The sequence below is a fragment of the Manis pentadactyla genome, chromosome 16, assembly GCF_030020395.1.
Source record: "Manis pentadactyla isolate mManPen7 chromosome 16, mManPen7.hap1, whole genome shotgun sequence".
NCBI lineage: Eukaryota > Metazoa > Chordata > Mammalia > Pholidota > Manidae > Manis > Manis pentadactyla.
The window spans coordinates 70,633,041-70,754,936 of NC_080034.1; the positions used below are offsets into that span (position 1 = coordinate 70,633,041).

General features: G+C 37.6%; 1 protein-coding gene across 1 annotated transcript; it reads right to left on the reverse strand.

The window, feature by feature from the left end:
* Positions 1-15,549: 15,549 nt before the first annotated feature.
* Positions 15,550-121,691, reverse strand: LOC130681271 (bromodomain adjacent to zinc finger domain protein 2B-like). Its single transcript, XM_057493908.1, has 22 exons — positions 121,606-121,691; positions 105,376-105,511; positions 104,848-104,969; positions 88,805-89,015; positions 84,077-84,169; positions 83,901-83,962; positions 53,704-53,766; positions 52,012-52,077; positions 48,155-48,295; positions 45,639-45,893; positions 44,480-44,694; positions 43,536-43,610; positions 42,521-42,734; positions 35,614-35,758; positions 30,977-31,561; positions 30,645-30,800; positions 30,099-30,259; positions 25,540-25,850; positions 25,017-25,152; positions 16,941-17,077; positions 16,523-16,666; positions 15,550-16,252 (listed from the first exon to the last, which is right to left on the reverse strand). The coding sequence occupies exons 3-22, from the start codon at positions 104,902-104,904 to the stop codon at positions 16,126-16,128; spliced, it is 3,354 nt and encodes a 1,117-aa protein (XP_057349891.1). The 5' UTR covers positions 104,905-104,969; positions 105,376-105,511; positions 121,606-121,691; the 3' UTR covers positions 15,550-16,125.
* Between the last annotated feature and the right edge of the window lie 205 nt (positions 121,692-121,896).

The window sequence follows — 121,896 nt, forward strand, 5'->3', positions numbered from 1 at the left end:
CAACTAATGAAACTAGGAAAAGAACAACAAATGAGGTCCTTAGTCAGTAGAAGGAGGGACATAATAAAGATTAGAGCAGAAATAAATAAAATTGAGAAGAATAAAACAATAGAAAGAATCAATGAAAGCAAGAGCTGGTTCTTTGGGAAAATAAACAAAATAGATAAATCCCTTGCCAGACTTATCAAGAGAAAAAGAGTCTACACACAGAAAATAAGAAATGAGAAAGGAAAAATCACTATGGAAACCATAGAAATACAAAGAATTATTAGAGAATACTATGAAAAATTATATGCTAACAAACTGGATAACCTAGAAGAAATGGACAACTTTCTAGAAAAATATTACCTTCCAAGGCTGACCAAAGAAGAAACAGAAAATCTGAACAGACAAATTACCAGCAACGAAATTGAACTGGTAAACAAAAACCTACCTAAGAACAAGCCTCCTGGACCAGATGGCTTCACCGCTGAATTTTATCAACTGTTTAGTGAAGACCTGACACCCATTCTCCTTAACGTTTTCCAAAACATAGAAGAGAAGGGGATACTTCTAAACTCATTCTATGAGGCTAGCATCACTCTAATACCAAAACCAGGCAAAGACACCACAAAAAAAGAAAATCACAGACCAATATCCCTGATGAACATAGATGCAAAAACACTCAACAAAATACTAGCAAACCAAATTCAAAAATACATCAAAAAGAATCATCCATCATAATCAAGTAGGATTTATTCCAGGGATGCAAGGGTGCCACAACATTCGAAAATCAATCAACATCATCCACCACCACAACAAAAAGTAGGACAAAAAACCACATGATCATCCCCATAGATGCTGAAAAAACATTCGACAAAATTCAAAATCCATACATGATAAAAACTCAACACAATGTGTATAGAGGGCAAGTACGTCAACATAATAAAGGACATATATGACAAACCCACAGCCAACATTATGCTTAACAGTGAGAAGCTGAAAGCTTTTCCTTTAAGATCAGGAACAAGACAAGGATGCCCACTCTCCCCACTTCTATTCAACATAGTTCTGGAGGTCCTAGCCACGGCAATCAGACAATACAAAGAACTAAAAGGCATCCAGATTGGCAACGAAGAAGTTAAACTGTCCCTGTTTGCAGATGACATCATAGTGTACATAAAAAACCCTAAAGAATCCACTCCAAAACTACTAGATCTAATATCTGAATTAAGCAAAGTTGCAGGATACAAAATTAATACACAGAAATCTGTGGCATTCCTATACACTAACAACGAACTACCAGAAAGAGAAATCAGGAAAACAATTTCATTCACAATTGCATCAAAAAGAATAAAATACCTAGGAATAAACCTAACCAAGGAAGTGAAAGACCTATACTCTGAAAACTACAAGACACTCATTAGAGAAATTAAAGAAGATACCAATAAATGGAAACACATCCCGTGCTCACGGATAGGAAGAATTAATATTGTCAAAGTGGCCATCCTGCCTAAAGCAATCTATACATTCAATGCAATTCCTATCAAAATACCCATAGCCTTCTTCAACAAACTAGAGAAAATCATGCTAAAATTCATATGGGACCATAAAAGACCTCAAATAGCCAAAGGAATTCTGAGAAGGAAGAATATAGCAGGGGGAATTACGCTCCCCTAATTCAAGCTCTACTACAAAGCCACTGTAATCAAGACAATTTGGTACTGACACAAGAACAGACCCATACAACAATGGAACAGGCTAGACAGCCCTGATATTAACCCAACCATATATGGTCAATTAATATACAAAAAAGGAGCCATGGTCATACAATGGGGAAATGACAGCCTCTTCAACAGCTGGTGTTGGCAAAACTGGACAGCTACATGCAAGAGAGTGAAACTGGATTATTGTTTAACCCCATACACAAAAGTAAACTCAAAATGGATTAAAGACTTGAATATAAGTCATGACAGGATAAAACTTTTAGAAGAAAACATAGGCAAACATCTCCTGAATAGAAGCATGAGCAGCTTCTTCCTGAACACATCTCCTCGAGAAAGGGAAAGAAGAGCAAAAATGAACTCAAGGGACTACATCAAACTAAAAAGTTTTGTACGGTAAAGGACATCATCAGCCAATCAAAAAGGCATCCTACACTATGGGAGAATATGTTTATAAATGACATTTCTGACAAGGGATTAACATCCAAAATATGAAAAGAACTCACACACCTCAACACCAAAGCAAAGAACCCGATTATCAAATGGGCAGAGGATATGAAGAGATAGTTCTCCAAAGAAGAAATTCACATGGCCCACAGGCACATGAGAAGATGCTCCATGTGGCTAATCATCAGGGAAATGCAAATTAAAACCAAAATGAGATATCACCTCACACCAGTAAGGATGGCCAGCATCGAAAAGAATAAGAACAAATGGTGGCAAGAATGCGGAGAAAGGGACCCTCCTACACTGCTGGTGGGAATGTAAGCTAGTTCAACCATTGTGGAAAGCAATACGGAGGTTCCTCAAAAACTAAAAGTAGAAATACCATTTGACCTTGGAATCCCACTCCTTGGAATATACCCAAATACAACTTCTCACATTAAAAAAGACATACACACCCCTATGTTTATCGTAGCCCTTTTTACAATAGGCAAGCTATGGAAGCAACCTAAGTGTCCATCTGTAGATGAATGGATGAAGAAGATGTGGTACTTATACACAGTGGAGTACTATTCAGCCATAAGAAAGGAACAAATCCTACCATTTACAACAACGTGAATGGAGCTGGAGGACATTATGCTCAGTGAAATAAGCCAGGCGGAAAAAGACAAATGCCAAATGATTTCCCTCATTTGTGAAGTATAACAATGAAGCAAGACTGAAGGAACAAAATGGCAGCAGACTTATAGACGCCAAGAATGAACTAGTGGTTACCAAAGGGGAGGGGTGTGGGAGGGTGGGTGGGGAGGGAGGGAGAAGGGGACTCAGGGGTATTATGTTTAGTACACATGGTGTGGGGGATGACGGGGAGAACAGTGTAGCACAGAGAAGGCACATAATGGATCTGTGGCAACTTGCTGCACTGATGGACAGTGACTGCACAGGGGTATGGGTGGGTACTTGATAATATGGGTGAATGTAGTAACCACATTGCTTTTCCATGTGAAACCTTCATAAGAGTGTATATCAATCATACCTCAATAAAATTTTTTTTAAATAAAGGGAAAGTACTGTAAAAAAAAGACTAAAATGAGATGGCAAGATAGGTCTTAACTTGAGTAGTCACAATAATTTTAAACAGGGTACATTGTAATATAATGTAAATTATAAATGTAAATGTAAACATGGAATAGAGCAGATGCTGAATGTTAAGTATATGAAAATATTTGAGTACTTAAATACATTTTTGAAACTGCACAGAAAACAGTTATATATAGATACAGGTAAGCGTTAAATCTTCAATATAGGAACATTCACAAAACTCTTGAAATGATGTATTTGCAGAGAGGAGGAACTGGGACCGATGATGGTAATAACTAAAAGATATTATCAATCTGAGATTTATTTCTTAAATAATAATAAATTATACTTGAAACAAACATGACTGAATGTGAACAGTTGCTAATTGTGAATGGTGTTGAGTATGGGCATTTGTCAAATTAACCCTTCGCTTTTCTGTTTTCTTTCTAGTTCTCCAAAATATTATTTTATGAAACTAGGGAAAGAAAGATCAGAGGAAAGGGCAAGCAAGTGGCTGACTACCACAGCTGACTTGGTTTTGACAGCCAAGAAGAAGTCGCATCCCCCCATGGGAGGCCGAAGGGAGAGAGACAGACAGCCGCGTGGGAAGTATCGAGCGCTGGCGGGCATGACGGGCGTGGACACAGCAGCTCGGGGAGGCTGCGGATGTACGCATGCATCAGAGGCCACTCCCCAGTGTCCTACAGTGGGAATCCTCACTTACCACCCCGAACAAAAATATATTCCCAACTTCTCAAAAGAAAGTCAATATTCAAAACTTTGCCTCTAGACTTTATAAGTAGAAATCAATCTTAACTAAAGAACAAGGAAACCTTTCCTATAATAGCTTCTTATTGACTCTTTTCATTTCATGTCCTGGTGGTGCAATTCCTTGCTGACTTTTCTCTGGCTCTTGGTGGTTTACTTGCTACTTGTCAAAAGCAGTGGGCCCTTTGCTGCTTGCAGAAAGAGAACTAAACTGGAGCTTGAGCACCGAGCTGTAGTCTGGGAGCTGAAACATTGATTGACATCTTTTTTAGCAGAAGGTCAGCAGTGCCTACTCCATTCCTTAAGTGCTAAGAATTGCTATTCAATTTACTTTTTCTTCTCCATCTTAGAATTGATCACAGAGTATAACATATTTGACATTACTGTAAGAGTTTACACACGGGCTCGTAGATCAGAAGGTAGAATTTATCCTGTGCACAGTTCTGTAGATTTTCTTTTGTTGACTTTTAATGAGTTGAAGAAAGTACCTAAATGATAAAAAGTTGAACAAAAATCACTGGGCAAAATATGGTTCCGCATTGGAAGGGGAACCATCCCTCCATACTTCTGGGTCAGAAAACTTAGAAAACCATATTAAAAATGTTTATTATACTAAGAATACAATTTAGCAAGCTGAGTGACAAAATTTATTGAATAGTGTTCTAATGCTCAGGGTTTGTACACCTTCTATCAGCAGCATAATCCAATGCCCAGTGCAATGTCTGCCACAAAGGTAGCTAATAACTATATTTTAATAAATAAACAAGTGAATGAATGAATGAATGAATATAAGATAAAAGGAAAAAGGAAAAAAGATAACTGACCCACACAGCAATGGTGATGGCTGTATCTGCCCTCAATAGCTATCATCACTTTCAAGAATAGGTCTGCACCAGGGAAATAATCAAGAACTGCCGAGCTGTTCTAAGGTCAGTAGAAACAACAACAACAAAAAATAAAATAACTCTTTAGTTTTTACACTGAAATATTGATCTAGTAAAACACCATTCTTAGAAGTTCAGTCTTAGGTGATCCGTGTCTCCCCAAAACAGATATGCTGAAGTCCTAACCCTTAGGAGCTCAGAATGTAACCCTATATGAAAGTAGGATCACGTTAAAACTGCTTACAGAATTAGTCAAGTTAAAATGAGGTCTTTTGGTGGGCCCTAGTCCAAAATGGCTGGTGTTCTTACAAAAAGGGGTAATTTAGAAACAAACTTAGAAATGAACAGAAGGTAGAATTTATCTGGGCAAAAATGGATTCAAATTAGGCAGCACAAACTAGAAGTGGCTGGGAGCCCTCCACTAAAAGGAACTGTTGGAAAGACTTTTATAGAGGAGGCAGAAAGAAATCAAGGGAATGCTTTGGTTATAACTGAAGTGGTTGTGTTATTTGGGAAAGCCCACTTGGATGTTTGTGATTGCTTAGCCTTAGAATTTCATTTCATAACCTTGAAGAGTGGGTTTGCGTTGCTTACATGAGCTACTAATACGTTAAAGCCACTTCGTCTAAAGATCTTCTTGTTTAGTTAATTTAACAAGGGTTTCCCATCCACGTTTCTCAGTAGAGATTAGGAAAAGTTGTTTTGCAACCATCATTTATCAAACATGTATTATATATGATTATGAAACGGTTTAATGTCTAAATATGTGAAGCTCCTTTTTAAAATTATGGAACGTGTCAAGTCCTGGGATGTTTTCATTCTGAGAACGTACAGGAATTTTGGAATGTTATTTATTTCATCCAACAAAAACCAAGGTATTCTAGTGAATGCTAGGATATAGTGATGAATAAAAACAGACCTGATACACAGCCAGCCTCTGAAGTTTATAGTCATGTAGATATTTCAAAGCAAAACTTTAATAAATGTTCTCAAAATAGGTACACAGGAATAAATAACAGGAAGTTGTGACCCAAATACAGATCTCAGGGAACTGTTTTTCTGAAGTATGACTGATCTGAGGACTGAGAGTAGAAGCTCACTTCACTGAAGAGGAGAAATGTTTTGCAGGTAGAAGACGCAATACAGGGAGTCCCAGCAGAGAGTGTGAGGGGCAGAGGGGCAGAGGGGCGGAGAGGAGCCTGCGGCAAGCTCGGACGGAGGAGGAGAGCAGCTGGCTCAGGCGGCAGCTTCAGGCCTATGCCAACAACTTCAGGTGTTGTCTTCAGAGTATCTGTAAATCATTAAACAGTTTTATACAGAGGGGGTTAATGCTATCAGATGTGATTTTGAAAAAATCGCTCTGCCGTTTAACTGCCTCCTGGGGCTTTTTGTTGGCCTGGGTGTGCACCAGCCCCTCCTCAGCTGCTCCATTAAAGGAAGTAGTTGATGTGCAACAAACGAGCCCAGTGAGCACTGGGCGGCGGCAGGAGGCTGTAGCGGAGGAAGGCGAACTGCTTTTCATTGCCCAGAACTTGTGTTATTTCTTTCTAATGAACACAAACGGCCTTTTGAGTCTTTTTAAGGATACCATTATACTCATTTTTGAGGCTTTCCTGCTTGCTCTATTAGCTGCTTCCTTAAGTGTTAGCTCTTTTTATTACATTTCTTTCTTCTTTCATGGTGTGTTTCCTCAAATATGTAGTGACTTTCTGTTTTGTCTCTCTGTGCTTTTGAGGATCTTTGTTTATGGATACAAGCTTGCAGATGAGGACTATGGGGGAGACGGTGATAATACTACAATAGTATTAGAAAAGCTATTTTGGTAGTTTACAGGTAAGTTCATTAGCTTTGGGGGAACTTCGCTGTCTCTTGATGCCCAGAACCGACAGTGTTTGCTTTCTCCTTACAGCAAAGGTCACTGCTGTCTGTTGCTCAGTCCAAGCAGAAACTGGTCCATCTGCTCCAAGCATCCTTGCTCCTGAATCACCTGATTGTCCCCGGGGCCTCTCCTGGTAACTTTATTCCTCCAGGACGTGCCCTACACTTTTATAGAAGTTCTCTCTTGCCCCTGTTTTGGAGAAGGTTCCCTCTAGACTTGTTTCTCTATAAATGTGACCCTGTCTGTTTTCCCTCTTTCAAGAATTTCTCAGTTTTAGCTTACTGATCATGGCACTCTTTCTCATTTTCCACTGCATTAATAGGTTATCCAAGTATACTTTTTTAAAGACTTTCCAAGAAATTTTGATTGATAGAGGAGGTAGAAATCATAATAAACATAATTTAAGTTCTCCTTGATGCTGTAGAAAAAAGAAATTAGAGTGTGGATCCTTAGGATTGCCATTAGAAAGATCAATGATAGAGAGTGGTATGCTCTGCAGGAAATCAGGTGACTCCAACAAGAAAATGTTCTGCTGAAAATAACAAGTTCTGTGGAACTATACTGCTGAGACAGGGATGGTGGGTGTAGTCAGAGTAGGGTGAGGTCCTCTGGGAAAAGCAGGGCAGAAAATTTACAGTCAGAGCAATGTAACAATGGGCAAAGAAGTCCCCATTGAAACTCTGTTAAGCGTTATGCAGGGAGGTCAAGGTCACACTAATTCTCGAGCGAAAGATACCTAAGAATACAGACATCTTCAGTGAGATGAGTTAAAGGTCAAAAGGCCAGGAGCAACTTGGCCTGGAGTGTCTGAGTGTTCATAACCCATGACTCCGCTGTCAGCCCTGACAATCAGACTATGACCGAGCCCACCTTGAGGACAGGGCAGGTGATGCAAGTCCACACGCCTAAGTTTTTATCATGTTCTCAAAAAATCCTCAACGGCCTATAAAACCCCCTAGATAATGCACCACTACGGGCTCTCTTATCCCCTCCTGGTGTGAGCTAGGAGCTCTATTCTCTCTTTATTTCTATATAAAAGCCTGTACTTTGCTCTCCTACCTTGAGTGTTTGTGAAGCTCATTCTTCGGCTTCAGGAACAAGAACCCCGGCATCACTGGCATTCCTTTATAATCAAGGTTTCTTTATAACACTTGACTTTTCTTTTCATCTCTAGGCTTGTCATGGTTTATTTAGTGTCTGACTGGAGTTCTAGTAGCAGTGGACATTCCATTTCCTGCAGCTATGACATTAATAAATAAAGCAGTGTTAGAACGCCACAAATGAGTTTTTAAAATCCTCCTGTGCCCATTATTACCTCAGAGTTAAAGTCCCTTCTTTTAAAATTAGACTATGGTTGATATACAATATTATATTGGTTTCAAATGTATAATGTTAGGCTGGAGGAAGGAAAAACAAGGACATGCAAACAGAACAGAGAGATGCCATAGGGGGAGAACAGACCAGACCCCAAGGTCCATGCCTTACATGGAAAGGGGACAGCTCTCCCTGAATTCCATCCTTCTGATGGGCCAACTAAGATGCGGACGTCAGCCCCCTCCCTCTTGGAAGGAAAAAAAGTTTCTAGTCTATTATGTCACCTTTAGCCAATCATACCTCTCCACGCCCCCTAGGATAGCTTGCCCACTCCTCCCCCTCCTAACCCCTTACAAGCCCCCACCTCCCTGACCAGGTGTGACTTCCCCGGCCTGTCATACCCAGACCGCGGAACATCACCCAGGAGTTGCACTCAAGTAAACTACCTTGCCCTTTGTTACCGCTCTTCACCAGTTTATTACAGCTAAAATTTAACTTACACTTTTAGCACATGCAGAATATTTTAGGAGTGGAGTGATCCAGTTTCGGAAACTTACTTTCAAATGCTTTGTAAGAGAAAGAGAGAGAGGGTGTGCAAATATGGCAAAATGTGAACAACTGATCAGTCCAGGATGAAGGGTAAATGAGGTGTTCCTTTTTTCTGTAGGTTTGAATTTTTTTTTAATTGGGAAAAACACTTAGGAATAAATGCAACAAAAATACAGTGCCTATATGAACAAATGTATAAAATAATATTTAAGGACATAAAATGCCATTTGAATATCTGAAAAAAGTTGTGAATCATTATAGAAATTAACAGATGTGGAATACTTTTTATCTGCTGTTTGTATTTTAAAAACACCCCCATTTTTACATATTTGGAAGGATGTTAATTTAAATTGTAAAAAGAAAATACAGGAGATTCATTCATTCATTCCTTTATTTTACATTTGCAAACTCATGATACTGGGCCCCAGCACAGAGTCCCATGCCCACTGGCACCCACTCCTCACTCCCTGAAGGTACTGGGCTGGATAGCAGAGAAGTGGGAGGTGGCAGGGGCATCAGAAGCGAATAACCCATGGTTAACACCCAAAATATATAAAGAACTTACACGCCTCAACACCCGCAAAGCAAATAACCTGATTAACAAATGGGAAGAGGATATGAAGAGACAGTTCTCCAAGGAAGAAATTCAGATGGTCAACAGGCACATGAAAAGATGCTCCATGTTGCTAATCATCAGGGAAAGGCAAATTAAAACCACAATGAGATATCACCTCACACCAGTAAGGATCATCACCATCCAAAACACAAATAACAACAAATGCTGGTGAGGCTGTGGAGAAAGGGGAACCCTCCCACACTGCTGGTGGCAATGTAAACTAGTTCAGCCATTGAGGAAAGCAATATGGAGGTTCCTCAAAAAACTAGAAATAGAAATACCATTTGACCTCGGAATCCCACTCCTTGGAGTTTACACAAAGAATACAACTTCTCAGATTCAAAAAGATATATGCACCCCAATGTTTACTGCAGCACTTTTTACAATAGCCAAGATATGGAAGCAACTTAAGTGTCCATCAGTAGATGAATGGATAAAGAAGAGGTGGCATGTATACTCAATGGAATATTATTCAGCCATAAGAAGAAAACAGGACTGTAATTCTCCCTAAATCCAATTTCGGTGGTCCCAGTGACAACAGGTATGTAGGGGTGGGGAGAAACAAGAAGGACTCTTAAGTCACCAGCATCCAGAAGTAAGGCCAAGGTCCCTTGTTGGTGCCATGCAGCCTTGGGCTGGTGCATTCTGACCCTTGCAAGTGGATGCAGTTTTAGACATCCTCTCTCCCGCCCTCCAGCAAGGCCTTTTGTCCATTCAGTGAAGCAAACCCTGTTACTTTCCAAGCACCTGCTTTTTAAAAATGGCTCTTTAAAAAAAAACAAAAACATTACGAAGGTATGATTGATACACAAAAAGCTGTACATATTTCATGTGTACAGCCTGATGAGTTGTAAATCTACATCCATGACCATCACCATAGTCTATGCCATAATGTAGCCATCACTCCAAGTTTCCTCTCCACTCTCCTTTTTATTACCGCTGTGAGGAAATGTTACCTGATATTTAGCTGAATAACCAAAAACTGTCTAATGTAATGTTCACATCCAAATAAACTTCTATGTCATTAAGTGGATTAAGAAAATTACAAGCATCAGATATCTTGAACTTAGCCTTGAAAGTTAAGATGAGACTTGATGTCAATAGCAGGGGCCTCTGAGGAAGCTATTGCTTTTGAGACTGTTAAGTACTTAATAACCATTAGCCTTCACTTAGAAAGACAAGAGAGATTTAGCAAACACGTACATACCCTGGTACTAAGTATTTTAAATTGAATCTATACTTATTTTGTATGTTTTCATTTTTTAAAATGTGTTTATAAGTCTGTTTGGTTAGGACAAAAATTTCTAGGTAATATTGAAAGGTTTCGGTTTTCTTATTGTGTCCACCTCAAGACATGGAGGTTTATCATTGGAAATGGTATTTGTTAGATTGCTTGTGGTAGAAAATTATGATGTTCAGGTCAAGCTGTAATCTGTTTGCCACAGAGGTTTGGTCTAATTCCCTAATCATGTAATGACTTGCCTGCTGATTCTCACCTTGCTGATCTCTAATGTGTTAGCTTAAATACCAAAAGACTATATTGACCATTTGTAAGTCTGGGCAATGGAAATCCCCGGGCAAAATACGCCTAAAAACCAAAATCAGTTAAATGGAGAAATAAAGTTTAAAACCCGTTTATTGCTCACAAACTGCAGTCCCTGGCCGTCTCTCTTCTCTGCTCAAGCAGCCACAACACCCCCCTTCCCTCTCACCTCTCAGGTACAGATAAGCCCTCTGTTGCCCAGGTAATCACCCATTGATATGGAGATGACTTCTCCACCCCAGGAAAGATGCAAATGCACTAAAGCCATACTTCTTTCCACCTCAGACCCCTATTGATATGCAGATATACTAAAGCCAGGCGAGATATTCTGGAAATGTTACAGCCTCAACACCCAAAGAGCAAATAACCCGATTAAAAAGTGGGCCGAGGATATGAAGAGACAATTCTCCAAAGAAGAAATTCAGATGGCCAACAGGCACATGGAAAGATGCTCCACATCACTAATCATCAGGAGCATGCAAATCCAAACCACAATGAGATACCACCTGACCCTCGTACACTGTGGGTGGGAATGTAAGTTGGTGCAGCCACTAAGGAAAACATTATGGAAGTCCCTCAAAAACTTAAAAAAAGAAAATCCAAAATACCAATTCAAAGAGATATGCACCCCCATGTTCACTGCAGCGTTATTTACAATAGCCAAGATATGGAAGCCACCTAATTATCCAGCAGTAGATAATTGGACAAAGAAGATAAATTTACACAAAGGAGGATTACTAACCAATAGAAATGAATGGAACCTTGCCATGGGTGGACCTGAAGGGTAATATGGTAAGTGAAATAAATCAGACACAAATACCATATTTCACTTGTATGTGGAAACTAAAAAAACAATACAAACGTAAAACAAAACAGACTCATAGATAAGGAACAAACTGTTGGTTACCAGTGCAGGGAGCAGTGGGTAGTGGGTGAAACAGGTGTCAGGGATTAAGAGGTAACTTCCAGTCACAAAATATACATGTCATGAGGTTGTAAGGTTCAGCAGAGGGAATATACTAATATTCTAATAATTGTATGGTGACAGACGGTAACTAGACATTTGGAGGTCACTTTGCAATATATAAAAACATTGAAACATTATGATATACACCCTAAACTATGGGCACACCTTGTTTTATTGCACTTTGCAGATACTGTGGTTTTCACACATGGACATTTTGGGGCAATCCTGAGTTGAGCAAGTCTATTGGCATTTTTCCAGCAGCATTTGCTCACTTCACGTTTGTGTCACATTTTGGTAATTCTCATCGTATTTCACTTTTAAATTATTATTGTATTTGTTATGGTGACCTGGGATCACAAGTGACTGAAAGGTCAGATGATGGCTAGCATTTTTTAGCAACAATGTATTTTTAAGTTATGTACACAGGCTTTTAGACATAATGCTATTGCACACTTAAGAGACTATAGTGTGAAGGTAACTTTTATATGCACTGGGAAACCAAAAAATCCATTTCACTTTCTTGCTTGAGATGCTTTATTGTGGTGTGGAACTGAACCGGCATTGTCTCTGAGATATGCGTGTCATTGGATACTGCATGCCAATTATACTGAAAAACAGAAAATAAACCTTACGAGGAGCTTTTCTGGGTTGTGTGGCTTAGGATCTCTCAGCAAGTTGCAGTCCAGATGTTGTCTTGGGCTCCAGTTATCTGAACGAACGCTTGTCTTGGGCTGAAGGATCCACTTCTAAAATGCCACAGTCACATGGCTTCCAAGTTGGTGCAGTTCTTCGTTCTCCGTAGTTGGTTTCACTGAGAGCCAAGTGATCCAAGAGAACAAGGAAGAGGCAACAGCATATTTTATAACCTAGTCTGGGAATTTACCTGCCATCACTCTGCCATATTATGCCGGTCATCCTGGCTAACCGTGATACAGTGTGGAAAAGGATTACACCAGGGCATGAATACCAGAAGGTGAGAATCATTTGGGACCATTTTGATAACTGGCTTCTACCCATGAGTCCACATATGACATGTATGAGAAGTCATTGCAGTGACAAGGAGCTGCAGAAAACTTAAGTTTGCATTCCTAGAGAAATCTGGATGTTACATGTGATATATCCCTGTGATGGAGTACCTTGCAGCATCAAAGTCATTAACTAGATTTATATATTTTATTCAACTTGAAATAAAAACAGAACGAGGTTTATAGTATAATGCAACTGATAAGTCTAAAAACATTGCATGTACATATATCCTTCACACTATTTTTTTTTAATTTTAAGGTTATTGATATACTCATAAAGGTTTCAAATGAAAACAATGTGGTTACTACATTCACTCATATCAAGTCCCTACCCATACCCCAATGCAGTCACTGTCCATTAGGGTAGTAAGATGCCACAGATTCACTATATGCCTTCTGTGCTACACTATTTTCCCCGTGACACCCCACACCATGTGTACTAAACATAATACCGCCTTGATCCCCCTTCTCTCTCTCTCCCCACCACCCCACCCCCACCCGTTCCCCCTCTGGTAACCACTAGTTCCTTCTTGGAGTCTGCTGGTCTTTTGTTCCTTCAGTTTTGCTTCATTGTTATACTCCACAAATGAGGGAAATCATTTGGCAATGACATGACTTTTTTTTTTTTTTGAGAGGGCATCTCTCATTTATTGATCAAATGGTTATTAACAACAAAATTCTGTATAGGGGACTCAATGCACAATCATTGATTAACCCAAAGCCTAATTCTCAAAAGTCTCCAATCTTCTGAAGCATAACGAACAAGTTCTTACATGGTGAACAAGTTCTTACATAGTGAATAAGTTCTTACATGGTGAACAGTGTGCAAGGGCAGTCATATCACACAAACTTTCAGTTTTGATCACGCATCATGAACTATAAACAATCAAGTCAGATATGATTATTCGTTTGATTTTTATGCTTCATTGATATGTGAATCCCACATTTGTCCCTTCTTGTTCTTTTTTTAATAAAATGCTGAAGTGGTAGATAGATGCAAGATAAAGGTGGAAAACACAGTTTAGTGCTGTAAGAGGGCAAATGTAGATGATCAGGTCTGTGCCTATAGACTAAGTATTAATCCAAGCTAGACAAGGGCAACAAAACATCCATGGATGCAGATTACTCTCAAAACGGGGCGTGAGGTTCCAAGCCTCACCTCTGTTGATCCCCAATTTCTCACCTGATGGCCCCCCTGCGACTGTGCCTGTCTTAGGTTCTTCCTCCCTTGAGGATTCTTACCCGTCTCTGGCTAACCAGTCATCTTCCGGGGCCATACAGGGAAATGTAAAGTTGGTAAGTGAGAGAGAAGCAATATTCCTTGAAAAGGTTAGCTTTTTAGTTCTTTACAGATTTATGCCCTGTGACTTCTATGCCCAGTATTTCACAGTACATATTTTTAAAGATACATGTTGCTAAGCAAATATATAAAAGGTTGACTGGGAAGTCATTAAAGTTATCTATATATGGGGGAAGGAAATTGAAGGGCTCAAGGAAATTAGGGGAATTACCTCAATTTTATATAGTTGAAGTTTAAAAAAAATGTCTTTTTTTAAGACAGATGCACCCCTATGTTTATCGCAGCACTATTTACAACAGCCAAGAATTGGAAGCAACCTAAATGTCCATCAGAAGATGAATGGATAAAGATGATGTGGTACATATACACAACGGAATATTATTCAGCCATATGAATAAAACAAATCCTACCATTTGCAGTAACATGGATGGAGCTAGAGGGTATTATGCTTAGAGAAATAAGCCAGGCAGAGGAAGACAAGAACCAAACGATTTCACTCATATGTGGAGTATAAGAACAAAGAAAAACTGAAGGAACAAAACAGCAATAGAATCACAAAACCCACGAACAGACTAACAGAAACCAAAGGGAAAGGGACTGGGGAGGATGGGTGGTGAAACAGAAAGGGGGCCTTACAATAAGCATGTGCAGTGGGGGGGGGGCTAGGGGAGGGCTGTACAACAGAGAAGACAAGTAGTGATTTTACAGCATCTTACTATGCTGATGGACAGTGACTGTGAAGGGGTGTGTGGGGGAGACTTGGCGAAGGGGGGAGCCTAGTGAACATAATGTTCTTCATGTAACTGTAGATTAGTGATACCAAAAAAAAAAGTCTTTTTTTAAAGGTAGAGTTATAAAATAGCCCAAGGAAGCCTAAGAGATCTTATTGAAGTGAAATTCCTAGTAGATAAGGCTCTACTAGTTTCCCTGTGTTGTATGACAGTCATATTTCTCTGGAAGGAAAATTTTGATTCTCTTAAAATACCTCCCTTAACTTCCAGTTGAAATTGAATTATTTTAACAACACAAACTTCTTTCATTTCTTAAATGGAAATACTTAAGATAAAAATAACGTTGAAAGAAGCCCACAAAGAAAACTTACAATAAGGAGTAAATGATTGATATCAGATTTCCTTGTTGAGGATGTGTTTAATGAGAGGCTAAATGAATAGGATTTTAAATATTTTGAAAAGGTATTGGGGGTGGAAGAAATGGAAAAAAGGAGAACAGAGGGGGTGCATAAGGTACCAAAGGCAGATTAGATACCCTCATTTTAAAATTAGTGCTTTTAACAAATTTCATTTTGAGGTTGAAACAAGGAAAAGAGATCACTGTGCATTTATGACAACTTAATTCTTCTGAGTTCAAGATATCCCCATACCCACACATAACTTTCACTTGATTTGCACTATGGTTAACAACTAAATAAATATTACTTTATTCTCTACATATTATTTCCAATGGATGATATCCTGGGTTTAACAGTAGGGCACTCATTGGTCATCATTCATTGATTACCACTTGAATGGCAATCGAAATACAAACTTGCGGGTAGGCCCGGGATCTATAATCTACAGAGCAACCAGGACTGAAATGATGACGGTTACGGCGAAGGCCTCGTGCATCCGAATGAAAGTATGCTGTGGATACCTGTAGTTGGGTGGCAGCACAGGCTTAGGAGGACTTTGGTTATTTGAGGAGAACCGTGCCAGGGGCTTGAGGATACACTCACCCTAGGGCACCTCGAGTGCAAGTCAGTCACAGAACAAATGATACCCACACGTACAGTGACAATTAGTACTGGACCAACTGCCATTTTCATACCATGCCCACTACTTCCTGCCCAGCTGCTCCTGCTGAGTATGTACCACCAGTGATGAAAACACCAGCCCAAAGTAGCCAATATGCACACCACGCTTTCCTTTTTTCAGGGATATTGTATTTGTTTAAAAGAAAATGATCATTCTTGAAAGACTGCTCTGTGTGTGTGTTTAACCACTTTATTTCTTGTTGATGAGACCCCCAGATACCAGACATGTTATTATAAAGCTGCTTACGCACTTTTAATAAAAACGTGTCTTCCATCCCTGAGGCGGAAACGCAGACGACTCCGTGTGCTGCACTCCGGCAGTTCTACAAAAGGCCGTGCATCTTCATGACTGTCCATTTCAGTAAGGGTACTAGAGAAAGTAAAGTTTGAAATCACTATCCATGCTTTAGTTATCTACCTTTAGGAAAAGTTGAGCTTTCATTCTCTTCCAAGTAAAGACAATGCAAATTAATTCATAAAAACACATGGAAGAATACACTTATAGTACAGAGTGGACATTACATAGGAAAATTCCTATTTACACAAACGGTCATAAAGTCACTTTTAGTATGGTGGAAGGTTTCTAAACAAATACAATGGGATGTTATGAATATATAGGACAGGGGAACAAAAATTATACCTGGAAAGAGTCAGGTCAGAGTGGTCTTGCTTCCTTTTCTTTACAGAATGAAAGCTTTCCTGGTTTGGTAAGTTAGTGAAGGTGTTTTCTTCTATTTTTCTTTTTTTCATGTCTTTATTGAGACGAGTTTGCATTTTAGTAAGGCTTGTACGAGAGAAAATAATGTTTGAAATCAATATCCATGCTTTAGAGTTATCTACCTTTAGTAAAAGTTTAGCTTTCATTCTCTTTCAAAGACAATACAAATTAATTCATAAAAAAAGATGAAAGGATACGTTTACTTATAGTACAGAGTTTACATTACATAGGAAAGTTCCTATTTACACAGTCAAAAAGTCACCTTTAATATGGTGGACGGTCTTTAAACAAATACAGTGGGGTGTTATGAACATATAGGACAGGGGAACAGAAAGAATACCTGCCAAGAGTCGGGTCAGAGTTGTCCTGTTTCAGTTTCTTTCCACGAGTACAGCGTTCTTGTTTTACTCCAGTACCGCAGGTGTTTTCCTCTATTTTCCTTTTTCTGTTTTTGCGGCCCCTTTTCAGTGAACTTGCCTTTAATTAAAAAAATAATATATGAGGTATAAGAAAATAACTTTCTATAGCCCTTCTATTATTTTAAATTATGAAAATCTGACAGAATAAACAAAAAGAATACTCTTTCTCACCCAAAAAGTTGATAGTTTTATTATTTTCAAGAGATCTATGAATTTGATCTCCGATAATACTAGGCTAAAATCTAATGATGCATGAAAACACTAAAGAATTCTTAAAACTCGAAGATGTTGATCTCACGGCACCATGTTTGGTGCTACAGAACTTAGCAGTTTTCCTTTAGACTTTGAACGAATCAAAGATACTATTCTTTTGAATGAACTGAATGTCACTAATGGAAGGAATATAAAGACTATCCTTTAGAGCACAATATAATTAAGAACAAAGGTGAATATACATAGAAATATAGAGAATACTAATAAGAAAGTTGAGGAGGTTATTAAAAAGGTACCCGAAACATGAAATAAGGCTCATGAAGTGTCAAATAGGAAAAAAAGTCTTTTATAAGCGGTCATATCTTCCGGAAACTGTTATTTTTCTCAGAAAAGCATTTGATGTTAAGAAGAGAGTTCCAGAAACTTGTGGTTCCCAGGTGTGAACAAAGCAGTGTTATTAAAGATGAGGAGAAAATTTTAAAAAAAAGATGTTTTTGGGGAAAACAATAAAGAAATAGCATAAAATAGATCATATTTGGAATTTAAGTGTATGAATGCCAGCTATGCTCTGTCAGTAATTAGCTATGGAACTTTGTAAAAAAATATCTGTGAGGCTCTGTTTGCTTATCTGTAGAAGAAGATAAGTCACTCAGTTGGTAAGGTCATTCTAGCTCTGAAAGTATATGGAAAAAAACAAACGAATCCCAATGTGGCCCTTATGCAGTCTAACAATTTGTAGGCAGCACATCGATGTAACAATGAGTACCCAGCCTCCTCCCAACATCCCCCAATTTAGAAATTGGGAAATAAGCATCTATTTTGAGAATTAAAGTTACAATGAATATAATAGATCAAAGAAGAGAAATATGCAAGGTCACTGGTAATATATGGTTTGTGTTTTGATTCTCTACAACAGCATTTATCCTCTTCTAGAAAATTATTTACTCCTTACTCAGACTGTTAAGAAATCTTGAAATAAAAATCTTAGAATGTGGAGTTAGATATTCAGTCTAGCCCTAATTAAATGTTGCCTATATTCTTGAACTGAACTTGGCGGAAAACATTACTTTAGAGTATTTCGTAACAATTTCCTTGAGGATTTCATGATTCTCTTAGCAACATTTTTTAAAAACTGCTTTTAAGCAATTACAATTATTTGGTACTCTATTGGGATGTTAAATGCATAATTAAGGAGTTATTTTAATGGATTAAAATAAGGCAAACTATAAATCTAACACCTTTCCCATATCATATCAAAGAATCACTACCTCTTGCACTGATGGAAATAATTAAAATGTTTTACTAAGTCTCTTCTCCATTTAGTTTATTAATCTTTACTCAATAAAATCCGATTGAGTTTTCATATTATACTGAGCTTTTAGAACCCCCAAATCATAAAAAAAAGAGAAGAGAATGCTGAATATATAATGAGGAAAATGTCCATTTAATTAAGATTAAGTAAGACTGAATAGTTGTCTTACATAAAAAGAACATTTCATGAACAATGGGCTAACGCTTCTAGTTCCTATTTGAACTAAGATGTTACTTGAGATCATTTTCTAACAATACTCACAGTAAGAAAATGTGAAATTTAAACCACAGAATCCAAAGACTTTTGTTACAAAATGGTAATAAAGTCTCTTTTTGTTTCTTTAATTATTGATACTTGTCAGACTACTTCATTAGATTGTGCACATACACTTTTAAAAACAAGCTTTTATTCAGTTACCTGATTACTTTATTAGACAGAGATATTTCCCTTGCACCCTTTTTACCTTGTTAGAATGCACATAGGACCTTCAGTATGTCTTGAGCAGGACCTATCAGATTGTACATACCATCGCATATTTGTTTTTGTACATTTATGTATCAGAAGTTGTAAAGCGGTGGCTCACAGACCGTAAACAGCCCACAGCATGTGTTGTTACTATGTTTGGCTCATAATGCTTGTAAAAGTTCTGAATTTGTTGCCAACATTCAACATTTGTGAGGACATGCATAAAGATCCATAATCTTGAAATATTGGCAGATCCTAGAACACTGGACCTACATGTCTACATGACAACAATTGGCAGGAGTTGAGTGATGACTGACACTTAAATGGGGGCATGACTTCCCTGTCTGCCATAGTCTCAACTCTTCTGTGTTATTTGTGTGGCTTTCATAGGCACTGGACTTTGAAACTTCTTGTGTGTGTGTGTCTCTGTGAGTGTGTATAAATACGTATACATACACACATAAGGCTTTTTGATTCTATGTATATATCTTGGCATTAATATGCACATACACACAGGATAAAAATACTTAATCACAATAATGTGTATAGAAATAGCCATTGGAGTACAAGGTATACAGCATAAAAATTTGTAAATAACCATGAATTAACTAGGAAGATATTTCTAAAATTTAACTTTAAAAATCCTTATAAATCAAAATAGAATGTTTATTTTTCATTGCTACAAGAAATATAACATCTAATTCACTACATTTAAAAAACTAAGAAGAGGGAAGAGGCTCAGAAAGCTGTATTTACATAGAAGGGCTGGAATGAGGTTATAGATCTTTACATCTCCTGGTCTATACCCTGAATGAGAGATAGCCAGAATATTATTTAACCAAATTTATCGGAACAGAAATCTCCTATAGCCTACCAGATGATACCCCAGGACTTAAAACCCTAATTTGTTAGTAATTCATAAAGTATTAGAGAAACTTTCTATAGCTTCACTGTGACTAAACTAAAAGATAATTCATGTACAACCAATAAAGGTTATTATTAAACTATAGTTGACTATAGATGACAAAGATGATCACGTAATAAGAAAGCAACTTAGTAAATATGATGCCACGTGAGACCCTCTGCTATTCTGTAAAACAGTCTAAAATACCATACACATTAATATAAATGTGTCACAGAACTTTAAATTCATAAAAATATTTACACTCGTGAACTTATTTGATCTTTACAAACCCCGCCAGGCAGATGCTATCCCACTTTACAGATGATAACCCTGAAGCTAAGAAAGCACTCCAATGCTTATCGATCAAGAAGGTAAGAAAACCAGCACAGGAAACTGAAAAGGAGCAAAGGCAGAAAGAAAACCAAGTATGGTACTAGAAGCCAAGTGAACACAGGGTTGCAAGGAGGGTGTGCTCTGGAACTGATGGGTGGGTCAGGTGAGGCCTAAGCACTGATCCCCAGACTGACGAATGGCCACGATAGGAGCACTTTCAGAGAAGCTGTGAAGGTGAGAATCTGACTAGAAAGAGTCCCAGAGCGACTTGGAGAAGAGAAGTCCGAGAGAATCAGAACAAAGCTGTCCAACAGGAGTTATTCTGTAAAGGAAAGGAGAGAAATGCGGGAAGTGGATGCAGGAGAAGTGAAGCTAAGGAGAAGAACCCAGGGGAGGACGAGATGCTGATGCAGGTGAAGAGAACAAGGGGGCGGGATCTGAGGCACAACACGGGAACTGGCTTAGGGAGGGGCACTGAGCATGGCACCGAGAGAGGGGTTTTTGTATGAACGCAGTCTGATAATAAGCATATACATTTTAAGTCTCTTGCCAGTCACATTTAAATTAGAAGTGTGAAGGCTCATACCTATTGGTTAAAGCAATATGATAATATAGCAAAAAATGAGTTGGCCGAGTTATAAAGTAAGGAGTAAGAGGTGTAAGGGGCAGCATGAACTGAGGGCCAGACTCTTTACTAGATGTCCCCTCCGTCAGGCACTCTTCTCCCTGTTTACTCGCCTGACCTCATCACTACTGGCAACTAACTACCTTTCCATAAACTCAGTCCCAAACACCCACCTGCCCATTGCCTCTTTTCCTTTCCAGACCATTCCCTTTAGCACTTGAAACTACTGTGCTAAGGGAAGGCAGATACAAAAGGCAAACTATTTTATGATTCCGTTTATATATAATGACCAGCAGAGGGAAATCCGTGGAGCTAGAAGGTAGAGTAGTGGTTGCCAAAGGCTGAGGGAGAAGGGGAGAGTGACAACTAATGGGTACAAGGAAACTTTTTTACGGTCATGAAAATGTTCTGGAGTTAAATAGTGGTGATCATATATAACTGAATATATTAAAAACCACTGAATTGCACACCTAAAAAGTGAATTTTATGTGAATTCTATCTCAAAAAAATCCTCACAAAACTCTGTAACTCTATTTTGATCTGGCCATTAAAAGGTTCAGTTTCCGATCCCTCTTATGTGTGACAAGGGCCGTCATATGTACTGCCATAGACCTAAGATTACAGCTATACCACATGGATACTGCCAGTGTCCTGTATATCTGTATATCCTGGTATAGCTGTAATCTCAGGTCTATGGCAGTACGTATGACAGCCCTTGTCACAGCCATCACAAAGGAGGAGCAGTTCTTCATTATCGCCCTTTCAACAGACCTGGCAGTACTATAAAACATGAAAAATCATTTAAAATCAATACTATTATGAAGAACAGTTATTGGGATATTAAACACACCACAATTCCTAATTCATATTAGTAATCAACATTCTGCTTGCTAACAAATATACAGTAGCCATACACATCTATGTAGCTCTCGTTACACAGATAGGGACCACATGACGGGGTGAGCAGTTTAGTTGGGGTAAGTGCACATTTCAGGTACACTGCAAAGAACAAAGCTAGAGGCTGAATGCCTGTACACACTTTCAAAGCATGTACACATTAACATAGGAAATAATTAACATGACATTAGAGCCCATAAAGCAATGAATGGCTTTAAATACAGGGTATGTAATTTTTTAATACATTTCATTTTTTCCTTATCTTAGCATCCTCATGATCTCCTGAGAAAGAAATGAGTTAGAGTAATTTTCAAGATCAAAATTAGGAAACTTGTATTAGTATCAGAACTATGTGTAATAAAAGGATATTCCTATATTTTGACTAAAATTGTCCACCCATTTGTGATTGATTAAAAAATCAAACATGTCCAACCCAGGAAACTTGGGAAAATCAACCCAAATCAAACAGATGACACAAATGCAGAAAATGGACCCTACAAAATGATTTCTAAGGGAAAAAAACTTATATAAAAATTAAACCAAATAATTTAAGAAGTCATAGATTTTCCAGAAATAAAAATAAATTTTCTCTCTTGACAAATTTCTAATACCATTAAGAACTTTAAAATCTGTAAAGGCAATGCTTTTTCCCATGCATACATATCCTGTATAACAAGTTTCACAAAGGGAAAGGAGGGAAGTTGGACAGTCAAAACTTTCAAGATGCCTTTAAAAAAATGGTAAATACTAACATTATATATTTTGACACTTCGTTTATACTCCGTCACAGTAGAGAATATCCTGCAACCAGTATTTTCAAATAATGAAAAGACTTAAACTATAAGTTATTTATACGAATTGAAAGTTACGTGTTCATAGATTCTTATAAGCAAAATAGCTTAACTATTCAAACTTAACTTCAATACACTAAGTCTTAATCCACAAAGTCTAAATAGTCTTATATAACACAGTATGTACACTAATGATAGCTTAAGAATCTTACCAAAATGGCAAATAGAAAACTATTCAATTTAGTAAATACCTACCAACTATATGAGATACATGTGTCATACTAAAATTGGCATGTGTACTAAGAGCAAAAGCTGCAGTTTAATGTTCCAACAGTTTTACTTTATGACACTTCCTAATACCATACCACTAAATATGGTATTATTTCTCCAAAACTGAGTTACATCATTACACGTTCTATTGTAAAAATACTCACTGCAAAACATTTGGAAGGTTATATTTCAACCCCTCTAACAACAAATTTAATTCATGAATATTGTTTATTGTTTTCTAAATATACTAAAAATACCATGAAGTCTGTTTTACTTCGCACATTTTTCATTTAAAAATAAAATTATTTTCTGACACTTATTAGGAAAGGGTGACAGATAGCAAGCTCATATCACTTTTGAAAAATCACAGTAAAGAGCTCACAATATGTTAGAGCACATGTATTAATATTGGTTTTAATTCCTTTGCTGGTACAGTAAAAAATAGTAGACGTTGCCTACTGTTTAATATGAGCAACAATATGAAGAACACCCTGGACAGAAAATTATCTAGAGGCAAATTATGCCAGCTCCTTCCTGGTAAGGCTGGTGTCTGGCAAATGGGTACTTCTAAAGGCATTGAGCACTTAAACATTCTGCTAGGACTTACGAGGATTATTACGGGCACTGTTACATCTAACTAAAGGTTACAATGCACTCATTCATCCTGACCATGAAACTCTGCCTTCTTTTTAAGGTAGTTTCACAGCAAATACTGTATTATTGAACATTAAAAAGAGAATTATGAGAGATGGTGTTAATGAGAAATGCGTATTAATAATCTGGAAAAGGTTATGAATTTCCAAAAACAGAAAAAATTCTGTAAATTGTAGGAAGAAAGTCTACTACAAATAGGCAGCTTTTGGTACCAGTTTTGTTTTTTGTGTAAAGGTTATAACAAAACTGACCACATTGTGATGATTCTCTTGGTGGATGAGTAAAACAACCATTTAAATTTAATTGTGTTGTAGGAATTCAATATTTTTGGATCATTATAGCCTAGACTCCACCAAACACATTTGTCTAAAGTGACTTTAAAACTGATTTTAATAGTTTTTACAAGAAAAAATTTTACCTGGTAAAAAATGCTACCAGATAAACTGGACACTGTCTTAAAACTCATGGTGAATTCTAGTCTACATGGGGAAAGACCAAAATTTGAGGACATTGTGAAAACTGCAGATTCACTATTCTGTGGACATTTTAGGAAGAACTGAAAAAATACAGAAGAAACCGAATTTATTTCTATAGAATGAATAAGGCCTTCCGTAATATAAGCACAGAGATGAGAATGAAGGAAAGAGTGCTAAATTATTTAAGGCTCACTTCTTTTCTTTGGGGAATGACTATTGTTGAGTAATCTTACTTCCAGTCATTCATGCAGACAAATGTCAAATGTTTGAATGTTAAAGCTAATCTATAATTTAAAAGCAAATGGTAAAGCAATTCACAAAAGTCTACGAATAATAAATATTTCTCTATGTGATAAGAGACAAAAGGGACACAGACATGATTTAACACATATATTTGGTGTCTGGTACAAAACAGGGGTCACTACATGACAGTGACTAACTGGGCTCAAACACAGAAGATGAAAAAAATTTTTGAATTATTAGAGAAAAGACTTAGAAGATCTACTTTTCATGTGAACTGCATCTGATGTCAAATACATGATATTGGTTAAAGTAAGAGCTCTCTGCTTATTTTGTTTATTATCTAAGAATTTCTTAGCATTAAAAAAATTAAAATTGATAAAAACATAAGGAACATTTTAGGGATGCAATGAATGTATACTACAGGTAATGCTAGCAACTGCCATGTTTACAGAAGCAAAAGAATATTTGGATTAACAACTTCAGAATATTTACATTAAAAACTATTATGATTAGATTAACAACATAATTAACTATTATGCTGACTGAACACAGAAGACAACTTCAGTAAATTATAAACAATATCTAAAGGAGGGAGAATCGCGATTAAAGATAAACACATTTGATAGAGAACTTCAAAAAGCTCACAACAAGGAGGAAAGTATCAAACCGTACAGCATTTAGGAACTAAGAAAACTCAGGTACAGCATACATTATTCTGACAGTAAGAAATGTAGAATTAAGAAAAATCTGGAGGTTGGGAAAAAAACAGGCCAGTGTAAATTAGTTGTAGTATTTCTTAAATAAAAACACTTACAGCTTTCACAATGGATTTTTCCCATGCTATGGATTTCTGTAACTGCTGAATGCACAGAGCCACCTGGGCAGCACTGCGAGCTTCTGATAATGCCCATCGCCACACCCTGAGACCGGGAACAATATCCTCTTCAATTCTGCATTGAAATACAGAAAAATTAAGTAGGTCATGTCCACACTTACGGTTACCGAATCTGAAACAATCATCACACTGAAAGCCAAGTGATGATGAAACATGTAACAGCCGATAAGTATAAGGTTTAAGCAACTAAATTTGATGTAGTGCACAGACTGTGGCTACGTGCCTCAAAGCTTAGTCACAATCAGGTAAATGTAAGATCACTTCGCAGGATTATCAACACACGTAACAAAAGAAAAAACAGTTTTTACAAAGCACCATGCAAATAGCATGATCCATGTGGATCACAGACATACAAGAAGATACATAGATAACAGGCAATAGAAAATAGGCTCCAATTAGCAAAGAAGCACAATAATTTTTCAAGTTAATTTCAATAACCTACCCGTCATCATCACCACTAGTGGATGGTGCAGGAGCAGGGCCAGTAACTGTGCCCACATTATCCAGTTTGATCTGAATGGTGGTACTTAAGGGGCTCTTCAGATACCTCCTTTCAATGTTTCGCTCCAACTCAGACAGCCTGCTTACAGCTATATCTAGGGGGTTGTCGCTCTTCCGCTCTAGTGCATGCGCACTGCTTTCTTCTTCGTCAGTAAATTCTCCATCGTGCACCTTGCACAAGTTAGAAAATGACTTATGTTCAAAATAGACCAAGTCCTCCCTTTCTGATGCCGGTTCTGGACACATCCAACCCTATATATCAAGAGAGTAATGTTAGCATGGTTTCCTCTTAAAATGCCTGACGGGTGAGTTACCTTTACTTAAAATACAGCAGCCGACGCCAACAGAGCTCAAGGATCATTACTACAAGTTTTTACCTTGTGTTTCCTAATGCTAGGTAAAAATAAGGAAGAAAATTATTAGAAAGTTGTAAGAGAAGTTTGAAGAAGAAAATTTAACAACTTTTGGTGTTATGAGAGGTAGAGTGGAGATCAGCCAAGTATTCCGAGGGACTTCACACCAACTGCTGGTTCTCTCACGGGCCCACTTTAAATGGGAATCTCTCGACAGCAGGGACTTTGTGCCTCCTGTTCATTTTCATTCCTTCCGCCACTCCTCCTGCGCAGGCCCTTGCACTGCCCATCCTGGCCTCAGGAGCTCTGCAGAAGCTGCTACATTTGCCCGCAGAGCTTTTCCCCTCTCCTCTGCCCCTAGTTACTGACTCCACTCATCCTGTGGCCCTCACGTGAGAATTTATTTCTTCAGGGAACCCTTCCCTGACCGCTTTTAGGAGGGAAGCCTCCCTCTTACAGACTCTCACAGAACCATGTGATATTCCATACCTGTGGCAGTCACAATCTGATACTGCTGTGATTATTTAATTAATATCTTTCTACTTCTAAATTCCCTGAGGGCACGGACCATGTCTACTTTTACTCATTTCATCTCCAGCAGTGGGAAGGCAAATATTAGACACTCAAAATATACGTTGATTGAATAAATGAATGTCTTATAATTCAGCTTGCTTACAATGATCCTTTAGCTCAAAACCCTTCAGAGTTCCTAATGTTCAGTAAAGTCCAGTTTTACCATGACATTCAAGTACCTCAATCTCCCTCTTTCGCTCATCTTCCCATTCAGGCATCCTACACTGCAATCAAATTCCATGACTTGCCACACACCCCAAACATGTCCTGAGCTTCCTGATCCTGGTGCTCTGCCCAGTTATTAACTCTTCCTAGTAGCACTCCTTGTTCTCTGTCAAAAGCTTCTCCATCTTCTCAAGTTCCATCTGGACTTCTACAGGCAATCTTCCTTGATCTTTCCCCTATGTTCACCACAATCAGTGTATTCCTGTCCTAAATTCATGAATCACTTTCTACATCTTCACAATCCGTTACTAGATTCTGCAGGGCTGTATACACGTATTGTTGCCCTATTGTACGGAATGCTTTCTGAGGGCAGAAACCACATTTTATTCAATTTTGTGGTGTCCACTCTGATGTACAATAGGTACTTTGTAAAAGCATATTAAGTAAAAAGTAGAATGAACATGATCCTTTTTATTAAATCTCTTTAGAGAGAATTATTTTTCTTATATATCAGAATTCTTCCTCTTTACCTCAAGAGAATATTCATTATTAGAAAGTATGGATGAATTTATAAAAGGTACATACAAAACATTACTGCATCATATATGCCATAACAAATGAACCTCAGTCCCGTATTTTGAAAGGGATCTGAAATTGCTAAATCAAGGGAATCCTATAAATGTAACACATCTTGACTTTTGCAAGCAAAAGACAAGAAAATGAGGACTGGATTAGATTTTGAGAAGGTGGATGGTTGAAAATTGTCTGCAAAGCCCTGTGACAGACACAGCTTGCCACCTCAGAAAAGGTCCTCACTGCCACTGTCAAAGGGCTCTCTCTTATTTGGCTTGTCATGTTAATATACTTGTGAACAGCTCGGTTCAACTATTAAATATGCAGGTGACTTAAACTAGGAAGGAAGTTTAATATTCTGTATGACAGGACTGTGATAAAAATAGTTTCATATGCTGAAAAATATACCCAAATGAAATTAATAAAAATAGAGCAATGATAAATGTAAATTTCAGCTTTGAAGTTTAAGCAACCAATCAAAGAAATATTGGATGTGATACAACACACTTAAAAGCACAATGAAAGATGCAGAAGGATTTTTTTCTAATAATGCATACTCAGTTTAGCAACGGTATGGTTTGGATGTTAAAAAGCTAGTCCAAATTGGCATGAAGAGAAGTATAGTGCCAGTTTAAAGGAAGTAAAAGTCCCATGAACACATTAGGCATCTCTGTGTATAGTGAGTGGTACATTTTAAGAATATAGACACTGCCGTTTAATCAGAAGAGAATCGTGCGCCTGGAAACCATTTCACTGGACCGATGGCTGAAGGAATTAATCAGCTTATAAAAGAGAAAACTGAAAGAGAGACACAGGAACTGTGTTTACAGGAGCTAGTGGACTAATTCGGCTTTCTACAGAATCAGGACTAGATTCTTGCAGATTTTCCTACAATATAAAACAGAATTTCCGTATTATCAGCAATATTGAAAATAGAAATGAATGCATCTAAGTAGTACCACGGCCACCTGCTTAATGTGTCTTCACAATGGCTAGTTCCCAGGGCTGACCACATAAATATTTTGTTTTCAGGAAAAAAAATCATTAAATCTTTTATAGATGGTAAAATGTTTTGTGATTATTTCCATCACTTGTTGTTTAAGATTCCTCAAGACTAATATAATTACCATTCATTTCTTTAAAAAGTCCATAATAACCCCATAATACTGTATTAATAGGATGTTAGAGCATCTCACTTAAAAAACCAATTTCATTTATCTTAGCTGGTGAGAACATGGGCAAGAACATCTAAGCAGTCGGTAATGTGATAAGGTCAATAAACCAAGATCTCAGTATGTCGCCAGGAAAACGTTAGGCCCACGCTCTGACTTTACATACAATTTCAAAATGCTGATGATATGCTTTCCCAACCAACGGGCATCTAGAACCGGTGAATTAAAACCAGAGGGGGATGGTCATGGGAGGAAAACAGGGAGAGTAGAACCAACCAAACTCAAACCAGCAAGTAGTAACAACCAACCATGAGAGATGACGAAGACAGACTATGGAAAGCAGATGTAGTCGTTTAAAAGGTAAAGCACACTAGGGCCTTTTAAATTACTGTAGGGGCAAAACCTCTTCACAGTCCCTGAGGGAATCATTACCCAATAATTGGTCTTCATACTGATGATCCGGTGTCACCAAGAGAATTTAAATCAAACTCACTATTCTCAATTTAAAAAGGCAGGGGAACGGTAACCTAAGCGATCCAACACACATGTTAAAAAATGATGGCACTAAATAGAATAATTTTCATTTCTCCAGAAAATTAACTTGTGTAGAAGAAAGAGTTCATTTGTTGAAGATGCCAGATAAGTGAGGCATTTTTATATTGTATTATAGTACCAGGAGGAGGATACATATAGTTGGCTAGCACAATTTCAGTAAATGATAAATTTTTGTTTCCCTAAGTGGGTAACTATGTCTGTGGTGAAAAAAGGGACATTTTTTTGTTAGCTCTGGAAAAATGACATTTTTTGAGATGAGATCCTCCAAAGTTTCTGCATGCCAGTAGTAAAGTAATTAATGCAGCTAATTTGTAATCATTGGTAGGACAGTATCATGGCGTAACTCTCACATTCTGAGAGAAATATGAAATATTCAATCAAATTACACAGAAACGACATTTTCTAAGCCTTTTCAAGTGTCTCTCTCATGCTTATTCATCATCCATCCATTTATTCTCAGAGACATCACATTATCAATTGAGAAGAGACATTTATATTCTTTTTAAAACCAAAAATTTTTGCACAAAGGTGAAGCTTTTCTTTTGTTGTCCTTTCAGTTTCAATCATGGCTGTGACATGGTAATGCCCAGTCAACAAATAATTAAAACGTTACATATATACATAGGATGTGAGTATGTGTACCACAACATAATGTTTTTAAATTAGCAATTTTAAATCATATAGAGTGAAAGTTCAACATATAACATGGCTATATAATGTGGCTTGCATACAAGACAATTACCAGGCACATATGAAACATTGCAGAAATAGTTTGCCATTACATTTATCGTGGCTGAAACTATGAAATCCTGCTTGTGGTGAAGAACTGCAGACCAGAAATGGTATTTTTCATGCCACTGAGGAGGTGGGCAGGATTTCGTAAGAAGAACTCGGGAGGACAGAGCTGGTTTGATCCCACATTTAGCCACTTACTATATTATGACCACTGACAGGTTACTTACTCTGAGCCTTGTTCCTTACCTGTAAGATGGGGGAAATTAATCAAAGTGAGAACATTTAGCACAGTAACTGGCATGTATCAGGCATACAATAAATGTCAGTTACCTTCCATTATTCTAAAAACAGATTTTATTCCAAGTCAATTTTACCTTTACTTGCAAACTTGCTGATGCGACTCTCCTTTCCAGATCTTCTACCTGTTGAAGAATCCTCAAATCCACTTCCATTGCTTGTTCTTCTACTGACCAGTTCTCCACAATATCTCGAGTTACCGGGTTTTCTTCATTTTCATTTAATTCAATAATGGTAACTATATTTGAAAGGAAATTTATTTTAAAATCCACTTTATCTCTCAATGATTTCTTCCAGAATGTGAATGAAATTCCAGGGGTACCACGTACAAGTACATTTAACACACACAAATTCACTTGTGAATAAGCAAGGCAGCTGACTCTTGCAAAAGGAGCAGTAAGTACTCTTCTTTAGAAACAGAACAGTATGTCTGCAGGTTGTAACAAACTATCAAAAGTAGTACCAATTTAAGAAAATGTAAGTTGTTTTTGGGCAAGATAGGAAAGAAAAAGCCTATTAGTAATAAATTAAGATTAACACATACTAAAATATGCTTTAAGATGAAAGAATTAATTCTCATAACTAAGCAAGAGAGCAGAAATAAATCTCTTTTAGGTGCCCACCATCCTTATTCTCGATGCAGGCTTGAGTGATGTAATCCAGGTGTTTCTGAATTTGTTTTTGTAATGCCTTTTCTCTTATGCCTCTGGGATGTAGCACTTTGAGCAAAGCTTTTAAATCCTCTGGGTCAGTAATGCTCCACCAGCCAAACTGCATTTCTAAGCCAAGATAAACATGTAGGGCATTTACAGATATTCAGAATATGAATTAATGGCATGCTACAAATGAAAAAATTTATAACTATATAAAAGCATCAAAGATTCAGCTATAATATAGAGATCTGTAACAATACAATACAGTAAGCGGCTACAGCAAACCCTCTCAAGGTACCCACCTTCTGGAATAGGCTTTGGACTAGGATAATCTACTGGTTTGGCTACTTCAAGAGCTGCAGGTGACTTAGAGGGCGGCTGGGCCCGAGGAGTTGGTGAAGAAGCAGCTGGCGCATCGGCTTGGGTAAGGGAAGCGTCCTCCCAAGGTGTTCTTGGCAGTAACAACTGGTCCCTGGGGGGAGGACTGTAGACCTTGCCTGCACCACCTGAACCGGTACTGACCAGATTCGAGTCTGTCCCTTCCACGCTGTTCTGTGTCACCGTTGGCTGCATGCTGCCCGGTGAGTGTCTCCCACGGTTCTGGTGAGGCAGTGCGCACCCATCTGCACCGCTCTTTGGTTTGGGGGTCGTTACATCTGACTCAGGAGGCACCTTAGCTACTTCTAAAAGCTTGCTTAGTTTGGAAAAAGAGCCAGGATTCTGAAGAATTAGATTTGTGTTATCTTTTTCGTTAGGATCTTCCTTTTGCTCACAATGATCCGGATTTGAACAATTTAAAGTGTCGTCAGAAGTATCAAATATTTCTTTGGTCTGGATGCTTTCTGCTTTTTTTCGTTTTTTTCTTTCTTTTGCAATTTCTTTCAGCCCTACAAAATCCAAAAGCATTACGAAGATCAGTTCCTCTAGATCAAACCATACTATATTTACTGCTATTTATCAAATCATATGCATAAATACTTTAACAAATTTCTCTAGCTTACTTAATACTCTTCATTTTTTTCTTTTATACACTAGCTTGTTACGCTCACTGGAAAAAATTTTGTAATTTTGTAACTAACCACAAAAAATTACAATAATAAAAAATATTAAAAGCCATAATATACAAATTACTGCTAACATTTTTGTATTAATTTTTCCAGGAATTCTCTATGCACACATGAAATCCTATTTTACAGATTTCCAACCTGTACGTTTTACTGAATAATACTCTTTAATTATTCTGATGTGTCAATAAATATATACCTACGCCTTAAATTGTAATTACTATATTCAGTGGAATATATCATAAAAAATCAACCTTCTATTGATAGTTATTAATAGGGTCCGATTATTCATTAGTAGAAACAATGCTAGAAATGATGAATGATCTTAGATCTGTGTTTGGATTTTTTTTCTCCTGATTTACTTCCTTAGGATACATTTCCAGAAAAAAACTGAGTCCTAAGATATTACTTTTCAGAGTTTTTGAAACATATTGTCAAATTGCCCTCCAGAAAGTCTAGATCAATATACAATCATACTTACACGAGGGCATCTGTTTGCCTACACCCTCAATGAAACTGAAGACTATCAATAACTTTTGTCTTTGGAAATATCCGGGAGGTGAGAATCTAAACTCTATTTTTTTCTGATCATTAATAAGACTGGATATTTTTCTGTAGGATAATAGGTATTTCTCCTTAGTGAACTTCTTGTCCATATTTTTTACCAGTGTTTTAATAATAATTGATAAGAAGTGTTAGAAAAATATAAACCTACTTTATTTAATTTGAAAAACGATGTATATTCACAGTAAAATATTCAGTAATAAGAGGCTAATGTAACCCTTTCCTGCCCTACTCCCTCACTTCCTATTTCTAATCTTCAGATGTAACTGCTTAATCAATCGTGTCCATACATCCTTTGGGAAATCTTACATGCATGCATATGACTATTAGTTTGTGCTGTTACATAAATGGGATGCTACTGTTTTCTGCAACATTTTTATTTGGATAAAATTCAAATGCCTAAGCAAGGCCTCCAACACTGTATGATCTGGTTCCTGAAAACCACTCTTGTCCTTGCTAACCTTGCTCACCTTTCTCCCTTTTTTCAGCTTCTCAAACATGGTAAGTTATGTCCTTTCTTGGGGCCTTTGCACTGGGTGTTCCTCTGCCTGAAATCCTGTTTTGTTGACTGGCTCCTTACCCTTCAATGTTTCAGATTAAGTATCACCTATTCACAAAGGTTTTCCCTGACTACTCTATTTCAAGTAGGGTCCCCATCTTATTATTCACCTTAGAATATCATCATCCTATATGCTTCTTTGGCAGAATTTACCATTATACACATTAACCTGCTAATTTTAAAATATTTCATTCCATACCCCACCCCACACACTACAATTTAACTCAACAAACGTTACTTAAAGGCAGAGCAATGTTTATATTGCTTTAACAGGATCCCAGCTACCTAACATGGTGGCTGCTATGAAACTGGGGCTCAATAAATACTTTTTGGATGATGAAATAAAAGGATGACTTTACTATTTTCACTATATACCTTAGATTGCTTTCCATGATGATACATAGAACTGTATCACATTTTCCTTCAATCAGCTGCATAATATTCTTATATGGATTATCATAATTTATTTCATATGTCCAAAGCTCGCAAATTTCCTTAATTTTGTACAAGTTACTAGCTAGCAAGGAAGTACTAATATTTGTGCTTGATTTATTCTGAGAACTATTATCTCAAAAATCACTTTCATATATCCAAAAACAAACAGATCAACTAACCACACTAGGTCTGAGACTAGTAGGGGATTTCAGAGGTGATACATTTTAATAGCCTATTCATGGGGTCGTTAACTTTAATATCCAAATTCTTACTTATAGACAGTTAAACCTTTCATTAAAATGTAAAAATTATTTTTAAAATCTTGGAAGTTTATAAGGATGTTAAGTACACAGAGATTTTTTAGATAGTTTTTCTTTCACCAATTTCACACAATCCCCTGTTCTTTCCAGCCCTTACTATGCTTCAACAGACACTTAGATTGGTCCCCTATCTTGGCTATTGCAAATAGTGCTGCAATGAACACGGGGATGCAGATACTGATTTGAGTTTCCATTTTCATTTGTTTGGATAAGTACCCACAAGTGAAAGTGCTGGGTCATATGCTAGTTCTAACTTTTCTGAGGAACCTCTATACTGTTTCCAATAGTGGCCGCAACAATTTACATTCCCTGCAACAGTACCCAAGAGCTCCCTTCTCTCCACATCCTCACCAACACTTATTTCTTGTCTTTTTGATAAGAACCACTCTAACAGGATGAGGCGATATCTAATGTAGTTTGCATTTCCCTGACAGTTAATGATGTCGAGCCTCTTTTCAGGTACTTGTGGCCATCTGTGTGTCTTCTTTGGGAAAATGTCCACTGAGATCTTTAGATTGTTTATTTTGCTATTGAGTCATATTTGCTTTTGAGTTCTTTATATACTTTGGATAACAGGCCTTTATCAGATATAAGATTTGCATATATTTTTTCCCATTTAGTAGATTGCCTTTTCATTCTGTTCATGTTTTCTGTTGCTGTTCAGGGGCTTATTAGTATGACAGTCCCACTTACTTATTGACTTATTAGTTACTTAGTTTATGTTTTCCATGCTTTAAAATATTTTTATGTTTAAATATTTTAAGCAATCAGTTAAAAAAAGAACTCACTACACTCTCCTGTTTAACTAACATTCTGACCCATTCATATCAATCTTTAAAAATAAACACAACTGAAGCCTCTAAGTGCCCTCCCTGATTCTATCTCTATCAGCAACTTTTACCCTGGGAAGGCAGACCATGACTTTCACGCATCATTCCAATATACGATTTTATACCCATTCTTCATATTCTTTGACTCACAAGAAATAAATGACTGTGCAGAAGAGTAACTCTGCTTGTTATAGGCCAACAATATTTACATGCCAGCCACTATTCTAAACCATTTTCAATTATTATTAACCGTCCTTTGTGCCCCAAGGGTACTTACATTGTTATATAGTACCTGTTCTAGACACCTATGTGATTAATCAGTCCCTTCTTTACATTGGACTGTTAAACATCTACATGGATGGCATGGACTAATGTTTTGTTTATCTTTGAACATCCAGTGCCCAGAAATGCCCGACACATACTGCGTATTCAAAAAAAACGAGCTGAAAGAAGTTTTCGCCTCCCTACACCACCCTCGGGCAATGGCTACATGTAAGCACTGACTTGACGCTGTGGCCCCATCAGAATCTAAGCATTTGAAAATGCCCAGACATAGTATTCTGAAACATTCAATTCAAGACAGTTTACCGGGCCTATAAATGCACTGTGTACTGCGCTAGTTAATTTAACAGAAACGGAGCCAGAAAAGCAGAGTCTAAAGGTAGAATATGAAGGATGTGTGATAATACTTAAGAAAGTAAGAAGTTTAATGGAGAAGAAGGTAATCACAAATTTCAAACACATACAAGACTTCAAGATGAATGAGTCTTATGCTAAGGGTCTTAGATTTAAGCAGTTTACCTCCAGGGCTACCGTCAGGATGGATGGTTGCTGCAAAGGTTAAAGAGTAAAGCACATGTTGGAAAATTTGACAGTGCGAAGGAAGAGAAACGGAGCAGCAGCTACACAGTACAATACAGGTAAAGATCTGTGTCCACTAAATGGGTGGATGTCAGAAAGTGCAGAAGAAGAAAAATCATGGACTGGAAAGGAATATTTATCAGTGAAAGGGGCATTATGAGTTCAAAAGAAATGAAAAACAAGGTTTTACAATGTTTATCCACAATGCACATTTGATTCTGGAAGCACACAATATATCGAAGGAGTAACAGGGTTTTAAAACGTATGGTTTGTTATATTACTTTGTAACAGATTAATGGCTCCTACCTGCAGCGCTCTCCATGCCTTCTACAAAAATCCCCCCACACTGGGGAAAAATCCAATACCGACGTCTGTAACGATCCTGGCCAAACATCACTGAACGTAAAGAGTGAGACGCATCGAAGAGCTCCCTTCTGTACTGACTCTGTTGCTGTTAAAAAATGATGCATACAATTATGCTATGGGTGTTAAGTGCTTTCAAAATTGATATTTAAGTGACTTTATACTTATCATGGCTTTAGAGCAGCTAGATTTCACTATTGAAGAAAGGCAGCAAAAGAACTGATATCACACGTCTGACTTCAGTTCCAGTAACAGTTGTAAAGACAGAAATTACTTTGAGGGTAATTAGAATATTTTTGTTGCCAAGGATTAAAAAACGTTTTGTTTTATTAGATATCTTATCGTAAAGCATGTCTTATATTTGGTAATAAACAATGTGATCAAGTGTTTCACTGAGCCAAAGACAATTGGCTCAATTCTAATGATTACAGTGTGTAACAAATAATACTCACATATACCTGTATTTGCCTATTTTTATACTCATGCTGCAGACCTTAGGCAGCATATGACTAAATTTTGGAATAACTGTGTGATGAATCTAATGACATAAAATGCAGATATCTCATAATACTAATCCTGAAATACTTCACTAATGCTACTGAAATTCAGTTTTACATGAGAAGTACATACATATACAGTCTATAGATCCAGTGCAAATAAAACCCACAAGTACACTAATGTAAAATAAAACACAGGACAGGTGAGAAATTGGGGATCAACAGAGGTGAGGCTTAGAACCTCACCCCCCCTGTTCTGAGAGAAATCTTCTGCATACGTGGATGTTTTATTGCCCTCGTCTACCTTGGATTAACACATAGTCTACAGGCACACACCTGATCATCCACATTTGCTCTCTTACAACACTAAACTATGTTTTCTACCTTTATCTTGTATCTACCTACCACTTCAGCATTTTATTAAAAATAATAATAATAAAGAGAGAAATGTGGTATCCACATATAAATCAAGTATAAAAATCAAATGAGTATTCCTATTTGAACTGACTGTTCATAGTTCATAATGCATGAGCAAAACTGAAGGTTTCTGTGATGGCTGCCCTTGTACTGTTCACCATGTAAGAACTTAATTCACAATGTAAGAATTTGTTCTCCATGTAAGAACTTGTTTGTTATGCCTCAGAAGATTGGAGACTGACGAAAATTAGGCTTGGAGTGGATTAATGATTGTGCATTGAGCATTGACTCCCCTATACAGAATTTTATTGTTGTTAACAACCATTTGATCAATAAATATGAGAGATGCCCTCACAAAAAAAAAAAAAAAAAGTACACACTTCCAATGGTAAAATAAGAAGTAACCGGGATATAATGAATATAGTCAAGATATTGTAACAGCTTGGTATGGTGATAGCTGGTACCTAGAATTGTCATGTATATAAATGTGGAATCACTATGTTGTACACCTGAAACTAATGTAATGTAATACTGTGTGTCAACTACCCTTCAATAAAAAATAATTATCTAGAAAAAAAAAAATAAATAAATAAATAAAATAAATAAAACACAGGATGCTGAAACTATTAACATGAAATCTGACTGAATTTTAAAAGTTATGAATTCCAAGAAATAAAACCATGCATTTATTGATATTTTGTATTTAAATAAAGAGCTAAAGAATATAGCTCTTGATTAAGTTAGTACCATGTCTTAAGAGGGAGGACTTTAACATTGGCAAGAAACTTTTACGGTTTAATTGTGAGAATGTTTCTGGAGCTCTCCATTTTAATTACTTACAAGAAGCTTGCTTTTATTTAGCAGTCACAAAAAAGGAATCCCATACAAGGTGGATTTTTAAAACACTGCAAAAATGATGTAAGCTATAATCTGAAAACTGCTTACTTTACTCAGCTTTTCAATCTGTCTTTCTAGCTCTTCAACACTTGCTGCTTGGTCACCTTCATCCTATACATGACAAAATACAGTATCATTTAAAGTTTTAAGATTTATTCAATCAATCTGTGGGTATTTAATGAAGGCCTCCTTTATGCAAAGCACTAGGATAGGCCCTATGGGAATGAGTAAGCCTCAGCTCTTGGTTCTTTGTAAACTAATAATCTGGTAGGGAGACACATGCACATCACACTATGGAAATAAAAACCACTACACAGAGGAAGCCATAGGGACCCCAAAAGAGGTAGAGATTTAAGAGTCATGGAGTTCAGGAGAGGGTGAGATTACTTTTAGTGGGAATCTTTACCGAGAGAGGCTACATGGAAGAAGTTGTGTCTTAATTAGCTACCGAAGAATGGTTCGGATTCGATCAATCAGAGAAAGCGCAGGGCATTCCAGAAAGAGTCTGATGTATCTTGACATGAAAGGTACACGAAGAGGTAAGACAGGAGATGAGGCAAGGATGAGTTCAGGGTTAAACGATCTAGAGCTATAAATGCTTGACCATGGTCAATAACGTGATCCTTTGAGGGAGGTTAAACGTGAGAACTACGCTTACAAAGATAATACGGCAATAGTCCTAAGATGGCCTGGAGCAGGGAAAGGATGAACATTGTCAAATCTGGTTAGTATTCCACTGCAGTGACTCAAGAGGGACGGAGAATGTGGGACTTACATAGGTAAAAGAAACAGAAACGGAGAAAAGCAAATGGACGTAAGAGAGTATTACCTAATTAGAAATGTTAAGTCATGGCCACTCATGGGTATGAGGCAGAGAGGGGTGAGGGAGACAAAGGAAGTAGTAAATTATGGTAAGAGTTTAAATCTGGGAGACTGCAAAACTACTGGTACCATTCATTTGGTACCAGTGACTCACTGGAGTCATTTTTAGGGCAAAGAAGGTAAGTTATATTTTGAACACATTGAGCTTTTATAAGAAAAATAATCCCTACGATATATAATACTAATTTCGTAAGTGGTACTTTACTGGTGATTACATGAAATTTTTCATTCTAGAAAATGAATATAGGAAAACAACCACCAAATTATATGTTTTAGAGGGAAAGCATAAAGTAAAAGGCACATGTCTTTTCTTTGTATCGTAGCCACGCTACTTCCTATGGGCAAACTACTTAACTCTTCTAAGACTATTTCCTTACCTGTAGATTGATAACAACATTTCCTGTAACATGGGGGCATCTGTGAGGGCCGAGGAGAACAGATCTGAAAGTAACCAGCAAACTTCCAGGCACACAGTGTGCAAACTGGTTACTTTCCCTCTTTCTGAAAATTGTATCTAGAAAATGCAGGTACCTCTTAGGTTTAAAAAAGTAAAATTTGTTTCCGGTGCTCATTTTCTAGAAGCATTTTTAAAAAGCCACACTGCCACCAACCACTCATGAGCAGGTATTTCTGGATGAGTAGTTATCTCCCCAACAAAAGGAAATGGAAAGAAGCTTTAGTATAAGCTATCGTTTATCTACTTCTCATCCAGTTTAGGGGAGCAAGTTACAGAGGCATTTAGGCATACTGTTTGTGCTAACAGTAACACAATTTCTACTTCAGGAAAGAAGTCTTAAAAGAGAACAGGCCCAATGACCCTCAAATAGATAATTACATAATTACATGTCTGTATGGTTCTAAAGTGATCTTTTGACTCGCAGGGCAAATGTTTGATAATATGCTTACACAAAAATACAATTCAAGCAACAGTAATAAAAAATACTTGCAAAAGACATCAAAGTAACTATGTATCAGTCAAATAAACTTAGTGCTGTTTCTAAGACTCTCCCTAAGATGAAAAGGAAGTAAAGTGTCTACTAAGGTTTGTTTAAAGCAAAGGAGTTTTGACTAATAGTCCTTATAATTTTAAGAGATGTGTAGAACTTAAAAGGTCAGAGAGAAAGGCAAGGAGACTAAGCACAAAGAACTCATCTCTGCCGTGGTTCTCCATGATTTCCCAACCAAAAGAGAGGCCACTGTATGTCCCTATGTGTCAAAGTTCGATCATCCACATAACCTGTTACCAGGCCAACTTGTGAAGTTAGAGCTCACGTAGGTTTCAACACAATTCTAAGGTTTAGGTATACAGACTCCATGTGCTGAAGGAATGAGGAGTGTGGAGAAGAGGGAATCATCTTTGAGACAAAGGGGGATGGACTTAGTCAAGGGCAGGACCTTCTAACAGAGAGCGATCACACGGGTCTCAACGGAAAGGCTCCCTGAAATGCATCTTCTAGGGAGTTTTAATTCCTGGCACTCTCCCCAAACTTTAATCAAGAATCTAAACCTACTTTTTGAGGAATAATGTATCTATCCTATCATTGGGCTCATTAAATAGTTAAATTTTTTAAGGCAATTGATAAGTGGCTACCAGTTCTTCATCATAACAGATAACTCTAAAATCACTTAAAAGAAATGTTATTTTGACTTGTTAGGTCCTAAAATTATTATCTTAAAAAGTTTTTAAACTGTTTTCTCACATTAACAACATATACATTTGCCAGGATTTTACTCAATGAAACCCTATAATCTAACTATAATTCAATTAAAAAGTCACTTTAAATGATATATGTGGTTAAGAGACATTAATGATATTTAAATAAGTAGTAACAAATTTTAGTAGAGTTTATCTACCTTGCCCCATTGATTATTTTCTTTATATCTTCAACCCCCTCTCTTACTGACTCCCTTCAACCCGAAATCATATTTAGCCTTTCACATCTGAGTAACCCTTGGTTGTCTGTCCCCTTTAGGAACCACCTTTTCCTCTGAGGCACAATGCTTACAGAAGTCATCTCACCTCCTCACCTTCTACGGTGCTCGATCCTTCGCCACCCGGCTCCTGCTCTGACCCGACTAACGACTGTGCTGCCACTGGTCCCCAGTGACCTCTGCCTTGCCCGATCCCACAGACACTTTCGATCCTCATCACACTAGACTCCTGCTACGTTAACATTGTTTATCACTCCCTCCTTTGAAATGTTCAGTTTTCTTGATTTTTGCTACTACTACATGGGTAGAAAAGAGCTGACATTGCAGGTCTGACTGCTCTATTTGAAAGGCCCGCGTACAAGGCTGGTCCCTGGCTGGTGTCTGGGAACTTGGATTTCACAGGGTTTCCTCCCACGCTGATAGACTGGCTCACTGGAACCCAACTGGGCTAACAATGGGCTGTATACTGAACACCTGTCTTTCTCCTGGGAGTTTTATACTTGTCATAACTCATTCCTAGGAGACTTAAGCCCATCCTGTGTGACTCCACTGGGAAAAGACTCTTAACAGTGTGGGTCTGGTTTCCTCTGGGCTGTGGCTCACACGCCTTTTCTCTCTGATTCTGATGTGTGTCTTCCTAGTGAGTCACTGACTCTGGTGATGGCCTCAGAGATCCTTGAACCATTACAGACACCTCCTACCTCTACGACTGCTCCTTCTTCAACAAGAAGCCCTACGGGATCTTCTGAAATATTGACATCCCCTGGGGTTCCAACTTCAGTCTACTGCTCTGTTCCCTAAACCAAACCCCCTGTACAGAAATCACCCACCTCATGATTTTAAACTACTGTCTGTGTGAATAACTTCCAGATCTATATGTTCATGACTGAACTCATCTTTAGGCTTCAGATTCTTATATCCAACTTACTGCAGAACTGCTGCAAAGGCACCTCAACCGTAACATGTCCAAAATGAACCCACCATCGTTTCTTGTCTTCCACTATCTGATCTGCACTCCCCTCCTCCTCTATCATCTATTTATTCTGTTCCTCCTGATTTCTCTAACTCAGTTAATGGCAAGAATACCACGCAGCCTCCCAAACCAGATGGTCGGGCATCAATCCTACCCTTCCATCAACCTACCAGTTCAAATACTACTCATTCTTCTCCCTAAGTATTTACTGAAATCGTTTCCTCCTTCTTCCCAACTACCATCGGGCTCGTTTGGGACCCTACAACTCATTAAACTCTTGCAACATCTCCTGACCGACCTTCCCACCTCTGATCTTGCCCTACCCCAAATCTACTTCTATTTTCCATGGAGCTGCCATAGGGAGCCACTAAAAAAAGCAAGTGTGACTCTGTCATTCTGTCACTTACAAAGAGGAAGCAATGGCTTCCTCCTACCAAAAAAGTGTAAATCCTAGTTCACAGTTGTTGCTAGGAGGCTCTCTAATAACAATGAAGCACTTGTCAGTCACTTAAGGCGCATCGTGGTTTCAGATTCCTACGTCCGTTTATGCTGTGCTTTTTGCCCGAGCACTTCTCTACGGGTTCTTCCCCAGGTTAACATTCAGCCCACCTTTTAGCCTCAGCCAGTGGGCCAAGAAAGCCTTCGTTGAGGACCTATTCCTCATAAAGGTTCAATGCCCTTCCTTTCCGCCTGCCTAGCACAGAGTAGATACCACCGGCAAAGCAGTTAACATGTAGTACATTACATTTTCTTACGGCAAATCTTCCTCAATGAGACTGCAAGTTGAGAAAGGACTTTCGGTACCTTACTCATCTTGGATCAAAAGTGCCCAGAGCGAGGCACATAATAAACTGATGATGCTTGAGAAATACATCAGTTTCACTAAATGTGACAATACTTTCAAGGCATGAAGTATTGTACACATATAAGCTAGGATTTTACCAGAATGAAAGAGGATAACTGAAATTAAGAATCTACATGGTTCTTTGAAGAACTCTCAATATGTTCTATAAAAAGAAAAACTTGCCTTTGTTTATTCAGTGTAAGCCCATCCCATGTGTGGGCAATTATTAAACCATCACAAAAAACTTTACGAGGTGATTGTTATAAATATTCAGTTTTCAGATGAAGAAACTGAGGCAAGTAAGTGTCAAAATGGAATTCAAACCCAAATCCACCTGACCCCCAAATTCTGTTTTCAGTATGTTATGTTATCTTTGTCAAGTAATAAAATCTACCTAAACTTGATTACCTCATCTTCACAGACATCAGTTTTCTTTCCTTTTCTGTCTTCCTTGTCTTCCTCCTCCTCCTCCTCCTCGTTGCCATCAGCGTCACTGTCGCCGCCCTTCCTTCTTCGCTTGTATCCTGCTGTGGGGGTGGCCGACGCGTGCTGCTCTTCTCCAAGATCGATGCCACCTGAAGTGTCTCTCTTGCCTGCTTTCTTAGCATAAATGATTCGGAGCCTTTAAAATGTAACAAAATTAGGATGTACAAGAAAACCTTCTCTTCATACTTTCTAGAGAAAATAACGTGAGTTTTAAGCAAAAATGCCTTACGGTGAGTATTAAGTCAATGGCAATAAAATTAGAATTAAAGAAATTTAAGAAATATGTTTCCAGAAATTACAGAATATATTGACTTTTAAGAATTATTCTGGATCTCTCTGGAATTAGAATATATTTTAAAAATAAAACTTAGCTGAAAAAATTAACTCTAGCAATGACCAATGATAATTCCTGATCCCATGCTTTCAGACTGAAAAAATTTCTGTTCAAATTATACAAAGAAATCTCCTCTTACATAGAAATTGAGTAATTTCAGCATTATATTTCCTGGCGGGAAACTAATTAAGCTTTAATTCTGAATACATTTGGACATTTTAGACTCTATGAAAGCAAACTTTAATTAGAAAGCAATTTTTAAAAGTGGCAGTTCTAAACAGATTCTACTTATGACAAAACTAACTTGATAGCCAACAACAATCTTAGAAAACGTGATTGCTTGACTTCTTTGGAAGCAAAAATGTAAACTGACTTTTTTCTAAGTCTGAAGCATAAGATGTTCAATGACTCTAATTACAACTTTTGTCCATTGCAGACTCTCATCCTAGGTTTTATTAATTTCTTAATTCATCTTAATTAAGCTTTACCTTTTTTTATTTCTTACACATAATAAACTTTAAATTCTGTGTTTGGAATTTATGTTTTACTGGGGAATTTGTACAATGGGAAACAGTATACTAACTTTAATAAAACAGGACTTACTTGCGGAGTTTACCTTCTACCATCCATTTATCTCTCCTCAAGTTTGACATATAATCAGTGTTCTTGTCAATTTCACTGTCAATGCAAAAGTTTATTAGAAGACAGAAATTAATCCATTATGCAATATGTTAACATGGTGAGTAAACTGTTGCCATTTCTTGCTAACTAAAAGTGATGTCAATGAGTAGCGAAAACAAGTGAAAAATTATATCAATACAGTATCACAGCTAAGAGATATACAGAAGACTTAGTATGTCCACCAATGGTAGAAATGCATGGCTCTGAAATATACAGATTGATCCTTTTCCTAGAAAGGAAAAGAAGTAAAAGTAACGATAATTAAAATATGTAAAATAATGAATAGAAAGAACAAGATGAATATGGATATGTTCACCAAAACTTGAAATACTAGAGTGCAAAATCTACTTTGACTCTTAAATGTAAGCTTTTAAAAAGTACAATACATCAATAAACTAATATTAAATTGTTATTAGCACATAATAAAATAAAAAGCTGGATAATTCTATTAATGGCTATGAAGGAAAATCACGTAGTTATTTATCACTGAAAGATGTCAAAGAAAGAAAAAATTCCGGATTCTTGCAAAGGTGCTACCTTCTGGTGCCATGGTAAGAAAAAACTATTTTTATGTTTCCTTATATGAATAATTAACAGAATTATTAAGTAAACAAAATGGTAGCAAAGAACATGCAGTAAGATCCAAATTTTCTTTTCAACAGACTGCAGTAAATACATTAAAATAGTAGTAGTAGTAGTAGTCATCTCTGAATGGTGAGGTTAAGTGTAATTTTGTTTTCTTTGTGCTACTCTGTAAACTTTGGATTTTGCATGGGTAATTTGTGTTACTTTGTCATATAAATTATTTCGATTAGACAAATTGAGAACAGGAAGGAAGCGCCAGAGAAGTCTAGGCACGGGCTCACCTCACCACCCTCCTGCTGCACGCCAGCTCACTGATCAGGAAGGCCAGCGCCGAGGCTTTCTGGGCCGGAGTGTGGGCCTGAAAAGCCTTGGTCCTCAGGCTTTCGGTGAGCTCAGTCTGTCCACAACGGGCCTCCATAAAGATCTGCAAGATCTCGGAAACATTGTCTCGATTCATACCAACATTCAGCAAATGTTCTCCAAGAGCTGTTTCGGCCTATAAAAGTTTGGCATTTTTGTCAGTATTGATCCTAACCGTACAGAACATAAAAACAATTAAGATTTTTAAATGTTTTTATTATATTATCTATGTATTACTGAAAAGGGCTTAATTCACACTTGAAATGAAGTAAAGATAAAAATAGACAACAGATGATAGACAGGTATTTGAGTACTTGCGTCTTTCTATTCCTTCTTTAGACCCTTGGTTAACAGGCAGGAAGGAGAGTATGTGAACTCATGAGTAGATATCATACCTTCTTTGACTATAGAAACTATCTCAAGCTTTCTAAGGCTTTATCTAGGCGTTCTATCAGTACTGGTTGCGGGAGGCCCAGGGGCACTACTGTTGTGTTTTCCAGCTCTAGAGTGTCATGGACTTTATTGTCTGGTATCCTAAATAGGAAAATGGAAGAACAAGCAACTGGTGCACCTGGAAACTTCTCTCTCCATCATATTATCTACAGCAAAGCTGACTGAAATGTGTATCTTAGCTGGAATTATGATCCATTTGAATTTCTAGAGTATCCACTGAGAGGTACAGAGTCTTAACATGCTGATCTTAGAGGTGCTGCCATTCGCCTCAATTGTTCACAGTGATTGAGAGCACACAGCATAATTTCAGAAGGCATACATAAATTTTAATTCTTTATGATTTATAAATTCTCTTTTGCTGAATATCACTTTCCTTAAGTCACTTGGTTTTGGCCAAAAGCTGGAGAAAAATAAGAGTAATCTGGGAATATCTACATTCTGTAGGCTTTATGAACCAGGTTTTCCTAGATGTGGACCATTTGCAACTCAAAGCAAATCTACACTTAACTTTGTGAGATGCGGAAAAAACTAGATCAGTGTATACACTCTTCTGCTAATATGCTAAAGCCAGTTATCAGTGCACTGAGGGTACAAATTAAAATCATTTTTTGTATTTTGTTTTTTTACCTTGTATCCTGTAATTAGACCTGGATCACACACAGCAGCTGACAGGAGCCTCACAAGCAGGTCTTGTACCTCAGCCATGCTGTCCCCTAGATTCAGCAATCCCTCTTGAAGAATACTCAGGTCTGGAACATCAGTATTCCCATTAAAGCCTAAAGCTTTACCGAAGACTCGTAAGAACTGCACCACAATGAGACAGTTTGAAAATGTACTTCCAGAGAGGACAAGTCCTGGAATACGAGGCAACTCTGGCAAAGGCTGAAAAATAAAATAAAATAAAAAACTAATTAACTAAAACGGCTATGACTTCAGATTTTCTGAAATAGAACAAGTTGCCGTCTTTCTTCGCTCTTGAATTCTGCCAGTGGTTTTCCGTCTAGACTGTGGATTCCCTGAGGGCATTTCTGCAACCCCATAGTACTAAGCACGGGATTTTGAAACCAAGCAACCATCAATAAGTTTTAGTGGAACTCAATACGAACTCAGAATTCTGAAAAAAGAACACAAATTTTAATTAACATATTGATAGAACATGGGTTCCATAACTGGAGCAACAGAAGAAATAAGCATTTCAAAAGTACTTGGCCATGGACATACTAAGTAGGGCACGTGTACTAATTTCTTCTAATGATGGAGACTGATTAATAATTCATGCTTGTTTGGTTGCTCAGAAACTACCGTGTATCTATGGGCCGATGGGAGAATGGTACCATCTTTGGCTAATTAATGCAGATAAACTATTTGGTCCACATGACCAGAACCCATGATCCTATCAAGAACCCAGTTACACTGCAACTAACAGTCTCTAGGCTTGTAGCAAAACACTAATATTGAATTTCAATACTCCCATTAGAAAGCAGCTTCTTTTGCTACTTCTCAAATGTGCTCACATAGTAACATTTTAATGACAAAACTGTAGTACCAGTTGTCATGAATATTTAAGAAGTAAATAAGGCAATAAGGCCATGAATGAGACTTAATAATAGTATTTCAAATTTTGATTAGAAAAAAAAGAACTTTTACATATTTCTATTTCACTGGTCTTTGTTAAACAATGTTCCTCCACCCTGCACTTACTGAAACAACTAACCAAGGACCTTCTCTAGTGATACTGTGTGGAAACAGAACTGCGGATAATATCTGATAGCACACAAACCTTACAGGTTCCATTTGAAAACCATCTAAGTCTGAATCTTTTTTCTTGAACCATATCATACACATACCATGTGATTTAAAAAATTTATATAACAAAGCTATCAAAAGGCTTAAAATGGACTTCTATATTTGATTTACTGCATGTGGATTTAAACAGAAATAACAAATTCAAGAAAATAGAGATCTTTTAGGATTTTTCAAAAATTGCTCACTGTGAGCCTACTAAATGTGTCAACTAACCTATGTACCCTCTCTGGACATAGGAAAATTTAAACATGCAGTTTTACTAAAACTAGTGTTTATACTTTTATTTGTAGTTAAAAGCATTTGTGCTAAGTAAGAATATTATTATAACTAAATCCCCACTAGGATATTTTTGCTTTAAGTGCTTTAGAAAAAGCTGAAAAGAGACAATCACTCTTTGTATTATCAGATGAACATGGCATATAATATAGATCCTATTGACTAATTATACTATTATTGACAGTATTACAGAAATATGTATTATTGACAATTTTCTACAAATACCATCTTAACTATAGCCAAACATAATTGATTTCTTCTGATAAGTATATAAATTATGCCAGTTAACATGATTATCACGCTCTTTCCAAATTTCTACTTTTACGTATTTTAGCAACATCTGTGAAAACAACAGGAGAGAAAACACATGAGGTCCTCTCACTGGACACATTTCTTGGCTTTCAAGGTGATAAACAGTATGGACCCTGGAGTTTAACAAATTGGAGTTTGGATCCAAGGTGCCACTTATGAGTTGTGTCATCTTGGGCAAGTTCCTTCACCTCTTTGTGTCAAAGTTTCTCACTTGTAAATGGGCATAAATACCTCTTCAACAGGATTGTGGTGAGGGTTAAATGGGAGAATTCATACGTAAAAAACACTTAGCACAGTGCCTGGAAAGTAGTCAACATACTCAATGAAGTTAGCTAACAAGTCTAAAGCACTGAAGGAGGTTACAGATTATAAATCCTGATTTATTTAAATATCTAAGGGGGTTTGAGGAGAAGGCAGATCTTTCTGTATCTAAACATATAGGAAGGACCAAATGAAACAGAAATCTTATCTACTTTTATCATTCCCCCTTGTACATTTGTACAGTGTTTTTATTTCAATGAAAAAGATTGGCAGCACTCCACCACTTATATATTTAGAACTTCCATTTCCAGCGCAGGAGGTCAATAGACTTATTGGTGGCCATCAGGAGAAGCACACTGACCTAGACTTGGAAATCCACTGCTCAGCTGAAAGTGAAAGCCTTCGTACTGGCAGCTCGGGCAGACGAATGAGGTGAGAACACAGGAAAAATTAAACTTATTAAGGAAATGGTTTACATGATAACTTACCTTTTGGTCTGCTAAGCACATGTCTTCATTAGGCTTCTTTAGTTCTTTTGCAATTTCTAATTCTAATCTTCGTTGCTCTAGTTTAAGCTCTTTCTTTAATCGTTTCTCATCACGTTTTTCTTGCTTCGACCGTTCTTTTTCCTTAAAAAGAAAACCATGCCCACATAGTCTCTTTAACCATTATTATGTTTGAAAAGCCATTAGTTAAAATTTAAAAAGTGATCTGTGTTATGTCCATGAACAGAACTGTCCAAGCAGGTTTAAGCGACGGACTTAGGACTGCATAGAAATAACTTATTTTGCTTTTCAGTATTGTCACTCTTTGATTTTCAAAATAATCTTATGACTGTATATATTTTTGTGCAGTTGATCCTTAATCAGCACAGGCTTGAACTGCATGGGTCCACTTATATGCAGGTTTAAAAAAAATACACACACTGGTAACTTTTTTGAGATCTGCAACAATTTGAAAAAACATTTTCTTTTCTCTAGCTTTATTGTGAGAATACAGCGTACAATACATACAACATAAAAAATATGGTTGATGATCTGCTTATGTTATCAGTAAGGCTTCCCAGTCAATGGTAGGCTATTATAAGTAGTTAAGTTTCTGGGGAGTCAGGTGTTATAGGCAGAGTTGTTTCCTTAATGTCACATTGTTCCAAGGCCAGCTGTGTGTTCTGTGTGTGTGTGCATGTGTATTCTTGGGCATCATTTTTAACTAGTGATATGCAGTACTTTTTCCAATTAAAAAACCATACCTATAATATGGAACAGAAGGTAAGAGTGTGGTCAATTTTTAGGATAAAACGGAGATTTCCAAGAAATCTTTGAAAATAGTAGGATCTTTAAAACTTGGTGACAGGCATCCATTTTTGTTTACTAATAAAGATACTTCAAGGGAAACATGGCGTCTCTAAATTCAGTGAATTTAGTGAACTTATCCACTATTTTAATTTATTAGTCAAATTAGTCACTAATTTATTTACTGAATTTTAATGAACTGTATAGGACTAATGCAAATCCTGTGGTTCTCGTGTAAGATGACTCAAAGAACCAGTTTCAAATGGCATATATAGACAGTCACAACCTAGGCCCCCACAAGGTCAGTCTCACGTCTTACTCTCGGTGCATTCGCCAGGCCCTAGTGACACTGACACAGCTGGGTTGGGAAAAGTCTGCGTGACAGTTTGAGGCACTGCTTGGATGATGATGTGATGATGCTGCTGAAGATGGAGGAGGAGGAGGAGAAAGAGGAGAAGCAGCAACAAAGCTAAGACAGGTGTACATACAAGGTTAAAACTGACTCCCTCTGCCCCTTGTCTTCCTCACCCCAAGGGCCCTAACTCAGTCATCAGGCTGTACCTTAGTGTATGTCATCCCCGCCCTGCTTAGAATTCACAGCTCCTCCTCCTCAACACATATGCCTTTTTTTTTTTTTTTACTCTTCCCACAACTACTTCAGGCACTGTAATATTTCTTTTTTGGCTCCCACATAACATAGCATTTATTGAACTCTGGGACAATTATCTGTTTAATGTCTCTCACGTTACTGTGAACTTAGAGTGGTCAGAAGAACTAATTTATTCACCCATTTCTTAATGCACCTTTTCAATTCTCAGCTGTACAATTTGCCAGGCACAGTTTTGAGGGATTTTTATCCTTTTCCCTGACTCTCATGTCTGTATCATTTCAACATTCCTCACCAACTGATCTAAATATTGTTTTTATTTCTGACTATAGTAATTATCATCTGACTCTAACGGACATATTTGGTGTGCTTTAGCATATAAAACTTATTTAAGCATGAATTAATGATTAATTCTACAAATGCCACAAAAATAAAGATACGTTAACATCTGTACTAGTAGTCATTGAAAATATTCAATAGCCAGTCTTTTTCTCTACTTTTTACATTTTATATCGTGGACAAACATAATTGATGTTTTCAATTTTCATCTATACACAAACCTTGTATCCAAAAGCAGAGATAAACACCTTTGTTAATAATACTCAAGTTATATTTAGGAATTTTTAAGTATCTGAAATCACAGTCATGAAACCAAATTTTAACCCCTCAAAAGACCCTCAAACAACATCCCGGTAATTAATGGTAACTCTTTTTATTATTGGTAAATAACTGATAACGTTAGGCTTTTGTTTCTATAGGCTTCACTTTTTAATATTGAAACAAAGAGAAAGTTATAATCCAAGGACATAATCAGATTTCAGATGCCATTTGAAACTTATAAACAACACAAAGTAGCTTTAGGGAGATCATTCTGATCGAGAGAAACACCACACAGTACAAAGCATTATCCAACAGTTTGCACTTCTGAGTTGGGGGTCTGCTACTTAAAGAGCTAAAGACATCACAAAAAACCCATATATAAAGAAACAAATATAAACATACAATAAAAGCACACATTATATACATTTATCTGTGCTAAACATTATTTCATATAGTCATTTTGAGTTTTTATTTTTAATATAATTGATACTGGTATACCATCGCAGCGTTTACTTAAAAAAAAAATAACATGCTGAATCAAAATGGATCAAAGACCTGAATGTAAGTCATAAAACCAAAAACCTCTTGGATAAAAACATCGGGAAAACTCTTTTGGACATAAACATGAGCGAATTCCTAGTATCTCTCAGGGCAAGGGAAACAAAAGCAAAAATGAACAAGTGGGACTATATCAAGCTGGAAAGCATATGTACAGCAAAGGACACCTTCGTTAGAAAAAGAGGAACCCTGCAGTATGGAATATATGCATGAATGACAGATCTGATAAAGGGTTGACATCCAACATATATAAAGAGCTCGTGCACCTCAACAAACAAAAAGCGAATAATCCTATTTAAAAATGTGCAAAGGAGCTGAACAGACAGTTCTCCAAAGAAATTCAGATGGCCAACAGACACATGAAAAGATGCTGCACATCGCTAGTCATCAGAGAAATGCAAACTAAAACCACAATGAGATATCACCTCACACCAGTAAGGATCGCCACCATCCAAAAGACAAACAACAAGAAATGTTGGCGAGGTTGTGGAGAAAGAGGAACCCTCCTACATTGCTAGGGGGAATGTAAATTAGTTCAACCATTGTGGAAAGCAGTATGGAGGTTTCTCAGAAAGCTCAAAATAGACATAACATTTGAACCAGGAATTCCACTTCTGGGAATTTACCCTAAGAATGCAGCAGCCCAGTTTGAAAAAGACAGATGCACCTCTATGTTTATCGCAGCACCATTTACAATAGCCGAGAAATGGAAGCAACCTAAGTGTCCATCAGTAGATGAATGGATAAAGAAGAGGTGGTACATACACACAGTGGAGTATTATTCAGCCATAAGAACAAAATTAATCCTATCATTTGCAAGAACATGGATGGATCTAGAGGGTACTATGCTCAGTGAAATAAGCCAGGCAGAAAAAGACAAGTCCCAAATGATTTCACTCGTATGTGGAGTATAAGAACAAAGAAAAACTGAGGGAACAAAACAGCAGCACAACCACAGAACCCATGAATGGACTCACAGCTACCAAAGGGAAAGGAACTGGGGAGGATGGGTGGGAAGGGAGGGATGAGGGCAGGCAAACAGAAAGGGGGCCTTACGTTTACCATGTATAATGTGCGGTGGGGGCATGGGGAGGGCTGTGCTACGCAGAGAAGACACGTAGTGATTCTACAACATCTTACTACGCTGATGACACTGACTGTAATAGGGTTTGTGGGGGGAACTTGGTGAAGGGGGGAGCCTAGTAAACAAAGTTCTTCATGTCATAGTGGATTAAGGATAACAAAATAAATTAAAAAACTAAAAACTCTGACTGTCCTCTACATTTACCTGTTTTCGTTTCTCAGCCTCCAATAATTTGGCTTTTGCAGCTTCTTCCTTCTTTATCCTCTTAGCCTGTGCATATAAAATAGGTCGCAAAGTCATGCAACAGCACCACCACAACCTGAATATGACCTTAGACTTGGAAACGGAGCTCCATGCCTCGCAAGGTTCAAACAGTATGTAACGTGTATGTAGACAATTACAGATTTCCCCTCAGTTTGTTACGTTTAACATACTGATTTCATTTGTAACGTATAGATTACAATTAAGATATACAAAAAAATTCTTAAATTCGTAAGAGAATGTCAGGTTTTTTTCTTCAAACTCTGTAAAAAGTCTGAAATAATTTGAGTGTTACTTTACCTTAAAACTTAATCACAGAAAAAAATGATGTTATGGCATTTTTTGCTTTTTCTGATTTTTGAAAGTAAATCATGATCACTGTAGAAACTTTACAAAAACGGGATCGATTTTAACAATAAAGGTTAAAGGACAAATAAGTAGCATTTAAAAATGCCCGTGTCTACTTTACTTGAAGTTTCGTTTGTAATACTTAAAATTTGAGATAAATCCATTACTTAAATAACATTAACTCTATTTAACGTACGGTGGTTAAATTCAAGGTTTTTTCCCGAATATAATAGAAACATAACCTTTAATGAAGCACATTATGAATATCAAGCTCATGCTATCAAATTTGAGCTTTATAATCTTACTCATTATCTAGTAGCTTCATAATTATCTAGTAGTAATTGCCAATGTACTTTAATATTTTCAATTTGGAGGGTTTTAAAATTAATTTGAAATGGGTAAGGGAATATGTGTACATGGTTTTAGAAGGAAAAAACCTGCAACTGTGAAAACCTCAGCTAACCGTATTGCTCAGGGAATAAGCCAATTTTTATGGCAACAGTTTCCTGAACAGCTAAGGGTTTGGATTATAATAATTTTCAACATTAAAAAGCTCGTTTTGGACAAAAGTACTTTGGATAATTTTGAGACATATACACGTACAGCTCAGATAGACACAGTACACTTAACATAATTTGGCTTTTTCTTGAAGACTTGAGCAGTTATTCTTGACATCAGTTACTATACACAGTTTGATAACAGAAATGCCTTTGGGCCATTGAGGTGTTGAAAATTGCTTCCTTTTTAACTACCAGATTACAGACTGTTGCTAGGCTTTGGAGTTTCTGTTTATCCTATTTTCCCTTGCTGTCTTGCAGCTATTCCTTTTGCTGTTGCCAGCATGTCCTTGAGCCCTATTCTGTCAGCCCAGTTCTGTCCGAACTCAGAAAACAAAGCTGGTTAAACTGTTTCCACATTGAACACTCCTACTTTTGTCATGTTTCATTTCTAAATGAAAAGCAGGTATGACTATAAGACTTAATGACGTTGTGAAAAGTAAAGAACATGAATTTTAGCGTATGATCTTTATGACTATATTGGCCATTGAGAGGTTTCCCCTTTCTTTTTTTTCCTTTACTTATTTCCTGGATTTTTACTATTAGGATTAGATAAACTTGCTAAGTAAGGTTCAGAGAGGTCCTTATTCTATACATTATGTTTACAGATAATTTGTGATGGACATGTTAATTTGTATGAGTGAGAGAACAGACTGATAAAATTTTCATTTTTCAGACTTTAAAATACATGACTATATTACTTTAATCATATCAAATTTAAGAATTCTACCTCCAGAATTTGCTGGGCTCGAAGACCTTTTTCCATTCTCATTTGTTGTATTCTCTTAATTCTTTCCTGTAGGAAAAATTATGACAATTTTAGATAATAAGCTAAATATCTAGGAGGAAGGTATTTAAGTGGAATCAAATAATTAAAGATATAAGTACAGATTTACCAAATTTTACCCATGCTGGATATAAATTTTAATTATTTACTTTAACATTATATATATGCCACCTGTCTTAAATTGGAATGACTTTATAAAATGTCTCAAAACAATTTTAAAATACAAATGCTAAATAAGTATATAAAAACAACATAAACCAAGCTGGTTAAACTCAAGTCTTTATAAATATTTGCAAGTACAAGTAATACTCATTTGGAAATAAATATTGGACAGACAAGTAGGATAAAACAGTCTATCAGGAAATCAGGACCCCTAAGGCTGGTCCTGAGTTACTGTCACTCATTGCATGAACTTGGACAAATAGAACTACTCTTGCATAAAATAGGGGAGGCACTTGCTCTTTTTCTCACTGTCACAATTATATTTAAGAAGTTTTAAAAAGTGCACAGTACATCACGATTGTACGAAGTATTAACAATTGCCATAACGTGATAAATTACATTACTTTCAATAACTACAGTAAGCCAAATACAGAAATAATTTGTAGTAACTTATAAGTGGTGCTCAAATTATCTAAATGTAATGTACTAGTTATTGTTTGAATTCAGCAATCTAAATTTTGTTAACCTTACATTCTCATTTTAAAAAATCACTCCATATGTTATAAGCACATCGTTAACAATTTCACATACATAAATCCCTTTGAAAGTCCTAAATTGGCACTGATGAGGATACAGTTTTAAAAAAATACACCTAAATTGCCCTACTTGTAAATTGCAGCTGTCCTAGGATTTTCAGAGCCAACACATTCTATACTACCAAATATTACCATACCCACCCCTACTTCCAGATGCTAGTTGTACCTTTTGAAGCAATACTTTAATACATTTTTATTTCGTTTTTTGCATTGATGTTATTGATTTCCTGCAGGGATCCACTGTAGGATAATGAGATTTCTGGAATTTCTGCTGTGATTTTAGAAGACTGATCACTTTCTATGACTTTGCTCATTGTGAACCTAGGTTTTGATTATAGCTCACAAAAATAAAAATACAAGTGTATATTTTCTTTTATTTCCAAGTTGTAGAGAACACTGCATTTGATCCGCATTTGAAATATTTATTTAGATTAGAACTTGAGACCAAAGTGTTCTCTGAATTTAATCTTTAATCATGTCTACAAAAGCCATTCATTAATCTCTTAAGCACAGAAATAGGTATAGAACCTTGGGCTTAACTCACCCAGTGTAGAGCTGTTGTTTTAGTCTGAGTGATTTATACGGATGTACATATATATACTTGGTAGTGCTTTCATTAGCAATAGCAGAGATAAACATTATTTATAAATCAGTGCAGGGGAAGGAGCCAAGATGGCGGCGTGAATAGAGCGGTGGAAATCTCCTCAAAAAACCCTATATATTTTTGAAAATACAACAAATACAACTATCCCTAAAAGTGAGACCAGAAGATACAGGACAACAGCCAGGCAACATCCACACCTGTGAGAACACAGTGCCTCCGAAGGGGGTAAGATACAAGCCGCAGCTCGGCAGGACACGAGCGTCTCTTACCCCAGCTCCTAGCGGGAGGAGAGGAGTCACAGCAGGGAGGGAGAGGGAGCCCAGGACTGCTAAATTCCCAGCCCCAGCCATAAGCACTAGGAGAGCAGACACACAGCGAGTGGCGAGCTGGATGCTAGAGAAACGGGACAGTAAAACCTGCGAGCTGCCCCCACAGCCGGAGCCCCAGGGACAAAGAAAAGCGAGTGCTTTTTGAAAGTCTTAAAGGGACAGGAGCCTCAAACTGTAGGAAACACCCCGGTGTAATCAGCCCAGTTACTGGGAATACCGGGTAACTCGGGGCGCCCCGAACCCCTGGGTGGCAGTGCTACTCGGAGGCCCCTCACGGTGACAAACAGCGTCCCTCCAATTTCAACTCTGACGTGGCTCCGCCATAGCAGAACAGTAGTCTGAGGCCGGCCTCTCCCATGGAAGCAGGGCAGAGATTCCTCCACAACCTCCGGGCAAGAATAAGAAACCCAGTATGCGTGCAGCTGCCCAGCACAAGCCGCTAGGGGTCGCCGTTCTCCCAGGAGAGGAAGGCCACAAACCAGCAAGAAGGGACGACCTCCCAGCGACATACACACCAGCTCCCCAGAACTACCTCTATCGCCATGAAAAGACAGAAGAATTTGATGCAGACCAGACTAATGCAGACATCCTCCCCTGAGAAGGAACCTCGGGAGATAGACGTAACCAATCTCCCTGAAAAATAATTCAAAATAAAGGTCATAACCATGCTTATGGATCTTCAGAGAAATATGCAAGAGCTAAGGTATGAAGTCCAGAGGGAGATTACAGAAATAAAACAATCTCTGGAAGGACTTAAGAGCAGACTGGATGAGGTGCAAGAAGCCTTTAATGGAATAGAAATCAGAGAACAGGAACGCAGAGAAGTTGATGCAGAGAGAGATAAAAGGATGTCCAGGAATGAAAGAATATCAAGAGAACTGCGTGGCCAAACCAAACGGAACAGTCTTCGCATTATAGGGGTACCAGAAGAAGAAGAGAGAGAAAAAGGGATAGAAAGTGTCCTTGAAGAAATAATTGCTGAAACCTTCCCAGAAATGGGGGAGGAAATAGTTCCTCAGACCACAGAGCACACAGAACTCCAAAGAGGACAGCACCAAGACACATAATAATTAAAATGGCAAAGATCAAGGATGAGGATAGAGTTTTAAAGGCTGCTAGAGAGAGGAAAAAGGCCACCTATGAGGAAAAACCCATCAGGCTATCATCAGACTTCTGAGCAGAAACTTTACAGGCCAGAAGAGAATGGCATGATATATTTAATGCAATGAAACAGAAGGGCCTTCAACCAGGAATACTATATCCAGCACGTTTATCATTTAATATGAAGGAGGGAGTAAACAATTCCCAGACAAGCAGAAGATGAGGGAATTTAACTCCCACAAACCACCTTTACAGGGAATTGTAGACGGACAGCTCTAGATGGCAGCACTACCAAGGCTAAACAGATGTCACTGGAGAAAATAAAATCACAGCAAAGAAAGCAGACAGACCAAATTCTAACTAAAGGCAAAAAATAGAATCAACTACACACAAAGGCAGTTAAAGGAAACACAAAAGAGCAGAGAATAAAACACCCAATTTATAAAGAATGGAGGAGGGAGAATAAGAAAGGAGAGAAATAAAGAATCACCAGACAGTGTCTACAATTGCTCAATAAGCAAGTCAAGTTAGGCAGTAAGATACTAAAGAACCTAACCTTGAACCTTTGGTAACCACAAATCTAAAGCCTGCAATGCCAATAACTACGTATCCTTCAATAATCACCGTAAATGTAAATAAACTGAATGCACCAATCAAAAGATGCAGAATAATACAATGGATAAAAAAGCAAGACCCATCTATTGGCTGCTTAAAAGAGACCCACTTCAAACCCAAAGACATGCAGTGACAAAAAGTCAAGGGATGGAAAATGATATTCCATGCAAACAAAAGGGAGACAAAAGCCGGTGTGGCAGTACTAGTAGCAGACAAAATAGACTTAAAAACAAAGAAAGTCACAAGAGATAAAGAAGGGCATTACATAATGATAAAGGGGTCAGTGCAACAAGAGGATATAACCATTATAAATATATATGCACCCAACACAGCACACCAGCATATGTGAAACAAATACCAACAAAACTAAAAGGAGGAAATAGAATGCAATGCTTTCATTTTGGGAGATGTCAACACACCATTCACTTCAAAGGACAGATCCACTAGACAGAAAATAAGGAAGGACACAGAGGCAATGAAGAACACACTAGAACAGACGGAACTAATAGACATCTATAGAACTCTACATACAAGAGCAACAGGATACACATTCTTCTCAAGTGCTCGTGGAACATTCTCCAGAATAGACCAAATACTAGGCCACAAGAAGAGCCTCAGTAAATTCCAAAAGATTGAAATTCTACCAACCAACTTTTCAGACCACAAAGGAATAAAATTAGAACTAAATTGTACAAAGAAAGCAAAAAGGCCCACAAACACATGGAGGCTTAACAACATGCTCCTAAATAATCAATAGATCAACGACCATATTAATATAGAGATCAAGCAATATATGGAAACAAATGACAACAACAGCACAAAGCTCCAACTTCTGAGGGACGCAGCAAAAGCAGTCCTAAGAGAAAAGCACATAGCAATCCAGGCATATGTAAAGAAGGAAGAACAATCCCAAATGAATAGTCTAATGTCACAATTATCGAAATTGGAAAAAGAACAAATGAGGCCTAAAGTCAGCTGGAGGAACATAATAAAGATCAATGAACAAATAAATAAAATTGAGAAGAATAAAATAGAAAAAAAAAATCAATGAAACCAAGAGCTGGTTCTTTGAAAAAATAAACAAACTAGATAAGGCTCTAGCAAGACTTATTAAGAGAAAAACAGAATCAACACACATCAACAGAATCAGAAATGAGAAAGAAAAACTCACGACAGACCCCACAGAAATACAAAGAATTATTAGAGAACACTATGAAAACCTATATGATAACAAGCTGGAAAACCTAGAAGAAATGGACAACTTCTTAGAAAAATACAACCGTCCAAGACTGACCAAGGAAGAAACACAAAATCTAAACAAACCAATTACCAGCAAAGAAATTGAAGTGGTAATCAACTACCCAGGAACAAAACCCCAGGGAGAGATGGATTTTCCTCAGAATTTTATCACACATACAGAGAAGACATAATACCCATTCTCCTTAAAGTTTTCCAAAAAATAGAAGAGGAGAGAATACTCCCAAACTCATTCTATGAAGCCAACATCACCCTAATACCAAAACCAGGCAAAGACCCCACCAAAAAAGAAAATTACAGACCAGTATCCCTGATGAACATAGATACAAAAATACTCAAAAACATATTAGCAAACCAAATTTAAAAATACATCAAAAGGATCAAACACCATGACCAAGTGGGACTCATCCCAGGGATGCAAGGATGGTACAACATTCGAAAATCCACCAACATCATCCAACACATAAACAAGAAGGACAAAAACCACATGACCATTTCCATAGATCCTGAGAAAGCATTGGACAAAACTCAACATCCATTCATGATAAAAACTCTCAGTAAAATCGGTATACAGGGCAAGTACTTCAACATAATGGCCATATATGATAAGACCACAGCCAACATCATACTGAATAGCAAGAAGCTGAAAGCTTTTCCTCTGAGACCATGAACAAAACAGGGATGCCCAACCTCCCCACTGTTATTCAACATAATACTGGAGGTCCTAGGCACGGGAGTTAGAGAAAACAAAGAAATACAAGAAATTCAAACTGGTAAAGAAGAGGTTAATCTGTCACTATATGCAGATGACATGATATTGTACATAAAAAACCATAAAGACTCCACTCAAAAACTACTAGAACAGATATCGGAATACAGCAAACTTGCAGGATACAAAATTAACACACAGAAATCTGTGGCTTTCCTATACACTAACAATGAACTAATAGAGAAATCAGGAAAACAATTCCATTCACAACTGTATCAAAAAGAATAAAATACCTAGGAATAAACCGAACCAAGGAAGTGAAAGTCCTATACCCTGAAAACTATAAGACTCTCTTAAGAGAAATTAAAGAGGACACTAGCAAATGGAAACTCATCCCATGCTCCTGGCTAGGAAGAATTAATATCGCCAAAATGGCCATCATGTCCACACCAATAAGCAGACTTGTTGCAAACCCTATCAAATTACCAACAACATTCTTCAATGAACTGCAACGAATAGTTCAAACCTTCATATGGGAACACCAAAGACCCAAAATAGCCAAGGCAATCCTGAGAAGGAAGTATAAAGTGGGGGGGATCTCACTCCCCAACTTCAAGCTCTACTACAAAGCCACAATATTCAAAAATTGGAAAACAATATGTAAGAGAAAGAAACCGTATTATTGTCGACCACCATACAAAAAAGTAAACTCAGAATGGATCACAGATCTGAATGTAAGTCATGAAACCATAAAACTCGTAAAAGAAAACATAGGCAAAACTTTCTTGTACATGAACACGAGCAACTTCTTCATGAACGTATTTACCCGGGTAAGGGAAACAAAAGCAAAAATGAACAAGTGGGACTATATCAAGCTGAAAAGCATATGTACAGCAAAGGACACCTTCATTAGAACAAAAAGGTAAACTGCAGTATGGGAGAATATATTCATAAATGACATATCTGATAAAGGGTGGACATCCAAAATATATAAAGAGCCCATGCACCTAAGGAAACAAAAAGCAAATAATCCAATTAAAAAATGACCAGAGGAGCTGAACAGACAGTTCTCCAAAGAAGAAATTCAGATGGCCAACAGGCACGTGAAAAGATGCTCCACATCGCTAGTCATCAGAGAAATGCAAATTAAAACCACAATGAGTTATCACCTCACAACAGTAAGGATCGACACCATCCAAAACACAAAGAACAACAAATGTTGGTGAGGTTGTGAAGGAAGGGGAACCCTCCTACACTGCTGGTGGGAATGTAAATTAGTTCAACCATTCTAGAAAGCAGTATGGAGGTTCCACAGAAAGCTCAAAATACAAATACCATTTGACCCAGGAATCCCACTTCTCGGAATTTACCCTATGAATACAGCAGCCCTGTTTGAAAAAGACAGATGCACCCCTATGTTTATCGCAGCACTATTTACAATAGCCAAGAAATGGAAGCAACCTAAGTGTCATCAGTAGATGAATGGGTAAAGAAGAGGTGGAACATATGCACAGTGAAATATTATTCACCCAAAAGAAGAAAACAAATCCTTCCATTTGCAACAACATGGATGGAGCAAGAGGATATTATGCTCAGTGAAATAAGCGAGGCGGAGAAAGACAAGTCCCAAATGACTTCACCCATATGTGGAGTATAAGAACAAAGAAAAACTGAGGGAACAAAACAGCAGCACAATCACAGAACCCAAGAATGGACTCACAGTTACCAAAGGGAAAGGGACTGGGGAGGATGGGTGGGAAGGGAGGGATGAGGGCAGGGTAAAATTAAAGGGGGCATTACGATTAGCATGTATAAGGTGGTGTGGGGGCCCGGGGAGGGCTGTGCAATGCACGGAAGACAAGTAGTGATTCTACAACTTCTTACTATACTGATGGACAGTGACTATAATAGGGTTTGTGGGGGGACTAGGTGAAGCGGGGAGCCTAGTAAACATAATGCTATTCATGTCATTGTGGATTAAGGATAACAAAATTCATTTAAAATAAATAAATAATACTTAATCAATAAATTTCAAAAACTAAATAAATTTGAAAAACTAAAAACTCTGACTGTCCTCTACATTTACCTGTTTTCGTTTCTCAGCCTCCAAAAATTTGGCTTTTGCAGCTTCTTCCTTCTTTATCCTCTTAGCCTGTGCATATAAAATAGGTCTCAAAGTCATGCAACAGCACCACCACAACCTGAATATGACCTTACACTTGAAAATGGGGCTCCATGCCTCGCAAGGTTCAAAACAGTATGTAACATGTATGTAGACAATTACAGATTTCCCTTCAGTTTGTTACGTTTAACATACTAATTTCATTTCTAATGTATAGATTACACTTAAAATATACAAAAAAATTCTTAAATCGTAACAGTATGCCAGGCTTTCTTCTTCAAACTCTGTAAAAATTCTGAAATAATTTGAGTATTTTACCTTAAAACTTAATCACAGAAAAGTGATGTTATGTCATTTGTTGCTTGTTCTCTGATTTTTTAAAGTACGACATCATCAGTGTAGAAAGTTTAGAAAAACAGAATAGATTTTAACAATAAAGGTTAAAGGACAAATAAGTAACATTTTAAAATGCACGTGTCTACTTTATTTGAAGTTTCTTTTGTAATACTTAAATTTGAGATAAATCCATTACTTAAATAACTTAAATGAAACATTAAACCCGATTTAACCTACTGTGGTTAAATTCAAGGTTTTTTTTTCCTAATATAATGGAAACATAACTTTAATGAAGGACATTGTGAATATCAAGCTCATGCTATCAAATTTGAGCTTTATAATCTTCAAGTCATTAACTAGTAGCTTCATAATTATCTAGTAGTAATTGCCAAAGTACTTTAATATTTTCAATTTGGAGTGTTTTAAAATTCATTTGAAATGGGTAAGGGAATATGTGTACATGTTTCTGCAAGGAAAAAACCTGTAACTGTGAAAACCTCAGCTAACCGCCTTGCTCAGGGAATAAGCCAATTTTTATGGCAACAGTTTCCTGAACAGCTAAGGGTTTGGGTTATAATAATTTTCAACATTAAAAAGCTTATTTTGGACAAAAGTACTTTGAATAATTTTGAGACATATACATGTACAGCTTAGACACAGTACACTTAACATAATTTGACTTTTTCTTGAGGACTTGGGCAGTTATTCTTGGCATAAGTTACTCTACTACACAGTTTGAGAACAGAAATGCCTTTTGGCCATAAAGGTGTTGAAAATTGCTTCCTTTTTAACTACAAGATTACAGACTGTTGCTAGGGTTTGGAGTTTCTGTTTATCCTATTTTCCCTTGCTGTCTTAGCTATTCCTTTTGCTGTTGCCAGCATGTCCTTGAGCCTTATTCTGTCAGCCAAGTTCTGTCCGAACTCAGAAAACAAAGATGGTTAAACTGTTGGCACATTGAACACTCCTACTTTTGTCATGTTTCATTTCTAAATGAAAACCAGGTATCTAAATATAAGACTTAATGAAGTTTTGAAAAGTAAAGAGCATGAGTTTTAGCATATGATCATTATGACTATATTGGCTATTGAGAGGTTTCCCCTTTTTTTTTTCTTATTTCGTGGATTTTCACTATTAGGATTAGATAAACTTGCTAAGTAAGGTTCAGAGAGGTCCTTATTCGAAGCAATATGTATACAGATAATTTGTGATGGACATGTTAATTTGTATGAGTGAGAGAAGAGAAAAGACTAATAAAATTTTCATTTTTCAGACTTTAAATTACATGGCTATATTACTTTAAACATATCAAATTTAAGAATTCTACCTCTAGAATTTGCTGGGCTCGAAGTTCTTTTTCCATTCTGATTCGTTGTATTCTCTTAATTCTTTCCTATAGGAAAAATTATGACAATTTTAGATAATTAACTATCTAGGTGGAAGGTATTTAAGTGGAATCAAATAATGAAAGATGTAAGTACAGATTTACCAAAGGTTGCCCATGCTCGATATAAATTTTAATTATTTACTTTAACATTATATACATGCCACCTGTCTTAAATTGCTATGACTTTATAAAATGTCTCAAAACAATTTTAAAATACAAATGCTAAATAAGTATATAGAAACAACATAAACCAAGCTAGTTAAACTCAAGTCTTTATAAATATTTGCAAGTACAAGTAATACTCATTCGGAAATAAACATTGGACAGACAAGTAGGATAAAACAGTCTATCAGGAAATCAGGACACCTAAGGATAGTCCTGAGTTACTGTCACTCATTGCATGAACTTGAACAAATAGAACTACTCTTGCATAAAATAGGGGAGGCACTTGCTCTTTTTCTCACTGTCACAATTATATTTAAAAAGTTTTAAAAAGTGCACAGTACATCACGATTGTGTGAAGTATTAACAATTGCCGTAACATGATAAATGACATTTCTTTCAATAAATGCAGCAGGCCAAATACAGAAATAATTTGTAATAAATTATAAGTGGTGCTCAAATTCTCTAAATGTCATGTACTAGCTATTGTTTGAATTCAGCAATCTAAATTTTGATAATGTGACATTTTCATTTTAAAAAACCATTCCATATGCTATAAGCACATCGTTAACAATTTTAAATTCATATATCCCTTTTAAAGTCCCAAATTGGCACTGATGAGGATACTTTTAAAAGAATACACCTAAATACCCATACTTGCAAATTGCAGCTTTCCTAGGACTTTCAGAGTAAACACATTTTATACTACCGTTTATTACAATACTAACCCCTATTTCCAATGCTAGTTGTACCTTTTGAAGCTATACTTTAATACATTTTTATTTCTTTTTTTCAATTGATGTGATTGATCCCCTGCAGGATAATGAGATTTCTGGAATTTCTGTTGTGATTTTAGAAGACTGATCACATTGTATGGTTTTGCTGATTGTGATCCTAGGTTTTGAATATTATAGCTTGACAAAAATAAACATACAAGTGTATCTTTTGTTTTATTTACAAGTGTTAGAGAAGGTTGAACTGGATACACATTTGAAATATTTATTTAGATTAGAACTTCAGACCTAAGTATACTCTGAATTTAATCTTTAATCAAGAAAAGGCATTCATTATTCTCTTAAGCACAGAAATAGGTATAGAATCTTGGCCTTTACTCACCCAGTGTAGAGCTTCCTATTAGTCTGAGTGATTTATATGGATATACGAATATATACTTGGTAGTGCTTTCATTAGCAATAGCAGAGATAAGCATTATTTATAAATCATTACAGTGAAAGGAGCCAAGATGGCGGTGTGAGTAGAGCGGGGAAACCTCCTCCAAAAACCACGTATATTTTCAAAAATACAACAAATACGACTATCCCTAAAAGAGAGACCAGAAGATACAAGACAACAACCATGCTACATCCACAACTGCGAGAACCCAGCACCTCCGTAGGGGGAAAGATGGAAGCCACAGGCTGGCGGAATACGAGTGCCCCACACTTCAACTCCAGGCAGGAGGAAAGGAGTCAGAGCGGGGAGGGAGAGGGAGCCCAGGACTGCTAAATACCCAGCCCCAGACATCCGCACCAGGAGCACAGACACACAGCGTGTGGTGAGCTGGATACTAGAGAAACGGGAAAGTAAAACCTGAGAGCTGTCCCCACAGCCAGAGCCCCTGGGACAAAGTAAAGTGAGTGCTTTTTGAAAGTGTTCAAGGGACAGTAGCCTCACAGGTGGACGGAACCGCCCCGGCGCAATCAGCCCAGTAACTGGGAATTCTGGGGAACTCTGGGCGCTCCAACCCCCTGGGTGGTAGCGCTACTCGGAGGCCCCTCACGGTGACAAGTAGCCTCTTTCCCATTTCCCCTCTGACGTGGCTCCGCCATAGCAGAACAGTAGCCTGAGGCCGGCCACTCCCACGGCAGCAGAGCAGAGCTTCCTCCACAACCGCCGGGCAAGAATAAGAAATCCTGTCTGCGCACAGCTGCCCAGCACAAGCCGCTAGGGGTCGCCGTTTACCCAGGAGAGGAAGGCCACAAACCAGCAAGAAGGGACCTTCACCCAGCCGACATACACGCCAGCTCCCCACAACTATTTCCATCGACATGAAAAGACAGAAGAATTTGATACAGACCGGACTAACCCAGACATCCATCCCTGAGAAGGAACCTGGGGAGATAGACCTAACCACTCTACCTGAAAAATAATTCAAAATAAAGGTCATAACAATGCTGACGGATCTTCGGAGAAATATACAAGTGCTAAGGCATGAAGTCTGGAGGGAGATTACAGAAATAAAACAATCTCTGGAAGGACTTACGAGCAGACTGGATGAGGTGCAAGAGGCCTTTGATGGAATAGAAATCAGAGAACAGGAACGGAGAGAAGCTGACGCAGAGAGAGATAAAAGGATGTCCAAGAATGAAAGAACATTAAGAGAACTGTGTGGCGTGGCCAAACAAACGGAACAATCTTCAGGTTATAGGGGTACCAGAAGAGGAAGAGAGAGAAAAAGGGACAGAAAGTGTCCTACAAGAAACAATTGCTGAAAACTTCTCCAAAATGGGGGAGGAAATAGTTGCTCAGACAACGGAAGCACACAGAATTCCAAAGAGGACAACACCAAGACACATAATAATTAAAATGGCAAACATCAATGACTAGGAAGAGTCTTAAAGAGAGCTAGAGAGAGGGAAAAGGTCACCTACAAAGGAAAACCCATCAGGATATCATCAGACTTCTCAGCAGAAACCTTACAGGCCAGAACAGAATGGCATGATATATTTAATGCAACCAAACAGAAGGGCCTTGTACCAACAATACTCTATCCAGAACGATTATTATTTAAATATGAAGGAGGGAGTAAACAATTCCCAGACAAGCAAAAGTTGAGGGAATTTACCTCCCAGAAACCACTTTTACAGGGTAATGTACAGGGGCAGCTCTAGATAGGAGCATTCCTAAGGCTAAACAGATGTCACCAGAGCAAATAAAATCACAGCAGAGAAAGCAGACGAACCAAATACTAACTAAAGGCAAAAGATAATATAAACTACACACAAAAGCAGTTAAAGGAAACACAAAAGAGCACAGAATAAAACACGCAAAATATAAAGAATGGAGGAGCAGGAATAAGAAAGGAGAGAAATAAAGAATTACCACACAGTGTCTGTAACTGCTCAATAAGCAAGTGAAGTTAGGCAGTAAGATACTAAAGAAGCGAACCTTGAACCTTTGGTAACTACAAATCTAAAGCCTACAATGGCAATAAGTACATATCTTTCAATAATCACCGTAAATGTAAATAAACTGAATGCAACAATCAAAAGACACAGAGTAATACAATGGATAAAAAAGCAAGACCCATCTATTTGCTGCTTACAAGAGACCCACCTCAAACCGAAACACATACAGAGACTAAAAGTCAAGGGATGGAAAATGATATTCCACGCAAACAACAGGGAGATAAAAGCAGGAGTTGCAGTACTACAAGCAGACAAAATAGACTTAAAAATAAAGAAAGTCACAATAGATAAAGAAGAGCATTACGTAATGATAAAGTGGTCACTGCAACAAGAGGATATAACCATTAAAAATATTTATGCACCCAACACAGGAGCACCACCATATGTGAAACAAATACCAACAGAACTAAAAGGAGCATATAGAATGCAAAGCATTCCTTTTGGGAGACTTAAATACACCACACACTCCAAAGGATAGATCTCCCAGACAGAAAATAACTAAGCATACAGAGGCGCTGAACAACAAACTAGAACAGATGGACCAAATAGACATCTATAGAACTCTATATCCAAAAGCAACACGATACACATTCTTCTCAAGTGCACATGGAACATTCTCCAGAATAGACCAAATACTAGGCCACAAGAAGAGCCTCAGTAAATTCAAAAAAATTGAAATTCTACCAACCAACTTTTCAGACCACAAAGGAATAAAACTAGAACTAAATTGTACAAAGAAAGCAAAAAAGGCCCACAAACACATGGAGGCTTAGCAACGTGCTCCTAAATAATCAATGGATCAACAACCAGATTAAAATATAGATGAAGGAATATATGGAAACAAATGACAATAACACAATGCCCCAAGATCTGTGGGATGCAGCAAAAGCAGTCTTAAGAGAAAGTATATAGCAATCCACCATATTTAAAGAAGGAAGAAAAATCCCAAATGAACAGTCAAATGTCACAATTATCGAAATTGGAAAAAGAAGAACGAATGAGGCCTAAAGTCAGCAGAAGGAGGGACATAATAAAGATCAACGAAGAAATAAATAAAATTCAGAACAATATATAGAAAAAAAAAATCAATGAAACCAAGAGATGGTTCTTTCAGAAAATAAACAAAATAGACAAGCCTCCAGCCAGACTTATCAAGAGAAAAAGAGAATCAACACACACCAACAGAATCAGAAACGAGAAAGGAAAAATCACGATGAACCCCATAGAAATACAAAGAATTGTTAGAGGATACTATGAAAACCTGTATGCTAATAAGCTGGAAATCCTAGAAGAAATGGACTTCTTAGAAAAATACAACCTTCCAAGACTGACCAAGGAAGAAACACAAAATCTAAACAAACCAATTAAAAGCAAAGAAATTGAAGCGGTAATCAAAAACCTTCCCAGGAACAAAACCCCGGGCCAGATGGATTTACTTCAGAATTTCATCAGACATACAGAGAAGAAATAATACCCATTCTCCTTAAAGTTTTCCAAAAAATAGAAGAGGAGGCAATACTCCCAAACTCATTCTATGAAGCCAACATCACCCTAATATCAAAACCAGGCAAAGACCCCACCAAGAAAGAATATTACAGACAAATATCTCTGATGAACGTAGATGCAAAAATACTCAACAAAATACTACCAAACCAAATTCAAAAATACATCAAAAAGATCATACACCATGACCAAGTGGGATTCATCCCAGAGATGCAAGGATGGTACAACATTCGAAAACCAACCAACATCATCCACCACATACATAAAAAGGACCAACACCACATGACCATCTCCATAGATTCTGAAAAAGCATTCGACAAAATTCAACATTCATTCATGACAAGAAGTCTCAACAAAATGGGTATGGAGGGCAAATACCTCAACATAATAAAGGCAATATATGATAAGCCCACAGCCAACATCATACATAATAGTGAGAAGCTGAAAGCTTTTCCTCTGAGAGCGGGAATAAGACAGGGATCCCCATTCTCCCCACTGTTATTCAACATAATACTGGAGGTCCTAGGCACGGGAATTAGACAAAACAAAGAAATACAAGGAACCGAAACTGGTAAAGAAGAGGTTAAACTGTCACTATTGGCAGATGACATGATACTGTACAAAAAAAACTCTAATATGCCCACACCAATATGCAGGTTTGATGCAATCACTACCAAATTACCAACAACATTATTCAACGAACTGGAACAAATAGTTCAAAAATTCATATGGAAACACCAAAGACCCCGAATAGCCAAAGCAATCCTGAGAAGGTAGAATAAAGTGGGGGGGGGATCTCACTACCCAACTTCAAGCTCTACTACAAAGCCACAGTATTCAAAAACTGGACAACTACATGTAAGGGAATGAAACCAGATTATTGTCTAACCCCATAAACAAAAGAAATCTCAGAATGGATCAAAGATCTGATTGTAAGTCATGAAACCATAAAACTCTTTAAAGAAAACATGGGCAAAACTTTCTTGGACATAAACATGAGCAACTTCTTCATGCACGTATCTCCCTGGGCAAGGGAAACAAAGGCAAAAATGAACAAGTGGGACTATATCAAGCTGAAAAGCCTCTGTACATCAAAGGACGCCATCATTAGAACAGAAAGATACCCTGCAGTATGGGAGAATATATTAATAAATGACAGATCCGATAAAGGGTTGACATCCAAAATATATAAAGAGCTCACGCACCTCAACAAATAAAAAGTGAATTATCCAATTAAAAAATTAGTAGAGGAGCTGAACAGGCAGTTCTCCAAAGAAGAAATTCAGATGGCCAACAGACACATGAAAAGATGCTCCACATCGCTTGTAATCAGAGAAATGCAAATTAAAAGCACGAGATATCACCTCACCCAGTACGATCGACACCATCCAAAAGACAAACAACAAATGTTAGCGAGGTTGTAGTGAGAGGGGAAGCCTCCTACACTGCTGGTGGGAATGTAAATTAGTTCAACCATTGTGGAATGTAGAATGGATGTTCTTCATAAAGTTCAAAATAGACAAACCATTCGACCCAGGAATTCCACTTCTAGGAATTTACCCTAAGAATGCAGCAGCCCAGTTTGAAAAAGACACATCCACCACTATGTTCATCACAGCACTATTTACAATAGCCAAGAAATGAAAGCAACCTAAGTGTCCATCAGTAGATGAATGGATAAAGAAGAGGTGGTACATATACACAGTGGAGTATTCTTCAGCCATAAGAACAAAACAAATCCTACCATTTGCAACAATATGGATGGATCTAGAGGGTATTATGCTCAGTGAAATAAGCCAGGCGGAGAAAGACAAGTAACAAATGACTTCACTCATATGTGGAGTATAAGAACAAAGAAAAACTGAAGGAACAAAACAGCAGCACAATCACAGAACCCAAGAATGGACTCACAGTTACCAAAGGGAAAGTAACTGGGAAGGATGGATGAAAAGGGAGGGATAAGGGCAGGGGAAAAATAAAGAGGGCCTTACGATTAGCATGTATAATGTGGCGTGGGGGCCCAGGGAGGGCTGTGCAGTGCAGGGAAGACAAGTGGTGATTCTACAACATCTTACTATGCTGATAGACAGTGACTGGAAAGGGTTTTGTGGGGGGTACTTGGTGAAGGAGGGAGCCTAGTAAACATAGTGTTCTTCATGTCATTGTGGATTAAGGATAACAAAATAAATAGAAAAAAGTAAGAACTATGACTGTCCTCAACATTTACCTGTTTTCGTTTCTCAGCCTCCAAAAATTTGGCTTTTGCAGCTTCTTCCTTCTTTATCCTCTTAGCCTGTGCATATAAAATAGGTCTCAAAGTCATGCAACAGCACCACCACAAACTGAATATAATCCTAGACCTGAAAATGGGGCTCCATGCCTCGCAAGGTACAAAACAGTATGTAACATGTATGTAGACAATTACAGATTTCCCCTCAGTTTGTTACGTTTAACGTACTAATTTCACTTCTAAGGTATAGATTACACTTAAGATATACAAAAAAATTCTTAAATCGTAACAGTATGTCAGGCTTTCTTCTTCAAACTCTGTAAAAATTCTGAAATAATTTGAGTGTTATTTTACCTTAAAACTTAATCACAGAAAAGTGATGTTAGGTCATTTGTTGTTTGTTCTCTGATTTTTTAAAGTAAAACATGATCAGTGTAGGAAGTTTAGAAAAACGGGATAGATTTTAACAATAAAGGTTAAAGGACAAATAAGTAACATTTTAAAATGCACGTGTCTACTTTATTTGAAGTTTCTTTTGTAATACTTAAAATTTAGATAAATCCATTACTTAAATAACTTAAATGAAAAATTAAACCCGATTTAACCTACTGTGGTTAAATTCAAGGTTTTTTTCCCTAATATAAAAGAAACATAACCTTTCATGAAGCACATCCTGAATATCAAGCTCATGCTATCAAATTTGAGCTTTATAATCTTCAAGTCATTAACTAGTAGCTTCATAATTATCTACTAGTAATTGCCAATGTAACTTTAATATTTTCAATTTGGAGGGTTTTAAAATTAATTTGAAATGGGTAAGGGAATATGTGTATATGTTTTTAGAAGGAAAAGATCTGTAACTGTGAAAACCTCAGCTAACCGCCTTGCTCAGGGAATAAGCCAATTTTTATGGCAACAGTTTCCTGAACAGCTAAGGGTTTGGGTTATAGTAATTTTCAACATTAAAAAGCTTGTTTTGGACAAAAGTACTTTGGATAATTTTGAGACATATACATGTACAGCTTAGACACAGTACACTTAACATAATTTGGCTTTTTCTTGAGGACTTGGGCAGTTATTCTTGACATCAGTTACTATACTACACAGTTTGATAACAGAAATGCCTTTGGGCCCGTAAGGTGTTGAAAATTGCTTCCTATTTAACTACCAGATTACAGACTGTTGCTAGGCTTTGGAGTTTCTGTTTATCCTATTTTCCCTTGCTGTCTTTTAGCTATTCCTTTTGCTGTTGCCAGCATGTCCTTGAGCCCTATTCTGTCAGCCCAGTTCTGCTGAACTCAGAAAACAAACCTGGTTAAAATATTTCCACATTAAACACTTACTTTTACTTTTGTCATATTTTATTTCTAAATGAAAAGCAGGTATCTAACTATAAGACTTAATGACATTTTGAAAAGTTAAGAGCGTGAGTTTTAGCATATGATCTTTATGACTATATTGGCTATTGAGAGGTTTCCCCTTTCTTTTTTTTCCTTTACTTATTTCCTGGATTTTTACTATTAGGATTAGATAAACTTGCTAAGTATGGTTCAGAGAGGTCCTTATTCTATACATTATGTTTACAGATAACTTGTGATGGACATGTTAATTTGTATGAGTGAGAGAACAGACTGATAAAATTTTCATTTTTCAGACTTTAAAATACATGGCTATATTACTTTAATCATATGAAATTTAAGAATTCTACCTCTAGAATTTGCTGGGCTCGAAGTTCTTTTTCCATTCTGATTTGTTGTATTCTCTTAATTCTTTCCTATAGGAAAAATTATGACAATTTTAGATAATTAACTATCTAGGTGGAAGGTATTTAAGTGGAATCAAATAATGAAAGATGTAAGTACAGATTTACCAAAGGTTGCCCATGCTCGATATAAATTTTAATTATTTACTTTAACATTATATACATGCCACCTGTCTTAAATTGCTGTGACTTTATAAAATGTCTCAAAACAATTTTAAAATACAAATGCTAAATAAGTATATAGAAACAACATAAACCAAGCTGGTTAAACTCAAGTCTTTATAAATATTTGCAAGTACAAGTAATACTCATTCGGAAATAAATATTGGACAGACAAGTAGGATAAAACAGTCTATCAGGAAATCAGGACACCTAAGGATAGTCCTGAGTTACTGTCACTCATTGCATGAACTTGAACAAATAGAACTACTCTTGCATAAAATAGGGGAGGCACTTGCTCTTTTTCTCACTGTCACAATTATATTTAAGAAGTTTTAAAAAGTGCACAGTACATCACGATTGTGTGAAGTATTAACAATTGCCGTAACATGATAAATGACATTTCTTTCAATAAATGCAGCAGGCCAAATACAGAAATAATTTGTAATAAATTATAAGTGGTGCTCAAATTCTCTAAATGTCATGTACTAGCTATTGTTTGAATTCAGCAATCTAAATTTTGATAATGTGACATTTTCATTTTAAAAAACCATTCCATATGCTATAAGCACATCGTTAACAATTTTAAATTCATATATCCCTTTTAAAGTCCCAAATTGGCACTGATGAGGATACTTTTAAAAGAATACACCTAAATACCCATACTTGCAAATTGCAGCTTTCCTAGGACTTTCAGAGTAAACACATTTTATACTACCGTTTATTACAATACTAACCCCTATTTCCAATGCTAGTTGTACCTTTTGAAACTATACTTTAATACATTTTTATTTCTTTTTTTCAATTGATGTGATTGATCCCCTGCAGGATAATGAGATTTCTGGAATTTCTGTTGTGATTTTAGAAGACTGATCACATTGTATGGTTTTGCTGATTGTGATCCTAGGTTTTGAATATTATAGCTTGACAAAAATAAACATACAAGTGTATCTTTTGTTTTATTTACAAGTGTTAGAGAAGGTTGAACTGGATACACATTTGAAATATTTATTTAGATTAGAACTTCAGACCTAAGTATACTTTGAATTTAATCTTTAATCAAGTCAACAAAAGGCATTCATTATTCTCTTAAGCACAGAAATAGGTATAGAATCATGGCCTTTACTCACCCAGTGTAGAGCTTCCTATTAGTGTGAGAGATTTATATGGATATACAAAAATATACTTGGTAGTGCTTTCATTAGCAATAGCAGAGATAAGCATTATTTATAAATCATTACAGTGGAAGGAGCCAAGATGGCGGTGTGAGTAGAGCGGGGAAACCTCCTCCAAAAACCACGTATATTTTCGAAAATACAACAAATACGACTATCCCTAAAAGAGAGACCAGAAGATTCAGGACAACAACCATGCTACATCCACACCTGCGAGAACCCAGCGCCTCCGAAGGGGGTAAGATGGAAGCCACAGCCCGGCGGAACACGAGCGCCCCTCACACCAACTACGGGCGGGAGGAGAGGAGTCAGAGCGGGGAGAGAGAGGGAGCCCAGGACTGCTAAATACCCAGCCCCAGACATCCGCACCAGGAGCACAGACACACAGCGTGTGGCGAGCTGGATACTAGAGAAACGGGAAAGTAAAACCTGAGAGCTGTCCCCACAGCCAGAGTCCCTGGGACAAAGAAAAGCGAGTGCTTTATGAAAGTGTTCAAGGGACAGTAGCCTCACAGGTGGACGGAACCGCCCCGGCGCAATCAGCCCAGTAACTCGGAATTCTGGGGAACTCCGGGCGCCCCAACCCCCTGGGTGGCAGCACTACTCGGAGGCCCCTCACGGTGACAAACAGCCTCCCTCCCATTTCCCCTGCGACGTGGCTCCGCCATAGCAGAACAGCAGCCTGAGGCCGGCCACTCCCACGGCAGCAGAGCAGAGCTTCCTCCACAACCGCCGGGCAAGAATAAGCAACCCTGTCTTCGCACAGCTGAACAGCACAAGCCGCTAGGGGTTGCCGTTTACCCAGGAGAGGAAGGCCACAAACCAGCAAGAAGGGACCTTCACCCAGCCGACATACACGCCAGCTCCCCACAACTATTTCCATCGACATGAAAAGACAGAAGAATTTGATACAGACCGGACTAACCCAGACATCCATCCCTGAGAAGGAACCTGGGGAGATAGACCTAACCACTCTACCTGAAAAATAATTCAAAATAAAGGTCATAACAATGCTGACGGATCTTCGGAGAAATATACAAGTGCTAAGGCATGAAGTCTGGAGGGAGATTACAGAAATAAAACAATCTCTGGAAGGACTTACGAGCAGACTGGATGAGGTGCAAGAGGCCTTTGATGGAATAGAAATCAGAGAACAGGAACGGAGAGAAGCTGACGCAGAGAGAGATAAAAGGATGTCCAAGAATGAAAGAATATTAAGAGAACTGTGTGGCGTGGCCAAACAAACGGAACAATCTTCAGGTTATAGGGGTACCAGAAGAGGAAGAGAGAGAAAAAGGGACAGAAAGTGTCCTACAAGAAACAATTGCTGAAAACTTCTCCAAAATGGGGGAGGAAATAGTTGCTCAGACAACGGAAGCACACAGAATTCCAAAGAGGACAACACCAAGACACATAATAATTAAAATGGCAAACATCAATGACTAGGAAGAGTCTTAAAGAGAGCTAGAGAGAGGGAAAAGGTCACCTACAAAGGAAAACCCATCAGGATATCATCAGACTTCTCAGCAGAAACCTTACAGGCCAGAACAGAATGGCATGATATATTTAATGCAACCAAACAGAAGGGCCTTGTACCAACAATACTCTATCCAGAACGATTATTATTTAAATATGAAGGAGGGAGTAAACAATTCCCAGACAAGCAAAAGTTGAGGGAATTTACCTCCCAGAAACCACTTTTACAGGGTAATGTACAGGGGCAGCTCTAGATAGGAGCATTCCTAAGGCTAAACAGATGTCACCAGAGCAAATAAAATCACAGCAGAGAAAGCAGACCAACCAAATACTAACTAAAGGCAAAAGATAATATAAACTACACACAAAAGCAGTTAAAGGAAACACAAAAGAGCACAGAATAAAACACGCAAAATATAAAGAATGGAGGAGCAGGAATAAGAAAGGAGAGAAATAAAGAATTACCACACAGTGTCTGTAACTGCTCAATAAGCAAGTGAAGTTAGGCAGTAAGATACTAAAGAAGCGAACCTTGAACCTTTGGTAACTACAAATCTAAAGCCTACAATGGCAATAAGTACATATCTTTCAATAATCACCGTAAATGTAAATAAACTGAATGCAACAATCAAAAGACACAGAGTAATACAATGGATAAAAAAGCAAGACCCATCTATTTGCTGCTTACAAGAGACCCACCTCAAACCGAAACACATACAGAGACTAAAAGTCAAGGGATGGAAAATGATATTCCACGCAAACAACAGGGAGAAAAAAGCAGGAGTTGCAGTACTACAAGCAGACAAAATAGACTTAAAAATAAAGAAAGTCACAATAGATAAAGAAGAGCATTACGTAATGATAAAGTGGTCACTGCAACAAGAGGATATAACCATTAAAAATATTTATGCACCCAACACAGGAGCACCACCATATGTGAAACAAATACCAACAGAACTAAAAGGAGCATATAGAATGCAAAGCATTCCTTTTGGGAGACTTAAATACACCACACACTCCAAAGGATAGATCTCCCAGACAGAAAATAACTAAGCATACAGAGGCGCTGAACAACAAACTAGAACAGATGGACCAAATAGACATCTATAGAACTCTATATCCAAAAGCAACACGATACACATTCTTCTCAAGTGCACATGGAACATTCTCCAGAATAGACCAAATACTAGGCCACAAGAAGAGCCTCAGTAAATTCAAAAAAATTGAAATTCTACCAACCAACTTTTCTGACCACAAAGGAATAAAACTAGAACTAAATTGTACAAAGAAAGCAAAAAAGGCCCACAAACACATGGAGGCTTAGCAACGTGCTCCTAAATAATCAATGGATCAACAACCAGATTAAAATATAGATGAAGGAATATATGGAAACAAATGACAATAACACAATGCCCCAAGTTCTGTGGGATGCAGCAAAAGCAGTCTTAAGAGAAAGTATATAGCAATCCACCATATTTAAAGAAGGAAGAAAAATCCCAAATGAACAGTCAAATGTCACAATTATCGAAATTGGAAAAAGAAGAACGAATGAGGCCTAAAGTCAGCAGAAGGAGGGACATAATAAAGATCAACGAAGAAATAAATAAAATTCAGAACAATATATAGAAAAAAAAAAATCAATGAAACCAAGAGATGGTTCTTTCAGAAAATAAACAAAATAGACAAGCCTCCAGCCAGACTTATCAAGAGAAAAAGAGAATCAACACACACCAACAGAATCAGAAACGAGAAAGGAAAAATCACGATGAACCCCATAGAAATACAAAGAATTGTTAGAGGATACTATGAAAACCTGTATGCTAATAAGCTGGAAATCCTAGAAGAAATGGACTTCTTAGAAAAATACAACCTTCCAAGACTGACCAAGGAAGAAACACAAAATCTAAACAAACCAATTAAAAGCAAAGAAATTGAAGCGGTAATCAAAAACCTTCCCAGGAACAAAACCCCGGGCCAGATGGATTTACTTCAGAATTTCATCAGACATACAGAGAAGAAATAATACCCATTCTCCTTAAAGTTTTCCAAAAAATAGAAGAGGAGGCAATACTCCCAAACTCATTCTATGAAGCCAACATCACCCTAATATCAAAACCAGGCAAAGACCCCACCAAGAAAGAATATTACAGACAAATATCTCTGATGAACGTAGATGCAAAAATACTCAACAAAATACTACCAAACCAAATTCAAAAATACATCAAAAAGATCATACACCATGACCAAGTGGGATTCATCCCAGAGATGCAAGGATGGTACAACATTCGAAAACCAACCAACATCATCCACCACATACATAAAAAGGACCAACACCACATGACCATCTCCATAGATTCTGAAAAAGCATTCGACAAAATTCAACATCCATTCATGACAAGAACTCTCAACAAAATGGGTATGGAGGGCAAATACCTCAACATAATAAAGGCAACATATGATAAGCCCACAGCCAACATCATACATAATAGTGAGAAGCTGAAAGCTTTTCCTCTGAGAGCGGGAACAAGACAGGGATCCCCATTCTCCCCACTGTTATTCAACATAATACTGGAGGTCCTAGACACAGGAATTAGACAAAACAAAGAAATACAAGGAACCGAAACTGGTAAAGAAGAGGTTAAACTGTCACTATTGGCAGATGACATGATACTGTACAAAAAAAACTCTAATATGCCCACACCAATATGCAGGTTTGATGCAATCCCTACCAAATTACCAACAACATTGTTCAACGAACTGGAACAAATAGTTCAAAAATTCATATGGAAACACCAAAGACCCCGAATAGCCAAAGCAATCCTGAGAAGGTAGAATAAAATGTGGGGGGGGGGAATCTCACTCCCCAACTTCAAGCTCTACTACAAAGCCACAGTATTCAAAAACTGGACAACTACATGTAAGGGAATGAAACCAGATTATTGTCTAACCCCATAAACAAAAGAAATCTCAGAATGGATCAAAGATCTGATTGTAAGTCATGAAACCATAAAACTCTTTAAAGAAAACATGGGCAAAACTTTCTTGGACATAAACATGAGCAACTTCTTCATGCATGTATCTCCCCGGGCAAGGGAAACAAAGGCAAAAATGAACAAGTGGGACTATATCAAGCTGAAAAGCCTCTGTACATCAAAGGACGCCATCATAAGAACAGAAAGGTATCCTGCAGTATGGGAGAATATATTAACAAATGACAGATCCGATAAAGGGTTGACATCCAAAATATATAAAGAGCTCACGCACCTCAACAAATAAAAAGTGAATTATCCAATTAAAAAATTAGTAGAGGAGCTGAACAGACAGTTCTCCAAAGAAGAAATTCAGTTGGCGAACAGACATACGAAAAGATGTTCCACATCGCTTGTCATCAGAGAAATGCAAATTAAAAGCACAACGAGGTATCACCTCAGCCAGTAAGGATCGCCACCATCCAAAAGACAAACAACAAATGTTAGCGAGGTTGGAGAGAGAGGGGAAGCCTCCTACACTGCTGGTGGGAATGTAAATTAGTTCAGCCATTGTGGAATGGAGTATGGATGTTCTTCATAAAGCTCAAAATAGACATACCATTTGACCCAGGAATTCCACTTCTAGGAATTTACCCTAAGAATGCAGCAGCCCAGTTTGAAAAAGACACATCCACCCCTATCTTCATCACAGCACTATTTACAATAGCCAAGAAATGAAAGCAACCTAAACGTCCATCAGAAGATGAATGGATAAAGAAGAGGTGGTACATATACACAGTGGAGTATTCTTCAGCCATAAGAACAAAACAAATCCTACCATTTGCAACAATATGGATGGATCTAGAGGGTATTATGCTCAGTGAAATAAGCCAGGCGGAGAAAGACAAGTAACAAATGACTTCACTCATATGTGGAGTATAAGAACAAAGAAAAACTGAAGGAACAAAACAGCAGCACAATCACAGAACCCAAGAATGGACTCACAGTTACCAAAGGGAAAGTAACTGGGAAGGATGGATGAAAAGGGAGGGATAAGGGCAGGGGAAAAATAAAGAGGGCATTACGATTAGCATGTATAATGTGGCGTGGGGGCCCGGGGAGGGCTGTGCAGTGCAGGGAAGACAAGTGGTGATTCTACAACATCTTACTATGCTGATAGACAGTGACTGGAAAGGGTTTTGTGGGGGGTACTTGGTGAAGGAGGGAGCCTAGTAAACATAGTGTTCTTCATGTCATTGTGGATTAAGGATAACAAAATAAATAGAAAAAAGTAAGAACTCTGACTGTCCTCAACATTTACCTGTTTTCGTTTCTCAGCCTCCAAAAATTTGGCTTTTGCAGCTTCTTCCTTCTTTATCCTCTTAGCCTGTGCATATAAAATAGGTCTCAAAGTCATGCAACAGCACCACCACAAACTGAATATAATCCTAGACCTGAAAATGGGGCTCCATGCCTCGCAAGGTACAATACAGTATGTAACATGTATGTAGACAATTACAGATTTCCCCTCAGTTTGTTACGTTTAACGTACTAATTTCACTTCTAAGGTATAGATTACACTTAAGATATATTAAAAAATTCTTAAATCGTAACAGTATGTCAGGCTTTCTTCTTCAAACTCTGTAAAAATTCTGAAATAATTTGAGTGTTATTTTACCTTAAAACTTAATCACAGAAAACTGATGTTATGTCATTTGTTGCTTGTTCTCTGATTTTTTAAAGGAAAACATCATCAGTGTAGAAAGTTTAGAAAAACGGGATAGATTTTAACAATAAAGGTTAAAGGACAAATCAGGAACATTTTAAAATGCACGTGTCTACTTTATTTGAAGTTTCTTTTATAATACTTAAAATTTGAGATAAGTCCATTACTTAAATAACTTAAATGAAACATTAAAGCCGATTTAACCTAGTGTGGTTAAATTCAAGGTATTTTTCCCTAATAGAAACATAACCTTTAATGAAGCACATCCTGAATATCAAGCTCATGCTATCAAATTTGAGCTTTATGATCTTCAAGTCATTAACTAGTAGCTTCATAATTATCCAGTAGTAATTGCCAATGTAATTTAATATTTTCAATTTGTAGGGTTTTAAAATTAATTTGAAATGGGTAAGGGAATATGTGTACATGTTTTTAGAAGGAAAAAACCTGTAACTGTGAAAACCTCAGCTAACCGCCTTGCTCAGGGAATAAGCCAATTTTTACGGCAACAGTTTCCCGAACAGCTAAGGGTTTGGGATATAATAATTTTCAACATTAAAAAGCTTGTTTTGGACAAAAGTACTTTGGATAATTTTGAGACATGTAGATGTACAGCTTAGACACAGTACACTTAACATAATTTGGCTTTTTCTTGAGGACTTGGGCAGTTATTCTTGACATCAGTTACCCTACTACACAGTTTGATAACAGAAATGCCTTTGGGCCATTAAGGTGTTGAAAATTCCTTCCTAATTTACTACCAGATTACAGACTGTTGCTAGGCTTTGGAGTTTCTGTTTATCCTATTTTCCCTTGCTGTCTTTTAGCTTTTCCTTTTGCTGTTGCCAGCATGTCCTTGAGCCCTATTCTGTCAGCCCAGTTCTGTCCGAACTCAGAAAACAAACCTGGTTAAAATATTTCCACATTAAACACTTACTTTTACTTTTGTCATGTTTTATTTCTAAATGAAAAGCAGGTATCTAACTACAAGACTTAATGATGTTTTGAAAAGTAAAGACCATGAGTTTTAGCGTATGATCTTTATGACTATATTGGCCATTGAGAGGTTTCCCCTTTCTTTTTTTTCCTTTACTTATTTCCTGGATTTTTACTATTAGGATTAGATAAACTTGCTAAGTAAGGTTCAGAGAGGTCCTTACTCTACGCATTATGTCTAAAGATAATTTGTGATGGACATGTAAGTTTGTAAGAGTGAGAGAACAGACTGATAAAATTTTCATTTTTCAGACTTTAAAATACATGACTATATTACTTTAATCATATCAAATTTAAGAATTCTACCTCTAGAATTTGCTGGGCTCGAAGTTCTTTTTCCATTCTGATTTGTTGTATTCTCTTAATTCTTTCCTATAGGAAAAATTATGACATTTTTAGATAATAAACTAAATATCTAGGTGGAAGGTATTTAAGTGGAATCAAATAATGAAAGATGTAAGTACAGATTTACCAAAGGTTGCCCATGCTCGATATAAATTTTAATTATTTACTTTAACATTATATACATGCCACCTGTCTTAAATTGGTATGACTTTATAAAATGTCTCAAAACAATTTTAAAATACAAATGCTAAATAAGTATATAGAAACAACATAAACCAAGCTGGTTAAACTCAAGACTTTACAATTATTTGCAAGTATAAGTAATTCTCATTCGGAAATAAATATTGGACAGACAAGTAGGATAAAACAGTCTATCAGGAAATCAGGACACCTAAGGATAGTCCTGAGTTACTGTCACTCATTGCATGAACTTGAACAAATAGAACTACTCTTGCATAAAATAGGGGAGGCACTTGCTCTTTTTCTCACTGTCACAAATAAATTAAAAATGCTTAAAGAAGTGCACAGAACATCGTGATTGTACGAAGTACCAACAACTGCTGTAACATGATAAATGACATTACTTTCAATAACTACAGTAAGCCAAATACAGAAATAATTTGTAATAACTTATAAGTGGTGCTCAAGTTAGTTAAATGTAATGTACTAGTTATTGTTTGAATTCAGCAATCTAAATTTTGATGTTACATTTTCATTTTAAAAAACCATTGCATATGCTATAAGCACATCGTTAACAATTTTACATTCGTAAATCCCTTTGAAAGTCACAAATTGGCACTGACGAGGATACAGTTTAAAAAAATACACCTAAATTGCCCTACTTGTAAATTGCAGCTGTCCTAGGATTTTCAGAACCAACACATTTTATACTACTGTATATTACCATACCCACCCCCATTTCGAGATGCTAGTTGTACCTTTTGAAACTATACTTTAATACATTTAAATTTCTTTCTTTGCAGTGATGTTATTAATTCCCTGCAGGGATCCAGCGCAGGATAATGAGATTTCTGGAATTTCTGTTGTGATTCTAGAAGACTGATCACATTCTATGATTGTGCTGATTGCGATCCTAGATTTTGAATATCATAAGCTCACCAAAAATAAACATACAAGTGTATCTTTTATTTCCAAGTCTTACAGAAGGTTGCACTTGATCCACATTTGAAATATTTATTTAGATTAGAACTTTAGACAAAAGTATACTCTGAATTTAATCTTTAATCAAGTCAACAAAAGTCATTCATTATTCTCTTAAGCACAGAAATAGGTATAGAACCTTGGACTGAACTCACCCAGTGTAGAGCTTTGTTTTAGTCTGAGTGATTTATATAGACGTACATTGGCAGTACTTTCATTTGGAATATCAGAAATAAACATTATTTATAAATTATTACGATATGTGTTCACCTTGTAATACTGAGTATCCATCCAATGAACTGGGCATTTTATATAAAGTAGCTAATTGATCATTTAAAAAAATAACAATACAGGAGTTGAAATTATCTTCTTTTCACCTAAGAGAAAATTGAAGCTCGTAGAAAATAAATATTTTGCCTATAGTCACACAGTGAGTGCAGAGCCCTGGTCAGTTCCCACTGCCTCTGCTCCTGCTTCATAACAATGCCCCCTGACACTTCCGGAAAACTGCCTTGAGGACTGTCGGCTGGTATTTTTGGCCCACTAGGTGGAAAAAATAATCTCGAGGATGAGAAACACATGCTATTATTTTAATTATTTCATTCTAGATCTACTGCAAACTTTAAAATAGACTCTGCACGACTTTAATTTACTTTGCTGGCAATTAGGAATAAGTCAGATGGTAATCTAAGACTAGTCTCAGAGAAGCATCTTGATCAATGTCTAATAGCAGGTCACTTGTATTACTGCTCCTGGAACGTTGGAAAATCAATTTTTTTTTTTTTGATGAGTAGCACACTATGTAGGCTTAGGTCACACAAAGCCTAATTTGAAATGCTAATGGCATACAACTGGTCTCAAGCCATTAGGAAATTGGATAAACTATTAAAAACTGTAACAGAAACAACAGTATTTCAGCTTCAAAGGAACTTATTTTCACATATACTCTAGTAGGCAGTAAATATTTACAGTATTTTAATAAATATATTCATCACACTATATATTTTAAAGTCAACCTTACAGTGCCTTTAGCAGTTACAATTAACAAACTAAGAAAACAATTCAAGTTTACATTAAATTACAGTTAGGGAGTAGACCAAACATTTTGATGTTTTATGTCTATCTTTTAGAAAGCAAGCATTTGCTTTGTGCCAGTCACTGTGGTAGGCACTTTACATTCATTCAATTTTCACATAATACAATTGTTTTTCTTTTGCAGTGGAGGAAATCAAGGCTGAGAGGTTAACTAATTCATCTATGGTCATAAATTATTAAGTAGGAGAGCCGATATTTAACTCTACAAATTACCTACATGCATGACTACAAATTCTAAATTCTCTATCTCAATTCTACATCAACTCTAATCATACTGCTTTAGTCAATACTGAAAGTATTTAAGTAAATGTATTCATTCCATTATTAGAGATAACCACATCAAAAACAAACCAAGCCATTATTTAGCAGCTTGTCTATATAACAACTGACTCAGAAATAACTACTTGCAGTTTAAAATTTTTTAAAGAATAGTACTTCCCCCCATTTCCTTTTTGCTTTAATAGTTCGATGAGTATGTGGAGATAGGAGAGCAGTTTACACATTCCCATCTTAAAGGAAGTTCAGTATATTGCCATGTAGGCTTTATGTGTAAGAGTTAAAAAATTATTTCACCTACCTTATACTTAATTTTAAAAACTACACAGAGGAGAGCACTGGATAAAACACTGGATATGCAAAAATAATGCTTTCTCATTTTCGGGGATAATTTTTAAACATTCAGAAGCAATGGGACCAAATCTTCAAAGTTGTTCAAGATGTTAATTTATATTCAGGCTATCAGGATACTAAAAGTACTTACATAATTGTATTGTTTGGTATCATTTCTTTAGAGACTTGGTTTAAAATTGAGGTGAATTTTAAATAAAGGAAGATGATAACTCTCTAAATAAGATATATAACAAGTATGAAAGTTATTTCAGAAATCAAAATAAGAATAATGTACATATATACATAAGTAAATCGACTCCCAAAGTACCACCTATGTTATAAAACCGGTTGAGTGCATGAACATACCTGTTGTTTCATAATCTTTATCTGCTCTTTTTGCTGTCGCTTCTCCTCAGCAGCCATTATTGCTATGATGAAAAGCCAAAACACAGGTATCGTCAGAAAAGGAACAAAGAAGAGAAGCCTCCTGTGAACTCCCAGTACTCACTCTTCAAGTTTATGTTTTCGTTTAACTCACTCACCTTGTTGTTTTTTAGCTTCTTTGGCAATGTGAGCCTGTTCCTGCTTTTGGAGTTTTCTCAAAAGCTTTATTTGTGCTGCTTGTTGGGCTTTTTCTGAAAAACACAAAATTTCAAGGAATACTTTTAACAACTTTACCTGTTAACCTAAAAACAATTATCTATGTGAATGGCATCATGTAAAGGACATACTTTTTAAGAAAATTTTTTAGATACCAGGTAGAAAAATGGTGTGGCAGAAAATACCACGCTTACTTCCTTTAGAAATTGCCCAACTTTTTCATCACATACAGCCCCATACACAGAAGCACACAAAAATGATGCTTCTCTTAATCCTCATCACAGAAGCTAATTTAAGTACATTTTTTTTCACATTTCACATAATCCCTGTTTAGGAGGAAACTAGCTGCTAATATGGAAAAAGAATGATTTAGCTTTAGTCTTAAAAATAACAATAAAGCAAAAGAACTCAAAATAGAATACAAAGCCCCCCCTCCAAACATGGTATTTCACTCAGCTATAAAAATGGTAGTTTCTGAATCCAGTGATAATTGCATTTATGAAACAGAGGGACTAAATCTAAATAAAAACAATACAGAATATCAACAAGGTTTAAGGACAATCTAGTTCTCATTATTTTCAAGGACAAATGTATGAAACTGGGAGAGATCTACATACTTAGTGGCCCCAATTCCTCATTCCTCCCTTTATCCATGTTACTTGCAAATGGGACTTTGCAGTTCCTTTCATCAAGAAGTGAAATCTACTTTCTTGTCCCTTGATACTACCTTCAGACACGTGATCTTTGGACACCAGGATGTTAGCAGTTGTAACTGCAAGTGCATGTTTCAGAGTGTACTCTGTACTTGTACAAGTGTAGTTTCACTCTTCTGTCTTGACCTTTATCATCAGGACATGTTAAGGCTACGCTGCCAGAGGCTGGAACACAGGGAGTCAGCTGACTCCACACACGTGAACAAAGCCAGGTAAGATCAGTAGAGCTGCCTACCTTACCTGCGGTGGACTCTATCAGCCTGACCGATTACCACGTGGCATTGTTCACCACTGAGTTTTGCGGGTGCTTGTTTCCCAGCATTACTGTGGCAATAGGTGACTGATACAGAAAGCTTGTAATGTCATGCTTTCTTCTGCTGGCAAACTTGGTCAGAATACTTCTAACTATAAAAGTGGTCTATCATAACATCATTTACAAAATCACTCTAGAATACTTAACATTAGATATTGCTTTAAATTTTGTAGCAGATGAAGAGTTTTAAGAAACCTATATATTATATTCTCACTAGTTATGAATATGCTCGAATAGAACCCAAATCACTTGAACTCTACTAATAATCATTTATTGACCTGCCATATTAAATGTACATGATCTTGTTTAATCTTCATAACAACCTTACAGGATATGCAACATTACACACAGGTTACAAATGAAATAACTAAGGCTCATAGAGGTTAAATTGCAGAGCCAAGATATAAACCCATGTCTTTCTGACTCCAGGTCTATATATGCTACTAGTCCTATGAACCTTTAAGAAAATTTAAATGCCTTGAGATTTTAAAAAGGACTGAACCATAGTGTTCTGCGACAGCTGAGAAACTCTGTAATGTATATGGTATGTATTTCTGTGTGAATTTATCAGCAATTTCAAACTCTACACAAGTGCACAGTTAACTTTTATTTTTAAACCCTTGGGACAGAAAAACACTAAAAAGTTCAACTCGCTATCTTTTCACTTGAGCAAGGAAGACATAACTTTGGTAAGTCATTAAAAATTCATATAGCTTAAAATTTTTTATTATGAGCAGTTAGAGAAGATGGGAAAAATAGGTTAAAGAATCAGGCACACTACGGAGGAAGTACGAGAAGTTAAGAGGCACAGAAACTTCACCCAGGCTCTGAGGAATGAGCTACTACCAGCATCTCATTTATTTGGTTTATGACTGTTGAATATATTATCTGTGATGACTAACTTTTGAAATGGTAACTTGACAAGTATCTTTTATGCTTTAGGAAATTACTTTCTTAGATATCAAAAAGAAAAGTTTACTTTTCAAATAAAGTGTTTAAACCAGAATGTATCTAACAATTGGCAGCACTTTCCTTCTGCAGTGGCCTATCTTAAAACAATGAATCATTGTACAGCAATGGCATTTCAGATTCTATGATCAATAAAATTGACTGGTATATTAGTAGATATATTAGAGCATTTGAGATATTAACAGTATTGGCCAATTAACAAGCTAATTTGTTTATATAGTTTGAAAGTCTCTTTTATATGCAAACTGTCAGATTCTTATCTCTATTCTCAGAAGATAGAGGGCTCTCATTTCACATTCAAAATCCACATTTATTTTATTTTATTGTTCTAAACCTTCCTTCAAATTAAGTCGCTTTACAAGCCTAGATGAGTCCAACTAGGATAATAAAATATGACAGAAACTTCTAGAATCTCCTCTGACAACACCCCAAAGCGTTAATGTAGAAGTCTTTCAGAATAAAAGGGGTCACAAGGTGACTCATTTCTACTTTCTTTCCTTCCCAAGAAAGAACATGCATATTATACCAAATATACTTGTAAATATTAATAACATTTACTTACATTAACTATTTAATATTTATATACATGTTGAGAAAAAACATGTACATAGGTCAAAGGTAACATAACTTACAAAATGCAATATAATAGAAGGGAGAGCTACGTCATAGAATACAGACCAATTTGAAATCTAAAACGGGAGAAAACACTGGGCAAAAGTTGAGTGATTACCTTCTATTTTCTTAAAATAAAATTAGTTAATTTTGCAAATCTGAAGTTGCCATTTTGAATACTATGTATGAATGGTACTTGTGATAGACATGCAAAACAGGCGTGAAAATCCCTTGCTTTGGTTATCAGTTAATTTCAAGCTTTCCTATTTTATGTAAAAAATGAACACTTCCCACTATTATACATTCTTCAGAAAAGTCAGTGGTTTATTGACAATACTAATTTTAAAAATTCATCATGTATGTATATATCTTCATATATTAACATTTTTTAAACCTCCTCTACTAACTATTTAGGAGAGATTAAGGTCTTAATAGTACCCCAATGAAATAACACATAAAGTACTAAATTAACGTACTAAAGGAGACAAAAACTTACAGGACATTAAGTTACAGGCCAGGCAGTTAACTTATATGCCACTGGTGGAAGTATGAATTGGAACAACCTCTTTGGAGACAATATTTGCCTGCTTTCTACCAAAATTGAAAATGCACATACCCTTGGAGTAGAGATTCTATCTCTAAAATTTTATACTGTGGATAGCCATACCCGTCAAAGAATGAAGATATGTGTAATGTTTTTATTGCAGCATTGTTTGCGATAGCAAAGATCAGGAAATAGCTGCAACACTCATCGAAGGAGACTGAGTAAGTGAAGTATGGTAGAGCCATACTTTGCCTCACCTACTATTCAGCCACTGGAAGTGTAAGGTTGATTTTTAAGTGCTGTATAGAAAGATGCTCAAGAAAAATTAAGTGCAAAAAAACAAAGCTGAATGGTATATACACCAGTAAGTTCATTTATTTTAGAAATCAAAAAGAACATATACATATATGAACATCACATATGTACGTGTACACATAAGTATGTGCTTCAATGTGTGTCTGTGAGTGTATGTACACACTTCTAGGTAGACTACCAAAAACCTGTTAATTATGATCCAACTTGTGAGTGTCTTTCATTTTAAAGTCAGTGAGAGTCAATGTCTTATTTGAAAGCATTATGCTCTATGAGCTTTCATCATGCATACTTGTTTTATAATGAAAACAACAGAGCTACAGAGAAGTCAGTATTATACTGGTGTATACAATAAATAGAAGTCAGTCAAGCTTTCCCTTCCGAAAAAAAAAACTATGAGAAGTAGTAAAATCCTGTCAGTCTTTTAAGTCAGTTTTTATTATTAAACCCTTATGGATATTATGTTTATGATACAAGCATGTATTGATATACATTTATATATATATGCTTATGAATATAAGACATGAGCACATTGATAGATATCGAGACAGCCTCAAGAGGCTTCACACTTGTAACTAGTTAATTCAAACTTCATAGCAGAACTATTTTATTTTAGTCAGCACTCTCTGTGTGAGACACAGCATGGGAACTTCATGTTGATAATTCATGATAATTTTGAATCATGAACACATTTGAGGTTACTTTGAGCACGTTGTACTTGATGAATGATACTTTCTGGTGATCCTAAGATACTTTTTGACCTAAGTTTATTAGTTGGGCATTTTGAAAATAAATGTTATATATCCAGGCTACAGAAGAACCCAAACTAAGACTTGCCACTAATTGGAGTTCTTTGACTGAAAATTTACTCCACAGATCCACATATTTTGGAGTTACTCCCTTGTACCACCGCAAGGAATTGGGAGCTGTTCAAATGAGTTTCCAGCCTGAAAAGTTCATCACCTACCTTTGTAATTCTAAACACACAGGGCATGATGTGTTTACGAGTATGATTCTTGAAAGGCGCTTATTAAATCAAAGAACTCCAGTTACCAGTGGGACTCCTTATTTTCTCATTTTATTTGAACACAATCACCTACCTTTTAGAAACTGAGAGTAGTTATCAATCATTCCTATGTCAAATACATGTAGAAATACTTAACACATTTTAGTACAGTTCTTACAGTGACGGATACATGTTCCCTACCTTGAGCTTGCAGTTGTCTTAGCAATTTGCCATCTGTGTTATCTACACATTCAGCACCGCCAACATCAGGAGGCCGACCGCTCCGCTGTCTCACGCTGGTATCCTCTCCTGGTCGCTCTCCCTCTGGATCCGGTGGTCGTCCCCCATGAGCTTCCATTGCCCTCACACGGGGAATGGCATCCTCTTCTTTCAAAGGACACCACTGCATTCCCTTTTAAGTAACATTTTATAGAAATAAAATATTATCAACAAAATAAACACAAGTGATCAATATGTCAGAAAATTCTAGGGAAACCTACACATATTAATTTTTATAAAGCTGTTGTAACCTTTAAAAATTTTAGTTTCTAATTCAAGTTACATTTAGAATTGTTCATGGCTTTTGGTATATATTTCGTATTCTTACTTTAATGATTTCAACTTTAAATACACTGACAGATATATACCTGGACCTATAAACATATATAGACATACATCTTAATCACCATTTCTGAACCATAATGACTGTAAAGTTGGCAGGTATTTGAAAAGATTAGTTGAGTGATGACACCTCTACGGATTGCTCTCAGGAGCATCAGTTCAACCAAACATGAAGCTATCCAAATAACAAACAAAAGACTCTCTTTATAGAAAAAACACAGCTAATAAATCAAGAAGGAATGTAAGAGTCAGACTATTACCATTTTGCAATATCTCATGGATTAATGGATCTAAGCTTTACATTTGAATGGTTGCCAATCACCAAAAAAGGGAGACAACTGGACCGACAGAAGGAGGTTCACTTCATCACCTATAAACTAATCCTCCCCCTCCCAAAAAACAAAACCTGGAAATGATTAAGCCTCCAGATTAAATCACTAAAACTTAACGGGGAAAATTTACTTGCCGTATATATTAAACTACACGGCAAAATCCAGTCTGAAGGAAATCCCACAAATTACCCAGTTTATTCAACAAACAAATTTCAAGAAGTGAAAACACTGTGGGAAGACTAAAGGGGCCTTAAAGCATGTATCAAACATGCCCAATGTTTGGATCTTACCTAGATTTTGATTCAAATAGACAAACTGTCCGGAAATTCTGACAGTTAAGAATTTAAACAATGAAAATTTTGAACAATGTCTGATATTTGATGATATCAAGAAGTTATCATTTTAAATTATGATAATGCTATTCTCATACTTTTGTAGAAAACAAGAATTCTTATCTTTTAGACACACTTGCAGATGAAGTACAATGTCTAAGATTTGCTTCATCAGATTATGGAAGAGGAGGAGTAGATGGGAATATATGTAAAACAATATTGTTCATATGATAATTTCTAAAGCTGATGATAGGTACATGATGTACATTCTTTTGTCTACTTTTGTGATATTTCAGATTTCCCACTTTAAGTCTCCTCATGGGAACACATACACCAGCATAACGCTAGTGTATTACAGGAAGAAGCCTGCTTAGTGCATAGTAATAATCAAGAGCTGGCTGTCCTCCGTAAGGCATCAAAACAAATACACTGTTACATGACCTTATTTGGAGTCCAAAGTACCATGTCCACACATAGGAAAAGCATCCTTTCAAAATAACCTTTCCAAAACAATTTTAAATTACCTTATACTCCTTTCTTGACAGAGAATTCCTTTGCTGTGAACGTTAAGAAAATTTTTTAATGTTTCTTATTCCTTCAAAGAATCTCAAAGCAGGATTCAGCCTGAACCACTCTGGGCACTTCTGCAGCCAGAGCCAGCAGTCCTGACCGCCCTTTATGCTGTGGTGCCAGGCTCAGAATCATGGCATATGATGACCTCATAGAGTGGGTGCCATGGACACAAGCACTGCTCTTTCCCCATCATGGAGGACAGTTAGACCCCACAGTCCAAGCACCGTGCTTTGTCCGAGGCATTTTGAATGCACTCTTTACTTTAATCTTCATAATCATTTTACCTAGGAAGGTGGGTTTTACTGTCCCTGTATTACCATTGAGGGAATCACACACCAAGTGAGGTTAAATCGTTTCCTGAGGTGCCCTGGCAATAAGGAACAGAAATGTGTGATTTGAACCCAGGACTGTCTCTCTCTAAAACCTGGGGTATTAGCCACTACATGTACTTCACTGATATTACAAAGACATTTTTATACTTGATACTCATCACAATATTCAGGCATGAAAGCACAGTCAAGATGATGCTATGGCAGGGTTACAGAAAAAACCAATGCATATACTCAGTGTCTACATGTCAAAAAAATATCTAAACTAAATCTGTTCAGTAATTCCTATTTTAAATATTAATTCTGACGAGAGAATTTTTGCTGAGATTTCAAATGAAGTCAGTGGGATCAGCACTTGTACTAACTGCATTTTTACACCATGAAACACTAAGAAGGAAGCCAGCAGAACAGCTTTATGTTCACCAGCATGGGGAGATTTTGACTGAATTTCAAGGGTTCCATCAATTAATCTTTTTTTTATCCAGTAATAATTTTTACACAGTTATATTTTATTCAGATAGGAAAATATACCTGTGTCCAAAAAGGTACAGATTATGTTGATGTCCAAAATTCACCTGACAAATGACATCATTTACATTTTGCTTTTGGCATTTATAAATAAATACTTTCTAAGGTGTTTCATGTATTGGGCTATCTTCTAACTCCAGGATTTCATAAAATGAGAAATGGATTGTTAGGAAAATCTCAACCTAGTATTAAAACTTTAATTCACTCAACAGTCAAAACAATTGTGGGTGACGAAAAAAAGTAGTATTTTTTCTCAGTAAGCTTTTCCTTAGAAAAAGCAAATTAAATTTATATCATTTGATTCCTATGCTTTTTCATCATTCAGAAATTATGCATAAAAAGTTTATTCTTTTTTTCTTTATTTCTAAGACTAAGATAGTAAATGGTTCTTGAAAATAATCTTTAAGATCTAAAAGAAACAGGATAAAGAGAAAAAAGATGACTAAGAAGATAGAGATGGTGACAGATCAAGCCTTTTATACCGTTATAATTCTCCTTTCTACAGTTACTAATTTAAATCTTTCAGTAACACATTCATTTCTATAAATACTACGGTGAGAGAGAAGAAAAAAAAGGTTTATGGAAACATACAAAAGCATAACGCTAGTGTATTACAGGAAGAAGCCTGCTTAATGCATAGGTAATAAAGAAGAGCTGGTTGTCCTCCGTAAGGCAATCAAAACAAATACACTGTTACATGACCTTATTTGGAGTCCAAAGTAGTATTTCCAGACATAGGAAAAGCATCCTTTCAAAGTAACCTTTCTAAAACAATTTTAAATTACCTTATACTTCTTTTTTGACAGAGAATTCCTTTGCTGTGAACGTTAAGAAAATTTTTAAATGTTTCTTATTCCTTCAAAGAATCTCAAAGCAGGATTCACCTGAACCACTCTGGGCACTTCTGCAGCCAGAGCCAGCAGTCCTGACTGCCCTTTATGCTGTGGTGCCAGGCTCAGAATCATGGCACATGATGACCTCACACAGTGGGTGCCATGGACACAAGCACTGCTCTTCCCCCATCATGGAGGACAGTTAGACCCCACAGTCCAAGCACCGTGCTTTGTCCGAGGCATTTTGAATGCACTCTTTACTTTAATCTTCATAATCATTTTACCTAGGAAGGTGGGTTTTACTGTCCCTGTATTACCATTGAGGGAATCACACACCAAGTGAGGTTAAATCGTTTCCTGAGGTGCCCTGGCAATAAGGAACAGAAATGTGTGATTTGAACCCAGGACTGTCTCTCTCTAAAACCTGGGGTATTAGCCACTACATGTACTTCACTGATATTACAAAGACATTTTTATACTTGCTACTCATCACAATATTCAGGCATGAAAGCACAGTCAAGATGATGCTATGGCAGGGTTACAGAAAAAACCAATGCATATACTCAGTGTCTACATGTCAAAAAAATATCTAAACTAAATCCGTTCAGTAATTCCCATTTTAAATATTAATTCTGACGAGAGAATTTTTGCTGAGATTTCAAATGAAGTCAGTGGGATCAGCACTTGTACTAACTGCATTTTTACACCATGAAACACTAAGAAGGAAGCCAGCAGAACAGCTTTATGTTCACCAGCATGGGGAGCTTTTGACTGAATTTCAAGGGTTCCATCAATTAATCGTTTTTTTAATCCAGTTACAATTTTTACACAGTTATATTTTATTCAGCTAGGAAAATATACCTGTGTCCAAAAAGGTACAGATTATGTTGATGTCCAAAATTCACCTGACAAATGACATCATTTACATTTTTGCTTTTGGCATTTATAAATAAATACTACCTAAGGGCGATTCATGTAACCGGCTATCTTCTGACTCCGGGATTTCATAAAATGAGAACTGGATTGTTAGGAAAATCTCAAGCTTGTATTAAAACTTTAATTCACTCAACACTCAAAACAACTGTGGGTGATGAAAAAAAGAAGTATTTTTTGTCAATAAACTTTTCCTTAGAAAAGGCAAATACAATTTATATCATTTGATTCCTATGCTTTCACATCATTCAGAAATTATGCATAAAATGGAGTTTATTCTTTCTTTAATTTCTAAGACTAAGATAGTAAATGGTTCCTGAAAATAATCTTTAAGATCTAAAAGAAACAGGATAAAGTGAAAAAAGATGACTAAGAAGATAGAGATGGTGACAGATCAAGCCTTTTATACCATTATAATTCTCCTTTCTACAGTTACTAATTTAAATCACTAGCAGTAACACATTCATTTCTATAAATACTATGGTGAGAGAGAAGAAAAGGTTTATGTTTTTTCAGACTGAATGAAATAATCATAGTAAATGAGTAAAGTTCACTCTACACTGTAACACATACCAGTATACTATTAGGCTGTGATGCGTCATCATAAAGACAGTTTCCGCTACTTAAGACACTTGAGGCACCTACTCTATACAGGCACATTCTCTACAGAGGTTAAGTGGGAGAGCGTCCTCTCCTCAAAGGACAAGCATCTCTAACTGGGACCTCAGACTCGGGTCACTGACTCAGGCGATCCCAGAACGTCACCCTGAGTAGGTGATGAGTCTGAAAAAGGATGCAGAGGTCGGGACAGAAAGTTGTCTCAAATGTCCACTTAACAAATAAAGATGGTCTGACTTAGGGCCTGAGAACTAGAGCTAGAAAAGCAGGTAAATAATGAGGCTCTTTTCTTGGAGAGAGGACTGCCTGGATGTGAGGGAAAGAAGCCCGACTGGAGACCAGGCAGGTCTGAAGTGGCCTCTAAGTAACATGGAAAAGGCAAAGAGTAGTAAAGTTTTCTTCCAGAACCAAGTTAACATAGAAGATGGAGAAATACTTGAGGAAAATGGCAAATAAATTTATTACTTTCAAGTATTTCAAGATTAGAAAAATTACCTCAAATGAATTGATTTTAGAATGTTTCCATTATTCAGAATTTTTTTAAGATTATGAAATTTTATTTAAATGTGAGTTTCTATTTCAATATTCCCATTACTCTTCATAAATGATACTCCAAAGTATAGCTAAACGTCTCATGAGCAACTGGTCTGTGTTCACTGTGCCTTGTGGACACTGAGCTGTCTAAGTAACTGGACTTCCTGTCTCACTGACAACCAGAGTCCCCTGTCCACCGGCCCGTGTTCAGGTCTTAATAGGACGTGTGATCAAGTCTCACTTGTGCCTTTATATCGTTGCTGTCTTTATGTTCCTTTTGTTGCTCCCATTTTTGTTTGAGTTTATATACTTCAGGATGGTTTAATAGGGAGGGGAGCAGTAAATAAGTAAATGAGGGAACCCATTCCACCAAAAGTCAGCTTTCACTGAATGATTTGCCAACTTACTGAGATTTTTCTTTTTTTGAAGCATACTTGCATATAGTAAAACGCATAAATCTTAGGTACAGAGTTTGAGGGGTTTAGACAAATGTATACATGCATGTAATCCACACACTAATCAAACTGAAGAACAATGCCATCACATGAGAAAGAGCCAATATATTCCAACCTCAAGTTTGGGGATTTCAAAAAAACCTATTCTGAAGTATAATAAACTTCAGAATAATAAACACATCCACTTAAAGTGTACAATTTGATCACATTTACATATATTATTCAATTATGAATCTACAATCACAATCAAGCAAAAAGCATTTCGATTACCTCCCAATGATTCCTTCTGCCCCTTTACAGTGCAGTTTTCTCTCTACTCCTGGCCACAGGCAACTAGTAATTTGCTTTTTGACAACGTAGTTTTCTTTTCCTGTAAATTTATAAAATGGGAACCATGCAATATGTACACTATTTCATCTGACTTCTTTCTTTCAGCCTAATTAGTTTAAGATTCATTGATAATGTGTGTATCAACACTTCTTTTTCTTTTTATTAGAAAGTGGTATTTCCTTATAGAGATGTACCACTTTTCAAAATCCACTCTCCAGTTAGTGGGTATTATTTCTAGTTTCGGGCTATTGTGAATGAAGCCACTATGAACATTTGAGGCATTTCCATGTGGGTATATTTTTCCATTTGTCTTAGGTAAGTACTAAGAAGTGGGATTGCTAGGAGATACAGTGTTTATTTTTAGGAATTTCTAAAGTGCTTGTATTGTCTCATATTCCCACTTGCAATGTTGAGAGTTCCAAATGCTTCAAACTCTTGCCAACGTTTGTTATTATTAGTCTTTAAATGTAGCCATTGAATGGGTTAGTCTACTGGTATGTATTTATGCTTTTAATTTGCATTTTGAGATAATCCCATTTATCAATCTTTAATTTATGCATTGCGCTTTGGTGCCAAGAACTCTTCCCCTTCTCCTACTCCTGAATAGTTCTGTGTTCTCTTCTGAAACTCTTACACTTCACATGTTGGCTTATGATCAATTTTGAGTTCATTTTGTTTGTTTGTTTGAGAGGGCATCTCTCATATTTCTTGATCCAATGGTGGTTAACAATAAAATTCTGTATAGGGGACTCAATGCACAATCATTAATCCACCCCAAGCCTAATTCTCAACAGTCTCCAATCTTCTGAAGCATAACGAACAAGTTCTTACATGGTGAACAACTTCTTACATAGTGAATAAGTTCTTACATGGGGAACAGGGCAAGGGCAGTGATATAACAGAAACTTTCAGTTTTGATCACGCATCATGAACTATAAACAATCAAGTCAGATTTGATTTTTATACTTGATTTATATGTGAATCCCACATTTCTCCCTTATTATTATTATCTTTTTTTTAGATAAAATGCTGGAGTGGTAGGTAGATGCAAGATAAAGGTAGAAAACATAATTTAGTGCTCTAAGAGGGCAAATGTAGATGATCAGGTCTGTGCCTGTAGACTGTGTGTTAATCCAATCTAGACAAGGGCGACAAAACATCCATGTATGCAGAAGATTTCTCTCAAAACAGGGGGGGTGAAGTTCTAAGCCGCATCTCTGTTGATCCCCAATTTCTCACCTGATGGCCCCCCTGCGACTGTGCCTGTCTTAGGTTGTTCCTCCCTTGAGGAATCTTACCCGTCTCTGGCTAACCAGTCATCTTCCGGGGCCATACAGGGAAACGTAAAGTTGGTGAGAGAGAAGCAATATTGTTTGACAAGGTTAGCTTTTTACTTCTTTGCAGATTTATGCCCTGTGGCTTCTATGCCCAGCATTTGTCTTGAGGTATCTTTACCACTTGGAAGAACTATGATACTCGGTAAATTTGATATGAGGCACGAATTCTATTTAAGGGTTGTAATTAGGAAGGAAGAAGAAAAGCTACAGAAGTAGCAGACAGAAGAAAACATGGGAAGATTGATTATTTCTTTGACATATCTTCTTGTAGAGTAACGTAAGCATGTACAGGTTTTATCAAACTACTAATTAAATTGCATACACACATAACAATAATAGGAATACAGCTACATAACAAAAGCAGACCTACAATTACCAGCCATATCCCTTACTGAGATTTTTTTTGCTGTTGTTTTGTTCTTTAAGTTTCAGTATCACCAAACCTTTGCTTCAAGTATTTCCTCTCAGATCTGCAGTCCTAGGCAACTGTCAATTTCTCACATTAATATTTGGGATGCCTAGCACTTCCTGACTGATCAATGTTATATAAATGAATGAATGAACTTACATTTTTCACAATTGGAAACTGTACCTATTCTAGGCCTTGCCTGAAATACCTGTGGTGAATGTTTTAAACCTGGATTAAGGTGTCTGGTCTGACGGTTTTAGGTCTGTTAGTCATTCAGTGAATTGATCATTTACCAAATTATTTCTGGCTAAACAATTTTCAGTAAATTTAACTATAGCTCAAATAAAACAATGTTACCTTCTTTTTTTAAAAAAACCACCTTTCTATTTGTAAGTGTACTTCCAGAATCCTTTATTTCCTGGTAATTAGTTTATAAAAAGACTTTTGGAATATCTTACCTAAAAGAGAATTAATCTTAAAGGCCTGCTTATATATATATATATTCTTCACATTGCAGATGAGGGAATTAAGGCCTAGAAAAGTAGGCTACAGAGGGGATTCTGAGAAGACCGTGGCAGAAAAACCCTGGGATCACCTCTTCTCGTGTACACACCTAGGAAACTACATGCAATATGCCCCACTCTGGAAATAACCTAAAGACAAAACAGAATTTCCATAGCTAATGACAAGAAGAGGTCACACTGAGAAGGGTAAAAGGGCAGAGCTGTGGTCAGCCCCATCTCCTGTCCTGCCCCACACCCCATGAATGAGAGGGAGCAGGCATGGGGGGTGAGGGGATGAAGCCTACACCAGGGCCGCCCCAGGAAGATGAGCCCTCTGGCTTTGAGAATCAGTGTGGCTGAACTCTGGGACGGCCAGAGGACTCTCGGAGGCCTAGCCTCTGCTCCTGGAGGACGGGTGTGCTGATGATCCATCTGAGACCCAGCAGTTTGAAAAGCACCTAAATTATATGTGATTTATGGATTAACATTGGGATGTGTGTCAGAGGGATGGGATATGCTGGAGATGTATCCAGGGGAAGAGGGGCTGTGGGGTGCCATTTTTTCTTGCCGTCCCTCAGCCTAGCTGGCCAGACACTTACAGGAGTCTGTTCTGACACTCTCTGTGGTACTCAGCAAAGGCCGTCCTAAGAGGGAAGTATACTGCGATACAGGCCTACCTCAGAAAAGAGGAACAGTCCCATATAAACAGTCTAAACTCACAGTGAAACTACAAAAAGATGAACAAATGAGGGCCAAAGTCAGCAGAAGGAGGGACATAAGATTAGAGCACAAATACATAAAATTGAGAAAGATAAAACAGAAAGAATCAATGAAAGTGGGAGCTGTTTCTTAGAGAAAATAAACAAAATAGGTAAGTCCCTAGCCAGACTTAACAAGAAAAAAAGGAGTCTACACAAGTAAGCAGAATCAGAAATGATAAAGGAAGAATCACTATGGGCACCACAAAAATACAAAGAATGATAATAGAATACTATGAAAAATCATATGCTAACAAACTGGATAACCTAGGAAAAATGGACAACTTTCTAGAAAAATACAACCTTCCAAGACTGACTCAAGAAAAACAGAAAATCTGAACAGACCAATTACCAGCAACAAAACTGAACTGGTAATCAAAAAACTACCTAAAGAACAAAACCCCCAGATCAGATGCCTAAACCACTGAATTTAATGAAACGTTTAGAGAAGACCTAACACCCATCCTCCTTAGTTTGCCAAAAAGTAGAGGAGGAGGGAATACTCCCAAACTCATTCTATGATGCCAGCATCACTCTAATACCAAAACCATGCAAAGACACCACAAAATAAAGAAAATTACACACCAATATCCCTGATGAACATAGATGAAAAAATACTCAACAAAATATTAGCAAACAGAATTCAAAATTATCATCAAAAAGATCATCCACCATGATCAAGTAGCATTTATTCCAGGGGTTCAAGGAAGGTACAATATGAGAAAAGCCATTAACAGAAAGAAGGACAAAAACCACATGATCATCTACATGGACGTTGAAAAAGCATTCGACAAACTTCAACATCCATTCATGATATAAACTCTCAACAAAATGAGTATAGAGGGCAAGTACCCTCAACATAATAAAGGCCATATATGATAAACCGACAGCTACCATCATAGTAAACAGCGAGAAGCTGAAAGCCTTTCCTTTTAAGATCAGGAACAAGACAAGGATTCCCACCCTTCTCACTTTTATTCAACATAGTTATGGAGGTCCTTGCCACAGCAATTAGACAACACAAAGAAATAAAGGGCATCCAGATTGGTAAGGAAGAAGTTAAACTTTCACTGTTTGCAGATGACATGATATTGTACATCAAAAGCCCTAAATAATCCACTTCAAAACTGCTGGATCTAATATCTGAATTCAGCGAATTTGCAGGATACAAAACTAATACACAGAAATCTCTTGCATTCCTATACACTAACGATAAATGAGCAGAAATAGAAATCAGGAAAACAATTCCATTCACATTTACATCAAAAACAATAAAATACCGAGGAATAAACCTAACCACGAAGTAAAAGACATATACTCTGAAAACTACAAGACACTCAGGAGAGAAATTAAAGAAGATACCAACAAATGGAAACACATCCTGTGCCCAAGGATAGGAAGAAATAATACTGTCAAAACGGCCATCTTGCCTAAAGCAATCTACAGATTCAATGCAATCTCTATCAAAATAACAACAGCATTCTTCAATGAACTGTAGCAAATACTTCTACAATTTGTATGGAACCATAGAGAACTCAAATAGCCAAAACAATCCTGAGAACAAAGAAAAAGTGGAGGGTTGGGGGGATCATTCTCCCCGACTTCAAGCTCTACTACAAAGCCACAGTAATTAAGACAATTTGGTATGGGCACAAGAACACACCGGTGCAACAATGGAACAGACAAGAGAACCCAGATATCAACCCAAGCATGTATGACCAATTAATATAAAATTAAGGAGGCATGGACACACAATGGGGAAATGACAGCTTCTTCAACAACTGGTGTTGGCAGAACTGGGCATCTACATGCAAGAGAATGAACCTGGATTGTTGTCTAATCCCATACACAAAAGCAAACTCAAAATGGATCAAAGACCTGAATGTAAGTCGTGAAACCATAAAACTCTTAAGAAGAAAACATAGCCAAAAATCTCTTGAATATAAACATGAGCAACTTTTTCTTGAACTCATCTCCTCAGGCAAGGGAAACAAAATAAAAAATGAACAAATGGGACTGCATCATATTAAAAAGCTTCTGTACAGAAAAGGACACCATCAGCAGAACAAAAATGCATCCTAGAGTATGGGAGAATATATTTGTAAATGACATATCCAACAAGGGGTTAACATCCAAAATACATGACTCACACACCTCAACACCCAAAAAGGAAATAACCGTTCTAAAAAATAGGTGGAAGATATGAACAGACACTTCGCCAAAGAAGAAATTCAGATGGCAATCAGGCACATGAAAAGATGCTCCACATTGCTAATTATCAGGGATATACAAATTAAAACCACAATATTCACCTCATACCAGTTAGGATGACCAACATCAAAAGATCAGGAACAACAAATGCTGGCGAGGATGGGGAGAAAGAGGAACAGTCCCACACTGCTGGTGGGAATGTAAAGTAGTTCAACCACGGTGGAAAGTAGTATGGAGGTTCCTCAAAAAACTCAAAATAGAAATACCATGTAACCTGGGAATTCCACTCCTAGGAATGTACATAAAGAAAACAAATTCTCAGGTTCAAAAAGACACATGCAACCCCCCTCCCCCATGTTTATTGCAGCACTATTTACAATAGCCAAGAAATGGAAGCAACCTAAGTGTCCATCAGTAGATGAATGGATAAAGAGGAGTATTCTATATACACAAAAGAATACTATTCAACCATAAGAAAGAAGCAAATCCCACCATGTGCAAAAACATGGATGGAGCTAGAGGGTATTATGCTCAGTGACATAAGCCAGGTGGAGAAAGACAAGTACCAAATGATTTCACTCATCTGTGCAGTGTTAACAACCAAGCAAAAACTGAAGGAACATAGCAGCAGCAGACTCACAGAACCCGACACTGGACTAATGGTTACCAAAGGGAAAGGGACTGGCGAGAGTGGGTGGGAAGGTAGGGAGAAGGGGAGTAATGGGCATTACAATTAGCACCCATAGCATAGTCGGGGGAACGAGGAAGACAGTAAAGCACAGAGAAGAGAAGTAGTGACTCTATAGCATCTTAGTACACAGATGGACAGTGACTGTAATGTGGTATGTGGTGGGGACGTGATAATGGGGGGGATCTAGTAAGCACAATGTTGCTCATGTGATTGTGTATTAATGATACCAAAATAAAATAAATAAATATTTGATGAAAGAATAAATGAATGAAAAAAAGGAGAACACTTGCTGTACAAGAGATTCTGGTAGTCGGAGAGCTTCGCTGGAGAATTCTACCAAACTCTTAAAGAATTCATGTCAATCTTTCTCAAAATCTTCGAAAAAACTGAAGAGTACAGAGCACTTCCAAGCTCACTCTATGAGGCCACCACTACCCTGACATCAATCCAGATTAGGATGCCATGAAAAAACATGACTGCACACCAATATTCTTATTGAAAATAGATGCAAAATTCTTAGTGAGGTCATGAAAATGACAGAAAGTCTATGGTCCAGAATGCAGACATATTTTTCTCATAGTTGATGCACTTACTGATATTTAAAGCTGGTCTGCAGGTAAGAATTATCAACAATTTTGATTTTCTAATGTGGGTCATGTAGGATTTCTGTGGTAAATTATGCCTCTAATTGGAAAAATACAGTGGACAATTTTCTATGATGGTGCAAATGTAGTGGTGCAGTGACCACTGGAAAATCTGAATGAAGGAATATCAGGGATATTGCAGGTTTTCTGTAAGTCTGAAATTATCTGAAAACACTCTTCTAAATGACTGTGTTCATACTATGCCATTAAGTCAATCTGACCACAAAATACTTTACAGACGAAGAGCTTGATTTACCCCAGATGAACCAAGTTGTAAAGCTAAACCTAATCAACCTTGTAAGAAACTGAACATTTAGAAGGCAGTACATGAGTATTGTATTGCTACTGTACCTTCAGTGTGACGGATAATTTGTGGAGCCTGGGGAAACACTGAGAACTTTAAACCCCTTTTTCTATCATGACGCCTTTCCTCACCTGGCTGCTATGAAAACTCTCGAACCCTTGCCACAGGGCACAGGACAGGGACAAGGGCATTCCCTCTTACTGCCGCTCCTCCCGTTAAGGCCCATGGCGCCCCCAAACTACTGCATCCAGTCCTCTCCACGAGGCTGACGGAGGACAGAAGCTGGGGTCTCAGCTGTCATTTTGCTTCTTGCATGGTGCTGCTCTGAGTCTGTCCCTGCAGGTATGACCCAGCAGCATGAAGAGGGGACTGGAGAGAGAGAATCACCACTCTGGCTCTGTTGGGGTGGGATTCTCTAAGGACAAATTACCGGGCAAGCGGCAGGAAGGAGCAACGTGACCTTGAGGGGAATTCATGGTGCAGAGGTATGTGGGCTATGTGATGAACAGACATCCCCTGTGCTGCCGTAGGGGACTACATGGAATTGGTGCACTTTGACACATGTTAACATGACTCAAAAGTTAATACATGGAATATCAAAGGAGAATATACACTATGCTGAATCCAAATCTTGATACAAAATATTACTAAATTCTATGCAAATTAGCACTGTGGAATGGTATTTTGAGTACTGGAAATAAATTTTAGGTGTCTCCTGATAATTTTAAGACTCTCCTGAAAACTGACAATTTAACCAAGCAGCATGATTATAAGTTCACTCGTTTTTAAAAACACGAGACGATATAAATTTGGAAGTATGTTGTACGAATGTAAAACTTTAATAAGGCACACGTATATACTTTATGAATTTGAAAATTAAAAACAGTAAATTGAAAATGTTTCTGGCTTTAGTACAAACATGTAAACTTGAAATATTACATTGTGAGATATAATACATACGCTCTTTAAATATTTAAGAGAAATTCAATTATTCCAAGGTCATAGGAAATTAACCATTATGAGAATTAATAGAAGCATTGGTAGAAAGCATCTGAATTCCATGGTCAGATACTGTCCACAATTCAAGCAGACAATCCCTGAATGTACACCTACTTCCCCTGTGTGTGAATCTGTGTCAGGCTTCCTCCATGAAAGCAATTCAGAAGAAGTAAATCCTACAGCATGCTATAGGTTTTATAGACATAGACACCCTTGTAAAATAAAGATTCTATACAATAGTTATGAGAAACTAAAACAAAACCCCTGTGAATAGTCCAGAAAATTTTAGATTCCTTTAGTAATTAAGAAAACTCCCTCAGGAGTTGTAACACGTAAAATACACAGTGCTAAACTCAGAAGCACGCTTGCACAGACAGACTCTCAAACTTAATGCACTTGATCATGATGAGATGATCCTATGAATCATAAACAAATGGTTAAAAAACAGCTCTAGTGAAAAACCAGGACAATATGTAATTCCTCATGCTTGTTAGAATGCCTGTCATCTAGCTTACCAATAAAGAACATTAGGTAGAAAGTATATTAGAGGAATGTAAAGCTAAAGCAAGGTTTATGTACATTTTTTCTGAAGCTCAAAATAGACCAAAAAAGTAAAGGAATGTGCATGCTAAAAAGAAACTTGAATTTGCAATTATTACAAGAAGGAAGCACATGAAATAGGAAGGACATTAGAAACATCTCACTGTTATCTCAGAAACCAAGATACACAAAAGTAAAGTACCTTCAGATTTCTACTTGGAACCTAAGAAATCTGTTTTCCATAAATGCATGTCATTTAGAAAAAGCATCCAATGTTTTGGCTCTTAAGCGTTACGGTGATTTCAGTCCTAAAGGTGTTTTGTGACTGCACAGGCATTCCCTGTCTAATAAAGGCCCTCAGACATCTCAATGATATACAAGACTGGGTCCATCAAATATGACCCACAGTATGGGAATCAGAATGTGTAAGTTAAGATGAAAGAAAATGGGGTTTGCAAACCAAGGTAAAGCAAACTAAAATGGCCCAGGACTCTGATTTCCCCCTCAAGGCCACAGACTGACTCTTGACTCACGTATCCTTGACTTGTTTTACAGGTATTTAGGCTCCACCAGACGAGCCACCTCCTGACAATGAGCAAGTGAACTCTAGCCTCAGTGGCGCCAGAAGGCTGACAGCTAACACTCCTCAAACAGTCCCGTCACCTCACCACGGACCCGTCAGAACAATGCCACAAGCTCATCACACATCCTGCAACCCTTTCCCATAACCTTTATAAGCCCTTGCTTGTAAGCCAATAGTGAGTGCAGGGCTTCAAACTTTAGCTATCCGTTCTCCTTGCTTGGGGAACGCCCACCTTCTTTCCCTATGTTAAAAAAAACCACATCCCAAAGTCAGGGTTTGGTTTCACTGCTCAGGTCAGTGTTTGGCTTTGCTGTATGCTGACTGAGTGGAAACAGGTGTGTCTCATTTGGTAACAACTTCACCTTAGATGGTGTTAAGCAGCAACCAGTAGGTGGCATGGAGACAAAAGACATCATCATATTTTGTTCTAAACCTGATTCATAAAATTTGCTCACGCAAATCATGTATCAAAATAGATACATGTTCCCTTGGTTAATTTATGCATGTTTTTAACAAATACATTCACACAGAGGTCTGGCAAAGAACATATTAGTGAAGGAAGTTAATTTTTTAAAATTATGTTCAACACTCATTCAGGAGAAATCATCAAGCACAATGATAATCCCATTTGAAAATGACAAGCCACAAGGGATAGCAACATATTGAGAAGTTAGCTTTTCAAAAGCTAGGGACATAAAAGCATACTAAATTCTGGTTTGGTATCAATAAAATAGTAGAACTCAAAATAATGTTCTGAATTTTAATGTACTTAAACTTCCACTTTTCAGTGGATCTCAATTACTTTAATGTTGGAAAAGTAACAATACAGGTGAGTGAAGGGACTTACTAGGGTGTGACTTTTTCCTCTTTGCCTCAGGTTCCAGGGAAGACTGGCTGGTCCCATTTCTTGATATGAATTTTACGACTGTGTATATGATGCTGAAGTGGCATTTCTCTACAGAAACAATCCTGAATCAAAACGATACAGAATAATATAAAGTTAATCCTTAGAAACCCTCAGTGAATGAGGAACATTGCGCATTAATTATTACGGGGTCAGATCCTTAAAGATGATTCACACAAGGGCACAAAGCTCTAAGAGCTGGCTCATTCCTCACTTGATCTGCTTCCATAAAGCATTTTAAATTCACAAAATATTATTCTTTCTGGGCACACACTATGCCCCAGACCCTGGAGCTATTACATAATCTAATTCTGGTCTTTCATAACAGTTTTATTGTATAGATAACACCAGCCCTATTTACCTAAGAAATTTTATGCAACACACGTAAAAAAAAATGTTACAATACTATATGAGAATTTAATAAAGAAATCATCTAGGAATATGACAGAAAATGGCCGGTTCTGTACTCACTCCTTACAGAAACATCCAGAAGAAATCATGGCAAAGCCCCATCTGCAGGTGTCAGGACCCCAACACAGGACGCATTTTCCTCCTGGTGGACTGGGCTCCCAAGGCATCCCAAAGTTGCAGCCCAGCCTCCTGGGTCCTGCACATACAAAAGCTCAAGTCTTCACTCTAGCAAAGGTACCAGAGTGCACAGGATGAGCACACGTGCTCAATGCGTGCCAGAAAAGGCAGGTTCAGGCATCCCATAGCTCAAACATAGTCACTACTGATGGTTGGGCCCCTTCTTAGAAGTCCTGGTAAAGGGCTCAAATCCAATATATGATTATTCAGTGAAAAATATATGGTTAAGTTTAAACAGAAATTGAGCCTGATGCTCTGTGCCCAGATGGGATTTTACACATATACCATAAACTTAAGAGCAAAGTGAACATAAAAAATTCGGATTTTCAGTCAAACATTAACATATGATGGGAATATGTTAGAAACAGTATCATTTACATCCACCACAACCAAAAAATGCAAAAATACAAATGCTCAAATATAAATGCAACAAAATACTTGTAGATCTCTGGGGAAAAACATGTGAAACATTTTTGACAGCAATGAAAGAAAAAACAAAACAACAGAGATATACTGCCAATGATCAAAATTCCATTACTAAGATGTCCATTTTCCTCAAATGGACTTAGAGCCCCCAAGTAATCCCAACAGTAACCTTACCACACTATATTGCAGGAAGTGACAATTCATTTGAATACCTGTTCATCTATACAATGATAAAGAAGAAGTTGCACTCAAATGTTAAAATTTCAAGCTTAATTGCACAGCTGCAATAATTAAAGGAACATATTTAAAATGAATACACACAGGGCCTCTCTTGTCCCCTCCAGGTGTGAGCCACGAGCTCTGTCCTTTCGCTTTATCTCTAAATAAAAGCCTGTACCTTGCTCTCCTACCTTGAGTGTTTGTGAAGCTCATTCTTCGACTTCGTGAGCAAAAACCCCGGCATCGGAGTAACCCCAAACAACAAGTCTCCCAACCACAAAAGCACTGACACCTTCTCTGCCCTGACAGAAACCACTGAAGAAACAGAACTTGACAGCCCTTGACTGAGACTTCATGGTAACTGTCCAAAGCAGCAATTTCATCCTAATGGATCCAGAAGATGACTGAGAAATTAGATTTTGCCTTGCTATTTAAAAATCTTCAAACTAACTACCAAACTTCTAGAAAAAAATTAACACAGCACGTCTTCCTAGTTGCCCTGTTTCTTATCTGTGCTCCAACAAAAAGGACCCTCCTGGCTGCAAGTGGATAACAGACTTGCCAAGCATGTAACTCCAATTTCAGGAGGCAAGCAACTTACATATTAGAAAGTTATAAAACTGCACTAGATTAAGTGAACAAATTGTATTTCCATTCTACAGTATTACCCTGATCTGTAAACCTGTCTTCATTAGCCTGAATATTTTCAAACACCTAAAACTCAACTAGTTCTAACCACCTGCTTTACCAGTCAAAACCAAATGCGTGCTTGACACCCTCCATTTAAAAAACCCAGCTGTCTTGATGTTGATGTCTAGAACAAACACGTACCAGAGGTTTCCACAGGTCATTCACCCTTCTATTGGGCAGGTGTGTTAAGATGAAACTTATGACTTAAATGTCAAGCCACACTATAAATTGCACTTCTTTTCTCCTGATTAATAAAATAAAAGTAAATAAATAAATAAATACACACAAATAAATGAAATAGAACAGACAGTTCACAAATGGACCCAACAGATTACAGAATCTTGAACCTTGCAAAGAAATGAAAGCACTTCCACACAGAAAACAGGGCCTTTAGACTTTATTCTTCCATTTGCTTATTTAGAGTTCACCAACATCAACAAATGGAGACGAGGCAAAAGGATGGCCATGTGTAAATGAATAGACAGCTCAAGTCAGAAATGAAAGAAAAGCTACAACTGACACAACAGAAACACAAAGGACTGCAAGAGGCTGTTGTAAGAAGCTCCTAGAAATGCACGATATTCCAAAACTGAACCAGACAGAAGAAATAGAAAATCTCCACTGACAGATTAACAGTAATGAACTGCACTGATAATCAAAAAAAAAAAAAACAAAACACTGTTTACAAAGTCAAGGACCAGATGGTTTTAAAAAATTACTTCCACCAAACATTTAAAGTACAGTTAACATTTACCTTTCTCAAACTACTTCTAAACATTGAAAAGGAAGGACACTTCACACCTTTTTATTAGATCAGCATCACCCCAATACCAAATCCAACAAAAACAGAACAAAAAAGGAACACTAAGACACCACCATCCTTGGTGAACACATTTGTGAAAATCCTCAAAAAAATTAGCAGCAAACTGAATTAAAAAATACATTACAAAACTCATTAACCAAGAACAAGTAGGATTTATTCCAGGGATGCAAAGATGGTGAAGTATCTGCAAATCAATGTGACACATCCCATTAACAAAAGGAAGGACAAAAACGATTGTCATCACAATAGGTACTAAAAAGGATCACAAAACCCAACATGCTTTTATGCTAAAAACTCAACAAAGTGTGTAGAGAGGGAACATACATCAACATAACAACGGCCATATATGGCAAACTCACAGCTGCCATCACACTGAATTGCAAAAAGTTGAAAGCTTATCCTCTAAGGTCAGGAGCAAGGCCAGAATGCCCACTGTCACTTTTATTAAACATAGTCCTGAAAGTCCTAGCCACGGCAACCAGACAAGTAAAAGGCATCCAAGCTGGCAAGGAAGAAGTCAAATTGCCCCTACTTACAGGTGACATGATACTGTATAGACAAAACCCTAAAACCTGCATCAAAAAACTACTAGAATTAATAAATGAACTCAGTAAAAGTCACAGCAAACAAAACCAATGCACAAAAATCTGCCACATTTACACATACAAATGAACTACCAGGAAGAGATTTAAGAAAGAATCCCATTTATGATTGCCTCAAAAAGGATAAAATCACTGGGAATAAAATTCAACCAAGGCAGATAAAGACCTGTACTCTCAAAACTCTAAGACACTGATGAAAGAAACTGAGGAAGACACAAATAAATGGAAAGCTCTCCCGTGCTCCTGGATAGGATGAATGAATATTGTTAAATTGGCCATATTATCCAAAGCAACCTACAGATTCGATGCAATTCCTATAAAAAAACCAAATGCATTTTTCACTCAACTAGAGGAAAAGATCCTAAAATTTATATGCAACCTCAAAAGACCCTGAAGAGCCAAAGAAACCTTGACAATGAAGAACAATGCTGGGGGTAAACAGCTATACTACAAAGCTGCAGTGAATTAAACAGTATGGTACTGACACAAGAATATATGAATCAATGGAACTGAACAGATAACTAAGAAGTAAACCCACACTTATATGGTCAATTAAAATATGACAAAAGAGGCAAGAATATACAATGGGGAAAAGACAGTCTCTTCAATAAATGGTGCTGGGAAAACCAGACATCTACATGCAGGAGAATGGTATTGCATCACTGTCTAACATCATGCACAAAACTTAATTCAAAATGGATTAAATACCTAAAGGCATGAAAGCACAAAACTTTTTAAAGAAAACATGGGCATGAATCTCTTGAAAATCAGCAAGAGTAAATTTTTTCTCGACACACCTCCCCAGGCAAGGGAAACTAAAGAAAGAATAAACAAGAGGGGCTTCATCGATGTAAAGTTTCTGTAGAGTAAAGGACAACATCGACAAAATGAAAAGGCAACTTACTGTAAGGAAGAACATATCTGAAAGTGATATATCTGATAAGGGGCTGACATCCAATATATATTGGATAAATATACTACAAAACAAAGAACCCATTAAAATATGGGCAGAGAACCGGAAGAGACATTTCCCAAAGAGGGCATACAGATGGCCTACAGTCACATGAAAAGATGCTCCACATCACTAATCATCAGGCAAATGCAAATTAAAACCACGAGGGGACTCACTCAAGATGGCGACGTGAGTAGGGCAACAGAAATATCCTCCCAAAACCATATAGATTTTGAAAATACACCAAATGCAACTACTCCTAAAAGAGAGTCCAGAAGATACAGGACAACAGCCAGGCTACACCTACATCTGCAAGAACTCAGCATCTCACGAAAAGGGTAAGATACAAAACTGCAATATGGTGGGGCCCGTGCACTCCCCCCACCACAGCTCACTGGGGTGAGGAAAAGCATCAGCCTGGGGAGGGAGTGCAAGCAGAGGACTGCTCAACAACCAGCCCTTGTAATCTGCACTGGGAGCACAGACCCACATAGCACGGTGTACGGGATATGACAGAAATGGGAAAGTAAATTCCGAGAAGGAGACCATGAACAGGTCCCCACAGCCGGCTGCCCTGGAACAAAAGAAAAGCAGGCACGTTAAAAGTCGTAAGGGGACAAGGGTTTAACAGGTGGACTAAATCGTCCTGGCACACACAGAAAAGCAGGCTGGGAATGTGAAGGAACATCAGGTGCCCTAAACCCCTGGGTAGCAACACAGCTCCGAAGCCCATCATAGCGATAAGCAGCCTGTTCATTCTCCCCGGTGGGCACTGCAAGCAAACCACTGAAGCACCATTGCTGCAGACCAGCAGGGGAGCAGCCCCACTCACAGCAACCACACAGAATCTTCTCCCAGCGCACACCTAAACGAGTCAGAGTCAGAGCCAGAAACTGCCCCCTGTGCGCAGCAGCTGCCTGGCACAAGCTTAATGAAGCCGGTGCAAAGTCCAGAAGTCACAAAGGGGTGCCTTTCTCGCAGGAGAACACATGCAGCTCGCCTGCAACCCCTGCCAGTGCCTAAGGCGATCCTGAGGGCCGCCCCACCCAAGGTAGCTCAGGGGATTAACCCAGAGACTGCTCCCTGTGTGCACTTAACCGGCACAGGAAGCAGAGAAGGGAAAGGTTACCAGAAAACAGGAAGGGACTCTCTTCTCCCACCTGACACACATACCACTCGCCAGTGATCACTTCTATCACCGTGAAAAGGAAGAACAACCTGGTTCAGTCCAAAATCACTCAAATTCCAGAGAGAGAGCCTGGTGAGACAAGTATAACCAGTCTTCCTAAAAAAGAATTCAAAATAAAAGTCATAACCAGGCTCATGGAGTTCCAGAGAAATATGCAGGAGCTCAGGGATGAATTCTGGAGGGAGACAACAGAAATGAAACAAACAATGGAAGGACTTAAGAGCAGACTGGATGAGGTGCAAGAGATTGTTGATGGAATAGAAAACAGGAATACAGAGAAACTGAGGCAGAGACAGACCAAAGGATCTATAGGAATGAAAGAACACTTAGGAGAATTGTGTGACCAATGCAAATGGAATAATATTCGCATTATAGGGGTACCAAAAGAAGAGAGAGAAAATGAGATAGCAAGTGTCATTGAAGAAATAATTGATGAAAACGTCCCCAAGCTGGGGAAGGAAATAGTCTCAGACCATGGAAACCCACAGATTTCCCAACATAAGGGACCCAAGGGAACAACACCAAGACACATAATAATTAAAATGGCAAAGATCAAAGGCAAGGACAGGGTAGTAAAAGCAGCCAGAGAAAAAAGATCACCTGCAAAGGAAAACCCATCAGGCTATTTTCACACTTCTCAACAGAAACCTTACAGGCCAGAAGAGAGTGGCATCATATATATAATGCATGAAACAGAAGGGCCTTGCACCAAGAATACTGTATCCAGCAAGATCATCACTTAAATTTGAAGGAGGGATTAAACAATTTCCAGATAAGCAAAAGTTGAGGGAATTTACCTTCCACAAAACACCTGTACAGTGTATTTTAAAGGAACTGCTTTAGACGGAAGTACTCCTAAGGTTAAATAGATGGTACCAGAGAAAATAAAATCACACCAAAGAAAGCACAACAAATACTAACTAAAGCCAAAAAATAAAATCAGTTATCCACAAAAGGAGTTAAGGGAAACACAAGAGAGTACAGAATTAAACACCTAAAACACAGAGAGTGGAGGAGGTAGAAAAAGAAGGGAGGGAAATAAAGAATCATCACACTGTGTTTATAACAACATAAGTGAGTTAATGTTAGACGATTACATAGCAAAGAAGCTAACCTTGAACGTATGGTACCCACGAATGCAAAGCCTGCAATGGAAATAAGTACATATCTATCGATAATTACCCTGAATGTAAATGCAGGAAATGCACCAATCAAAAGACACAGAGGGAGGAGGAGCGAAGATGGTGGCGTGAGTAGAGTAGCCGAAATCTCCTCCCAAAACCACATATATTTTTGAAAATACAACAAATATAAATACTCCTAAAAGAGAGACCAGAAGATACAGTACAACAGCCAGACTACATCTACATCTGCGAGACCCTAGCGCCACACGAAGGGGGTAAGATACAAACCACGGCCCGGTGGGACCCGAGTGTGCCAATCACACCAGCTCCTTGGTGGGAGGAGAGGAGTCGGAGCGGGGAGGCAGAAGGAGCCGAGGACTGCTAAATAACCAGCCCCAGTCATCCACACTGGGAGCGGAGACACACAGTGCAAGGTGTGCTGGACACTAGGGAAACAGAACAGTAAAACCTGCAAGTGGGTCAGCGCAGCTGGCGCCCCTGGGACAAAAGAAAAGCGAGGGCTTTTTGGAAAGTCTTTAAGGGACAGGGGCCCCACAGCTGGACGGAAGCGTCCTGGCGTGCTCAGCACAGAAGCTGGGAATCATGGGAACTCTGGGCGCCCTAACCCCCTGGGCGGCAGTGGAGCTTGGAGGCCCCTCACGGCGATGAACAGCCTCCGGCACGTTCCTCCTCCGGCAAAGCTCTGCCACAGTGGAGCAGCAACCTGAGGCCGGCCACACCGAGAGCAGCCGCTCGGGCCAGACTTAGAGGCCATATCTGCATGCAGCTGCCCAGCACAAGCCACTAGGGGTCGCTGTTCTCACAGGAGACGAAGGCCACAAACTAGCAAGAAGGGATGTTCTCCCAGCTGACACATGTGCCAACTCCCCACAACTACCTCTATCGCCATGAAAAGTCAGAAGAATTTGATCAAGACCAGACTAACAGAGACAACCCCTGAGAAGGAGCTTGGGGGGACAGACCTAACCAATCTTCCTGAGAAAGAATTCAAAATAAAGGTCATGACCATGCTGATGGAGCTGCAGAGAAAAATGCAAGAGCTAATGGACAAAGTAGGGAGGGAGACTACAAAAATAAAACAATCTCTGGAAGGATGTTAATGAAGAATGGATGAGATGCAAAAAGCCATTGATGGAATAGAAACCAGAGAACAGGAACGCATAGAAGCTGACACAGAGAGAGATAAAAGGATCTCAAGGAATGAAACAATATTAAGAGAACTATGTTACCAATCCAAAAGGAACAATATCCACATTATAGGGGTACCAGAAGAAGAGAGAGAAAAAGGGATAGAAAGTGTATTTCAAGAAATAATTGCTGAAAACTTCCCCAAACTGGGGGTGGAAATAATTGATCAGACCACGGAAGTACACAAAACTCCCAAAAGAAGGGACCCCAGGACGACAACACCAAGACACATAATAAATAAAATGGCAAAGATCTAGGACAAGGAGTTTCAAAGGCAGCTAGACAGAGGAAAAAGGGCACCTACAAAGGAAAACCCAACAGGCTATCATCAGACTTCTCAACAGAAACCTTACAGGCCAGAAGAGAATGGCATAATATATTCAATGCAATGAAACAGGAGGGCCTTGAACCAAGATTACTGTATCCAGCACGATTATCATTTAAATATGAAGGAGGGAGTAAACAATTCCCAGACAAGCAAAAGTTGACGGAATTTCCCTCCCACAAACCACCTCTACACGGTATTTTAGAGGGACTGCTCGACATGGCAGCACTCCTAAGGCTAAACAGATGTCACCAGAGAAAATAAAATCACAGCAAAGAAAGCAGACCAACCAAATACAAACTAAAGGCAAAAAATAAAATCAACTACCCACAAAAGCAGTCAAAGGAAACACAAAGGGGCACGCAATAAAACACCCAACATATAAAGAATGGAGGGGGAGGAATAAGAAGGGAGAGAAATAAAGAATCACCAGACAGTGCTCATAACACCACAATAGGCGAGTTAAGTTAGACAGTAAGATACTAAAGAACCTAACCTTGAACCTTTGGTAACCACAAATCTAAAGCCTGCAATGGCAATAAGTACATATCTTTCAATAGTCACCCTAAATGCAAATGGACTGAATGCACCAATCAAAAGACAGAGTAATAGAATGGATAAAAGAGCAAGACCCTTCTATATGCTACTTACAAGAGATGCACCTCAAACCCAAAGACATGCACAGACTAAAAGTCAAGGGATGGAAAAACATATTCCATCCAAACAGGGAGAAAAAAGCAGGTGTTGCACTACTGGTATCAGACAAAATAGACATCAAAACAAAGAAAGTCACAAGAGATAAAGAAGGACATCACATAATGATAAAGGGTCAGTCCAACAAGTGGATATAACCATTATAAATATATATGCACCCAACACAGCACACCAGCATATGTGAAACAAATACTAACAGAACCAAAGGAGGAAATAGAATGCAATGCGTTCATTTTGGCAGACTTCAACACACCACTCATTCCAAAGGATAGATGCACCAGACAGAAAATAAGTAAGGACATGGAGGCACTAAACAACGCACTAGAACACATGGACCTAATAGACATCTATAGAACTCTACATCCAAAAGCAACAGGATACACATTCTTCTGAAGTGCACATGGAACATTGTCCAGAATAGACCACATTGCTAGGCCACAAAAAGAGGCACAGTAAATTCAAAAAGATTGGAATCCTAACAACCAAATTTTCAGACCACAAAGGTATAAAGCAAGAAATACATTGTACAAAGAAAGCAAAAAAGCTCACAAACACATGGAGGCTTAACAACATGCTCCTAAATAATCAATGGATCAACAACAAAATTAAAATGGAGATCCAGCAACATATGGAAACAAATGACAACAACAACACAAAGTCCCAACTTCTGTGGGACGCAGCAAAAGCAGTCGTAAGAGGAAAGTATATAGCAAACCAGGCATATTTAAAGACGGAAGAACAATCCCAAATGAATAGTCTAATGTCACAAATATCGAAATTGGAAAAAGAAGAACAAATGAGGCCTAAAGTCAGCAGAAGGAAGGACATAATAAAGATCAGAGAAGAAACAAATAAAATTGAGAAGAATAAAACAACAGAAAAAAAAATCAATGAAACCAAGAGCTCGTGCTTTGAGAAAATAAAAATAGATAAGGCTCTAGCCAGACTTAGTAAGAGAAAAAGAGAATCAACACACATCAACAAAATCAGAAACGAGAAAGAGAAAATAATGATGGACCCCATAGAAATACAAACAATTATTAGAGAATGCTATGAAAACCTATATGCTAACAAGCTGGAAAGCCTAGGAGAAATGGACAACTTCCTAGAAAAATAGTACCTTCCAAGACTGACCCAGAAAGAAACAGAAAATCTAAACAAACCAATTACCAGCAACGAAACAGAAGCGGTAATTACAAAACGACCCAAGTAAAAAAAACCCGGGCCAGATGGATTTACTTCAGAATTTTATCAGACATACAGAGAAGACATAATACCCATTCTCCTCAAAGTTTTCCAAAAATAGAAGAGGAGGGAATGCTAGCAAACTCATTCTATGAAGCCAACATCACCCTAATACCAAAACCAGGCAAAGACCCCACCAAAAAAGAAAACTACAGACCAATATCCTTGATGAACGTAGATGCAAAAATACTCAACAAAATATTAGCAAACCGAATTCAAAAATACCGCAAAAGGATCATATACCATGACCAAGTGGGATTCATCTCAGGGATGCAAGGATGGTACAACATTCAAAAATCCATCAACATCATCCACCACATCAACAAAATGAAGGACAAAAACCACATGATCATCTCCATAGATGCTGAAAAAGCATTCGACAGAAGTCAACATCCATTCATGATTAAAAACTCTCAACAAAATGGGCATTGAGGGCAAGTACCTCAACATAATAAAGGCCGTATATGACAAACCCACAGCTAACATCACATTGAAAAGCAAGAAACTAAAAGCTTCTCCTCTGAGATCGGGAACAACACAGGGATGCCCACTCTCCCCACTGTTATTCAACATAGTACTGGAGGTCCTAGCCACCGCAATTAGGCAAAACAAAAGAAATAAAAGGAATCCAGACTGGGAAACAAGAAGTTAAACTGTCACTATTTATAGATGACATGATATTGTATATAAAAAACCCTAAAGACTCCACCCCAAACCTACTAGAACTGATATCAGAATACAGCAAAGTTGCAGGATACAAAATTAACACACAGAAATCTGTGGCTTTCCTATACAACTACAATGAACTAATAGAAAGAGAAATCAGGAGAACAATTCCATTCACAATTACATAAAAAAGAATAAAATACCTCGGAATAAACCTAACCAAGGAAGTGAAAGACCTATACCCTGAAAACTATAAGACACTCTTAAGAGAAATTAAAGAGGACACTAGCAAATGGAAACCCATCCCATGATCTTGGCTAGGAGAAATTAATATCGTCAAAATGGCCGTCCTGCCCAAAGGAATATACAGATTTGATGCAATCCCTATCAAATTACCAACAACATTCTTCAACAAACTGGAACAAATACTTCAAAAATTCATATGGAAACACCAAAGACCACAAATAGCCAAAGCAATCCTGAGAAGGAAGAATGAAGTGGGGGGGATCTCTCTCCCCAACTTCAAACTCTACTACAAAGCCACACTAATCAAGAGAATTTGGTACTGGCACAAGAACAGAGCCACAGACCAGTGGGACAGAATACAGACTCCAGACATTAACCCAAACATATATGATCAATTAACATACGATAAAGGAGCCATGGGCATAACAACAGGGAAATGACAGTCTCTCCAACAGATGGTGCTGGCAAAACTGGACAGCTACAAGTAAGAGAATGAAACTGGATCACTGTCTAACCCCATACACAAAAGGAAATTCAAAATGGATCAAAGACCTGAATATAAGTCATGAAATCATAAAACTCCTAGGAAAAAACACAGGCAGAAATCTCTTAGACATAAACATGAGCAACTTCTTCATGAACATATCTCCCCGGGTAATGGAAACAAAAGCAAAAATGAATAAGTGGGACTATATCAAGCTGAAAAGCATCTGTACAGAAAAGGACACCATCAGTAGAACAAAAAGGTACCTTACAGTATGGGAGAATATATTCATAATGACATACCATGTTGACATCCAAAATATATAAAGATCTCATTCACCTCAACACACAGAAAGCAAATAATCCAATTAAAAAATGGGCAGTGGAGCTGAATAGACAGTTCTCTAAAGAAGAAATCCAGATGGCCAACAGGCACATGAAAAGATGCTCCACATCGCTTCTCATCAGAGAAATGCAAATTAAAAGCACAAAGAGACATCACCTCACACCAGTAAGGATCACCATCATTGAAAAGACAACAACAAATGTTGGCAACGTTCTCCATTGTGAAGAAAGGGGAGCCCTCCTACACTGCTGGTGGGAATGTAAATTAGTTCAACCATTGTGGAGAGCAGCATGGAGGTTGCTCAGAATTCTCAAAATAGAAATACCATTTGACCCAGGAATTCCACTTCTGGGAATTTACCCTAAGAATGCAGCACTCCAGTCTGAAAAAGACAGATGCACCCCTATGTTTATCGCTGCACTATTTACAATAGCCAAGATATGAAAGCAACCTAAATGTCCATCAGTAGATGAATGGATAAAGAAGATGTGGTACATATACACAGTGGAATATTACTCAGCCATAAGAAAAAAACAGATCCTACCATTCCCAAAAACATGGATGGAGCTAAACGGTATTATGCTCAGTGAAATAAGCCAGGCGGAGAAAGACAAGTATCAAATGGTTTCACTCATATGTGTAGCATAAGAACAAAGAAAAACTGAAGGAACGTCACAGCAGCAGAATCACAGAACCCAAGAATAGACTTACAGTTACCAAAGGGAAAGGGACTGGGGAGTATGGGTGCAAAGGGAGAGATAAGGGCAGGGAAAATGAAAGCGGGTATTACAATTATCATGTATAATTAGCACGTAGGGTGTAGCATGGGGAGGGCTGTGCAACACAGAGAAGACGAGTAGTGATTTTACAGCATCTTACTACACTGATGGACAGTGACTGTAATGGGGTGTGTGGGGGGGACTTGGTGAACAGGGGGGCTTAGTAAACATAATGTTCTTCATGTAATTGTAGATTAATAACAAGAAAAAAAAAGAAGTTTGAACACAGATATACACGTAGGCCTAATGGCATGTGACTGACAAGACAGAGTTTGGCGGAACACTTCTATAAGCCAAATACTGCCAAAACCCACCAGAACCTAGGAGAGAGGCATGGAGCAGACCCCAGGCCACAGCCCTCAGCAGGAACCCAGCTGGTGACACTCCACTCTCAGACTTCTAGACCCCTAACTGTGAAAGGATACATGTCTGTGGTGTAAACAATCCAGTGTGTAGTACTGTGGTACAGCAGAGCCTTACAAAGTAACCAAGGTATCTATTTACTTATTGTTTTTTTTTTTACAAAACTTCCCATTTGGGGAGTCTTACTCCTAAACCTACCCTTCTGTTTCATGACACAGGTAATTGCTAAAAATTTCCAATATTTTCAACATGGAAACCCACATATGAGCATCTCTATCTAAACTGACATACTCTATGGCCTATTTTCCCCACTCTTCCAAGGTTTGAGGCAAGAACTGGCCACATTCTATCTTTTCCTCAAATGTCCCAGTCTCTTTCCTGCTCTACATCCTTTAGCCACTTGATTTCCTCTATTAGAAATACTCTTCCACTCCCTGTTCTGCTGCTTAACTCCTACATAGTCTTCATTTTCTAGCTTAAGTACCATCACTACATAACTGCTTCTTCCTGCTATACAATTACTAAAACACCTGTTCAGCTCACTTGTACCCTTGTTTCCAAATCAATTGTTGGTATATTTGATATAATCATTGGCATAACAACATCTGCCACTCTTCTGAAGCTGCAATTTCCAAAGAAGGAAGATACAAGAGGCTGAAGATGTTAATAGTGTAGACTATTTATAATCAAACACTCTGTGCAAATCCAAATTTCTCACTTAACAGCTTCGGGTAACTTTGGGGAAAATCACTAACCTCAGACTCATCTGGTGCATGATGTACTTCACAGAGTTGTTGAGATAATCAAAGGAAATAATTTACATACATCACTTGCACTAGTATATATGATACTTGCTGACTCTTCTATTGATAGAGTTACCTCAATGCCAAGGACATACTAAGCGTTTAAATAAATATTTGCTGCAAAAGAATTTTCTCGATTCATTACTTTGAGTGGCTAATGATACGATTTTTAGACACAAAAATTAGTTGGAAATAAAAGTCAGGTAGTTTGTCCACTCAAGCACAGCATATCGGTAGTGAATTTTCCATTTACATATATGTGAACTTTTATAAAAAATCTAAGAGAAATGCTGACTTTCAGTGAAGCAGGTCAATACAAGGAGGAAATGTGACATCACACTAAGCCATTTACTGTGTATGTGTATCCATATGTCTTAGTCTGAGACTCACTGGAAACAGACTGCATTCTAAGTGGGGAAGGTTAAGGAATGAATGTGCACCTAGTGACAGAACATTGACAAAACTGAGAAAATAGATACATACATAGATGATTGATAGATCAGATAGATATACATACAGATTAATTAGGTACATAGACGATAGTAGGTAGATATAGATAGATGATAGATTAGATACATACATACATACATATGTAGATAGATAGATATGGATAGATGGATAGATAAATAGACAGGTAGGTAGGTAGACAGGAAATCATAATACTAAACAAAGATATCGCTCACTCAAGATCATCTACGTGCTCCCTTACAGGAGACTCACTTGAGATCCAAGGACACAGACAAACTACAAGTTGAAGGGGTGGGGACAGGTACCCTACACAAGTGAAACTGAAAAAAAAAGGGGGATTCTGTTTGAGTCTCCAGAGAGACAGTGAGTACAAAAGAGCCCTTCCAGCCACAGTGGATTCTTTTTGTTTGGTTTTAATAGTATGCAGTCATAGATTAAGTGGTAGAGTGAAGCCCTTCTCATTTTTTCTCACCTCAACAATTGAATTGCTGTAATAACATGTGTTTGGGCTTTTGAAATCAGTAGATTTCATGATGTTTACAAATGTAAAGAAGTATTTAACTAGATAAAGAGGGAAGTTTGGACACTCAAACACGTCACTCAACAACACACTCTTTGCTCCCAACTGCTCCTGTCTAGAACTTGGTGTTCCTTTTCATTTGTCCCTCTTCCTATCAGCGGTGACACCGATGTCCCTCAAACACGGTGGTGAGCAAAGCACCAAGTTTAGGTTTCTGTCTACAACAGGCCCAGAGGAAGGATACTTGTGGTCTTCAGGGAGCACTTAGTCAATGAATGTGGCTAGAATACAGTCAGCAAGTGATAAGGAGGTAAGAGGACAGAGGACAGAGATATGGGCTGAAGTCCCTGCACCACCATTTACTGGTTTTGTAAGCACAAGCGGCTGACTCGACCTGCAAGTGTCTCAGTGAATCCAGTGCTATCTCTACAGCCTAGTTACCTTGCTAGATTTTTGGAAGCACAATGTAGGGAAGTGACATATAAGCTATGTTGTTAACTGTTCTGTACTTAAGGATAGATGGGCAGACAAAAAGATGATGACAGATGATAGATGATAGATAGATAGATAGATAGATAGATAGATAGATAGATAGATAGATAGATAAGATAGGTAGATAGATAGATGGATAGATAGATTAGATTAGATAGATAGATAGATAGATAGATGATAGAGAGATAGAGAGATAGAAAGACAGATAGATAGATAGAAAGATAGAAAGATATAGAACGATGACAGATATATGATTAGACAGATAGATGATAGATAGCTATAGATACATATCAATTATAACAAAGCTATTGCTCATGACCAGGAGAGCAATGATGAAAGAACAGAGTGAAACTACAAACAAAAAAGAAGAAAGAAATCCAGTTTAAAAAGTGCAATAAGCAGCCATAAGAAAAAACAAATCCTACCATTTGCAACAACATGGATGGAGCTAGAGGGTATTATACTCAGTGAAATAAGCCAGGTGGAGAAAGACAAGTACCAAATGATTTCACTCATCTGTGGAGTATAAGAACAAAGAGAAACTGAAGGAACAAAACAGCAGCAGAATCACAGAATCCAAGAATGGACCAACAGTTACCAAAGGGAAAGGGACTGGGACTGGGGAGGGTGGATGGGAAGGGAGGGATAAGGGCAGGTGAAAAGAAAGGGTGTACTACGATTAGCATGTATAATGTGGGGGGGCGCATGGGGAGGGCTGTGCAACACAGAGACGACAAGCAGTGATTCTACAGCACGTTACTATGCTGATGGACAGGGACTGTAATGGGGTTTCTGAGGAGGACTTGAAGGGGGGAGCCTAGTAAACATAATTTTCTTCATCTAATTGTAGATTAATAATAACAAAATAAAAAATAAATAAAAAATTTAAAAAGTGCAATAAGGCCACAGCTATCAATTATCAGAATGAAAGGACAGACTTTCAATGCTCCAATCAAAAGAAACAGGATTAGAAGAAGGGATGAAAACTCAGGATGACCTACGTGCTCCCTTAAGGAGACTCACTTGAGATCCAAGGACACAGACAAACTACAAGTCGAAGGGGTGGGGAAAGGAACCCTACACAAGTGTAATTAAAAAAAAAAAAAAAAAGATGGATTGATGGGATTGAAGAAGGCGGCGTGAGATGGGAGGAAGAAACCTCCACCCAGAACCACATACAGACGTACAATATGGAAATAGAACAACTACCCCAAATTCTGGAAGAGCAGCAGGGAAGAAGGCTGCTGCGGCAGGCTGTCACCTCAAGGAGAAGGGTGACGTACAAAGCCGTGATCCACAGGGACCCAAAGCACTTCCCACACCTGAGCTCACAGTAGGGAGGAAGAGAAACGGAACCGGGGAGGGGGGTGGAGGCCTAGGACTGCTGAACACCCAGCCCTGGAGATGTGCTCTGGGAGCACAAACCTACCATACATGGTGCGCTCTGGAGGATCGGTGGGGTTGGAAAGCCAAGACAGGCAGAATAGTTCCAGAGACTTGAGATTCCAGCCACTGTGGGACAACACAGGGATCCACATCCGGCCGCTATGGGACAAAAGAAAGGCGGGCAGTCTGAGAGACTTCCTAACAGCGAGACAGCTGCTAAAGGGACAAGGCTTCCAGAGCTTGCCACTAAGGAGAAAGGACAGGTGCGCCAAACTGCCCGGGTGCACTCTGCCCAGCAGGCGGGAGAACTTTTAGGAGCTCCAGTCGCTCCGTC

Excerpts from the sequence above, each read along its gene's own strand:
- LOC130681271 (XM_057493908.1), bottom strand. The coding sequence starts at position 104,904 with ATGGGACCAGCCAGTCTTCCCTGGAACCTGAGGCAAAGAGGAAAAAGT. Across the intron at positions 44,695-45,638 it reads GTCTAATTACAGGATACAAG|GCCGAAACAGCTCTTGGAGA; the intron begins GTAAAAAAACAA and ends AAACTTTTATAG. Across the intron at positions 16,253-16,522 it reads TCTGACCTGACTCTTTCCAG|TACCCTTACTGAAATGGACA; the intron begins GTATAATTTTTG and ends TACTTTCTCTAG.